This window comes from Acinonyx jubatus, chromosome C1 (genome assembly GCF_027475565.1).
Source record: "Acinonyx jubatus isolate Ajub_Pintada_27869175 chromosome C1, VMU_Ajub_asm_v1.0, whole genome shotgun sequence".
NCBI lineage: Eukaryota > Metazoa > Chordata > Mammalia > Carnivora > Felidae > Acinonyx > Acinonyx jubatus.
In genome coordinates, this window is record NC_069381.1 from 5,487,345 (window position 1) to 5,621,722 (window position 134,378).

Sequence of the window (134,378 nt, forward strand, 5' to 3'; positions counted from 1 at the left end):
ACACCAGTGAGTCACCAGCCTGAGCGCGTGTCCCCCACGCGCGGGGCCGGCGGTGAGGTGAGCAGGAAGGGGCCACAGGGAATCCTGTTTGCAGCCGGCCTGGACACGCGCTGTTCGCTCCTAGCGCGGGGTCCTTCTGGAGCTGGCCCGTCTCCCCGGATCCCAGCTCTAGCCTGAGGCCCCCAGGCCCGGGGCTCCCGTGACACCTGGAGGAAGCCTTCACTGTGCCCACCATACGCCTCCACCGCCACCGTCCTCTCTGCTTCCTGCAGCCCGAAGGGCCTGTTTCACGTTCCCAAGCCAGCCCAGGGCCGGCGGCAATGATCCTCAAACCAGATGAGATCGCCCCACCGGCCTCACAACCCTACTGCTTTATTTTTGCCTTTTCACTTCTGCGTGTGACCGTGTCCGCGGGTCTTCTCTTTTTAAAGACGTATTCTGTTTTTGAGTTCAGCCCGCTCTTGGAAATTTTTACTTGACTTGAACGTGGGAGGGGCGCCTGGCTGGCTCAGTCGGCGGAGGGTGCGACCCTTGATCTTGGGGTCGTGAGTTCGGGCCCCATGTTTGGGGGTAGAGATTACTTTAAAAAAAATAAAATAAAAATGAAAGTCTTTTTCAAAAAACGTTAGCATTAGAATGAAAAGTTCATTGTCGTAGAAAACAAAGACAAGAACAAAAGCGTGGGTAACGGAGGAGGCATCTTGCAGCCAGGGTCAGGGCTCTGGGCCTCACTGGACCCACATCTTTCTCTGAATGGCTTCTTTTTAAAACATTTTTATTTATTTTTGAGAGACAGAGAGACACAGAGCATGAACAGGAGAGGGGCAGAGAGAGAGGGAAACACAGAATCCGAAGCGGGCTCCAGGCTCCCAGCTGTCAGCACAGAGCCCGACGCGGGGCTTGAACCCTTGAACTGTGAGACCATGACCTGAGCCGAAGTAGGACGCTTACCTGACTGAGCCACCCAGGGGCCCCCCCTTTTTTTTCTTTTAATTTTTTAATGTTTATTTATTTATTTATTTTTTAAGTTTTTTTTTTCAACGTTTATTTATTTTCGGGACAGAGAGAGACAGAGCATGAACGGGGGAGGGGCAGAGAGAGAGGGAGACTCAGAATTGGAAACAGGCTCCAGGCTCTGAGCCATCAGCCCAGAGCCTGACGCGGGGCTCGAACTCACGGACCATGAGATCGTGACCTGGCTGAAGTTGTACGCTTAACCGACTGCGCCACCCAGGCGCCCCTTAATGTTTATTTTTGACAGAGAGAGAGAGAGAGAGAGAGAGAGACAGAGACAGAGACAGAGCGTGAGTAGGGGAGGGGCAGAGAGAGAGGGAGACACAGAATCCGAAGCAGGCTCCAGGCTCGAAGCTGTCAGCACAGGGCCCGATGTGGGGCTCAAACCCTTGAACTGTGAGATCATGACCTGACCCCAAGTCGAACACTTAACTGATTGAGCCACCCAGGCGCCCCATGACTACCCAAATTTTGAAGCCGTGATGAGCTTAAATGATACTTTGAGATATCAGCAACAATTCTAATGTGATAATGTGATAACCTGTACTTATTTGGTGGAAGTCGCAGGCATGACTAATACTACTTTGGTTTGGTTCCTCATAGAGGAAAATACCAAGCTGTAGTTAGAAATTAGGGAAAACACGTAAGGTTTTCTTCCCTGTTGAAGTTTCCTGGGCCCCGAGTTCCATCTGTGTACCCCAGGTTAAGAATCTTCACCCCCAGAAATGCTACACCGTCTCCCAAGATTATGGCGCTTACACTCCTTGCCCAGTGAGTGACCGCTGTCTCCTCTCCTGGGAGCACTAGCCATTGGCCAGCTTTTCAACTAGTGCCAACAAGGGGCACCTGGCTGACTTAGTAGGTGGAGCGTGTGACTCTCGATCTTGGGTTTGTAAGTTCCAGTGGCATGTTGGGTAGAGAGGTCACTTTCGAATAAAATCTTAAGGGGCACCTGGGTGGCTCAGTCAGTTAAGCATCTGACTTCAGGTCACGATCTCGAGGTTGGTGGGTTCGAGCCCCGCGTCGGGCTCTGTGCCGACAGCTCGGAGCCTAGAGCCCGCTTCGGATTCTGTGTCTCATTCTCTCTGCCCCTCCCCTGCTCGTACTCTGTCTCTGTCTCACAAAAATAAACATAAAAAAATAATAAAAATAAAATCTTAAAACAAATAAATTAGTGACAATTTGGTGGGTATGAAATGGAATCTCCTGGAGATTTTAATTTGCACTTTTCTGATTATTCATGAAGCGTCTTTTCATATAGTTTTTTCTTCTGTGTAATGATTACCTTTTGTTCATTTCTCTGTTGGGTTTTTGCTTTTATCTCTTTGACTTGTAGGAATCCTTTATATGAGAAGAAATGGGGAGAGATGAGTGAACTGCTTGTGTTTTTGTTCAAATAAATAATAAAGAAAGACAAAAAAAAACCCTATTATTCACATATGTTACAAGTATCTTCTTCTGGATTGTGGCTTGCCTTTTTTTATTCTTTATGGTATCTGCAATAGGCAGAAATTCTCAATTTTCATTTTTAATTAATTAAATAATTAATTAATTACAGTAGGCTCCATGCCCAGCGTGGAACCCAAAAGGGCCTTGAACTCAGGACCTTGAAGTCAAGAGCTGAGCTGGGATCCAGTGTCGGTCCCTTAACTGACTGAGCCACCCAGGCGCCCCCCAGAAATTCTTAATTTTAATAGAGTAGAATCTGTCAGCTTTTGTCTTTATAGTTTGTGGAAACTTCTTTTCTATCTGAAGATCATAAAGACGTCCATTTACATGGTGTTCTAAATTATTTACAGTTTTGTATTTCACATGTAAGTCTTCAATCCACCGGGAATTAATTTTGTGTATGTCGAGATAGGGATCCGATTTCATTTCTCCCCCATGTGGTTAATTAGTTGTCCCGGCACCAGTTGGTGAATCCATTTATCCCCCACTAGTCTGCAGTTCCCCTTCTGTCCGAAATCAAATTTCCATGAGCGCTTATCTTTGGTTCTGGTCTCTATCCTGATCCAACACTATTGTTCCGTGCCTGCATCAATACCACACCTTCGAGTTTCCTTACCAGGTGGAGGCAAGTCTCCCACTTTCTGCAGGAGTACCTTGGCTATTTGCAGCCTCAGCTTTTCCAGAGAAATGTCAGAATCACCTTGCCAAAGCTCACACAAAATACTCTTGGAATTCTTACTGGGATGGCGTTGAATTTATAAAGCAATTTGTGGACAGCTGACATCTTTCAGTTACTGTCTTTTTATCCAAGAATATAGTCCACTGTCCATTCATTTAGATCCTCTTTAATCTCTGATGTCTTTTCAATAAAGTTCTGTGATGTTTCCAGCAAAGGGCTTGCACATCTTTTGTTAGATTTGTTATTAACTCTTCCTTCTTTCCCGCCTTCTTGCATTTTTCTTAATTTCTGATATTGTAAAGACCTTTTAAAAAATTGTTGCTGTATATAGAAATGCAGATATATACTTTTATATATTGATCGTGTATCCAGGCTTAAAAAAAAAACTCTTATTCTAATATAATGTAGCTATAAGTTATTTTAAGATTCTCATATATTCATATCATCAGCAAAGACTGGCAATTATTTCTCTCTTCCCAATCCTCCAATGTTTTATTTCTTTTTTCCTGCCTTTCTACCCTGGTTTGGATCTTCAGCGCAATGCTAACTTACAGGCAACTTACAATAGGCAACTTACGTCCAGTTGGATTTTAAAGGGAATTAAATATAACATTGGTTGTACAGTTGTCGTTTTGGGTATATATAGTATTTGGTGTTTATTTTGTTGTTAAAAATACCACAATTTTAGAGGTTTAGCAAGAAAAATATATTATCTTACAGTTCTGGAGGCCAAACATCTGACTCTGTCTCTCACGGGACTAAAATCAAGGTGTGAACAGGGTTGTGCTTCCTTCTGGAGTCACTAGAGAAGAATCCATTTCCTTGACTTTTCCAGCTTCTAGAGGTGCCCGTGTCCCTTGGCTGTGGCTCCGTCCTCCATCTTCAAAGCCGGTAATGTTGCATCTCTGGCCCTGCCAGAGCGACGTCTCCCTGACCAACTCCCTGAATGTGTGTCCACATTCAACCAGCCAGAAAATGTTCTCCATGTTAAAGGATTGAATGATCAGACTGGATCACCTGGATAACCCAAGATCATGTCCTGAAACCTAATCATGTCTTCAGAGTCCCTTTTGCCATGAATGGTAATGTATAGGTTCTGGAGTGACATCTTTGGGGGGCGGGTTGTGGGGGACGTTATTCCAACCGATGTAGGCTGGCTGGGCCTGAGGACCCAGAGGGAGCCCTACAAAGACCAGCCCAAAAGGGTCCCTGGTCTCATACAGGATGAAAACCAAAATGCAGCCGAGAGGAGGTAAGAGCAGAGTTTATTGAAGATGGAGAGAGACTGGAGCGATACAGAGAAGACCAGCATGGCCTCTGCACAAGGATGATGTGCAAATTCATGAAGCGTTCCATATTAAAAAAAAAAAAAAAACTTTCCAGGTAATATAGGACTATTCAGGTTCTAGGGGTGCCTGGGTGGTTCAGTCGGTTCGGCATCTGACTCTTGATTTCGGCTCAGGTCACGATCTTACTGTTGGTGGGATCGAGCTCCACATCAGGGTCCATGCTGACAGTATGGAGCCTGCTTGAGATTCTCTGTCTCCCTCTCTCTGCTCCTCCCCCACTCATGCTGTCTCTCTCTCTCTCTCTCTCTCTCTCAAAATAAATAAACTTAAGAAAAAAAAGGATTACTCACGTTCTTTATTTCTCCCTAAGACAGTTTTGGTAAACTGTGTGTGTGTGTGTGTGTGTTTTTTCTAGGATGTTACCTACTACTTTAAGTTTTCAAACTTATTGGCATAAACATTGATATTGACTTTGATAATACTTTCTGTTTTGTGTTTTCCCTGCTTTTCAGAAGTTTCTACTCTTATTCTTTCCTTTCCAGACTTCTAAAATTCTAAAGTTGAGTGTTTGGTTCCTTCATTTTGAGATTTTCTTCTTTTCTAACAGAAATGTTAGAATGTATCTAATGTATCAGACATGATACATTATTTCTGTATATGGATATCAGTTTGTGTCCACATTCAGTTCTGATGACTTCCAAGTGTATGCACTTTTTCCCAATATATGTAGCTGTATTTTGTTACTGGTTTCTAACTTAATTGCAGTGTGGTCAGACAGCCTCGTCTGCATGGGGCCAATCCTGTGAAATGTGTGGAACCTAACAGTTGGTCTATCTTTGTGACCATTTCATGTGTGATCCAATAGAATGGGTCTTGGGGCGCCTGGGTGGCTCAGTTGGTTAAGCGTCCAACTTCTGATCTTGTCTCAGGTCATGATCTCGGGGTTTGTGAGTTTGAGCCCCATGTCAGGCTCTGCACTAAGAGTGCAGAGCCTGCTTGGGATTCTGGCTTTCCCTCTCTCTGCCATTTCCACACTTGCAATCTCTCTCTCTCTCTCTCTCTCTCTCTCTCTCTCAAAATAAATAAATACACTTAAAAATAGAATGGGTCTTCTCACATCCATCAGAATGGATCCAATGAAAAGACAGAATACTGCTAAGCATTGATGAGGAGGGGGGTCCCTGGAGCTTTCACGTAGGACTGGCAGGAATACAAATTGCTACAACCATTTGGAAACCTTTCGGGCAATGTCTGCAAAGGCTAAACATAAGCTAAACATACCCAACAGAAATACATACACGTGATCATCAGGTGACACCTATAAGACTGTTCATCCGGGGATGCCTGGCTGGCTCAGTCTGTAGAGTGTGCGACTCTTTTTTTTTTTTTTTTTAAAGTTTATTTATTTATTTTAAAGAGAGAGAGTGTGTGAGTGGGAGAGGGGCAGACAGAAAAGAATCCCAAGCAGGCTCTGCACTGTCAGTGCAGAACCCAACGTGGGGCTCAAACTCATGAACCGTGAGACCATGACCCGAGCTGAAATCAAGAGTCAGACACTTAACTTACTGAGCCACCCAGTGTGGCCCAAAGCATGCAACCCGTGGTCTCGGAGTCGTGAGTTCAAGCCCCACGTTGGGTGTAGAAGATACTGAAAGATAATAATAATAGAGGTTAAAAAAGTGTTTATCCCAGCCCCATTTATGCTGCTTGCAAGGAGGCAACAATCTAAATATCCATCCACAGAAGAATGGGTACGTGTGGCTTATTCATACAATGGAATGAGAATAAAGACATTTCTACACACATAAATCTCTCAAACATAACATTGAGCAAAAGAGTACTACTGTATGATTTCATCGATATTCAGTCAATATGGGCAAAATTAATCTACAGTGTTAGAAGTCAGAAGGTGGTTTCCTTTAGCATGGATTGTGACTGGGGTTGGTGCGGTGGCAGAAAGAGGGGTCTGAGGGTGCCATAAAGACCCATTTCCTGATCTAACCCAAGTACTAGGTCTGTAGTGTGTCGACTCCATGAGAATTCATTTGATTCGAGAAACACAACAGATGAACACAGGGGAAGGGAGGGGAAGGGAGGGGAGGGGAGGGGAGGAAAGGGAAAATATGATAAAAACTGAGAGGCAAACCACAGGAGACACTCAAAGACAGAGAACAAACTGAGGGTTGCTGGAGGGGGGATGGGCTCATTGAGTGACGGGCATTAAGGACGGCACTGTTGGGGATGAACACTGGGTGTCATATGTAAGACTTGAATCATTGGGTTCTGCTCTTGAGGCCAAGACTACACTGTATGTTAACTAACTTGAATTTAAATAAAAAAGACAGGATTCCTTTGAGTTATATTTTTGATTTGTGTACTCTTCTCTATATATCTTCTTGTTCAAGAAAAAGTTCAGTGGAAAAAAAAAACAAATGGAAGCACCTGGGTGGCTCAATCAGTTAAGGATCTGACTCTTGATCTCAGCTCAGGTCTTGATCTCAGGGTTGTGAGTTCAAGCCCCACGTTGGGCTCTGTGCTGGGTGTAAAGCCTACTTTAAAAAAAACAACAAAGTTTGTTCCTTAATTGCTAGGTGCGATGTTTATATATTCATTAAATCAAACTTGTTAGGGGCTCCTGGCTGGCTCAGTTGGTGGAGGGTGGGGACCCCTGATCACAGGGTTGTGGGTTCAAGCCCCGCTTGGGGTGTAGAGATTACTTAAAAATAAAATCTTAAAAAAAAATCTCTTTAAATCAAGCTTGTCAATGTTCCTGTCAAATCTCTATCCTTACTTACTTCTTACACACTTGATCTGTCAGGTATAAGAGCGGTCGCGTTAAACTTTCCCGCCTTAACAGTGCATTTGGCAGCTTCTTCTCATAAATCTGTAAATATTTGTTTTACATCTCTTGAGGCTGTATTACTGGATGCTTACAAGTTTAGAATCATTATCTCTTCCTGATGAATTGGAAGTTTGTATCATTATATAGTCCTCTTATCATGGGTAATGATTTTTGCTTTCTTCTCTGTTTTGTCTGATGTTTCATAGCTGTTCCAGCTTTCTCTCGGCTACTGTTTTCCAGTTTATCTTTTTCTACGTTTTCAATTTTTTACGATCCTTATGTTTTGGAACCACCTCTTGTGACTAACACGTAGAGGAATTATTATTTTTAAAAAGTTTTTAATGTTTATTTGGTTTTGAGAGAGACAAACAGACAGACATACAGAGCATGAGTGGGGGAGGGGCAGAGAGAGAGGGAGACACAGGCTCCAGGCTTCGAGCTGTCAGCACAGAGCCCCAGCGGGGCTCGAACACACAAACCATGAGAGCAGGACCCGAGCCGAAGTCGGACACTCAACCGACTGGGTCACCCAGGTGGCCCTGTATCCAATAATTCTAAAATCGGGCCTTTGTAGTTCTGTGCCACTGTCTGGTTTCTGCTGTTCTTATTTATGGTGCTTTGGCTCCTTGTGTGTCCTGTGGTTTTTGCTTGGGAAGTGTTCATTTTCCTCTCTTTTTATTGTTCATTCTGTAGGAATTCTTTGAGGTTTGGGCTGAGGTTGAGTTCTTCCAGGGAGGGTTCACATTTGCTTCTGAAAGTCACCTGAGGGCCCTATTCTCCCAAGATGGTGTGTGTGTGTGTGTGTGTGTGTGTGTGTGTGTGTTTCATATGCACACACTTTGTATCAGTTTTGGAGTCCAGTGCAGAAAATAGAAGCCAGTCAGTGTACATTAAGCAGAAAGAAGTTGAAAACAGGACATCAGGCGCTCGTAAAATCCTTGGAAAGACGGGGGAGTGGTCATCAGCAGGCCTCCCCGGAACTGTTGAATTGATTCAGGCATAAGGAAGCGAGGGTTATGTGGCCACTAAGGCTATTGAAGCTGTTGCCAGAACAACCATATCTGCCCACAAAGCTGCTGATGGAACCTTGAAATACCTAGTCCTGCCACTGCCATGGCTGCCTTTCACACTCGCTTCCATGACCTTAGTTGCAGAAAGACCCGCCCCTGTCTCGCTTCTGTCTACCAAATCTGATGCAGGTCTGGGCAACCGGCCAGACCTAATTCACGTCTAGAACCTAGCTGCAAAAGAGCCTCAGAAACGAAGCGTGTACTTTCTAGCTTCTGCCGGGTCCTTTGGTCCTATTCAGCTCAGAACCACCAGACAGCTCAGTTCTTGCTAGCCTTTGGTCAACTTTCCCCAGTGTCTCTTTTCCCTCCCCTTATTTTGACTGGGGGAGACACTATTCACCGGCTACTGAACACTTGTGATTTCCTTCTCTCTTGTATACTCTTACCACCTGGGCTGGGGGAGCGGGGCGGGGGGAAGACCAGCTTATTTTGTCAGGTGACAACAGTTTTGATTAATGAAACACAAGCCGAAGTCTGTTGAGATTCTGGGAGGGTGTTTGCTTTTCCCGAAAAAGGAAGCAATGTGACTAGTTTTTAGCTTTTCCTTTCCTGCTTTGAGTGTGGATGTACAGGCTGGAGTCTTGGCAGCCTTTCTGTGACCACGAAGAAAAGGTAAAGAGAAATGCTGAGACACCATCCCTATACTACTGAACAAAGACCAGCAGCCACATACTCCCAGACTTCTAGAAGAAAAATAAACCCACTTTGTTAGCTATTGTTAGGTGGTGTTTCTGTTATTTGTAGTCAAAAGTAGCCCTAACCAATACAGAGCTTTCTTTTTATGTGTGTCTTCTGTGAATAACATAGAGATTTTGTTGTTGTTAACTAAATCTGAAAGTCTCTGTATTCTAAAATGGGGATTCAATCCATTCTCCTTTTGTTTTCCTGATATGTTTTGACTTATTCCTGCAATGTCATTTGGTTTACTTTTTACCATGATTTTTTTTTTTTTTTGAGATTTTAAGTCATCTCCTCACCCAACCTGGGGCTCGAACTCACAACCTTGAGATCAAGGGTAGCATGCCCACTGACTGAGCCAGCCAGGTGGCCCTACCATGATTTTTTTGATGTTGAAATGTCTCCCTTCTTCTTTCCATTTGTTGGATTGATTTTTCTTTAAGTTTGTTTATTTACTTTGAGAGAGAAAGAGCATGAGTCGGGGGGGGGGGGGGCGGCAGGCAGACAGAGAGGGAGAGAGAATCATCCCAGGCAGGTCCCACACTCAGCACGGAGCCCGACATGGGGCTCAATCCCACGAACCATGAGATCATGACCTGAGCCAAGATACTTAACTGACTGAGCCACCGAGGCGCCCCAGGATTGATCATTTTTTAAGTTTCATTTTCTTTTTCTTCAAATGGTTTAGAAGTTGTACATCCAATTTCCAGTATTCCCAACTAGGGAATTTTCTGACTGCTTTTCTTTTTGTGTGCTGTAGGTCCAAGACTTTCTACTCATCTGTCTTTATGTTCATGTTATGATCCTTTCTTTTATCCTCTGCTGTCAATCCTCTGAAACAAAAAACATATTTTTTTTAGATATGGCATTTTTCAGGCCTAAGATTTCCATTTGGTTCTTTTTTATATTTTCTGTACTACTCCTAAAAACTCCCTATATCTTCATCCATTCTACCCATCATTGCCTATAAAATCTTTATTTTTACGATAATTATTTTATTATCTATATTAATTTAGCATCGGGTTATCTACGGGTCTGCTTCTATGGCTTCTTCCTCCTGATTACGACATGCATTCTCCTGCTTCTTTTCATGTCTCGTAAATTTGTATCATACACTGAACACTATGGATGATAGACAGTTTCTGTGACCTTCCTCTGGAAAGTGGTAAGTTTGGTTTTAGAAGACAATTAAATTCCCAGCAGATAACCCTGATCTTGTGGTGGTTTGACTATAGGCTTTTTTAGGGTATTTATCTCAGTTTTGCCCTCAGTCTGGGATATGGTGCTCACTTCTAAACCATGGCCTTTCTGGGCTTTATCAGAAAGCCCAATGGGTTTACCAAGTACCTCGAAGTTGGCTGGACTCGATATCCAAACTGCTCAAGTTCCTGCTCAGTTCCTTTGGCCTTCTGGTTGCTTTCCACCGGATTCCTTGGAGATGCACATGTACGTGCACATGCACAGTTCAGAGTTCAGCCAACGATTCGGGGGGTGCTTGTACGCAGATTTGGGGGCTTCCCCCTTTCCACGATCTGCCCTCCCTCTATTCCTATCTACTCGGGAAGGAAACCCTGAAACGGAACCTCTGTCTTTTCAGTCCAATAAGACTGCTACTTGCTGTTTGAATTCTATTTCTTAAAAAAAAAAAAAAAAAGTTTTAGTTTATTTATTTGAGAGAGAGTGGGGGGGGGGGGGCGGGGAGCACAAGTTGGGGAGGGGCAGAGAGAAGGAGAGACAGAATCCCAAGCAGGCTTTGCACCGTCAGCGCGGAGCCCGATGCGGGGTTTGAACTCATGAACTTGTGAGATCGTGACCTGAGCCGAAAGTCGGACGGTTAACCAACGTCGCCACCCAGGCACCCCCTGAACTCTGTTTCTTGTAGGCTGAGAGAATTAAGGAACTGTCCAGGGGAAAGCTGGTTACACATGGATCTGCATTAGTTTGATTCCTTTTTTTCCCAGGGCACTGGTTGCTCTCCACGACCTTCACATGGCTGGTTTTGTGTTTGTTTTTATCCTGGGTTTATCATTGTCATAGGCAGGATGGCTAATCCGATGCAAGTTTTTCTATTATCTGAAGTGGAACTTACCTCCCCAATTTTTTATGTACATTTAATAGTTATTCAATTACTTCTGGAGTTAATCAATTCTGTCCTCTTCTCTCGAGAGACCAAAGCATTAATCTGTCTTCAGTTTCTTCCTCATTCCCTTCCTGCTGGGATTAACCTGGGATCTTAGTTCCCTATTGTTCTCGATTCTTTAGCGATGCATAAAACATTATTTAAACTCCACTGTAGGTTATAATGTCTTCTCTTCTCTCCATTGCCCATCGGACACATCTTCCTCCTTCTTGGATTCTTTTTGTCTTGCTGTGTTGCAACCCTTGAGAAATTCTTTCAAAAAGCCAATCTGAGAGTGACAGACTTTCTGAGGTTTGTATGCCCCAAATAGTTCATTCCGACCTTTCACTTGAACGCTATTTTGGCCGAGTACAAGACTGTGGGTTCAGAATCACTTTTTCTTAGACTCTTGATAATATGGCTCAAGCCATATTTTCTCATTTTCTTATTTTCTTCCAGCATATCCTGTGTTGCTGGGACTCCTAGAATTCTTGCTCTGTTGTGGGTAACTTCCTGCTCGTTTTTACCTTTGGAAGGTGTTTTGTTTTGTTTTGTTTTGTGTTTTCCAACCTCGGTATCCTGCAGTTTTGGGAAATGTGTCTGGGTGTGTCTTACTTTCAGGTAAATCATTTGACCTCAGAGAGTCCTTTCCATACGAAGACCCATGTCTTTCTTCAGATCTGGTGAATTTTTTCCTATTATTATTATTTTTTAACTTAAAAAATGTTTAATGTTTATTTATTTTTGAGAGACAGAGAGAGAAACAGAGTGCAAGTGGGCGAGGGGCAGAGAGAGAGGGAGACACAGAATCCGGAGCAGGTCCCAGGCTCTGAGCTGTCAGCACAGAGCCCGACACTTGGCCTGAACCCATGACCTGAGCCGAAGTTGGATGCCCAATGGACTGAGCCATCAGGCCCCCCCCCCATTATTATTTTTTAAATCTTTAATTGAAGTATAGTTGACGTGTAACATTCTATCAGTTTCAGGTGTACAACATAGTAATCCAACAATTATATACATTACAATATAGTATGCTTTATTTACGTGATGCTACTCTCTATTGTCTTCTCAGATACTAAATGCATCTTAACTCTTCCTCTGATTTTCTGTTCCTTGGCTCTTTTTCACAACAGCCTGTTTTTGTGGATGTACTATGCTGTCTAATGTCGGAGGATTATTTTAACATCTTGTTGGCTTTGTGAAGTGTTCGTATGGGTGTTGGTCTCTGTTTATTGAATTTTGTTCTTTTCTTGACACTAATTTTCCTCAAGTGCTCGGTGATGTTCGATTGTATGCTCATATTTATGTTCGAAAACCCCCTCTCCTATCTGTGGATCCAAGTTCTGATCACATGGGCTTGGAAAGCGGAAGGGCCGAGCTTCCAGACAGAGTGTGCGGTCGGAATGAGCACTCTCCAGCAGATGGGTTTCCAGTCCCACCTGGACATTCCTTGTTTTTATTTTTGTTGTTTTTTTTAATGTTTATTCATTTTGAGAGAGAGAGCGAGCGAGTGCATGAGCGGGGGAAGGGCAGGGCAAGAGAATCCCAAGCAGGCTCTGAGCTGTCAGCACAGAGCTCCACACCGGGCTTAAACTCACCAACCATGAGATCATGACCTGAGCTGAGGACATTTCTTGCTACCTGGGACCTTGATAGGTTTCTGTCACCAATGCTCCAGCTTATGGAGACTCACACTCACTAACACAGCTTCGTACAGGGGGACAGGGGAAGAACTTGGCTGGGGGATACCCTAGAAGGGGCTCCCTAGATAATCACCCTGACGACCGCCCAGGGCTCCTTCCTGTTCTGTGTCCGTAAAGGCACAGTTTTTCCAGAACTCTCGGAGCTGCTTTCACATAAGTCGTGTCCTATGACGACTTCCTTGATCCTACTTCTCCATTGTACCACACCTGTCTGCTCTGTATCTTTCATGAACTCCTGCAACAGTCAGGCATGCCAATAGAGAGGTTTTTGGGTTTTTTAAGTTTATTTATTTATTCTGCGAGAGACAGAGACAGCATGAATGGGGGAGGGGCAGAAAGAGAGGGAGAGAGAGAGAGGATCCTAAGCAGGTTTCTGCGCAGAGCCCAACGTGGCTCACAAAACTGTGAGATCGTGACCTGAGCTGAAACCAAGAGTCAGACGCTTAACCGACAGAGCCACCCAGGCGCCCCAAGAGTTTTGTTTTATACTTACAGACTGAGCCTTCATTTCAGGAGTTTTCAGGCGATGCTTAGCGGGGCGGCAGGGGCCCCCCTGCGTCCGGCGAGGGACTGATTCTCGGTCACCCTACTGCAGTGCATTCCTGGCTGTGAGCCGCACAACAGGATGCCGCACCACTCGGAATAATTAGCAGCTTGCCTCGGATGAGGTTCAGACTTAGAGGAAAGAGGCCTGCCAACATCAGGATTTACAGCCAGAAAAGCAGTTGGAAATATATCCTCAACGTTAGGCTACCAAATTTTAGAAGAAAATCTTTTGGGGGGGGGGGGGGAGAAGTCCCACCTGGAACCAGTTATGGAGGAGTGAGGTGATAATTCCAGAAACATGGAGGACGACTTCTAAGTCAGCCACAGCTGTGGCACTACATACTGGCATTTAAGTAATATGGCAGAGTTTTATGTGCAACTCAGGGTGTGGCACTTAGGTATGATTCAGAAAGAATAATATGAGATTGTATAGCTGGAAATGGGCATTCGGGTGGGGATTAAGCAAGGACAGAATTATAATGCATGCCAGTGGGTGGTAACACCTCTTTTTGCCTGTACTAAGGCTGTTCAGAGGAGACTCTGTATCTAGAAAACTTTTTTTTAAATGTTTATTTATTTTTGAGAGACAGAGAGAGACAGAGCTCGAGCGGGGGAGGGGCAGAGAGAGAGGGAGACACAGAATCCGAAGCAGCTCCAGGCTCCGAGCTGGCAGCACAGAGCCCGACGCGGGGCTCGAACCCGCGAACCGTGAGATCGTGACCTGAGCCGAAGTCGGACGCTTCACCGACTGAGCCACCCAGGTGCCCCAGAAAACTTTTTGTAATTAATGGATACGTGGAATCCTTAGGAGTATGGTTTAAGAAAAAGAAAAAAAAAGCCCTGACATGAATAGACGTTGCATAAAGACGGATAGAGAAGGTTTTAGAAAAAAACGTTTTCAACAAGCCTTTCAGTTTGGTAAATCAATTCCTTAATGAGATCCTCATCAATGCCCAGACGACAAATGACAGTCTATTCCCACCATTAAAATTTGTGGATTCTTGTGTAAGGAACATTTGGACCGATTCAGCATCCACGAAACTCTGAGGAAAAAAAAATGGGGCTTCGGAAACAAAAAACCAAAACAGATTTCTGGCCGTGGTCCTCCAGATCCTCCCACACGCTGATTAACTACAGGATCAACATCGACAACTGTTTTGTTACACCACTCCCACAGCACAGCCTTCCTCAGCCAGCCACCGACCGGCCCCGGTGACAGTGGGCTCTGGACAGGTGTGTTTTCTTTCGGACCAAGTCCCTTGGTTCTAAGGCTGATTCTGGGGATGTCACCAAACCACACTCAGTGCGCCCAGCACGGTACCTGGCGCGTGACAAGTTTCTGACAACCGGGGGCCGTTCACGGGGTGAAGGGCCCTCCACGGGCAAGTTAGATCAGCCCAAATCCCGTCACGCAGAGGGAACCGCGGCAGTGCGGGGACCCGATGCTGTGCTCTTTCGCACGCCCGTTCAGGCGTGGTGCTCGGGGGTTTTCTGCTGGGCCAGGTAAGGGGGCAGGAGGAAAGTGCAGATATAACAACCAAAAAGGCAGATGGGAAGATAAGACTGTGGCAACGCTTTGGGAGGAAGGGCTTGCGTGGTTAAACGCACTCTTGTTGTCTTTGGAACGCAGTTATTATAATTTGTATCGAAATGACGCACGGGGCTCGGGGGTGCCTCCCCCACCTGGGTGCGCAGGCAGTGAGAACCCGGCCCGCGCTATCTTCACAGTTCTGGGATCATGTGAGCCCGGCCACCTGGGCTCCTGCAAGCCCCAGACGTGTAATTAGAGGCTCCCGGGCCAGGATGATGCGCAGACAAGTCTTATCATGCGTCTGGGCTGCCGTGGGTGCGTGAGTTCCCTCTGCAGCCTGGAGCTGGTGAGCCGGCGCCTGGGCCTCCCTGAACCACCAACCGTCCAGGCTTCTGCTCAGCCAGGAACGTCGATCGGTCACGACACAGAAACAGCGTACAAAGACACGAGTTCATGCGAGAACACTAGGGCAGCGGGGGGCGGATCACGCACACCCGAAATACAGCCTCCTGTGAGCCGTGGTGCCGGAGGCCGCTCAGGGTTCGGGCCAGAGAGACTCATCCTGCCTTACACAAGAGGGGAGTGTATAAAAGTCACGCAGTCCCGGGGAGGTGGGGGGGGGGGGCGGGGAGGCACGGGGCTAAGCCCTCATGACTGTAAAATAAAGAAGTATGCACAAAGCATGTGCTTAAGATGTTTATTTGACGCGGATCCAAAGTTATTTCCAAGGAACGAAGTTGCTGCCTTTCTCCATAAGGGCACAAAGTCAAGTGGACGGACAAAGAATACTCCCAAAGACCGGTCCCAAACAAATTGCCTCGTCCCCCTGGCCTTTTTACTTCGTGTGTGTGTGGCGGGGGGGGGGGGGGGTGGGGGGGGCGGGGGGAACAGTTTTATGCGTGGTCACGGATGCTGTTTTAGTGAACTTGCCACAGGCCCACCTGCTGAGGGTTCCTGGCAGTTTTCTGGAATCACCAGGTGAGGGCTGACAGCACTGGGGAGGCACACGTAAGCCCAACAGCCTGATGGCAGCTCTTTTTCTCGTTCTCGGAAGAGCCCTGTCCCACCGTCCCCGGCTCCCTCACCATCCCCGAAGCCCTTCCGCTGCCCAGTGGCGGTGGACGTCGAGGGACGGTTTACAGGGCTGCTCTGATGTGAAGGGTCCCCTCAGACACACCAGGTATGTTTGCCACTGAATTCTGGGCAGGTACCATGCAAGCAGGGGTGAGCGTGTTTAGACACGCTCCCCTGACAGATTCTCAGCAGCTTAGGCAGAAGGTTCTTGAAGTTCAATACATTCAAGTGAAAAGCAAGCATGAAAATTCACACCCTCAAATTGCATTAGACATGCCTAGATCGTGTTATTTCACTCAGTTGCGAGGGATAAAAGGGAAGGCTAACCAAGTTCGGGCACATCTGAACCTTCTTCCCCGTTCTCCTCACCTTTCCCCCCTCTCTGCTTTCCCCAAATAAGACACAGAGAGATTTCTCTTGAAAGTTGTGGGGGGGGGGGGTGCCTGGGTGACTCAGTTGGTTGAGCGTCCGACTTCAGCTCAGGTCGTGATCTCACAGTTTGTGAGTTTGAGCCCCGTGCTGGGCTCTGTGCTGACAGCTCAGAGCCTGAAGCCTGCTTTGAATTCTGTGTCTCCCTCTCTCTCTCTCTCTCTCTCTCTCTCTCTTAAAAATAAATAAACATTAAAAAATTAAAAAAAAATCTTTTAAAAAAAGTTGTAGGATTCAGGGGAGCCTGGGTAGCTCGGTTAAGTGTCTGACGTCAGCTCAGGTCACGATCTCTTGGTTTGTGGGTTCAAGCCCCGCGTCGGGCTCTGTGCGGACAGCTCCGAGCCTGGAGCCTGCTTCGGCTTCTGTGTCTCCCTCTCTCTCTGCCCCTCCACTTCTCATGCTCTGTCTCTCGAAAATAAAAATAAACATTAACAAAAAAAACGTTGTATGATTCACACGTGGACAGGGAAAGGAGAACATCTGCCAAGTGATCTTCTGCAAAGAAACATGTCTCTGAGTGGATCCCACTTTGAACCAGACGTACTTTCTAAAGACAAGGGTACCTCAGAGCTTTGGTACTGGTTTGTTACACATTTCAAAGCTGGGGCGCCTCAAGGCTCCGGGAAACTATTCCTGAATCCTCGAGGTCTGAAGTACTGGCTCGACTAGAGCTCATGCAAATTCATCTTGCAGAAAATCTTGGCCCATCAAAGTTAACACGCATCAGTTTTATCTCAGTTACTATCTGCATAATGAATAGTGACACAGCAACATATTTTTAAAGCTTGATTAGCTTTTCACCAAATGCCTAACAGAATGCCGGAATCAATTTATAAATTAGTTTTAAAAAGTGGGACCTAAGTCCATTTTGATAGGAACTCTTTCTAAATAAAATACCGTCTGGGAATATTGTGACAAGGTCTATTTCCCGGTTTTGATAATGGACTATAATTTTGTAAGATGTTATCTTTGGGGGAATCTGGGTAATGGGTACAGGGCATCTTTCTGTACAAGTTTGAAACTTCCTGTGCGTCTATAATTACTACAGAACAAAACGTGAACAAACTATGTATGAAATAACCACACCAAGAGCTTATTTTTTAAGAAAAAGTCTCCATGTACCTCAAAAGTACAAATTAGGTGATGAAATTAAGAACTGAAATAGAGTATAGCTTAATATGTATTTTGATACTCGAGCCAGTGGACAAAGGGATACTGCTCTCTTTTCTCCAACCATGAGATGGTCTAGAAGAATCTGTCGGCCTCTTTTTTTGGAACAGGGCCCCTGGCAGTGAAGAGACATCCTCTTACAGACAGTTCTTTTCCTAACATGGTTAAGATATCCCTAGAGACGTAGGGAGAACTAAGCAACGTATAAACAAGATGGAACCTTCCATTAGTATGTACGTGGCATTTAATAACAGATGGGCAACACACGATCAATTCTTGTGGCCTGGGAACACTTCACAGTTAGTTTCCCCCACACTTTGAATTGACTTACAAATGAGTCCTCTTGGCCTTAGCGTCTGCCTTCTGCCATGAGACAGTCCCTAATCATAAATCCCTGTGGTTTGTGTGGTACTGTGTCTGCTGGGGCACGGTCTCAGGTTGAGGGCAATGCAAGGCTCGGGGATGTGAAGGGGAGCCTTGGCATCGGATGTGGGGGGTGGGGGTTGACCGGAGCCTACATTTCCTGACTTTCGGATAGCACTTTGTTACTAGGTAGTACCTGCCCGATAACCGTGTATCCGGCAGCAGCTAACAGCCGTTTCCCCTGGTGCGGGGGGCTCAGCAGCAGCTGAGAGCGCAGGCCCTGCCGGCCTGTGCCCGGAGAACCCCCCCTTCCCGAGTTCACTGGCTCCTTGCGTCTGTTGAGGATTGAGCTGGCACTCCAGACAGCGTTTAGTTGTGTAGCATATAGAGTTAGCTCCATGGCAAGGTGCACTTGGTTGGCCATGAAAAGACAGGGAGAAAGTATATTCTGGCAAAATCAAGGAAAAACATGAAAGTTCAGAGGGAAGCAAATAATGGAACTAAAGATCGTCTTAACCACAAGGAAAGGGGATGGGGGGGGGCAGAGAAAAGAGGCAAAAACAACAAATGAAACACAGGGAAAGATTAATGGGAGTGCTCTGTTCACGTCTCCCCTGACTCCCTGCACCCCCGGGGGCTGGAGGGCGGGGCACTGGAGCCGGGCACCCCCTGGCTCCTCCTCCTGCTGTCCAACCGGCTGCCTCTACCTTGAAGGATCTCTCAAAGCCAGTTTTCTTCTTCTCCCATCCTGACACCCTCCCTACCGACGCCCCCCCCCCCCCCCCGCAGCCACCGACACCTTTGTGTTTCTCTTGGCTTCTCTCCACACAACAGCCACTGTCATCTTCAGACAAATCAGATCCCGTCACTCCCCTGCCTAGACCTTTGCACAGTTACCACCCTGCCCAGCGCCCATCTTCCTGCTGCTACTTCTGGCTTCTGCAAAATGCCAGACCTTTTCCCAGCCTTGGGGTCTCACACAGGACTTCTTTCCTGGGCTCTTCCTCCCTGTTCGCTCCACCTCCTGAGGTTTAGCGTCCCTTCTTATCACCTTGGAGAAGAGGGCCCTTTGTGACGGTCACTGTCACTGTCACTGCAAATTGTTATTAGGTACTGCTTTAAATCCAAGCGGGCAGGGAGTATGCCTCTCTCCCAGGGTCTAGCAGGGGGTGGTATTCCCCAACATGTGTCTGTTGAACCAACTCCCTGAGCTCATTTCTTCATCTGTAAAAGGTCAGAAGTAACACCTTTCAGGGCAATTGCGAGCAACCGATGACCACAGAATCCATCCCTGTATTGGGCCTTCACTGCGTGCCAGCTGCCACGGTTTACAGGCAGTTGTCACAGATAATTCCACGTAGTGGGTATCATGGCCCCCCCAACCCTCCCCCCCAACAAGTTTTACCCAAGGACTGAGATTTTAAAGAATATGCCCAGCACTGGGGCACCTGGGTGGCTCAGCTGGTTAAGCGTCTAACTTCGGCTCAGATCATGATCTGGTTTGTGAGTTCGAGCCCCACACAGGGCTATTGTCAGCGCAGAGCTCGCTTTGGATCTTCTGTCCACTCCTACCCCATCCCTCCCCTGCTCGCGCTCTCAAAAATAAACATTAGAAAAATAATGAAAAGAATCTGCCCAACACAGACGGAGGTGGAGGTGGCCTTCCAGCCCAGCTCACTGACCTCCGAGTCCTCACTCCCGACTGTGGAGGATACCAAGTTCAGTGAAGGTCATGGAGAGCTTCACCATATTGCCCAGCAGCCTGGGGAGTGGGAGGAGCAGCTGGGTTTTGGCTACAGGGCCCAGGAGAGGGGGGAGCCGGGTGCAGAGCCCCACGGCACCGGGGAGGGGCGCCCTCAAGCACAGAGGCCCAGCTTCCTCCTGCACCTAGAAGCTGCGAGAAGCAGGTCCGTCCTCTTTGTGAGAGGCCAGGACGGGCTGGGGTTCCTTTGGTGGCCTCACATCAAGCAAGAAGCAGAGCCTCCCAAGGGCCCCCAACAACCCGGACCTAGTCCTGAAACTCAAAGTCACGTCCAGTTTGTACCTACGCTCGTTTCTTCCGTACGTTCCCCTTGACGGGGGAGCCCCTCCCTAGGCAGGACCTGCTTTGACAGGGACACCCCAGCATCTGCCCCTTGCTCCCTTTCTGAACTGTTAAAGGGAAATACGGACAGCCCAGCTGTCTTCACTGTGCATTCGTATAATATTAAACATTAATTGCTCAAGTTACTTTCATTTTAGGGACCAACCATAAATTTCAAGCATTTATGAGGCTGCAAAAAAACTTTCCCTTGTGCTTAAAGACGGTAATGGCTGTGAACGTACTGGAGACATCAAGTTTTATAGAAGAGCTTAGGCAAGAAACGCGGTTAACGGTGTCATAAATAGTATTATAACTTTATTAAAATGGAAAGACAATATTCAAAATAATGCAACAAAAATGAATAAAATCCTTTGTCCAACACTGTACACGTAATGCAGAAATCAGTGCATTTTTCTAAAGCATGTCTCAACCTTCATGTAGTTCATACTAAAATATAAGCTTTAAATAGCTCAAATATTCAGCAGTTTGAATTGTAAACAGCTTGTTTAACTGTTAAGAGAACATTGCAGTAATGTACCTCCGTTAGTGAGCACCTTCTCTTTCGTGCTTGTCTACACAAGATACATGCATCGAAGCACGCAGGTGTCTGAGCGCAGGCTGCGGGTCTCACCGAATCCAAAGGAAGCGGCAGCCGGGAGGGTCTCCAAAGCGGAGCGACGCGGACGTGGCCTGTGGCATTAAAACACGCTGCGCTACTGGGCAAAAGCGTTTTACGTGGAAGGCACACCGCCCCTAGGAAATACTGAACGGGAACCAGCAACACAAGGCCAGCTTGTGCTGTCCATGTTCATTCACACAGTCTACGGAAACCGACACGGAAACGCAACACAGGCCCCCCCAGGGACTCGGTTACGTGGCCGGCGGTTTCACGATCGCTTCAACGGGACGCCCGGAGCCCTGGCGACCGGTCTGCTGGTCCAGGGGAGTCTAGCACGGTGCCCCTGTGGCTGCGAGGTGCATGCCAGACCGGGCCACCGTGGCGGGCAGAACAGAGCCGGGACCGTAGGGAGAACGGACGTGCGAATTCTGCTAGCTTCGCATCTTTCGAGAAGCAGGGCACGTGTGGCTGCCAGATACGCTGCTGTCCTCCCTGGAATGAAACGGAAGGAGCCGGGTCTCGGGGTGACTTTTAGGCTGGGCAGGCAGAGCCTCGGCAGGGACTGCGCCCTGCCCTGGGGGACAAAGGCTGCTTGCAAAGTTTAAAGGAGAACATCACAGGGCCCAGGAGCCTGAATGCTTCAAAGTTACTAAACTAAAAAAAAAAAAAAAAAAAAAAAAAAAAAAATAAAATTTTTTTTTTTTTTTTTTTTAATGATTCTGATCTAAACAATACTGTGTTTTCTTCCATTCGCTCAATTTTCAGTCAGGAGTTGCCCCCCAGCTTTTACCATCTTGAATATATATTACTCTAAGGTAGCAACTAATTGGTTACCCTGCAGCTACGGTCTATGGTTACAGCACGAGTTTCTACACAGGCCTATAATGTATGCACATGTCCAAGGTTCCCCAGCCTTCCCTGCCTGCCCGCCCACTTTTAAATTACGGACCGGAACAGACTTTTCTCCAACGCCGGCACGATCGGGGATTCTCGGCCCGAGATCGCCCCGCGACCGCCCCTACCCTTTCTAAGACGGAGGGTTCAGCTGCTCTGTTCTGCAATCCGAGACCTCTTCCTGCGAACCTCAACCGGCCTGGAGGGCGGCTGGGGAGCCACTCGCTCCCACGGAACCCCCGCTGACCCGCGACGCCGAAGCCTAAGGAGAAACCACGTAGGACGAGTGTTTACGCCTCACGTGGCCCCCCAGGTCCAGTCTTGTCTTGGAGTCCAGCTTTTCTGCGGCCGAGGCTGTACCGCGGTCAGCAGACAGCGGCTGGGTGTGGGTGCTTGAGTTTGTTTCCTCTGCTTCCCGGAAAAACTTTTCAAACTTGTCCAGGTACGGCGGTCTCTCAGGTAGTAGGTAATAGTGTGTCGAGCTCACCTTCTTCCCGTTTTCGATGACGGGCAGGATGCAGGGAGCCTTACTGGCAGACCCTTCGCTGTTCTGTCTCTGCAGAGCTTTGCTGCTCACGTACTTGGGGTCAGGGGCAAAGCTCTGCGTGGGGGGCATGACCCCATTGAGGTAAGACGGAAGGCTTTTGGGGCTTGGCGTGCGGGAGTTACTCCGTGATAATGGTTCTCTCGGTGGTACCTTGGGAGGCCGGTCTTCGTCGCTGTAGGTGCTAGAAGTGACTTCCGCCGACCACCTTCTGTAATCTGGCTTCACGGGCCGAGGAGGAATGGGGACCCTGGGGGGCACCTCGGGTTTGTCTTCGTCGGAGTTCGGAGACGCTCTGTGGATGTAGCTGGATATCCTGATGGCCGGCTTGTTGAAGGATCCAGCTGGTCCCGAATGAGACCTTCTTAATCTCCGGTGGGTCTGAGGCAGAGGAGGATTTGAATTTTGCACACCTCCATTCTGCTCAGGCGCCTGGCTGAGATCTGCCGCGGAGACAGCTGGGGTATCAAAATACGCGTAGTTGATCTGTCCACACCCACGGAAGCTTCGCCTGCCAGGAACATCATATTTGAAGCCAGAAAGCGTACAGTCTTCCAAGAGGAAGTCCGTGTCCGAGCTGGTTAGGAACTCGACCTCGCAGTCTGTCTCGTCCAGAGAGAGGTCTTCGGAGATGGGCAGTGGCGGGAGGGGCCGGGAACCGCGTTCACAGAGGGCCGTGCAGGGGAAGGGGGAAGCGGGGCTCTTTATGGGCGTGAGCGGAGGGGGAGAAGCGCACACGCCGTTCACCGAGAGTTTCCTAAAACCACACGCGACTCGCTCCTCTTCCCGCGGTCCCGGGTGCTCGCCCGGGGGAATGATAAGAGGGGCCAAGCTGGGCTTCTGGGAGGGGCCGTGCTCTGCAAAGTGGCTGCCGCTCCTTGGCGTGGACGTCGCAGCGCGCCCTGGAATGCACGAGACAGAGGTTAGCCAAAGAGCCGCCGTGCCCTCCCCAGCCGCCCGGGCTCCGGCAGCTTTCTGCTGGGGTATCCGACGCTCGGTCGCGGCAATCCCGAGGACACCCAGGCGACGGCCACAGGTGTAATTAGAGGCCAGAAGATTGCTAATGCACATGATCTGGTTCAAAGAACAAATTATCTCTTCTATCTTCCTTGGCTGTGTGCACGGTGCACACCCACACATCTCGGGCAGGTCTGGTGACGTGCGCAAAATTCGCAGAAGGGAGCAGCATATAATTTACGTGAATACCACACCACACCGGCCTAGCCATTTAAGAGACGCGACAATACGAGGCACGCAGGCTGTGAGGGAGATAAGACCGGGTCCTCACGGTTGGAGCCGTCACGGCATTAGGAGAGTGTGGACCTGCCTGCGATGCGCTACGCGCTCTTGACAAAAATCTCAGGACCACAGCGGTCACGTCACAAGCACCAGACAGCAGAGAACACCCTCGCAAGTGTTCATCCACACGTACACTCCCTGATCTCCCTCACACGGGGATCCAACACCAGTAAGAAAGGGGAGGGATCTGGCCCAAGGTCTCCACAAGTTAAACATGGAACAGAGCCGGGCTTAGAACCCGCGGACTGTGAACGACGGCGCTTCTGCACCCAGGTCGTCAGGGCATCAGTGAGTCAGGGTGAAGGCGGGGAGGCTGAGGGCCCAACGCGTTCTCTTCAGAACCTGCCGCCACTAGGGGTCAGGCTACTGCTGGAAATAGTTCAGGTGGCTTCCTCGCTTAAAAGTCACCCCGGAGGATGCACCGGCACCATCCCCACTGTCAACTTCCCCTTGAAGCACCAGCTCCCTCCCCGTGGAGTTTCAGGACACGTACCAAGAGATGTGAGGTGCTCCTGGGCCGAAGAGTTGAGGCTGTAGGCCATGGTTATCGGGTCGATGTTCAAAAAGTGACTGAAAGGGAAGGAAAAACACCTTGATCGTGAGTAGCCACCATATTCTCGGTCTTGTTTTAAAATCACAGGCTGGGAGATTCCAGGGGACGTTCCGTCCCGCACTCACTTTTCAAACTCGCTGCGGCCGCCCCAGCAGGCCCTCACGGTCCTTAAGGCTTGGCCATCGTGCAGGAATCCGGTTTTCAACGGGACTCGAATCTCCTGGGCAGCAACTCCTGCTGTGGACATTGTGCCTTACTCTGGAGGTCTCTCACTGGGGACGCCTAGGGATCTGTCACCAACCAGCAGCTCGAGGTCCCTAGGGGTGGGGATGACAAAAAGACGAGAGAATAAACAATTCCGAAATACCCACACTAGCTAGTACCAGAGAACTTCAGGGGATGCCGGGCAGAAAAGCGTAGTGACAGGCGTTCATTCAATTCCGACATCTTCGCATGAGCGAATTCTCACTTCTCATGATGGTACTTAAATGGAGACACTAAGAACAATTTTGGGGGGAAATACTAATGAAAGCTGTGAAACGTTTTCAGCAAAGTGAGCTATAATGTACGATGGGCAACAGTGGACTCCCACTGCGGCCACACAGCCACACAGCACATCGCGCTCACCGTCCCCAGCATGCAGTTCCCTAGCTTCCCATCCGACCTTCCAGGGTGCAGAGGTCACGGCCATGGGGCTCGCCGTCCCCCCAGCCAACAAAGCGATCTCAGAAATTACTGCGTTCAGTACTGCAGCTCGAACGTTCACTAAAACCCAGAGCTTCGACAGAACGAGAGATCCTGCTGCGGCCCCAGGTTACCCCCCTGCCTGGCAGCTGTCTACAGGCTGTAGTTCAGGCTTGGCCCCAGGAGGACAAATTCTCCAGGTACTGCCTGTGTGAGAATCAAGAAAGAGTTCCAGGTGAAGATACTAATTTCCATTACCCTGTAAAAATCAAGTTCTGCAAGGCCACTAGCTTTGTCGGAGGACTGGACAGCTTCCTCCTCCCTCTAGAAAGACAAACTTAAAGGCACATTCTTCACATTCTTCTGCACGAAGTGCCTGGGGATCCGAGTCTTGCCTCGCTGCAAGGCAAGGATTACAGAGGTGAAGCGGGCGCCTTTTCCTCAATCTAGTAGTGCCTCAGTGTGAGGGCCCTCGTCCCTGTCAGATGGCCAGTGTCTGCGGTCCCCCAGGCCCCACACCCTCTTTCTAGAAGGGTTCGTTAGCATCCATCTCCGCTTTCTTCAGATATTCATGTTTGCTCATAGCCAGTCGAGACTTTTTCTTGTAGACACTAGGACGCAACGTGTCAACTCTCTGTGCAACACTGACCCCCTCTGGGATGTGCACAGCCACCTGGCGAGGCTTTCCCATTCTCTCACCAAGCAGGTGTGCGCCCCCTGAGAGCCGAGTGGTGTGCCAAGGACCCGGGGTGACTCAGATGAGCGAAACATCCGCGGTGGAGGGTGGAGGGGGTACACGGGCCATTTTGTTGTTGTTGTATGGACAAATCTGTCACCCGCTAGACTGCAAGTCCAGGAAAGAGGCTGGGTCCCGATCATCACTACCTGGAACACCGGAAGTGTTCAAGAGGTGAATGCTCGCTGGACGATTACTACCCGACCCCATCTGACTTTTACCATCGTTAGCATCCAACGTCTACAATGAATAAAGCACAGTCTTTTTTTTTTTTTTTTTAGCTACAGAGCTAAAACATAGTCTGCGAGTGTTTACCGTTTGGTTTTCACACAAAAGGAAATGGAGAGCCAGCAGCAAAGTTTCAGGGACAAAGTGCAGATGGGTCCTGGTCACTGGTCCTCACCTTTTTACCCTCCTAAAGCCAGCTGCCTCGATACGTTAGGCAGAGACTTAAATAGGTTTCAAACATTATTTCAAAGAGTCAAGCATCCTTTTTCTGTGATCCATTGCTCAAAGATACAGGATGAAGAACAGGGGGGAAAAAAACAACCACCCGCCATTTAAGAAATCTAAGTTAGTGGCAGGTCGTCTTTTGATTTGTCATTTTTGGTCTTTAGAGGATTGAAATCAAACACGTTGTGTTCTTACCTCACCTGGATTAAGGAAATCTACAAAAAAATTTTTTTTGAAAGCCCATTTTTAGAAAACACTGCTTGGGGCTCCCTCCAGGCACCTGGCCTGTAGGTATGTGGCGCTTTCCCCCAGCGCCGCGCAAGCTGGGGCAAGACCACGGGGCAAGCATCCAGGGTGATGTAAAAACGAAAGGCCAGATAGGAAGAAGAATATGGTATTTAAGTAGTTTGAAAGCACACGTTTGGAGATCACTCATCCAGATTACAGGAAAATGCTGCGGGGGATTCTGGAGGCCCAACCCCCACCTGTCTGCAGGCCAGCGAGTGCTCTCGTAATTACTGTGTGTCAGCCTCCTAATGCCATCTAAATCTTAGCTTTCAACAGAATGATTGTGTAACTATCGCCTCTGCTGGAGTGGCCTCGGAATTCTAAACTCACATTTCAGTGGCCCCTTAAAATTTCGTATACGTCCTCGAAAGTTATTTTTTATTCATTGTTCCCATCACCGACATGTTAGCTTTCTTAAGCAAAAAATTTTTTTAGTATAAAAAGAATTGTGTTCACTAAGCCAGCTCACTTCTGACCACAATAGTGTCTTTGTGTATTCATAGAAGGTGACCCTGCCTCCACATTTCAATGGGGAATTGTGAATGGGCCATGTTATGAAACTGTCCGGACTTCCTACTTGCTGCTCGGAGAAGCGAGCTTCGTGTTCTCTTTTGGAAAATAACTTCCAACTGCAGACTCGGGAAGGGGGACGTGCCGTAGGTTTGGGAGCAAGCGTTTCCTGCGTGTTCCTGGGGAAGCCAGCGGAGGCAGGAAGCCACCTCTTCCCCGCCTCCCTCCGAACTCCGAACTCCCCAAAGCCTTCCATATGCACTCCTCCTAGGGGAAGATCAGCCAGGTCAACGTCAAGTCAAAAAGAAACACCACTGAGCCAGTGTTTCGAATCTTGTTCCAGTGTGACTGTCAAACTAAGTCTACCTGACAATTCGTTAGGCAGCAACGGCAGAAACACGCGTACGTGCGCAGATCGGAGTCTCTAAGTACAAGATGGCATTCTTGGACGAAACACAAAGTAGGAAGGAGAATGTGCACGCAGGCAGCGCGGTGTAGGACGGGACCTAAATGACCTTGGGTGTAAGAACTTTCCTAAAATCCATCAACTAGTCAGTTAAATAGCAATCCCAGATATGAACGACTTTTTCTTATTAACATCACTTTTTTAAAAAACTTCAAGACAAAATATAATATCCCCTAAAACCATCTGTTTCCTGCGGCAGCCCTCCCTCTATTTTCTCTCCTCGCAACCCTCGCCCCCCCCCACCCCAGTTTTGATCCACTGCGATGGCTCCAACTCTACCAGACAGCTCCTCCCTCTCCTGGATCTCCACTCCAGCCCCGGCTCAAGCTTCCACTTTGCATTTCCTATTGTCTGGTGATTATCTTTCCACTTGGACGGTCCTCTGGCATCTGCAACTCTACAGACCGAACTCCTGTCACTTACTTCACACCCCATCCCCCTTCCCAAACCAGTTCGGGGTCTGCGAGGATCGGAGGATCAAGCTTCCACAGGCACCACTCTTAACCTGAGTTACAGGTATACATTCAACGACCAAGTTCCATAGCCTATTTCTATGCAGCTTCTCAAACCCGTCTTCCTTCCGTTCACTGGAACCACACTGCCCTGCGTGTGAAAATACCTAATCCAGCCTACACACCAGGACCAGATCAATATTCCTGACCTGGAGCTCAAATTCAGATCTTCCACTGCTCAAAAATCTTCAAGGGCTTCTAAATCAAAGCCCTTCAGGTTATGGCCTTGAAAACAAGGCAGACCCTGACCCACCTTTTTCAAACTCCGGCTTCTGTCTTCCCCAAATCTGTTAGAATCCACCTTGTCCTTGGAGGCCATCTGTCACACCACCTTCTCCACTCACCACTTCCCTCCTGAAAAGCCACAGCGGGGTCTCCACTCTTGCGCTGTTTTGTGCCATGCCCTGACTCCTTACCCATCCTCCAAATCTTTTGGGACCCTCCCCCCACCTCCACTCCCGGGTAGATCCTGGTGTCATTCATTTCTAGTAAATATTTACTAAATCGATACTGAGAAAATACTAATCTCGTTTTTAAAAAAGTAATGACAGGACAGATTCACGTTTACTGTAAATCAGCAAACTAAGGGATAAACCTCCTGATAATAATGTAACAAGTTCAGGGAAGCAGCAGGCAAGGCATTTGCATTAAATTCATTTCCAAAACCTAAAATGGACCATTTGCAGACTGGTTTCTGTTACTGTATATTTACTTAAGCAACCAGGGAAGAGCTTTCTGAAAATAACGAATTTCACCTTCTCTTCCACACTCTTCCTTTTTGTACCTACTGTTTTTGTTGCTAAATTTAAGGTCACTTTCCTTAAAGAAAACAAAAAAGGCTACCACCACAGAGCATACATACATGCTTTATTAAGGTGAAATCACATGCCTTTAGCTTGAGGGAAGTCACTTCGAAAACGTTTTTTTTTTTTTAAACGAGGCTACCTTCAGAGGGTAACCTACATGTGTTTACCTTGCCACCAGATCTCATTAATAAATCTCAGAAGCAATCCACAAGAGGGGGAGGGGCACATTTTTGTCATACAACTCACCCAGTTCTGCCCAGTGCTTCCTTATTTAAAAGTGTGATGTAATTTCCTTCTCTCAATCTGGTTTGAGAACCTGATTTCTGTTTATTCAGGGTGATAAATGGGTCTTTTCAACCTTATTTAACAACTACCTACACGACTATTTCCTTACCAAGGGAGATAAAAGATAATCCTACTTAGAGCCAAAAATTTGTAAAAAGAAACTGATTTTGGAGCATGACAAATCCCATGATTTCGGATAAGCCAACCAAACCAACCAACATCTGCGTGTTTATCTTCAGTCTGAAAATGCCTAAAATAATCACCTTTCAGAACATTAAAAACAAAACAAAATCCATGACTTTTATTGTGATCAGTGTCTAAAGCACTAGCACCCAAGCTATTTGACACACTGAACATCTAGTTTAGCCGTTTTACAGAATTGTAACTTTTATTAGTAATACGAGAAACTTACTGATTCAGTATTCATCGAACACATTCAGTGTTTACGACAGTTAGGGTGCTGCGTGATCTGAGTTTACTTACTAGCAAAGGACTCTTCACAATCAAAGGCCCTAACTCGGGCTTTTTCTCAGATTTCCCTTTGACAGACTGCAATTTGGACGAAGGGAGTGAAGGGGGAGGTTCAGAAATGTCCTTTGTGGTCCCCTGCTGTCACAGAAAGCATAAATGGCCTTCACAGCAAAAGCATAGAGAACGTAATGTCTTTTATATTAAGTTAATAAATAAAATGTAATTGGAATTCTCCTGCGTGAGTTCCAGGTAAGCGTGCCGGTTTCAGCAGCGATGGAGACGGTTCTACGTGGTGAGAGGAACATTCTCTCCCCTGCAGCCCCAGTCCTCACCTCTGTCCAGCGTGGGAGCACAGAACGACCCACTTGTAGGTGGTGAAAACTGAGGCAACAAGGAAAATAATTTGCCTTCAGACTGCTGAAATCAAAGCTAAGTGACCTAATTTCTGGACTAATCCAGAGTATTTTCTAGCTGAGTATTTTAAGAAACGGCAAACTAACAAAAAACCTATTCGTTCCACTGCCATAGTCATCAATAGCCTTTTGATTCACTTAGTGTCCCACACAATCTTCGCGCAACGGCAGAAATGTACGAGAGCAGGGATAGTCTCTTGTCCTTTGTAACTCTTCCTACAGAGTGCCCCGACCAGCAGCAATACACACACACACACACACATACACACACACACAGGATGGGAAAATATTATTCCTTTTAGACACACACATAGTAGATTTCCAAATGGAAAAGATACGTGGGTTCTATTCTAATCTTAATGACAACGAGCACAATAGTCTAATGATGGGAAAGGAGTCTTTAAAACTTTAAATTTACTTAATGAGCACTGGAGTCACCCAATGGGTAACTCCAGATTGTTACAATGAACATAAAGCCAGTAAGAATAATAAACTCATCTGACAGGCATTGTTCTGGGTGATTTATATGTATAACTTATTTAATCTTCTCAACAACCGTGTGGGGCGGGTTACTACCATTACCTTCATTTACAGATGCGGGGCTGGAGGCACTTGGAGGTGAGTAACTTGCTCCAGGGTCATAGCTGGTGAGCTGTGGGGCTGACAGCTAAGCCAGGCTCTCACCACCACACCGCTGGGCCTCCACGCCCCTCAGGCTCTTCAGACTGGGAATAAGGTCTGACCCACTACAAGGCTCATGTTAAGGGTGGCTCAGGCAGACTGTCCTGGGGATTTGCTGCCTGGTACTAGTTTTTCTTGGGTAACCCGTGGACTGTGAAATTTCCTGTTTTACTTCACCTCCCTCAAATTCTCCTGTGAAAGTTATGAACTGTGCATCTGGCCTATGTATCCTCTAGAAGGGTGGGTGAAGGTATGACTCTTATATTCTGTGACCACTTCAAGCAGTTCTTTTGAAGCCCTCAATCTTTAATGATACACTGATGCCCCACCATTACATAACCCGTTACAACATGATATCTGGGATCACACGGATCTGTCTTTACCCATAAAAAGGGGATATTACAATATACCCAACGGGCCTCCTTTTAATATACTCTCCCAGCACAGATCCCAGCGATGGCATTATAATCAGGCTCTATTTTCAAATCTGGAACTTAGTAACAGAATATCTTGTATTTGTAAAGCATGCTACAAATTACAAAGCACTTTCTGACACATTAGCTCACCTGATCCCCACAACATCCCTGGAAGAGGAGGCAGGGATGACACTGTCCATTTTGCGGATGAGGAAGTGAAAACATCTTCCTGTTCGCAGAAGGGCCATCGGGGCTCTTCTGCCCTATGACCCAGCACTTCCTGAGATCCTTCCAGGCCTCTCTTCTCCTCTCCAAAGCATCTTCATTTTAGGCAACAACCCCCTTCTCTTGCCAATGTTCTTGGGAAACTGATGCAGGAATGGCCGAGTGAAATGTACGAGACCTCATCACAAGTCAATCACAGAGATCAGAGCTCCACTCACAGGGTTTCACTCACAAATTCTTAGGAAGCAAGGATGAATTATTTTCACAAGTCGTTATCAGATGCTTATTCTGGAGTAGATGCTATGCTAGTGAAGGAGACAGGGCCGCTGCCTGAGGAAGTCTCAACCTAATGAGGAGACAACCAGCAAGCAAGCAATTTCCGATTGTGATAACTTCCAAGGGAGGATCAGGAAGGGAGACCGGATGTACGCAGGCGGTTAGGGAAGACCTCTCTGAGGTGACTTTCTAAACTGAAATTTAAGGATGAAAAAGAGGCAGCCATGCGAGGAGTCAGAAGAGCATTCCAGGCACAGGGAAATGGTATTTTAAATAATCTCTAGCTGGTCAATTTCATGTTCTGTGGATCTTCAATAAAAGCTCTGGACAATGTCTTCTCATCCTTACCATCCTCCTGCTTCCTCTGTCATGCTGAACCATGACACTCTGCAGTGGACAAGGGCTAAAACTCACACAGCCAGAGGCCCGGGTTTGACAAATACACTCACTTAGGCCTGGAACGCTGGTCTTTTAGTAATGCTACCCAATTTGTCAGTATATGGAATTGGACTGAAGTCTCAACAATGGCTCCAAACTGCAGAATCCTTTTCCCTTCTGAAACCTGAAGGCCACACTACCTTTTCCCTACCTTAAAGCAAATTCCTCTGTTCCGCTGGCAACTAACTAACGTTCAGAACTCTGAAACTCACCAGTTTTATCCACCTTTCCAAAGTATGCATTTATGCTGTGTGGATAACGCCAGAAAAGCCACAACTGGATCTTGTTTATCTAGTGATCTAGTGAGTTATTCATTAGCTTGTACAAAGCATGGCCAAACACCAGCACCAAAAGATGCGAAAGGAATCCTGATGATGAGGTTCCAATTCAGATTTATTTAGATTAAAAGCAGAGCTGTTTCTCTGGCAGAGGGAGCTGATGACATTCAAATTCCTGGAATTACCCTTGGCACCACCTTCCCCTCCTCTGCTCACCTTTCTAAAGCAACCTGATGGTATGTAGACATTCAGGTCAGTTTCAAGCATGTTAGATTGTACCTGTAATTTAGGCAACTTGCTTTTAAAAGCTACCATTAGTATTAGCTGAAAGGGAGTATTATCTGGTTCAACTTCTGAGAAGCAGCAGTTAGGAGCTGTTTTCACACAAAAACTCAAGTCTACAGTATAATTAAACCTCACGGTAGGAGGGACCAGGATCTATTGTGACCTGAAAGGAGGAAAAACAATTCACTCAAACAGTAATTTTACCTATCTGTTGAAAATATGAATAATTCAGACATTTCATAATAGCCATAAAGAGATCTGCTTTCCACCCTTATCAGTGACTGGTCCAATCCTGCTGAGCTTTAAGACGTAAAATGTGCTTTCATGCAATTAGTTATCAACCATCAACTATGCGCAAGGCTGCGTGAGATAGAAGCCGTACAAGGAAGAGTTCCTGCCCTGAAGGAGTTTACAGTCTAATATATGTTAGGTTATAAATGCTTAGTCCAGGACCTTAGCACCTATCAGCCAGTACCCACGAAACACACAGGTGAAAACAAGCCTGTGTGAAATGAGGAGAATGACAAAAGAGTGTCTGAAGTTCAGGCTAAAACCTGTATGTATTTCTCTCCAGATCTGCTAATACCTGGAGGAGATGGGACTATGCTATTTGATAACATACTGGTAACCAATCATAGCACCATTAACAAGAAACCAAATTTTATTCTGTCTCAGCAAAATTTGGTCATTTAGTGAAATGGGTACCCGGCCTCCTCCCGTCTGGTCTGTTTAGGCAAAACCTCGCTTAAAACTATAATTATGGTGGGGGGGGGGGGGGGGAGGCAAGACTTGGTATGGTGAACTTAGATATTTCAGTATTCTCAGCAAACATACACCCTTTGCATTCTTACACATTTATAAAAGTTGAAAACCGTGCAGAACACTGTTCTTCAGAAAAAGAAGAAGAAAAGGCATTTTAACCTCACCTTTCTTCACCTCTGACAGTTGCTTAGAAACCAGTCCGGCCCTACCTGTGTTGCAGGTGTACCTCAAGTCACCAACACATCTCTTTTACAGCTACAGTCTATTCTGACTGCACTTGAGTTTATGACTAACAATCTATTCATATTTTTTTTTATCAGGGAAGAGACTGGTTTCTTTCAAGCAGTGACGAAATCCTAATAAAGACCTAGCAAGCACCAATACAGCACCAATCATGGTTAAGAAGTCATTTCATTTGTACGAGGCTGTGATACACACACACACACGCACGCACGCGCGCGCAGGAACACCCACCGAGCACTCACGTTCCGAACCCAGAACCCTGCGCTCCCAGTTCCTTCGGAAGCAGAATTCAGAGCAAAGGACCACGATTCCGAGACAGGCGGAGGGGGGCTCGGAACTACTCCGCGGGGTTCAAGGACCCCGGCCGGGGACGACAGCCACCGTCTCCGAAGAGCGCGAGCAGGGGGACCGCGGGGCCGGCCATCCCCCAGCACAGCGTCCGGGACGCGACGGACGGGCACACGGCGCGCGCCGGGGGAGCGCAGCCCCATTGTGGAAGGAGGACGCCGAGGCCGCCGCTCCCGCAGCCCCGGCCCCCACGCAGCGCCCCCGGGCCGGCCCCTCCCCCCGGCCGGCCGTCGGTCCCGGGAGACTCCGCGTCGCGGCGACCCACTCGGCGCCCCGGGGACCCGCCCAGAGTCCGGAGCCGCCCGCAGCCCAGCGCAGGGGCCCGGCGGGGCGGGGGCGTGGGGCGGCACCGCCCTCCCTTCCCCTCCCCACCCCCAGCCCGCAGGCCCCTTACCCCCGCGGAGCCGCCGCTGCCCCACGGCGCCCTCCCGCGCATGTCCGTCCCGGCTGGCTCAGCGCCGCGGGCTCAGGGGCCCGGACACCGCGCAGGCGCCTCGCCGCTCTCTGGCCGCCGCTCCCCGCTCGCGCTCCCCGCTCGCACTCGGCCGCCGTCGGCGCGGCTGCCGACGCCGCATTATATAGCAAGTGGCGGGGCCGTGACGTCGACGCTCGGCGCCCCACCTCCCCCGCGCGGCCAATCGGGGCCGTGCGCCGCTTAAAGGGGCGATGCCGCGGCTCAGGCGCTGGCGCGGGGTCCACCGGCGTCGCGCGGCCCGGCGGCGCCGCCGCCTTTGTCTCCGAGGGGGAAGATTCTGGGCCTCGGAGGCCTCCGCGCCTTTGCTGTGCCCAATCAGAGCGGCAGCTGCCGAGCCTCCCCCGGAGTCCTGACATCGAACTTTTCTGTGAGGTGTGCGGGCAGCTCGGCCTCGTTCCGCCCAAACCGCAGGCGGCGCCGCGCCTCGAGCGGGGTTTCCCGTCGTTTCCTGCCCCGGGGAGGGTTTGGCGGGTGTTCCCCGTCCGCGTGGCGGCCGCCGCGGGGTGACCGGGTGGCCGCAGACTCCCGGCCATGGCGAGTGGAGCCTTTGCGAGCAGGAGGCCCGCGCGCACCGTAGGCCTGCGGGCCGAGGCGTGGGAGGGACCGCAAGGGACGGTGCGGACAGAGTGGGGCAGCACGGGACATTAAGAGACGGTGTGGGGCGTCGAGGGACAGAGTCGCACACCGTGGGGCTGAGCGGCACAGCACGGGACAGGGTGGCCACCCTGGTGAGGGCCTTTCATGAGCCCTCCTAACGCGGGTCTGCCCGGCCACCTCTCCTCCGACCACATGTTTGAAAGTCAAGGCCAGGCCCTGGTGGCCGTTGACCCGTGGCTTCCAGGAGGAGCACCCCCAGCCCCAACCGGGCCTCGCCTTCCGTCTCCGATCTCGAGTTTACTTATTAGACCCACGCTGCTCTCCACATCTCCGGGCATCCGGGTAGCCGGCGATGCCCAAGGACAAAACACCAGCTAGCCTGCAGGAGGAGGCTTCTCCCCTGGAAGGTGATGCAACTTAGGCTTATAGTTTAACCGAAAAATAAATAATACAAATGATAACAAACCAAGAGTAACTAAAGTAAGAAAAAAAGCAAACAGACAGAAACCCTCCAGTTTTAACCGGAACAGTCCCCTGAATGGTACTCTCTCTTTAAGTAGAGGCCACAGACCTCCGGCTGACCTCCTTCGCCTTGGAGAGCCCCTTCTTGGTTTCAGCAGTTGTGCCCGAGAGTTACACAGTTAGCACTACCTAATTGGGGGAGTTTAACACATAGAATGAGATTCTGACCTCATTATCAGGTTAACTATTAACTTACGCACTCCATGAAACGATTTTCCTTTTCTCCCCTGTTATTCACTTACATCCTTTTAAATCCGATTCAAAGGCCCAGTTTTGAATTCAAGGGCTTCACGCACACACACAAATCTGAAGTATCCCTTTGCCCTCTCTCAGTTGCAAGACAAACCCATGTTTAGCAGAGAGCTCTCCTCTCCTTTCTGATGGGCTTTTTCTGGTCTATGGGGGCTCTGGGGTCATAGGGCCTGAGTCGGGTCAACCAACTTATGGTCTTCTTGCCATTGATTTAGTTATTATTTTAGGATGATGGAAATCGGTTACAACTACTCTCTGGCTTTCTTCACCAAATTAGGCTCTTTGCTGTGCGGAAACTCCAGATCGTTCTCCCCCATTTTGGTGTCATTTATGTTGAAGACTTAGCCATATGCTGTTATCAGTGTATAAAAAGAACTAGCCTGAGAACTTGCCAGAGAACATCTTTTCAGGCCTCACAGTGCAGAGCGTTTACTGAATGGGGACCTAGATGAACTCAAGTTTCATCCGAAAGGAACCCTCGTTACGCTAATTCAAGCCACTACAATACAGTTGTAATTTGTGCTTTGGCCTTATTGGCATGCTTTTCCATTCCCCTATTCATTAACAGCGATAATTGCCAGAGCAACCATCAAACACACCCCTTCTTTAGAGAAAGAAGATCCACGGGATACTCACTCTACGGTTGTCAACCGTATGGTGTCCCGTTTTGGGAAGCTGTCAAAAATCAAAAAATCACGTGAGTATAATATATGATTAATCCATTCTTTTCTTCCGATCTATTTTATTTTTTGAAGTTTATTTATTTTGAGAGAGAGACAGAGACAGAAAGAAAGCACCCGGGGGGGGGGGGGAGGGGCAGAGAGAAGGAGAGGCAGAATCCCAAGCAGGCTCCACACCATCAGCCCAGAGCCCGATGTGGGGCTCGAACTCACGCACTGTGAGATCACAACCTGAGCTGAGATCAAGAATCAGACGCTGAACTGACAGAGCCACCTAGGCGCCCCTCTTCTAATCTGTGTTAAACGAGCAAAATAAACAGCTATGTCTATTTGTTTGGGGGGAAAACCCAGTTATAGTTGATAGCTTACTGGATTTGGCTTCTAGTTATGTTCATGTAATATAGCTCTCTCGGCTGTGGCTGAATTACATGAGGAGACTCCTACCCCACAAATCTTTTATCTAATAGTCTATTGGTGATCTTTTGTAATAATACTGTCCTGTCAATGATATTGTATTTAGGGAAGAGTTTAAAAGGAAGGTGCTAAGCAGCTTGCAATAATATTAGCATCTTGTGTTTATCAGGCGATCATTCACTGATTTTTAACAGATTAGAACACTAGACTAGATGTTTAGGGGGAAAATATCCTCTTTGTACTGAACCTAACTTGTTTTAAATTGTCTCCAGGGAGAGAGAAGCTTAAAGTCAGACTTTTTTTTTTTTTCCATCTCTCACAGTCCATTTAATTTTGAAGCACTTCCCAAGGAATTTATATTAGCTGATTATTTTTTTAATATGAAAAAAACTAAACATAACATCTAAAATGTTAGACTTACATCACATTGACCCAGATTGTCCCTTTGCACTTGGCCATTTCTCAGTGTAAGAAGAAGCTGTCCTTGGAGTGAGAACAAGGGGACGTTCTGGCTCAGAAACCGTAGAATCACAGATACTGCTTTTCTAAAGATTTTGTTCCTTTTTCTCTTGTCTAGCAATACCAATGCTGGACAGGGGCCTTTCAACCCATCCAAATTTATGTTTGAATGTTATTGAATCCTGCAGAAGATGCACATTTTGGTGTTTTTCTTCTTGATTATAGATGGTTTTGTCTTAACCGTAGAAACAGTCAAATGTTTTAAAGTGAGACACTTTCTGGATTACCCTCTTAGTTCTAGAGCGTTTACTTTTGTCTATTCATGATATAAATGTGACCATGCACTTTCCCTCTTTTACTAATATATGGCTGAGTGTGCAGTAAAACATGACAATGGAAAAATTCCATTTCTTATAGGTCATTTATTGGTATGCCACTTTATGGCTTGGAGACATCTGGGCACAGATATATATCCAATAAACTTTGTGGGTTACTATAAAACATCCATGCTGATAAGAGCCGAGATTCATTCACGAAGAGTCCCACAGCACAGTGGACGTCTCCTCTGAGCTTTCAACTGTAGCAGCCATTTGGAAAATTGCACGGGAAAAGATTTCTTTACAACGTCCATTTTTTCCCTTCTCTAGTTAGGGATACTCCTCCCCCTTCTTAGATTTTACCCTAAAAGAAAAAAAAAGAAAAGAAAAGTATATGTGGTATATACTGCAGATATGCAGACCATGAAGAATGAGCAGGCTTTTTTTTTTTAATGTTTATTTTTGGGGTGGTGGGGCAGAGAGAGAGAGAGAGGGAGGGAGTCTCAAGTAAGCTCTGCATGTCAGCGCAGAACCCCATGTGGGGCTCGAACTCAAGAACTGTGAGATCATGACCTGTGCCGAAATCAGGAGTCGGATGCTTATCTGACGGAGCCACCCAAGTGCCCCATGAACAGACTGGTTTTAACTGATCATTTTCTTGTTTCAGTGTCAGGGCCATGGCTTAACTGCCTTCATAGCACGTATAGTTGTTTATATTTAAATTGAACCACTTTTCATTTACCTAATTCTCCCTTAACAAACATTTGATGTGATTGGTGATCATTGTATTTCTTGTTCTAGTCCATTTCTGGAACTTATGACTATCAGAAACTTTTCAGTGTCCCGTACGTACGTTAATTGAATATGTGGGTGTTTGCAAGACGATGCTTTTCGGGTTTCTTTTGAACATGAATCTGACTTTATCTTCAAATTTTAACATTTCGTTTTCCCCCAAGCAAATGCTGTATTTCCCATCAGCTGGCCAGTAGGGTGTGCTCTAGTCCCTTGCCAGATAAATAAATAAATTAATAAATAAATTGATTAAAAAGAAATTAATTAAAAATATGAATGTCACCTCTTCACCAAGAGATTACAGAAATATACCTCACTCTTTCGTTGCCACCCACAGAGATGAAGTATTCTGCCCACAGACACAGTGAATCGTTCAGCAAACACAGTACCTGTGGGGAGCAAAACTATCGCATTGAAAAAAGAAACTTTGGAGAGGTGGACCCCTTAGGAGTTAGTTCTGAAACAACTTGCTATAATTTTACCAAATGGATCCCTTGGTCACAGATAGTTTCTTTTATTCTGTGTAAAATGAGAATAAAAAAATCTGGTGCAGTGGTGAAGAACGCAGACCCTGGGGTTTACATCCTGACTGTCTCACCAGTGACTCAAGTACTTACTTGGCCTTTTGTAAGATGATGATAATAGTGGTTCCTACTCTGCAGGGTTCCTGGCCAGATAAATGAGATCGTACTTGGGAAGTGCTTAGGAACGTGGTCTGGCCCCAGTCGGGGTTCAGTAACAGTAACTGTCCTTTTTTTTTTTTTTTTTTCTTAAATCATTGCTATTCTCACTGTTATTGCTGTAAATTCGTTGAGGGATTTTCTGACACCTTTCTTTGCAAGATTCCCAAATTCTCTATTGCTTATTAGCATACATGATTTAATTTGTCTGGGAGGTGCTTTCATTTGTTAAATTTCAGGAGCATAAACGATTGCTAAGATAAACTGTCTCACTTTTCCTGTAGTATTTCCACTTAAGAGGCTATAAAGCCTTAAGCCAAAGACGAGGGTCTGCCATAGGGAAATATCAAGCACCAGCAATCCTTGGGGAGATACCCGACGGATGGGAGACTCTCAGCATCTCTGAAGGGAAGATAACAAGTGGCCACAAATCTATGAGCACCTTCCTGTAAACTCATATTCATAAACACCCACAAGAATTTGTCCTTTTAAGAAATAGGTTTAGTTTGTACATAAAGTACCTGCAGAACTTTTAAATACAGGCAACATTACCATTTTCTCTGCAAGGCAAGGGCAAGGAGATATTACCCAGTGACTAGATACAGTAGCATTGTAAGAAGTCAATGAATCCCAACACTTCTTGGGGCTCCACCTTTATTCATTCATACATGTATTCATTCATCAGTAAATATCTATTGAACTCCTACTATGTGCCAGTCCATACCAGGTTCGGGGTAGTGAGCAAGAGAAACATTCAGAGAACGTTCAGCGGTAGGATTATAGACAAGCATATGGGAAACTTAATTTATATGAAGTGCAAAAAAGTCTTCATAACAAGACTAGATTCTGTCTCCTTAAATCTTTGAGAATCAAAGACTCTTTGAACCAGTATTTTTTTTAAAGTTTATTTATTTTGAGAGAGAGAGAGAAAACGAGGGGGGAGGAGCAGAGAGAGAGGGAGGCAGAAATCTGAAGTGAGCACTGTGCTGACCGCAGAGAGCCCAATGTGGGGCTCAAACTCAGGAACCATGAGACCATAACCTGAGCTGAAGTTGGAGGCACTTAACCAACTGAGGCACGCAGGCGCCCCTGAGCCAGTATTTTCACTAGTGATACATTGAGGAAATAATCATAGAGAAAGCTTTCTGCTCAAAGTTGCTCAATGCAGTGTTGTTCATAATAGTGAAAACCTGGCCTGTTAGTAGGACTGTTGGCATGTAAAATATCGAATATCTATTCAGCTATTAAAATGATCCTTATGAAGATTTTGTAATTAGGAATAATAACTAATAATAGCTAACACTTTTATAGCATTTGCTAGGAACTGGGCTCCATTCTAGGGCTTTACCTGTAAGAGTTAATTAAACGTTCACACAATCCTGTGAAGTCCATGTTGTTACTATGCCTGGTTTATGAACAAGGTGAAGTAATACGCCCAAGGTTACAAAGCTGGTAACTGTGGGTTTAAACTGAGGCAGTTGCTTTCAACCACTGCAAATTCTTCCAATATAATGCTTGGTGTAAAAAGTAGAATGCGAAATTGAATATGTAGAATATCTATCCTCATGTTATCAGCACCTTTTTACTGTGCGAGACAGAAAAAAATCCAACTCGGGCTCCTGGGTGGCTCAGTCGGTTAAACGTTAGACTTCGGCACAGGTCATGATCTCACGATTTGTGAGTTCAAGCCCCACATTGGGCTGTGTGCTGACAGCTCAGAGCCTGGAGCCTGCTTCAGATTCTGTTTCCCTCTCTCTCTGCCCCTCCCCTGCTCTCTCAGTCTCTCTCTCTCTCTCTCTCTCTCAAAAAGAAACATTGAAAAAAGAAAGAAAGAAAAATCCAACTCAAGTTCATTAAAATAAAAAGGAATTCACTGCTTCAGTTCTGGACAAGTCTTAGTGGCTGCATGCACTGCTTTATTTAGGTGCTCAAATAACGTCACCCACGTCTGGGCTTTCCCTAACTTTTGGTTTTGTCCTGTTTTGTAGTGACTTCATCTTGAGGTTCTTCGGTGGCATGATGGCTGCCCGCAGCTCTGAGGTAAGATGGCTGCCAGCAAACCCTGGGCCATTTAATTAAAAAAAAAAAAAAAAGCTTATTTAATGGTTTGAACAAAAACCAAAACCTGGGCCTGCTTCTCACTAGTTCAAATGGAGGGACAGGGAACGAATGCTCTGATTGGCCAAGCCTGGGTGCAAGGCCACCCTTGGAACCATGGGTAGAATTAGCTCCACCTGAAGCACATCAACTAAATGCAGAGAAGGGGTGGTGATCTCCTACAGTCAAATTGGACAATGGACTAGGAGAAAAGGGAAATGGATGTTTTTGGTATACATCAAGTATCCACAACAATTTCATCTATAGGATATTCACCTATAGGATAAGCATTTGACCCCGTAACTTACACCTTGAAGCTTTCTGTTCTTTGGCCTTGATGACACTACACTATCATACCTTTTTGGTGTCTCTTCTGAGTCCTCCTTAGTCTTCTAGTCTTCTTTTTCTAGGATGCTTAGCTGTAGGCATCCTCTGGAGCTATTTTTATCTGTTTCTAAGCCATCACATTCAATTCCTAAACTTTTATTATCACCTCTATATGAATTGTGCCCACATCTAATTATAGCCATATCTTCTTTCCTGACTTTTATTCCATGCTTTCAGTTTCTTACTAGTACTCCCCCACCCCCTTTGGATATTTGTTGCAGATTGGCTTCCTTGGGCAACAGGCTTTGGGATGAAGGATAATTTATTAGAGTATACTCTTGGAATCTATTGAAGGGAAGAGGAAGGAGCAGATTTGGGCAGAAAGAGAAGCTGAGCTGTGGTACAGATCCAAGATAGGCCTTAGCTGATCCTATGGAAAGATTTGGAGCTGGATTGGCCCTCTAGAGTTGTCCCAACTTAGGCAAGGGAGCTGGATCTTTATTCCTTCCACCGCCACTGGCCAGTCATTGGATGTGGGTTGCCCTTGGGAGGAAGAACAATATTGGGCAAAGCCATTTTATTTAGCTGAGACACTCTTTAAAGAGGGTTGACAGGTAAGGACTATTTTCTGGCAGCAATCATAGAAGTATGGGGTCTAATCCCAGAAGTAAGACTTCAGCCCTCCAGGGGGATCTGGGTAGCTCATCATCGTAGCTTCCATTTATTTTATTTATTCTCCCTGGCTGTTGGTCTACTCTCCCTCGCTCTATTCTGGTAATATTGTTGACATTTTTACTTAGATATTTTGAGGCTATGTTATTAGGTGCATACAAGTTTAGAATTGTTAAACCTGTCTGGTAAATTGAACATTCTGTTAATGTATAATGAGCTTCTACTAGTAATAACTTTTGCTTTAAAGTTTGTTTTGTTTGGTATTGCTATAGTCACACTGGATTAGTTTGTATTTTGGTGAATCTTTTTCCAAAATGTTCTTTTTAATCTTTGAGTTTCCTTAAGTGTTAGCTGTGTCTTATAAAAAGCACAGAGGTTTTTTTTTTTTTTTTTAATTTGTCTTCTAAGTAGAGAGTTATTTCACTTGGATCTATTGTGATTACTGATATACTTACTGACAATTATAACTTATTTTTATCATGTAAGTTTGTACCTTCTATTTGTCTCGCTGTAAGAAGTTTCTTTTTTCTTCTTTCTTGCTTTTTGGGTAGTCATTACATTTTTTTTTCATCCCATCCCTCAATTCAAAAATTATACTCTCTAGTTCTCTTTTTAAATGGCTATCTAGAAATTGCAAAATGCATACTTAACATAGTAAAGTCTAAAGCTAATATCTTTACCTTTCTGAAAAATACAAGGAATGATTAAAAACATGTTAACTCACATCACTGCCGTCCAATTTTTATTTTCTTATTTGGAATTCTAATCTCTCTTTCTTTAGCACCACTAATTGGAAGTTGTTATTATTATTACTATTATTTATATAGTCAATATAGTTGACCCTTGAAAAACACAGTTTTGAAAATATAAGCATGCAGGTTCATGGATTTTTTTGGATGAATACAGTACAGTACTATAAATGTATTTTCTCTTCCTTATGATTTTCTTAATAGCATTTTCTTTTCTGTAGCTTTCTTTATTGTAAGAATATAGTGGTGCCTGGGCAGCTCAGTCAGTTAAGCATCTGACTCTTGACTTTGGCTCGGGTCATGATCTCATGGTTGTGAGACGGAACCCCGCATCAAGCTCTGCACTGTCAGTGCTTGGGGTTCTCTCTCTCTCCCTCTCCTTCTGCCCCTCCCCCACTTGTGCTCCCTTGCTCAAAATAAATAAATAAACATTAAAAGAAAGAATACAGCATATAATGCCTATAACCTACAAGACATTTGTTAATCGACTATTTCCATTGTGGGTAAGGCTTCCAGTCAACAGCAGGCTATTAGTAGTTACAGATTATTACAAATTATTACATTTGTTTTACTCTCTTACATTATTTACATTTTTATTTGAACCACTTACAGATAAGTGGCAGACATGAGGCTATGGCATTAATTTTTTTTTTTCACGTTTATTTATTTTTGAGAGAAAGAGAGACAGAGTGTGAGTGGGGAAGGGGCAGAGACAGAGGGAGACATAGAATCCAAAGCAGGCTCCAGGCTCTGATCTATTAGCACTGAGCCTGACGTGGGGCTCGATCCCACGAACCTTGAGATCATGACCTGAGCCAAAGTTGGATACTTAACTGACTGAGCCACCCAGGTGCTCCAAAGCTATGACATTTTAAACAAAAGCCATCAATATTTTTAAAATAGACTTTATTTTTTTAGGGCAGTTTTAGATTTACAGGAAAATTGAGAAGGCAGTCCAGAGTTCCCATATACTCAGCACCCAGTTTCTCCCCTGGTTAACATTACTTACAATTAATGAACCCATAGTGACACATTATAAATATTTTTAAAAATTTTTAAAATTTATTTTTGAGTCAGAGAAAAACAGAGCATGAATGGGGGAGGGTCAGAGAGAGGGAGACCCAGAATCCGAAGCAGGCTCCAGGCTCCAAGCTGTCAGCACAGAGCCCGATGCGGGACTTGAACTCACGGACTGTGAGATCATGACCTGAGCTGAGCTTAACCAACTGAGCCACCCAGGCGCCCCCCATAGTGACACATTATAATCAGCTGAACTCCATTGTTCATTTGGATTTCTTTAGTTTTTACATGATGCCTTCTTTTCTTTTCCAGGAGCCCATCCACAGCACCATATAACATTTAGTTGTTATGTCTCTTTTAGGCTCCTCTTGGCTGCGACAATTTCATACTTTCCTTGTTTTTGATCATCTTGACAGTTCTGAGGAGGACTAGTCAGGTATTTTGTCACATGTCCCTCTATTGGAATTTATGTAATGTTTTTCTCGTAATGCTTTTGGTTTAAAAGAGGAAGATCATAGAAGTAAAGTGCCTTTTTTATCACATCATATCAAGGGTACGTGCTATTAACATGATTTGTCACTGTTGATGTTGATGTTGACCTGAGGAATACTGAGCTATTTAAGGCTTCTGTAAACATTATCAGTGGCTTTCAGGTCAGGTCAACTATTCTGAAAAAAATTTGGAAGTTCAATTATTTTTGAATCATCATGAGAATTGTACAATAGCCGGAAAATTCATTGCAATTCATGGAGCTGCCTATGTTGGTGGGAATTCCTAACTGTAACGTTAATTTTCTTAAAATATATTTTTAAAAATGTTTATTTCTTTTAAGAGAGAGAGAGCATGGGGGAAGGGCAGAGAGAGACAGAGAGAGAGAGAGAGAGAGAGAGAGAGAGAGAGAATCTCAAGCAGGTTCTGTGTTGTGGGCGCAGAGCCCCATGCGGGGCTTGATCCTACAAACCATGAGATCGTGACCTGAACCAAAACAAAGAGTCAGATACTTAACTGACTGAGCCACCCAGGTGCCCCTATACTATAGGATTAATTTTATACAGTGTGTTTTTGGTGATGCTATGAACTAGGAATTAATGTTAGAATGGAATGTCTTAACATCGATTCTTTTTTTTTTTAATGTTTTTTTTGAGAGAGGGAGAGAGACAGAGCATGAGTGGGGGAGGGACAGAGAGAGAGAGAGAGGGAGACACAGAATCTGAAGCAGGCTCCAGGCTCCTAGCTGTCAGCACAGAGCCCGATGTAGGGCTCAAACCCACAGACCGCGAGATCATGACCTGAGCCAAAGCTGGACACTCAACTGACTGAGCCACCCAGGCGCCCCTTAAGATCAATTGTTTAAAACATTTAGCGTATTTGAACAGAGATTTTTGCATACATCCATTTGAAGCTAAGAGCATCTGTATCCATGTATACCCCAGATGTAGCTTTTGATTTTCTAGAATTGTTTTGCAAAGGAACACATCTTATCTAAAAAATGATTTAGCTGTCTTGTTTCCACTATTCTTGTTTCCATTCACTGAATAAACCTTTTGGATGTGTGAGCAGTTACATTTCCCACATCCTACATTTGATCATTTCTAGGAGCCAATAAGAGAGTTCAGTGAAGTGAATTTGAATGATTTATTTGTACAGAAAGAATGAATTTCCTCTTAGCTGTACATCCGACACCCACACGATACCTCATCTCTGATGCTGGGAAGGAACATTTTCGGGAGAAATTTGATGCCCAATTAGTGTGTTTTAATTTGGTCAGTGGAATTTCCATCTGGCTCTGATGTGTATTCTGGAGGACAGACTAGCATGTAGTTATACAGCTTATTAGTTTGTGAGATGGGGTCATAGGTACAGAGGACATTTCACCGAAGCAGGATTTTATAGATTCTGAGTCCCCCCCTCTGTTTTTGTTAGCTACGGGATGCATGGGGACAGAGAAAGCACGTGATACTTATTTTGTGGTTAAACACCTTATTATCAACAGCTTAAAATAAGAAAGAACATCGCAAATATAGACTGCAGATAGAGGTCTTCTTTCCTGAAGAAACGAGACATTTACAGATTCAATGATATCTCACAGATAGGTGCTTTCTTGCTGTAGAATTATTGGTCACAAAACTTGAGATAAATGTGTTTAGCAAAAATTACAAGTATGCTTTTAAAGTTTTATTGTTCCATATATGTAGAGGCAGGAGGAGGAGGAGGAAAAGGAGAGAGAGAGAGAGAGAGAGAGAGAGAGAGAGAGAGAGAGAATAAACATACTCATCCCTCACAACTTCCGTACGTTGGGAGTATGCACACGCTAATACTGAGAAGTCTAAGATAAAACATGCCTGTTTTAAAAGTGAAGTTTTCACTGCAGGGTTTGATTCCTGTTATGCTGAAAAAAACAGGAGATTCCAGATGTAAGGGATCCTGGCCAAAAACCTCTACTTTCTATTTTTTGCAATGTATCTTTTTAGTCCGTTTCAAGGAGGCACATTCTCTGTTTTCTGGCCTTTGCTGTTCCATTTTTACACATGGGAGTACGATCTTAGCTGATGCTGTCCATGTCCCTTCTTCCTCTAAGAATTACACTCCCTTCCTGGGTCCTGTCAGCTCTACAGCTTTGTCACACTGTGGAGTAAGGTCCACGCTTGCTTGTCTCTTAATGTTGTCCCCGTCCTTTCTTTAGGCACCAAATTCGCACGTATTGTTTTGATTTTCTGTCTTTCACTCAAGTGTAGTCATAACAATCTCAAATGGTTGTGGGATGTCGGGTTTGAATGGGAAGGTCTCAGTGTGTTTCTGATGCCAGTTCTTAATTTCAGGTGATTAGCAGTTCATTATTTTTCGGAGAAAGAGGTGACTGTGTATCCATAAAACTGAAATCTTGACTTTTGCTCATGCACAATTCCAACTGTACTGAATCACGACTTCTAAGATACGAGCGAACAAAGCCCCAGGCAAAGAGGTTTACTGTGAAAACATTCAGTCCTTCCAGGAACAGGACCAGTAATTTCTCCATCTGTCTGTAGAGTCTGAACCTCAGGATGTCTGTGAACGTTTTATTATGTTCCACTGTACCCTCGAGTCTGTTTCCCAGCCCTGGAAAATGCCCATGAGAAAGGGTTGTGCAACGCTAACTGTTAGTCACTTTATATTTCCTGAATATTCCCTATTTAATTCCCTGGTAGCTGGCAATAACATCTAGGATTTAAATTGCTGAAGGGAATTCGGGAAAACCCACATAAATGTCTAAGCTGGGGTTTGGCAGGCTCTGTGTTTTGGTGACATAACAATGCCATAACGAGAGATTTCATCTCCCAGAAGAGGCAAGAAATCCCTACCACCGCCAGACACCCACCGACACTCATCTGAGTCTGAGGATCATCGTTTGTTATAAATGGATTGGACATAGTTTTTCATCTGATTCCCGGGCTGCTGGAATAAAAATTTGGCCCTGGAGTTTAAATGCAACGAGATTTCTTTAGAAATGGGCACCTCGAAGGGTTAGGGGACTTTTTAGAAAGACAAAAGAAAATGTAGTACGTTTTCTGTAAGAGTGGGCAACAGCTTCTCCGTGAAGAGCCCACCCCACTCCCTCCGGATGGAGTCTGAGCTCTGCGGAGGGACAGGCTGGGCCTGACCTAACCACCAAGCCAACCCCAGCAATCAGATGGGTGATGCTGTTCCCAGGCAGACTTTTCTCACACCCTGGAGGCTAATGGACGCGATTTTTAATTTAAGACAGCCTTTTACAAATTGAGGTATTATATTTACCCTTATCACTGCGAAAATGGTCTGACACGTCTTGAATTCAATTCCACCCTCCATGTTGTTTGATGCTTTATAAGTTTTGATTACTTCAAGGTACCTTTTCTCTTTGTTCATTTTTTGTCATTATTGTGGTTTGGACGTAAGAATATGACCGTGTGCTCTAGAATTTCATGGCTTTTTTTAAAAGTTTATTTATTTATTTTGAGAGAGAGAGAGCAGAAGAGGGGCAGAGAGAAAGGGAGAGAGAGGGAATCCCAAGCAGGATCCACACTGTCAGCACAGAGCCCGAAGTGGGGCTCGAACCCACGAACCATGAGATCATGACCTGAGCCAAAATCAAGATTCGGACGCTTAAGCGACTGAGCCACCCAGGCGCCCCTAGAATTTGATGACTTTTTATTGGGGAGACTTGTATACTCGCAAAGGAAGTTCATTATCCCCCTCCTTACTGTTCTCCATTTATACCTGCTAATTCTGTTGTAGTTACTGAGTCATCCGGGCTACTGCTCTGTCTAGTTCTCTCATATTTAATTCTGTCACTTTGATAAATGTTGAGGTCACCAGTTACCATTATATATACTACTGGCTGCATTTCGCCATGTAAGACATTTTTATTATATTTACTGGATCACGAATAGTATGTTGTGTTTTTACCATTTCATGGTCTACTATTACATGGTGATTTCATCTGCCCATGGTTCTTGCTGTGGCCTTGACTTAATCTGACACTGTGGCGGTCCGCTCAGCTCTTCTGAAATTTGTGCAGGTATCTTAGAGTGTAAGCCATCTCGTTCCTTCAAAGGTTGTCATCGGCTCCTGTTCACGTGATTCCTGTGGACAGGAGACTGTTGGGCTTTGCTGAAGGGTGAAGTCTAGTCTCTTTGCTCATTGTGTTGCAATGATATCTCCTCATTTACATCTGTAGCTCTAACTCCAGAAGTTGGACGTCTAGAAGGCATCTGTATTCATTTCCCAAGGCTGCCATCAAATGTACCGTAAGCCAGAAGGCTTATCACGAGAGAAATCTGTTGTCACACAGCTTTGGAGGCCTCAAGTCCAGAATCGAGGGTCAGCAGGGCCACGCTCCTTCCGAGATCCTAGGAAGAATCCTTCCTGAAGCCCCCGATGGTGGCATTCCTTGACATCCTCAGTGCTCCTTGATGTGGAGCCGCATCTCTGCAATCTCTGCTTCATCTTCAAATGACCTCCTGGCAGAGACGTTAGTCATATTGGACTCTGGGCCCACCTTGCTGCAGTATGATCTCGTCGTAAGGAATTACACCTGTGAGACCCTTTCCCCGAATAAGATCACATTGTAAAGTACTGGGGGCCGGGACTTTAACATATCTTTTGGGGAAGGGGGACACAAAATTTTAATATAGTTTCCATGTCATTTTTTAACAGCTTTGTTGAGATACCTTCCTGTGTTTTTTTTTTTGAGATAGTTTCTGCCTTATGACCTTTCCGTTTGCAGTGTCTTTGCCCCAGTCTTCTCATGGCCTCCTTAGATCCTTCAGCCCTCTGCTCGAAACTTCTTCAGAGAGGCCTCTTCCGACCACTCTATTTAAAATAGAAACTCTCATCCACTTACACATATCACTGTCTGACATTTTGTTTGTTTGATGACTGCACATTTCCCCAGGTACATTGTAGGACCTGGGAGAGCAAGAAATTCACCTTGCCGTTGACCAGATGTCCCCAGGGCCTAGAACGGTGCCTGGCACACAGTAGGCGTTCAGTTAACACGTGCTGAATTAACGTGAGAATGAATATAGTCGTAGCATCATCCATTGCCCTGTCACTTTATTGAGCAGAGTTCTGAATCAGAGTGAATAAGGAGGAGATATATGGGGATGTTTCAGTGGAGCATAGGACAACAGTATGTGCAAAGGGCCTGAGGCAAGAGTGTGCTTGGCATGTCCAAGTAACAACAGGGTTGGCCAGTGAGTGTAAGTGAGCAGTAGGAGATGTGATTGGAGAAAGGGACCATATCAAGCCCCTCTCCCCCTTCCCGCAATCTTTGGGCCACCTGACGTTCTTTCCCCGGCTGTTCTAATAGCTGTCTTCCCATTCTTCGGTGGTGGCTTAAATACCACCTCCCTCTCATATTCCACTGCCACAGCATCCCATAGCATTTATCACCAGCAGTGAATCCACTCACTTCTTTATTGTCTTGCCCTCCCACTGCCCCAACCGACACATAAGTGCTGTGTGAGTCAAGATCACGTTTGTTTGATAACTGTTGTGTTCCTGGCATCCAAAAAGGTGCACACTCCCGCAAGTGTTGGTTTGTTGGTCGAGTGAGTGAATGGAGACGAACTTCTATCAGTAAACGAGTTCCCCTGAGTTGCTTAATTCCGTTTATAAAAACACAGTTTATAAAAGTTTCTCTTTTCCGGGGAGGAAAGGAAGGGGAGAAGAGAGAGAAAGGACAGCCATATCTAAATATGCTTCCATCTCCCATATTTATTACCAAATAATACAGTTATATTTCTGGCATTCTCCTGTGTGACATTTTTCTATTCCCATGACCTTAAGGCATATCCCTTATGAATTCTAAGGCTCTGTTTTCTCCCTTGCCACACGTATCGAGTTTTCACCCAACATATTTTCCCAGTGTTTTTTGATTGCTTTTCACATAGTCTTCATAACGTTAACCTTATAAGGCACATAAATATTTCTAATCTGAGTTTAAACAAGAAAAAAGTGAAGTTAATTGTCTACAGTTAGTAAGTCCATCGATGAACTTTTATTAAGTGGTCTGCTTACCAATTCCCCATATATTTATTGTGTACATACTGGATACGAGGCACTGGTCTAGGCTCTGGGGGGTCCTGGAGTAAGCTGGGCAGGCGAGATGTGGTTCTTGCCTTCCCAAAGCTTCTGTTCTGGTATGAGGCAGACCCTAAAAATTATTTTCATGAGAAGTTATTGAATTAAATCTGCACGTAATTGATACACAAAAAAGGAGCATGTGATGCCATGAAAGCATCTTACGGTAGGACCCGAGCTAGTCTTAGGGGTCAAGGACACCTTCTCTGCTAGTTTCTTCTTCATTAAACATTCTTCTCTTTTCTGTTATGAACAGAACTCTGATTTCGCTTGAATGGGCAGAGTATCCATTTTTGTACTTCCCTTGCAACAAGGGATGGCCACTGGACATCGCACTGACTACTCACGTGGTGGAAGTGGACCGGATGGTGCCGGCTGAGTTTCGCTTTCCTGGAGTAGATTCCGCCTCTTCGTCCTCAGTCTTCTTTCCACTTCCTCCTTGATAGGGGTGTCCATGGAGTGATACAAAGACCGAAGTCACAAAGGCATTGACGATATCTGGGACCTGGTGCCCCTGCCCTTGGGTTTCTATCCCCCAACCTCTTATGAGGTGCTAACAATGAGCCCCTATTTGATGAAGCCACAGAAGAGGGGTTTCTATATCACGCAGTTGGGTGCAGTTCCTAGTTAGTACAAGCTTACTTGAGGAAATGGCATGTGAACTGGGCTTTGAAGGATGTGAGTAGCAACTAACTGAGTCCCCACGTGTTCTGCGCAGACCTAGGGCTTTTGAACGCCGGGGTCTCATCATCTGAGTTGAAGGGTATCGGAGCACAATTTCTTAAATCCCTCTACAGTCGGACTTGACGATGAACCTGCTGGAGGAGAAAAGGCTAAAAGCAGCAGCTGGCCCTTGCCGTGTGCGAGGCACTGTTCTAAGGGGTTTACACCCGTGACCTCTTTCAGTTCTTACGACAACCCTTTGAGAGAGGTGCCATTGTTGCCCCCTCTTAGTTGAGGAAGCCAAAGCAAAGACAGATCAAGCCAGTGGCTCAAGATTGCATAGCTACTAAACGGAAGAGCCAGGATTTGAAGCCCCGTAGTGTGGCTTGAGAGCCTGAGCTCATTAACTCGTGACGAGTGGGCTTGACCCCAACTTTGGACTCATTCCTGTCTCCTTCCCTTTGATGCCTAAGAGGCCTCCTGAGATGTGGTGCCCAAACAGGAGACGTTGACTGTTCTTACCAAGGAGTGCACTTCTGGATTCTGTTCCCCGCTAGCTGATAAGCCAGTTAGGCGATGGTTTTGGAATACCTTCATGTCGGTCCTCTCCTTTTTGTTATTTCTGGGAACCCTACCGAACCAACTGTTCCCTCAAGTCATGAGACAGAGAAGTTCTTGATAGTCTTTTTTTAGACCCTGACCCAAAGTCTATCAATTTGTTCCAAGTTGCGATAAAAATATTTATCGCAAGCACACGCAGGTTGTTTTATTTTTTCCCTAGCTTCCGGACCGTTGCTTTGTCTGTCTTTTATTGCCACTTCTGGGATGCCCCTGGAAACACGGAAGCTTCCCCCATTAGGTCCAGCTCAGGGTGCGACTCAGAAAGCAGTCCGTGGATTACTAGTTCAAAACCAGTTCGAAAACTGTTACTGGTCTGCGACAAGATGAGTAGGGAAATGAAGAGGCTTGGGCAATTTGGCATGGCCACAATGTCCAAGGATGTGGTCCCTGAGCTAGTCTTGTTGATGGGGCACGGGCCACTCCGGGTGCTGGCGCACTCACCCAATGAGCTGGTTGTCACGGGAGCTGTGTTACAGGCATGGGCAACAGGACCACTTGGTTCACGATGGATTGGAAACGAGAACAAAAGTGCTTCTTCACGACACATAGTTTGAGCATCCCACCTGTGACTCGCGGTGGCAATTCAGCGTGTGTCATGTAATCTGGCCCTCGACCTTATTTTGGTAAGCTTTATTCTAGTCATTTCATCTGTGGAGCCTCCTTGCCTGTGATGGCCACAGCCTGTCCTTTCTGTCCTTCACATCTACCGTAGCACTTAGCAAGGTGCTGGCCACATACAGGAGACAAACCTCAAATGCTTTGGGGCGCCTGGGTGGCTCAGTCGGTTGAGTGTCTGACTCTTGATTTCAGATCAGGTCACGATCCCAGGGTTGTGGGATCGAGATGGCAGTTCGAGTCTGCTTAGAACTCTCTCCCTCTCTCTGCCCCTCCCCTGCTGGCACTCTCCTCTCTCTCTCTTAAAAACAAAACAAGGGTCTTGTTGTGTTTTTGCCGTGATTCAAATCATGAGATGAGGGGAGTTGGGCAGGCAGGAGAAGAGTCAACTTTGCCTCACTTGGTGCAGAAAAGGGAAAACAATCCCTCATAACTTAGATTTTAGAAATACAATGTCAAGGAAGAAGCTTCAGGAGTACTGTTCTGATGACCATTTATGGGAGCCTGTCACACACCAGGCATTATGCTAGAGGCTGTATTTGTTTCCATATGTTGCTTCACTTAATCTTTGTACCATCTCGTGAAGGTAGGTATACTTACCGCCATTTTGCCAATGAAGGAGATGGCGTATCAGAGAGGCTGAGTGACTTACATGAGGTCACACAGCTACTGAGCGGTGGTGGTCTGTCTGACTTCAAAGCCTGTGTACTTTTTCTTCTTCCCATTATTACCTAGTGACAGCATGTATTGCTAAAAGGGAAGGTTACCGGATTTAGAAAATGACTTCAAATGTATTTTAAATATCATTTTTCTAAAATAGCTTTTTTGGTGATTGTTGCTATGTCTTAGATTTCCATTAAAGCCCTCTCTGTTCTATACTTTGCTTTTACTTCAGACAATGGGGCGCAATCTTCCTCGGCCCAGGCCGTCCAGCAAATTACAATTCCAGAGTCACCTTTGCACCTCTTGGGAGAAGACAGACAGAGCCTTCTTTTTGGGGTCTAATTAGGCCGCGATTTAGCCTCGTGGCCCTGGAGGTCGGGACATGCAGCTTTAGCAGAGACGTGATCCCGTCTCTGGGGACAGCAGGGTTGTTACATGTCTCCGTGGTGTATCATATGCAAACTGTGTCTAGGATGGGCTTTTCAGATGCCGCTTCCTGGCTCCTGGGGGAGAATTGTTTTCTAATGTTTTTAGTAGTTTCCAAAGGCTTTTATTCCCTAATTTAAATGTATAATTACCTGCTCCTAATTAAGTCCCGTCTCTGAAAACTGCGTCAACAACTTGCTGTCCGGAGTTAAGGTTGAACTGCAGTTTAGACCAGACAAGGACACATTTACTGAGGACCAAGAGATACTCAGCCTGGTTGTCTAATTATCCCCCTGAACACAGATTTATAATTGTATTCCGTTAGATGTATTTTAGAAAACTGAACTGACTGCCTTAGGGATGAAGCAGGTAAAATGGAGATTTTTATGGTAGTTTAATTTCTTTTTTTTTTTTAACGTTTTATTTTATTTTTGAGACAGAGAGAGACAGAGCATGAACGGGGGAGGGTCAGAGAGAGGGAGACACAGAATCTGAAACAGGCTCCAGGCTCTGAGCTGTCAGCACAGAACCCGACGCAGGGCTCGAACTCATGGACCGCGAGATCATGACCTGAGCCGAAGTTGGCCACTTAACCGACTGAGCCACCCAGGCACCCCTCTTTTTTTTTTAAGCTTATTTCTTTTGCGAGAGAGGGGTGGAGAGAGCATGAGAAGGGGAGGGGGGGAGAGAGAGAGAGAGAGAGGCAGAGAGAGAGAGAGAGAGAGAGAGAGAGAGAGAATCCCAAGCAGGCTCCACTGCCATCGCAGAGCCCAATTCAGGGCTCGAACTCACAAACTGTGAGATCATGACCTGAGCCAAGACCAAGAGTTAGATGCTTAACGGCCTGAGCCACGCAGATGTCCCCCCCCTCCACTTTTTTGTTGTTTTTTTTTTCTTGTAAGTAGGCTCCACACCCAATGTGGGGCTTGAACTCACAACCATGAAATCAAGAGGCGCATGCTCTTAACTACTGAGCCAGCCAGGCGCCCCAGTATTTGAATTTCTAAAGCAGAATCAGGTCTGTACTTTACGAACTATTTTTATGTTTAAAAAAAAAACAAGGTTACTAGGAAGTGTCTATCCTCAGTGTGAGTTCGTCGGTCCCTAACACATTCCAAGGAAATTTGATTGTGGAAAGGTGTTTGAGAAACGACGTCTTTTATATTTTGTTTATGTTGCGGTGATCTAGTAATTACATGAGAAAGCAGACTAATAGTGACTCAGGATTCTAATACGAAGAGGAGAGACATAAGGAAGGAAGAAAGTAAATTGCCCTCTTCAGAACGTAAGCAGTCTGCTGAAAAGTAGTTTACCTAGCATAGCATCTCTCAAATAGATGTGTGTGTACTTAAGTAACTTTTCTTTAGCCAATTATCTCTGTCACATCACTGTTTCTTTAATCCCTCACATCTAATTGCTGATCAAAGCCTAAATTCCAACTGCTAAATGAAGCTCTTAATCTGTCCCTTCCTCTCCGATCCTGCCGCCCTATAGCTACTTTACCTCTTGTTCCTGAACTGGTCTCCCTTGACCCCAGGATCTTCCACTCCCTGGTCCGACTTTTGTCCTGGTACCATAGTGGTGGCTTATTCGAAAACATGTACTTGATCATGTCACTCTACCACTGAAAAGCCTTCATTTCTCACAGGAAGAAGGAGGAGGAGGAGGAGGAGGAGGAAGAGGAGAGGAAAGGAGGAGGAGAAAGGAGGAGGAGGAGGGAGGAGGAGGAGGAAGAGGAAGAGAAGGAGGAGGAAGAGGAGGAGAAGGGGGAGGAAGAGTGGGAGGAAGGAGGGAGGAGGAGGAGGAGGGAAGAGGAGGAGAAAGGAGGAGGAGAAGGGGGAGGAAGAGTGGGAGGAAGGAGGGAGGAGGAGGAGGAGGGAAGAGGAGGAGAAAGGAGGAGGAGGAGGAGGAAGAGGAGAGGAAAGGAGGAGGAGGAAGAGGAGGAGAAAGGAGGAAGAGGAGGGAGGAGGAGGAGGGAGGAGGAGGAGGAAGAGGAAAGGAAAGGAGGAGGAGGAAGAGGAGGAGAAGGGGGAGGAAGAGGGGGAGGAGGAGGAGGGAGGAGGAGGAGGAAGAGGAAGAGAAGGAGGAGGAAGAGGAGGAGAAGGGGAGGAAGAGTGGGAGGAAGGAGGGAGGAGGAGGAGGAGGAGGGAAGAGGAGGAGAAAGGAGGAGGAGGAGGAGGAGGAGGAAGAGGAAAGGAAAGGAGGAGGAGGAAGAGGAGGAGAAAGGAGGAAGAGGAGGAGGAGGAGGAGGGAGGAGGAGGAGGAAGAGGAAAGGAAAGGAGGAGGAGGAAGAGGAGGAGAAGGGGAGGAAGAGGGGAGGAGGAGGAGGGAGGAGGAGGAAGAAGAGAAGGAGAAAGGAGGAGGAGGAGGAGGAAGAGAAGGAGAAGGGGGAGGAAGAGGGGGAGGAGGAGGAGGGAGGAGGAGGAAGAAGAGAAGGAGAAGAAGGAGGAAGAGGAGAAGGGGGAGGAAGAGTAGGAGGAAGGGGGAGGGGGAGAAGGAGGAGGGAGGAGGAGGAGAAAGGAGGAGGAGGAGGGAGGAGGAGGAGGAAGAGTGGGAGGAAAGGGGGCAGGGGAGAAGGAGGAGAAGAGAAAGACAAGGTAGAACACAGACACGAAAGAAAGATAAAGACAAGATGGAGCACAGAGCCCCTGCTTCATGATCCTTGTCCACCTTTCCTCTAGCATCCCTGCTATTCTAGCCTCAGGGCCGAGCCGGTGGCTCCTAGGTCTCTCCTTCGATCAAACTGCTCTTGGTCGAGGATGCTCTTCGCCAGCCTGCCTCCGATCCCCAGGTGTTGGCATCGGCTCCTCCTCGGTAAGCCTTCCCTGACAATCTCTTCCTGCTCCCTCTGCTTCTACTTAACAACAATCCCAATGTGTTTTCAATATCAGTCTGGGTGCCATCTATTTTAATTATTATGATTTTATCTAATTATTTTATTTTATTATTTTTAAAGGTTTATTTATTTATTTTGAGAGAGACAGAGACAGCGTGAGCAGGGGAGGGGCAGGGGGAGAAGAGAGAGAGAATCCCGGGCAGGCCCTGCCATGTCAGCACAGATCTCGATGTGGGGCTCGAACTCATGAACTGTGAGATCATGACTGGATCTGAAACCGAGAGTCAGATCCTAATCCTTGTATTTTAATGACAGTGTGCTGACCACCTAGATTTGGATTCTAGCTTTGCATTTCCTAGCGGGGTTAAGTTGACAAATGGCTTAAGTTCTCTGTACTTGGGTTTACTCGTTTGTAAGGTGGGGATATTAATAGTGCCCACTTCTTGGGACTGTAGTGGAGATTCAGTGAATTAATGTGTGCAAAGCTTTTGGAACCCTGGCTGGGACAAGCTGGGTGCTTCACTGATTCCACGGAAAAGCCATTATGTGAGCTGCATAGATCTTATTTGAGAAAATACTTTAAAGGCATTTTATTTCTGCTCTTGTGCTTACTTGTGAGATAAATAATTGGATAATATTAAAATCTGTAGCAACAACTTGCTATTTGTCCGTAGAGTTCTTAGAAAAATGAGAAACTTTTCAAATAAGGGACTGTTACACTCCTGGGCAGAGAAGTTTACTGCGGTTTGAATATTAGTAATTTTAGTCAGAGCCTTGACTGATCGGCAGCTTATCTGCAATTTACCCAACTCGTTTACTCGGTTTCTGAGTTACCTTAACCACACAGCAGAACCATAGGTAAGAAGCAAAGATTTCTGGTGTTGGTTCCTGGACCATGCGATTCAGGGAACGGCCGTGAGGTTCCTCGTTTTCTGTGGGTGATTCTATTTTTCACCATTATAAATGATGCTGAAGTGAACATCCTTTACCCAAAAGTCTTGTGCACCTTTAATTATGTCCTTAGAGCAAGTTGATCAAAGTAGAATGGTTGAGTCAAAGGAAATAAATGGATATTAGTTATTAGCTTACCTTCCAAACAAGGTTTTATTCATTGATACTCCTACCAATCGCACTTGGAAGTGTCCCATCTCCTCCACACTTCTGCTATCGCTGAGTATTCATCTCGTTTTCTTTTTTTAATATTTATTTATTTTTGAGAGAGAGAGACAGAGACAAAGTGTGAGCGGGGAAGGGGCAGAGAGAGACAGACACTGAATCCAAAGCGGGCTCCAGGCTCCGAGCTGTCAGCACAGAGCCTGATGCGGGGCTCGAACTCACAGGCTGTGAGATGATGACCTGAGCCGAAGTCGGACGCTCAACTGACTGAGCCACCCAGGCACCGCTTTATCTTGGTTGTTGTTGTTGTTGTTGTTGTTGTTTTTAATTATTCCCTTCCTTCATAAGCCAGAGGAAAGAAAAGACATACAAAGAAGGTGTTTTGCTCATACAGGGGAGGAGATATTCACCCTCATTTCTCTTCCTTATTCATCTGTAATAAAAGATTCATTTTTAATAAGAGACTTATGCTTTAGACTCCACTCTTTTTCTGACCGCAGACTTTTAATAATCAAAACTTTTCATACTCAGTACGTTTCTTTTAAATCTTCATAAATGAGGTGCAAGAACAGAAACCTGCTAATACTGCCACTGTGTGTAGTTAAGTATGGGTAAGAAGAATCGCAAAGACTTTAAACTCCAGAATCCCAAGACTCACTTTGAAAAAGGGACGTGAGGAATACCAAAAACAGTGGGAATCAAAGAAGCTCAGCCTGGAGCTTAATATTTTCACTTATTGGATAGGACTGCGTAGAGTTTAATGAGTGATAGCCTTTAATTTCTTTAAAGTTTTTATTTATTTTGAGAGAGAGAGAGAGAGAGAGCACAAGCAGGGGAGGGTCAGAGAGAAGGGGCGAGAGAGAGAATCCCAAGCAGGCTCCACACTGTCAGCATGGAACCTCATGGGGGGCTCGAACCCACGAACTGTGAGATCATGACCTGAACTGAAATCAAGAGTCAGACGCTCGACTGACGGAGCCACCCAGCTGCCCCCAGAGACCTCTGACATACATGGTTTGTGGAGCGACTCAAGATCTCTTGGTGACATTGTTTGAAAAATGATCAGAACAGTTAATTTTATTCTCTTTTTATGCAAAAAGGTATGAATTAGAAAGATTAATACATAACTTTGTGATGATTGGTGGTACTATTTATTACTTCCTACAGTTTTCTTATTAGGTACTCTCTGGAATGATTATGTACGTATAAGGGAACGTTAATGCATATTTATAGCTAAAAAGTAGTCAGACATGGGGATTTTCACTCTACTGTATATGTATATATATATCTTTTCACTATGTATATGTATGTATACATACACGTATATATACATATATATTTTTTGAAAGAAAGGACCTTCATGATGTTCGAAAGTAAAAATCTGGGGACCTGCGGGAGGGAAGGAAGGGGTTAAACATGGCAGGAGAGTGCCAGGACAGGCCTCTGGGCTGACTTCTCATTAGGAAATCTGGTATTTCAGGTTGGACTGGGCCTTGGGAATGGCTGCTCCTTTGTTCAAGAGAAAAAGTGCATTAGATCTGGCTGCACTTTCAGACCTGACTTGTAGAAAATGAATTCTAGAACTTTCTAGGGTCAGAAAGTGAGGCGGCCCTGCAGTACCTTGAACAGAGGTAACCCCTTGAATCGGAGATGGTGTCCCTGATCCTCAGGTTACGCACACTGACAGCCTGGACACCCATGGTGGTGATTAACCCTACGGATCCCTCCATTCCCCTCACATTTATTTTGAGATTCGCTCTTTAGTAAAAGCGACCTTGACGCTGGCAGGGTTTTTTTTTTTCCTTCAGATTTTATTTATTTATTTATTTATTTATTTATTTATTTATTTATATTATGAAATTTATTGCCAAATTGGTTTCCATACGACACCCGGTGCTCATCCCAACAGGTGCCCTCCTCCATGCCCCTCTCCCACTTTCCCCTCCCTCCCACTCCCCATCAACCCTCAGTTTTTATTTCAAGTGCTTTTGTTTTCCTGCTTTTCATAGCTCGGGATACATTTATTTATATTTCCCTGATGACCAGCCTCTGTGCGTGGACTCCTTCTTGCGCCGTTTTTTCAAAAAGTTGCTTCGTTTAACCTGTGACTAATTGGTTAGATAAAACCAGCATATGTACTCCTAGAACCTAGGAGTACATTTCATCCCAGGCCTGGGAAGGAGGAGTAAATTGCACTTCATTCCTGTCATTCTTTCTCTTTCCCTTTCCTGCAAAATTATCATCAAAAGTCGTGTTGGAAAATTCTTCATTTGTCTATCAGAGCTCTTTCATTCATTCGTGTATTATTCCGTAAATCTCCCCCCCAGCCAGCTCCTGGACTCCAAGTGTCCTCCCACCCACCCACAGCACAGGAAGGGAAGCTTCTCTGGGAGAAGAAACCGGTCAGGAAGGAAAGAGTAAGGAGTATGGAATGTCAACTAAGTGAAAATTTTGTGATTTGGTGGAGAGAACAACGGACCAGAGTCTAACACGTGGGTTCTAGGCTTAGCTTCCTACTGATGGGTTGTGTGAAATTGTACAATTGCATCTAATGTCTTGAGTCCCCACCTCCTTCGCTTGTAAAATGGGGTGGCCTGCTTCCCTAGGATGGTTGTGGGAATCCGATGAGACACTGCACGCCAAGTCTCTCTGTAAATGCTCAGGCTCTTTCTGAGAGCACGGTGCCATCATTATTCCGGAAGGAAAACATGAGACAGGCAGGACAGGGCGTCCGTGTTGGGAATTCATTCTGGAGCGAGGTCGCAGCAGTCATTGGGAAGAGTCTTCCTTGGGCAATTTCATATTTACCTATTTAAGTAATCTCTACACCCAATGTGGGGCTCGAACTCATGACCCCGAGATCAAGACTCGCTTGCTCTTCTGACTGAGCCAGCCAGGTGCCCCATTCCATGGGTAACTTAAATGACAATGCCTCAAGGAATTTTCCCCGGCTCTACCCCTCCCCAAGTCCAGGTTGTGCCCCTGACATGGGCCCCTAACACTGTATACTTTTTGTCCCCGAGCATTTCGCAGGTAGCGGTACCAGTGTCCGTCTATAAGACCATAAGCCCGTCGAAGTCAGGGCCTTCTCTCATCCATCACGATGCCCACAGATCCTGGCGCTGTGTCCATAGGGACAGTAAGTAGACAAGTGGAAGTATTTCTCACGAGCGAAGACCCGGATGAGGCATTCGGTCAGACAGCATGACACGTCAAAGGATTCTGCTGGGCACTTACGCTGTGTGGGAAAGTCAGCAGATTGAAACCAGGTTTGGGGTCCAGAAGGCCAGTCTTAAGTCCTAGTAGTCTCACTGCTTAGCTATATTATCACCAAGACATCCCTGTGCTATCGGGAAGCGTGCTATCGCTTCTCAGCTTCGGAGAGTGACAACCTCTCTGTGCTTCAGTAGCCTCACTTGAAAAATGGAGCAAAAAACACCTTCAAATGCCTTATCTTCTTCAGCCACGTTAAGACGCGGTTTGGGTTTTTGTTCACGGCGCCATAAGCAAATGCTGTAAAGCGTTTGGTTTTCGTTTTCCTGAAAAATGACAACATTAAGATACTTTGCAGCATTTCTCAAATGATGGGTAAAATTGTAAGAAGAGCCTTGTCCTTTTTCTCTTGGCTCATCTGTAACTCCAGACTTCCTGTTTGTTCGGGTTGTCGGATGGCTTGGAATCCTGGAGGTTGGAGGGAAGCCGAGTACCTGAATAAGGCTAATGACTTTGTAGAAGCCCATACTTCTTGCCTAGTGCTCACCTCCCGCTACCACTAGCCTCGCACAAGCCGCTGTCATCTCTGGCCTCCTAACGTACTTCCCCTTCTTGCCTCCAGCCCACTTTTCACAGCACAGAGCAGACGTTCCCCGAATGCACATCTGATCGTACTCCTACTGACCGAGAGCCCTTCGGGAGGCGCCCCCGGCTGGCCAGGGCTCTTTCTCAGGCTCCTTCTCTTCTCTGTCAGTCTGTCTGTCTCTCTCTCTGTCTGTCGCACTCTCTCTGTCACTTTCAGTTCTTCCAACCAGCTGGACTCAGTTCTCTCCACCCCAGACCTAGTTCTGCTCTTCCTTCTGCATGGAATATTCTCTTCTGTCTTTGCCTGGCCAACTGTACTATCGTTCGGGTCTCAGTTTTAATGGCACTTCTTGGTGGTGGGCCTTTCCTGACCCCCTAGACCAGACTGAGCATCCTTGTGATGTGATCCTGACTCTTCCTCTGGCCTGCCTCGTTCCGTAGAGCTGTCTGTAAACTCCATGAAGGCAGGAGCAAGCTTCTGCTGTTCACCTCTGCACCTCCAGGACCTGCCGAGTGCTGTGTGCCTCGCGTAGATGGCGTGCCTCAGGTAGGAGTGTGCCTGTAATGGGTTCATTTTAATAGAAAGGGTAGTTCCAGGGTGCCCGGGTGGTGCAGTCAGTTGAGCGTCTGACTTCGGCTCAGATCATGATTTCACGGTTTGTGAGTTCGAGCTTCGCATCGGGCTTGCTGCTGTCAGTGCTGAGCCTGCTTCCTGTCAAATCCTCTGTCCCCCCTCTCTGCCCCTCCCCTCTCGTGTTCTCTCAAAAATAAATAAAACATTTTTTTTTTTTTTAAAGAAAGGATAGTGCCACCTAGCCAAAGCTATATCATTTACTCTTCCACTGTGGTGCTCATTAATTCAGTTGTTAATCCTCTACTCTGCCCGGCACTGTTCTGAGGGCGGGGCATACAGCACTGAACAACACAGCTATAGATTGAGCTGGAAGGACATTTCAGGCAGAAGGGAAGCCTGCAAAGCAGGTGGTTTCAAGGAACAGCTCGAAGGGCGGGCAGGAGGCTGGAGAACCATGGGCCAGGAGAAGGAGGAAGGAGTGAGGACTTTGAACTTTACTCAGCCGGGGGTCTGAGCAGAGGAGGCAGGGGAAATCCAACTGACTTACGTTTTAAAAGGATCCCTCTGACCTATGTATAGATTACTGACTCAAGGGAGATAAGGCAGAAAGCCAGGACGCTAGTTAAGGAAGCTTTTCGAAAATCCAGGCGGAAGGATGTCAGTGACTTGACCCAGCAGCTAGTAGTGGGGGTGGTGAGAAACAGTTCACTTCTAGATCTGTTTTGAAGGAAGGGCCAAGAGGATTTGCTGCTGGGCTGGATGTGGGATGTGGGGAAAGCGGGTGGCAAGGATGGCACCCAGGGGCTTTGGCCTGGGTGACCAGAAGGATGGAGCTGCCGTTAAGGGGACGGGCAGGTGGCCGGTAGAGCAGGTTTCGGGGGACAGATGAGGAGCTCAGCTTCCACATACTTAAGATGCCTATTAGTTACCGGCATGTTTTTGCGTCCTAAAGTAATGCATCTAAGATGGCAATTTTCTTTAATCTATATGTGGAAATAATGAAATACCATACATTCCCCCCCCACCCCCCCACCCCCGAAATGGAAACGCAAGATTGCCCTTTTCTGTAAAATTCTATGCCTGGCCATTTCCTGTGCGGGTGCACTAGGATTCCATGTTTCTTAGAGTAGACGTCAACCCGGATCCTGTTTTAGAACCAGTAGAATTGTGCACCGCTGATGTTTGCTTCACTGTATAAGGTATTTATTTGCTTTTTTTAAAAGTTTATTTATTTTGGGAGAGAAGGTGTGAGCAGGGGAGGGGCAGAGAGAGAGGGAGAAAGAAAGAATCCCCAGCAGGCTCCGAGCTGTCATCGTGACCTGAGCCGAAATCAAGACCTGGATGCTTAACCAACTGAGCCACCCAGGCACCCCTAAGAAACTTATTTTTATAGTAAGCCTGTTGGGGAAAAAAACAGGTAACTTACTCTATTTCCATACCTGAGTAAAATGATGCTAAGTACAATTTATCCAATGACTGAGGTCTTGGGTCACCACTTAGAATAAGCAGCTGCCCGCTGGGCACGCTGAGGGCCTCCTATGTGCTGGTAGCTCTCCTCACTGTCACCGTGACAGGTATGTGAGGTCCCTTGGGTGAGTTGGAGTTTTTGCCATGGTGTTCGCTCATTCTATCCTTCCCGCTTTTTTTCCTTGTGTCCGCCCCCCCCCCCACACACACATACACACAGATGATATTTTTAGCACACTTGCTTTCCATTTCTGTTCTGACTGTTGAAATACCTTTTTCTTTTCCTTTCTCTTCTCCTTGCCTTCCCGGCGAGTTCCAATGAGCTGAGGTTGCCATATGTGATTTTTAGATAAGTGGGCTGTTACTAGTTTTGCATTTTCCCTTCTGCAACTTTAACTTTTTGCCTGAACTGCTGGGGGCCATACTTACAGGCCAAGGGCCGGGTTGATGCTGAAAAGCTACTAGTGGATGACATCTGACAAGATACAGATAATCAAGAGTATAGTCATGACTATGTCTATGCAGAACTGGTCTGTATCCTTTTCCTCGGCTAGATAAGTTTTATATACTCCCCCCAAGAATAGCATTCTTTTTTTAAAAACATTTTTAAAAGTTTATTTATTTTGAGAGAGAGAAAGTACACAGAAGCTGAGGAGGGGCATAGAGAGAGAGGGAGAGAGAGAGAATCCCAAGCAGGTTCCATGCCGTCAGCACAGAGCCCAACGCAGGGCTCGATCCCATGAACCATGAGATCGTGACCTGAGCCGAGATCAAGAGTCAGATGCTTACCCAACTGAGCCATCCTGGTGCCCCACCCCCCAGGAATAGTATTTTTTACAGAAGATGCCCCAATTTGTGTTGTTGATAACTAACACCGAGTAGAAAGAGCCATTTCAGAGGAAGAGTTTTCGAAACTGGAAGACTGTGTATGCCGTGAAAATTAATGTTAATAAAGTCAGATATGTTGCTAGATATTTGTATCCAGAAAAATGGATTTATCACTGAGTTAACTTAAAAAATTTTTGCCTGGTCCAAAAATTACTTTTAATTCTAACCACCGAATGATAAAGCATAGTTCCTAGAATGGATGCATTCTTCCAACAGCTGGTTTTCTCGGATTATTCAGGATTTTTGCTGGAATCCAAGTGGTCTTTCAAGAGAACCGATGATTTTCTGATGAAGCTGTTCACACGCTTTTGAAGCCAGGAGAAGGGGTGAGTATTAATTTGCATTCTCTTCGGCTATAGAATTCTCTCTCAGGCCAGCAGTGTTTGATGAAGTCTGAATTCCCATTTCAGTTGTATAGACAACAAGACTGTATGAAGGTATGAAATTGTCTTGGTAAGACAAAGTAAAATTGGGCCACCACACAAGCAAACGTGGACATCACCTGTATCTGGAGTCTCAAAGCCATGAAATACGCAGTGTTTGAAAGGATACGAGAAATACATTGATTTGATTTGATTTTTTTCTTCTTGGCCATCCTTCGTGTTACAAAACAGTTGAAGCTTAGTATCGTTTCAAGCACGGAGTGTAAAGTGATCGGTGAGGCTGCATGGAGGAAGGGCAAGAGAAATGAATTTGAAGGACAAAAAAAAAAAAAAAAAAAACCAAAAAACCACATATCCTTCGAAGACCTCCCTGTCTCAAGGACAGAAAATGCCTTGGCAGTCGCGATTTTTGTGCAGTCAGAAGGGAGCTGATTTCCCAGCTGTTCTGGTGTATTTTCCTTATTAGTCTTTGCTCCCACGGTCTAAAAGCAAATACCGGATCTAAGCGCCTACAGTACTGGTCAAGGACTGCAGCTTCCCTCGTGTGTGACTCACAGGCGCGAGCAAACCACCTACTGTAACAGCTGGCCCCAGACCCTGGCCCGGACACAGCGCAGCAGCTGCCTTGCTGGACCCCTGCTTGCTTGGCTATTAACTGTCTTAACTGTTGCTCTTACCTTTATGGGCTGTGGTAAAGGCAGGCTTTATTTATTTATGTTTGTTTGTTTGTTTGTTTTTGAGAGAGAGAGAGAGCGCGCACGCGCGAACAAGTGAGGGAGGGACAGAGAGAGAGGGAGACACAGAGTCCAAAGCAGGCTCCAGACTCCGAGCTGTCAGCACAGAGCCCGATGCGGGGCTTGAACCCACGGATGGTGACATCATGGCCTGAGCCGAAGTCGGACGCTTAACCAACTGAGCCACCCAGGTGCGCCAAAGGTGGGCTTTAGATACATAGACCCTTGGGTCCATTTTTCCCCAATTGTATTTCTCGGTTCTTACTAAAAGATCTCAGCGGTCACCTGGAAGCGTAATTTCGATTTAGGATGCTAGAAGGCCGGTCATCATTTACAACGGCCCTTCATGTGCTTTTCTGCATGCGTGATTACTTTCTTGATGAACAAAGGTTATGCTTAGTTTCAGGCTTGGTTATTATTTGTTACTATTACGATCAGTATGAGGTGAACCACCTTTATAAGAACTTGTTTCCTTTTTTTTAATGTTTATTTTTGAGAGAGAGACAGAGGGCAGGCGGGGAGGGGCAGAGAGAGAAGGAGACACAGAATCCGGAAGAGGCACCACGCTCCGAGGTGTCAGCGCAGATCCTGACGGGGGGCTGGAACTCACAAACTGTGAGAACGTGACCTGGGCCAAAGTCGGACGCTTAACTGACTGCGCCACCCAGGCGCCCCTATAAGAAATAGTTTCTTAAAACGGGATGGCATCTTGCTGCGTTTCTTTGACTCTCTGCCATACCTCTCCTCTGCCCAGAGGACCATTCTCGAGGCTTCACTAGAGAAAGGAAGAGCACAGCACCTGGCCTCAGAAAGCCTCCAAACCAGTTGTGGCTACAGATTAACATGTGAGAATCAAAGATTCCCAAAGGAAGGCAAATCAGATGCAGTTTCAGAGAAAGGAGAGATTTTTTTTGCGGGGCAGGTCAGTCTGTGCCCCAGTGCTTGTGTCTTGCAGCCTTGTGTTTTACTGGGTATTAGTGTTGTTTTGCAAAAGTTGTTCTGGAGTCACACGCCATGCTATTTTCATCTTCTGATCTCCCTATTCTAGTACATTCCGGCCCCTGCACGGGACACGACATTTTACACATAACACGTGCCAGGTAAACATTTGCTGACATAATTGAATGGGAGAAGGCTTTGTGGAAAAGGCAGAGCTTGGGCCCAGCTTTAGATAGAGAGGGGAGGTTGGCCAGTGACATACTCTGCCTGTATATGAGTCATTTGTTCTGGGCCTTGAGGAAGAACTTGCAAAGTCAAAACAGAGCAGAGACACATGCCAGGTCGAAAGAGTAACTACGGCAGAGCAGAGGGTTAGTGTATGAAATATGGGGTCAAGGAGGAGGCCTGGCAAGACGTTGTTCTGGAGAATAACTGGGACGGTAGGGTAGCCAGATACAACAGCAGGGCCCCTCGGAGGTGCTGTGGGTGGATGGACACCAAAGTAATAGTCTTTCTCTCCCTATCTCATGCTGAGGACACACTTTTCATTTGTACCTTAGTGCATTTATTGTAGTCTTCAGGGGTGGGCGGGACCTGTCAACGTGATGTCATATTTCCCTTCTTTACATGCGGATGTTTTATTTGTTAATCAGTTTGTTCTGGAATTGGTTTGTTTTCAGGAAAGAGGTGGAACGCATTTTGAAACACCATTTGAAAATTGGATTGAGAACATTAAAGTTTCTTTTTTTCTTCTTTTCTGTTTTTCCTGGGACCCTGGATGACTTTATAGAGATGCCATGGATGAAGAAAAGGAATTCTTGAAAACTAGAAAGCTACCTAGCTTGGGGCAAAGCAGGAAAAAAACAGCAGGTTTGGGGAAATGAGTGTTTCTGCGCTGGCAGTATTGCGGGCCATCGAAGAAGAGACAGAAATTGCCATTTGAAATCAGGGCTCAAGTGTGAGAGAAGTCAGGGCTGGAAAGAGATTGAACAGTGGAAGTGGTAGTTAGAAATGGGGGACAGTGCCTGGGGAGAGCAGGTGGAATGGAGTTCTTTTTTTTTAAAGTTTTACTTTTGAGAGAGAGAGAGACAGAGTGTGAATGGGGGAGGAGCAGAGAGAGGGAGACACAGAATCCGAAGCAGACTCCAGGCTCCGAGCTGTCAGCACAGAGCCTGACGTGGGGCTCGAACTCACAAACCCCGAACCGCGAGATCATGACCTGAGCCAAAGTCGGACGCTTAACCGACTGAGCCACCCACGCACCCTTGGAATGGGGTCCTTAACTGGGATCCAGAGTGGCTCTGGTGATTGAAGGTCAGGGCTCTATAGCCACCGGAAGTTATAAGCAATATTTTCTTTGAGTTTCCACTTGGTATGTTGGGATGGAGTGTGTTTGTAACTTTGGTCAGGTTCTTAGAGGTATCCAAAGGTTAAGAAATCGCTGATGTAGAATGGGAAGAGGAGAGCAAGAAGGTCAGAACTCTGAGGGGAAATCAACATTTAAGGAGTTCTCAGAGAAGAGCCATGGAAAAAGGCCAAAGAGATTGGGAAGGCAGAAATCTATCTGGGAAGTCAGGCGGATGCGGAAGGCAATGGAATGCGTGGGCGCAGGGCAACAAGGTTAAATGGTATCTTAAGGTCGGGTAGGGCTAAAAGAATGTGTTCGATTGACCATTAGGAAGTCATTGGTGACTTTCAGGAGAGCGGTGTAAATGGAGGCACACTGTGATAAGTGGAGGATGGGACTCAGGGAGCCGGGAAGTTAAGTCCAGCTTTCTCTTTCTGGAAGGTTAACATTTGACAAGAGTGAATATTTACTGAGTTCCTGAGAAGGGCTGGAACTTGGCCATTCACTGCAGACATAAATGTGAGCAAGGTAACATAGGCTTTGCTCTCACGGATCTTAGGGTCTCGTGGGAGAGATGGGCATTAATCAAATAATGTCACAGAGTAAGCATGTCATCACAAACTGGGAAGAAATGTGGTGCCCGGCACTGAAGCATGACCTAATCTGGGGTCAAAGAACGACCCCTGAAGAAGTGAGCTTTGAGCTCAGACCTGAAGGGTGAATAGGAGTGAAACAGTGAAGAGAACGGGGGCAGAGAGCAGAACATCCTAGGCAATGAGGGAAGCAAGAATGAAGTGTACAGAGAGCGAGGGAAGCCCAGCGACAGGAGTCCATGCTGGGTCTTTTAAATGAGCATAAAGATCTGCGTCTAAGAACATTCAGGAAACTGCTAACCTGTGGATGGTTGCGCACGGTTTTGCATTTCAAAACCAAATAGAAGAATCCAGGGGAGGAATAATGGTACAACCTTGGACGAGCATCCTGGCAAAGAAGATGGAGAGGAGCAGAGGGTTTCAGGAATCATGCAGGAGCTGAAATAGCACCAGAAGGTAGGAGAGAGAACGCTACCTTCTTTCTTAACGAGTGCTTTAGGAGGTCCTGCGAAAAGTAAAGTTCTCCTTCAGGTGCTGAATACCGAAGCTCATTTGTAGGCAACGGGAAAGAGTAGTGGAGAGAGCGAGCTCGAAGACATACAAACCCGGAGGGGACACACGGCTACTAGAATCGGAAACACTGTTCTCTAAATCGCGAAGATGGGGCTGGTGAATATACAGGTGTGGTTACAGGTAGAAAGGAGGCAAACCGAGACATGAAGACTTGGTTCATGAAGGGGGGCTTGTGTCTGCTTTGGGGTGACGCTGTGACCCCCCGCCCCCAAATAATAGGCTAGCATCAGGCTCTGGAGGATGAACAGCAAGAAACTCTAAGACAGTTCATGGAAGGGACACATTTACCATTTGTGTACGTGCACAAACACTGTGTGACCCTCACAGTACCTCTTGGAGCCCATGTTTCAGTTTTATGATTAGAAACAGGCAGGGAGCTTTAAATGTGCAAATGTCCAACAGCTGTCTCGAGCTGTGTTCAAAAATCTCCTTTTCCCCCGAATCCATGAGGTGGTTTGCCCAACATTGGGTGGTGGGTGTCGTACAATAAGGAAAAGCACAAATCTCAGACACTCGAGTTGTTACTCAGGAGAACCGGATCATTGTCTTACAGACAAGGCACCCACACAAGTCTGAATTTCAAATGACATGTTAACTTGCATTTCATGCTAACAATTAAGTCCTCCCATAGGGACACCAGTGAGGCCAATCAGTCTTTAAAACTCAACACTGATTTTGGGGCACCTGCGTGGTTCAGTTGGTTAAGTGTCCGAATCTTTGACTTCGACTCAGGTCATGATCTCATGGTTTGTGAGTTCAAGCCCCGCTTCGGGCTCTGCACTGACAGCTCAGAGCCTGCTTGGGATTCTCTCTCTCTCCCTCCCTCTCTCTCTGCCCCTCCCCTGCTTGTTCTCTTTCTCTAAATAAATAAATAAACTTAAAAAAAAATCAACACTGATTTTAAGTTTAGTAAGAAAGATGCAGTGAGAAATCATATGTCAGATCTCTCAAGTCGAATGTGCCTATTTAATGTCCTAGCTCAGAAAAAGAGATCGGGTTTTTAGTTGACCTTTAAAAAAATGATCTGAGGGATTCATGTTCATCCCTCCCCCTTTCTGATACAGTTGTGGGAAACTTGGACTCTTTCAACACATCAGATCCAACTGCAGAATCTCCGAGTGAATCTACGTGTTTGTGACGACTCATGCTGCAGGGGTACGGCTTTGTCACAAAATGGCTTTTCTCTCTGCGAGAAAAATGTGTAACCTCTGAGCATGGTAGGAACGCGCCATGTTGAATTAGAAATGAGCAGTGCGGTACCGGCTGGAGGAATAGCTCTGCTTGGCAATCTTGAAATAAATGCAGCTGGGATAATTTTCGATTCAACCCTTGGCAAACCTTCAGTGTGTACAAGAAAAAAAAAAGCTGTGGAGGAGGCTTAACTGCTGTAGGCGCTCAGCAGCCATCACTCTATCTCTCGAAGTTTCCAGTAAACGGTAGGTCAGCTCTGCGTCCTGCTGAGGTCTGGTGAGCACTCTGGGAAGAAATGATTCTTATTAAGTGAGTTCATACGTCTAATTGCTGAGCACAGGGCCTGGCACACTGAAGTGCTTAATGAATATTAGCTTTTATTTTTAAAACGTATTATTATTTAGGATTATTAACTTCCTAGGGCTCAATGGGTACCCTGAAGGGTCACGATTATGGACCCAATTTCCTCCTCTACCCGTATGGTCTCTCAGTTCTAGACTGACATACCCAGGCTTTATACCCCACGCCTTCAAAGGAGACCACGTACTGCTGGGAAAGTGGCTTTCAGTTCCATAGCAGCTCTGAAACTGATTTCTGTATTACAAGGTTTCAGGTGATCATGGTTCACTGGTAGAATCAGGGAAGTTCAGCAGCCGACAGAATCTCCCCCTTCTGGGCCGATTCCTTTCTGAGTTCCCAGGAGAACTAGGTTTTGGAATTTTCCCTAAATGTCTATCCTCCTAGGGCTGAATCGAACCTTTGGCGTTTCCTGTTCTACACTGGGAACCAGAAGCTTTCTGAATTATCTCATAGGACATTTCCTGATCTGTGAATCTTTTAGAGCCTGAAGATCATGTTTTTCCCCTCATCATCTCCTGACTCTCAGTCTCCAAGGAACATGTGCGTATTTCATTACAACTCCACCGTTTCCCGCGTTCGGTGATAAATACGTGAGCTACAAGAGTGTACATTCATAACACAACACCAAAGGTTGGCAGTACAGATTTATGGCTCATTACATCATTTTAGTGTGGGGCTGATTCACCCAGTCAGTTTATTTAGCAATAAGAGAATATTAAAGAAGGCAACTGTACCAACCTACACCAGCCCCTGTCTCGGCTGGGTCCATTACTTCCGCCCTCTCCTATCAGTGGCTTCATAAGGTCGATCTGCGCTCGCAGAGATAGGCCTTGTCAGGGAGCCAGAGCGGGAGCTTCCCAACAGGCCCTGTCTGTACTCAGGGACTTCAAGAAGCAGAGGACGCTGTGAATCTAAAAACATAGCATTCCTCTCATAAGGATTACATTTTCACTTTTGAGGTTTTGAGTGTTCCTCTCTCTTTTTTATTTTTAATTTTTTTAAATGTTTATTTATTTTTGAGAGAGAGGGAGAAAGAGTGTGAGTGGGAGAAGGGCAGAGAGAGAGAGAGGGAGACACAGCATCCGAAGCAAGCTCCAGGCCCTGAGCTGTCAGCACAGAGCCTGATGCGGGCCTCGAACCCATGAACCGTTGAGATCGTGACCTGAGCCTAAGTCAGACGTTAAACCAGCTGAGCCACCAGGTGCCCCTGGAGTGTTCTTCTCTTGCTATTGTTTACTCCATCCTTTGTTGTTCAGATAAGCTCATTCTGCCTTCTACCTCCAGAATGAGGCTCTCTTTCCTGGCACATCCTGGTCAGCCAGAGTCATTTTATCCCACCCTGCCGGTGTCACTCGTCACAAAGCTCTTGACGTTCAATTAGGAATAAATAAGTTACCACCAGAATCAAAGTCAAGTTGAGTTTATCAAACATTGGGTGTTTTCTCATGGGGGGGGGGGTGAAGGATGGTGGAAATAGGTGATGGGGATGAAAAGGACACTTACCGTGATGAGCAGTAGGTAATGTACAGGATTGTTGAATCGCTATATTGTACCCCCCAAACTGATATCACACTGTATGTTATCTGTGCTGGAATTAAAATTAAAAAGCTTAATTTAAAAAAGGGATGTTTCCAACATTTTATTTTTAAAAGCTTCAACTCTACAGACATGTTGAAAGAACTGTGCAGCGAGCACCCCTCTACCTGTCGCCCAGAGTCCACAGTTAGTATTTTTATTTATTATATAACCATCTATCCACCCATCAGCCCATCTTATCATGTTAGCCTTTTGTTTTGAAGTAATTTTAGATTTACAGAAAAGTTGCAAGAATAGTGCATAGGGTTCCCAAATACCTTTCATCAGCTTCCCCCGATGTTAGCATCTTACAGAACCATCACACAATGATCAAGTCAACATTAGAATGATCTGACACAACACTGCCAGTAATATAACCTTATTTTTAAGAACCTTTCTAACAGTGAGTTTCTATTTTTTATTAAAAAGATTTTTTTTTTCCAGCTGGACTTTAAATAAAAACTTGGGAAACGATGCTGCAACACTATTAATGAATCTACACATCTTACTTGAATTTCATCAAATTTCCCACTAAGGTTCTTTTCCTGGTGGAGGATGTGATCCAGGCTCCCGCCCTGCACGTAGTTGTAGTATGTTCTTTGTCTCCGGCCTATGACAGCTCCTCTGTTTCACATACTCTTGACCCTTTTGATGTATACTAGCCATTTATTTTTTGAATGTCCTTCAATTTGGGTTTGTCTGAAGTTTTCTCATGATTACACCAAGACTGCATTTTTTTACAAGAATACCACAGAAATGAGATTATGCCCCTCTCTGTTCATCACATGGTGGGGGGTGGGCATCATATCACCCCGTAAAATTGCTACTGATGTATCTTTTATCAATTGGTTAAGGAGTTGTCTGCCGGGCTTTTCCACTGTAAATTTATTATTTTTCAGTTTCTAAAAAATAAGTGTTTTGGAGGAGATCCTTTGAGACCTTTCAAATATCTGGCTTCTCCTTAAATCTTGCCTACTAATTTTAGCAGGCATTGGGGGGTTTTGCCTGGAGCAGTTGTTTCTGTGGCTCTCTAATGGTGCTTTCCCCTGACCCCCATTCTTTCTACATTGATTAGCTAGGGTTCTACCTTAAGGAAGAGGTGACCCCTCTTCCCCATTTATTTATCTGTTCAATTATTTATTTATGTCAAGACGGAGTCAGGGATCTTTCTTTCATTCTTTGGGTTCCAATCCAGTATTATCACAATTTATTTTGTTGCTCTGTCTGTTGGATCATTGGAAACTCCCTTCAGATCAGCTCCTGCACCCTTTTGACCTGCCCTGGCATTTCCTGAGCACTTCTTTACTTTCTGGCAACACAAGATGTTGCAGACTTATTTTGTATTTTCCCTATTTTCTCTAAGGAGCTCTGGGTTCTTTTATGAGAGATTGGTGTTTAGAAACCAAGATCTGGGCATTAAGTGTGCTTACTGCTGTGGGAGTACCATTGTCTTCCCAGTGGATGGAGCTAGAAAGTGTATGTGTGTTATTGATATGTAACATCTATATTTCTGTATTTACCCATCTGTGTGTGTGAGTAGATATGTGCACATATATATTTACATATACATATTCCTCTAAATATTAAATCATGAGCTCATGCAGATGCCCTTGAGTCCAACTGAACACCACGGTTTTATTCAGGACTTCCCCTTTTCTTAATTGCCAGCTTCTAGCTCTGCAGGGGAAAACCTGGCTGTCTTATCCATAGTATATTTACTTATTTGTCCAATCCTTGTACACACATAAAGTAGTTTCAGAGTTCCTAATCCATACCTCCTTGGAGGGACGCATTTACTAATTAGAGTCCAATATTAGTACATGATTCTTTTTGTCCTTAGCATTATAGTTTGTGCCCCAAAGTTGCTTAGATTAGTTCTTTTCTTCCCCATCCTCTTCAGGGTGGTTGAGTTACTGGTTTGTAATAATACAGTTAGGTTCATTTGTTACTGCTTGTATTCTATTTTGGATTCCCTCCATATCTTGATTGATTTAAAAAATGTATACTTACTTTCTTGGTGTATATGTGGGCAATATGTCAAACACTGCTGTGATTATTTTTTAAATATTTTATTAAAATTTTTAATGTTTATTTATATTTGAGAGTGAGTGACAGAGAGAGATTGGCAGAGGGGCAGAGAGAGGGAGACACAGCATCCAAAGCAGGCTCCAGGCTCTGAGCTGTCAGCACAGAGCCCGACATGGGGCTCAAACCCACGAAATGTGAGATCATGACCTGAGCCGAAGTTGGATGCTTAACCCACTGAGCCACCTAGGTGCCCCAACACTGCCATGATTCTAAAGTAGGAGTAATAAAGGAATGTTCACCCAGAGAAGTGTTGCCCTTTCCCTATTCTTTCCACCACATTCTCACTCTTTGCAGGTGACTAATCTCATTTGTTTCTGGCTTATCCTTCTTATATTTCTTTTGCACATGTTAGCAGCTTCATGAGCACCTCTATGTTTCCCTTTCTTTCTTCCATGAATCCACCTTATTTTTGATGCATTTCACAGAAAGTTGCAGCTCTCAGTACATTTTTACCCTAAACACTTTGGCATGCCCGTCATTAACTAGGTTTCAATTTTTGTCTATTTTTTTTTCACTTTTATTTCTCTCAAGGTAAAATTCACACGCAATAAAACTCAAGAATCTTAAGTGTACTGTCGAATACGTTTTGACAAATGCATATACTTGTGTAATGCAAACCCCTAACAAAACGTAGAGCATTCCCATAACCTCATAAGTTTCCTGCTCCGGCTCTGAGACAACCGGTATTCTAAGTTTTTTCTACCATCGTTTGGTTTGGCCTGTTCTAGGCTTCCTAAAAGTGAATTATACAATGTGTACTCTTCTGCATGAAGCTTCTTCCACTCTAGCCTGCCTTTGAAATACATCCATGTTGTGTGTCTCTCTAGCTCATTCCTTTTATTGTGTTAGCATTCTGCTGTGTAAACATACCAGTGTATGCAGGATGAACAGTGTAGATTTTCTGTTGATGTGGAGTTAGCTTATTTTCATCCGAGGCTTCAGATTCTTCTGGTGTTACAGTGCCGTGCTACACATCTTTTAAATTATTTTAAGTAATTCAGCTTTATATGTTTTGCCTTGTGCACACATACATGGTGCTTTCCTTTCAGAAAGCTCAGTGTTAAAAAAACACGATTAGATTCTCTCTGTAGAGACAGATAAATGTACTTTAAGACATTTAATACTGAAAAATTCATACAACAAAAACCTAAGTCAGTGACTATTCTATTTGAGAGAGAGGCGTGGGGGAGGAGGGGCAGAAAGAGAGAGGGAGAGAGAGAATCCCAAGCAGTCTCCATGCTCAACAAGGAGCCCAGTGCGCGGCTCAGTCCTAGACCCTGAGATCATGATCTGCACTGAAATAGAGTGGGAGACGCTGAACCTGCTGAGCCACCCAGGTGCCCCTCAGTAACTATTTCTTGAACATTGGTTATACGCAATTCCTGCGTTAGATCTTTGGGAATACAGGCACGAGGAAGACAGAGGGCTGTTTATGGATGTTTTAGGGCATTCAAGGTACATTCGGACGCCACCAGAGACAGGATTTCCCAAGAAGAACCCCAATCATCATCTCAGTTGTGTGCTCCAAGTCGTGTGAGCAATGCGGTGCTCCTCCAAACAAGTAGTCCTTGTTGAGAAGCTGCGTCCTGGTTTTTGCAGCTGTCGCGGGGGCTCAGGGTGGTGGAGAGGAATCGGCCGGAGAGGGGAAGACGGGAACACAACGGAGGCTAACACGAGCCCGGAACTGTGCCGCCAAAGGGGGATGGCATCAGGAAGGAAGCATTTCCGGAGCACGTGGGGCCGGCATTTCCGGTGCATGCAGTGCGGCCATTTCCGGAGTATTACGTGCCGGCATTTCCGGCGCACGCGGTGCCGGCTCTCGCCTGTGGCGGCCGCCGCTGGCACCGAGGTGGGAGCCGGGCCCGGTGCTGACCGAGCCGCCAGCCACCGCTCAGGCCTCCGATGGCACGGCGGGGAGGAGGCATCTGCAAAAGGCCACAGGCCCCGTCACCCCTTAGCGTGCACGAAGTGAGGCAAAAGGGTGGCTCAATAATTTGGCCCAGCACACACCATGGAAGGCGCTCAGTGAATGCTAATTTAATTGTCTAGGTGGGTCCATTTAAAATGTCTCTCTCGCTCTCTTTTTGAAATCTTAGCAACCTGGAAGAAACTTTTTGGTATAAATTCAGTAACTTCTAGACTTGGAAATGATAAATGCTTTTTTATGTTTTATTTTTTAATAAAAACATGAACTGGAATGGAATGACTTCCTTCCAAAACACTTTAAAGAAACAAATTGTCATGTGGAATCTCATTTTGCATGAATCAGAGTACAGTAAATCTCAAAATATCCACTGAACTGCCTGTTGTGGTTTACTAAACAGGAAAATGATTTCAGCAGGATGGTCTTTTCCCCTAGATCCACAGCAGGCAGCCTTTTGTGCTGTTCTGAAAACATCTTAATTCTTCCCCAAGTACCATGTTTCTTGGAATTATTCACCGGAAATTAATAGTATTCTGAGTTTTAAAGTAATTCAAACCACAAGTGACTTTGTAATCATGCTTAGCAGTAGTATAAAGAGCCATCGAGCAAGCAGAGGTTATGACAGTATTAGTCACAACTGCACATAGCATTCCCCCACACAAAGGTGTATGTTTCTGTCCCGACCGTGTTCACTGGGCTGCCGTACTGGGTAGTGACAACAAACAAATGAGTAAAATGTGTTGGATAATGTCAAATGCTACCGGGAAAAAATTGGGCGAAGGCGGCTCTTAAACATGCTGGGATAGAGACCGAGAGCTGTTGAAATTATAGATAAGGTGGCCGGGGAAAGGCGTCACTGGGGAAACGATATTTGCATAAAGGCCTCAACAGTATATGAGTCACATGGACATCTGAGGAAGAACATTCCAGGCACGGGAAGAGCGTGTGCAAAGGCCCTGAGGCAGGAGTGTGCCTGAGGGACACAAGAGCATAGCTGGAATGTAGTGAATGAGGGCGAGGGAGTCATTAGGGACAAGGATAGAGAGGCACAGGGGCCACATCATGATAGGCCTCACAGTGAGGGCTTTGGTTTTTACTCTGCAGGATGGCAGAACTCCTGGAAGGTTTTAGGGGAGAAGGGACCTGACCTGAGTTGCATCTTGGCACCCAAAGCAGAAAGAACGGTTGAGAGGCTCTGCTGAACCCGAGACTGCGGCACAGAAGCTCTTGTGAAAAAGGGAAAGACCGTTTCCCATGTTTACAGGCAGGCCAGGTCTCTCCAGACGAGGAAGAAGAAGAACATAGAACTCTTGTTCAGATAACTGAGCAGTTGGGGATTCAATATGCGATGTTATTTTTAGAAGATAGCATTGTTTTTAATGCCCTGCTACTGGTTTCTTGTATCTTTTAGAGCACACCACGGGGAGACGATAAGGAAGCATGACCTTCCAAGTGCAACACCGAATCAGGAGGCCTTGTTTCCAGTTTGGGTCCCGATTTTGACCTTGTAACATCCTAGGGCTGGTTACATAAGTCTTTCCGAGCTTTAGTTTCCCCAGTGGAGAGCCTAATTGTTAATTGCTTTATGGAATTATTTTGTCAATTACTAACATGTTAATAATCTCTGAGTCTTTGAAATGGACATGACACAGAACCGCAGCGGTGGCCAATTAGTGTCACTGTTATCGGAAATACGTGGCGTTTTAGCACTTCAAAAAGGTTCGTGTACAGGAAAAGCTGTGGGCGATGGGGAGCGACTAGGGTGAAACTGGAAAAAGATGAGAGGTGAGGAGAAGGACATTTAATTTCAGGACCTTTTGATGTATTCGGGCAGGGACTTTGCCATGCTGCTGGAAAGGGGTGGACACTTGGCAGGATGCAGGACAGAGACAGTGCGTGGTAAGGTGACCACCTCCTAGACCCGGGATCTGGCCCTCACTCCGTGTATCACCTCTCCACCTTATTCATACTCCGTTGTTGTCCTATTTGGGTAATTTGTATTTTGGAGCGGTGTATTCAAAAGGCTGGCAGGGTTGACCTCTAACAGATAGGCTGTGGATAATTGTGGGTATATTGAGATATGTGATGTTTATTTTCCTTATTACACACAAATGTATCCAACAAAACTGTGAAATATCAAATAACGTGGCAGCACTTTTGATGAAGAACGAGGTAGAGCATGGAGGATCTTCCCTAAAGACGCAGGATGATCAGTATGACGTTGCCTGAAGTAGTGAACTAAATAAAGGCCCTTTATCAATTAGGGTCAAGAAGTCTGTAGCTCTGGTCAGGCCCTTTAAATACTTTCTTTATTCATTCAACAGATATTTTTTGACAACATACTGCGTTGGGTGCTGCAGGGCATAAAAGAATGAGTAAGACACAGTGCCTATTGCCAATAAGCTTATTTAATCTAACAGGGAAATAACTATAAAGTCGGGCAGTTGGTGATATGTGTCACGAGCAGTCATGAGGGTGCCACAGAGGTGGCAGTGAGGAGAATCCTTCTGGCTCGGAGATCGGGAATGCTTTGTGGAGGACGTGATGACTGGGGGTCGGAGGTGGGAGGGAGGGCAGTGGTGCTTTCAAGTAGAGGAAACGAAGAAGCCAAGTGGTGGCTGGGTGAGGCCTCCCAGAGGGCGTGCGCCTGCCAGGAGCACCTCACGGGCATAGGGGACACTAGAGGAGGACGGTATCATGGGCCTGAAACCCACTGGGTGTGTTATGGAAGGGGGCCTCGGTTAGACTGGAACAAGGGAACCCTGGGAGAAAAACCTGGTGAAGCAGATTTGGGTCAGAGTTTATATTTGAAAGTCAGGCTGAGAAGCTTGCAGACAGTGAAGGGGTGATCTCTGAGCTCAGCTGTGACATTTGCAAGGGGCATGTTAGGGACACGAATCTGGCAGTGACGTATAGGAGGAGCTGAAGGGTGAAGGAAACCAGCAATGAGGAGGCTATCAAAACAGTGCAAGTTAGAGGAGAGGGGAGAGAATCGATGAGATCTAAAATAATCAGAGAGATGGGCGAGGATGAGATCCGAAGGGAAAAAGGCTAACACGACTTGGGGACCATGAACCGTGACAAGGAACCCAAGCATCGGGGATCATCGAAGGGAAGGAAGAGGCAAAGGTTTCTCTAAAGGGTTGAATGTGCACGAAGCTGGAAGGAAAGTTCAGAGACGCAGTGTCAGTCTGGTGAACGAATATCAGCTCAAACCAGCAGAGTCATGGAGACCAGCCTGCCGTCAGACAGGCACCTTGACCTCTCGAGGTGTCTGATTAATGCACACGTGGTGTTTCTCAACGCCTCATCTGCTCAGCGCCATCTAATCTCCTAGAACGTGATCAGATGTCGGGCTCCTGCTGTTTGAATTTCTCTCCACTGGTTGTCTGTGTCAGCATGGAAGCGGACGTTTGTGCAGCTTTGGTGGAGAATAGAATAAAGGTCATGTACATACGTGCTTATTTCTAAATGAGCTGTAATTATATGCACAACTCAGGACTCCATGAGTCACCTCTGCCCTCATTAACTCCACCCAATGAACTGCCTCTTTCATTCAAACATGAAGTCACTTCATTGACTTCACTTTTGAAATCCTGGCAGAGGTTTAATTTTTTAAAGGAACCCAAAAGTTTGGTTACCCCACTCTCATGAGAGCCACCAAGGGCTCATAGGGAGACACATCCATTCTCCAAGAGCAAGTGGGCTCTGTATTTCTCACTGAGATGTGGTGGCCTCCTCCATAGCATCCACTGGAGACGGGGCTGGTGGGGTGTGTGTGTGTGTGTGTGTGTGTGTGTGTGTGTGTGTAGGGAGTGAGCTTGCTGCACCCGTGACACTTCCACCAAAGATCAAAAAGCATGGTGGACATTTTGGTTTTTAAATCCGAGTTGATGTAAGTGCCTGGTGAGAGGCAAGAAGTAAAACAAGTATGAACGTGACATTCTGCTTCTAGCTCTGAGAGAAGCGGTTCACAGGAAAAGGCTATAAATCAGGAGAGGCAGGCGGCTGGTCCTCTGGTCCAGCCCCAGGGCCGCTTTCCACATGGCAATGAACTGAAGGGCAAAAGGCAAGAAAACACTGAAATCCCTCACAATTCCTGTATACACTCATTTCAACACGTGTTTGTTGAGTATTTACTACGGTTAGAAGGTTGTTTGCAGCACAGAGGAGACGGTTTCTGTTCTTTACTGTAATATTTATTTATTTACATAGAATCGTTTCTAAGGTAATTAGAGGGATTTGCAGGAGAGAATTTAGAATCCTTTGTTGCTATGCGATGCAGCCTTCACAAATACAGTCTTTGAAACCAGTGTCCTTGGTTGGTAATGACCCTGGGAATATTTTTCCCCCTGAATAATAATGATTTTTTTTAAAGTTTATTTATTCTGAGAGAGAGAGAGAGAGAGGAGGGGCAGAGAGAGGGAGAAACAGAATCCTAAGCAGGCTCGAAACTGTTAAGCGAGGAGCCAGACACGGGGCTCGAATTCATGAACCGTGAGATCATGACCTGTGCTGAGATCGAGAGTCGGACGCTTGACCGACTGAGTCACCGAGGCGCCCCTATTTTTAAAATACTTTTATTTTTTTATTTTATTTTACTTTATTAAAATGTTTTTATTTATTTTTGAGACAGAGACAGAGTGTGAGCAGGGGAGGGGCAGAGAGAGAGGGAGACACAGAATCGGAAGCAGGCTCCAGGCTCCGAGCTGTCAGCACAGAGCCCGACGCGGGGCTCGAACCCACAGACCGTGAGATCATGACCTGGGCCGAAGTCGGGCGCTCAACCGACTGAGTCACCCAAGTGCCCCTAAAATACTTTTAACCACATAAAAACATATGATTTTTTATGGATCTATGGAAACAAATTGCCCACACTCTGGCATAAAGGGAATTAAAACTTCTCTTGACAAACAGACTTCGGAGTTGAGGGCCGTTTGGTTTCAGAATCCCTTGCCACTGGCCTCCCGTCCTCATTTTGGGGTTTAATGTTCAACAAGGTTATCGCATGGAAATCCAGCAAGCAAATCTTAGGAGATTTTCAGGCCAAATTGTAAAGCCCATGATGTTTACATGGTCTAGATAAATTTTTATTGTCTATTTATATTTCAATTTCCTACATGCTGATAGTAAAACTGCCCTTACATAAACATGAGAAAAAATTCCCAACACTCAAATATTATTTTTATCTACCTCCACTATCTTGAAGCTTCCAGTCAGCTGGAAACGATGTCATCTTTCTGGCTACCGTCCTTCCTCACTTGCTCCTGAACCTGGACATACGTGTCCAAGGTTGCTCTGAAGTTAATGATTAAAGTCTTCGAGTGGACATTATTCACCATTTCTTGGGTAATCCATTAGTTTGCAGTTCTGAAACAGCATAATGTAGGTTCTTAAATGGCACAGTATGGATTCTGACCTCTAGAGATTTCCACCTGTTGTGAATGGTTTTTTTTATATAAAGAACCACCTGTAGAACTCCACTTTTGAACATTTCCCCTCTTGACCGGTGGTCATGATTGTCAAGGCCACGTCTTCCCTTTCCAGGTTGCTTTTTAACCAGAATCTTATTTCAAGAGAACCACCTTCTGAAGAAGGGCTCAGAAACACACAGATTTCTACCAAAAGAAATTTCTGTATTTTTATCCAATGCCTGTTTCTAATATATTTTTTTAAAACATAATTCTTTCTATCATCCAGACTCTTATGATTCATTCAGAAGAAATCCAGAGCCCAATCAAGGTTTTCAAACAAGAATTTCTAAGGAGTGTGTTGTACAGGTTGACCTATATTAGCATCACCATAAGGTTATTTCAGGTCGGTGAATAAGAATATGTTCATGCACAGCAGAGGGTCTATTTGTTGATTCTGAAAAGAAAACTCCAATTCGGTGAGATTTGAAGTTTTTCTTTGGTGATTCATAATCAGTTTTGCAACTTGAAAGCAGTTGATGAGTCACGCAGTTTACGAATCACTTCCTTAGAGAGAAGGGCTCCCCTTCCTTATGGCTTCCTAAAGTTCGATTCAGTTGTCTGAAAGCTGTCATGTTAGCCTTGTGTTTCCTTTTATTTTTTTTTTAAATTTTTTTAACGTTTATTTATTTTTGAGACAGAGAGAGACAGAGCATGAACAGGGGAGGGGCAGAGAGAGAGGGAGACACAGAATCTGAAACAGGCTCCAGGCTCTGAGCTGTCAGCACACAGCCTGACGCGGGGCTCGAACCCACGGACCGTGAGATCATGACCCGAGCCGAAGTCGGACGCTTAACCGACCGAGCCACCCAGGCGCCCCTTGTGTTTCCTTTTAAAGAAAGAAGATGTTATATGCCAGTCTTACCTTTGCTATCACGTGGGAGGCTGGGGACTCATGGAGGGAAGTTGTATCAGACATCACTGCTTTGAACTTCCGAATCACTGCAGAATGGAAAGTGGTCCTGAAAACAGAAAACCAAAACCCTATGGAAATACCAGCCCTGGTTTTCCAAGTTTGAAATGTGAGTTCTCTTTTCACATTACCTTGTTTCCGTTTCCTAGAGCAGGGAACTCAAGCCGCCTGAGGACTGATGGATGATATGTCCTTCCACTAGGATGAAATCGTGGCTCTACCTGTAATTCTTCAAAACAAAAACAAAACACCCTCCACTAGTCAAGAAAGAAATGTGGCGGGACGCCTAGGTGGCTCAGTGGGCTCAGCGTCCGACTCTTGATTTCGGCTCAGGTCATGGTCTCACGGTTCGTGCGATCGAGTGCCACGTAGGACTCCACACCAACAGCACAAAACCTGCTTGGGATTCTCTCTCTCCCTCCCTCCCTCTTTCTCTGCCCTTCTCCCACTCATTCTCTCTCCCCCCCGCCCCTCCCCCACTCATTCTCTCTCCCCCCCCGCCCCTCCCCCACTCATTCTCTCTCCCTCTCTCTCAAAATAAATAAATAAACGTTAAAGAATTAAATAAAAGCAATGTGGTACGCTTATATTGCCAAGGCCTTTGGGAAGAGAAAATAAGCCTGCTTTCAGGCCCAGACAGATCACTTACGGTGTTTCTGGATTCCTTTTTTTTGATCAGGAAATCAGATCAATATCCTTATAGGGAAAGGTTCATTTGGGTCACAGGTGGGGCCCTTTAGTTAAAGTGTCTACTTCTTGGTCCATATTAGGCAACAGGAACTGCCTGAAAGTCATTTATTTTTCATTCTGTGTCATTCAACCATAAATGACTCAGTTCTGATATTATTTACCAAGCTCCGCTGGACGCCTAGGAGAGGCAGCTATACGACACAAGTAATGCTAATCTTATACACTCAGCAGGGAAGGCAGTGAGTGAGTAGTAAAAGGGGTGCTTTTTCCTTAAGATCATAATTAATTTAATAGCTGACTCACATCCCAGGGACTTGATGGAGTCCTCAAAATCCCTCATTTCTAAAATAATACAGGCTTCATCTAAGTTATTTTACTGTCAACTGGTTGAGCTTATTAAAGTTTAAGGCGGATTTTTCAAAGTCACCCTTGAAACCATATGGGAGTCGAGAAACTAATTTAGTGGCAGTAATGAATGTGGAACTATTACGAAACATTAATCTAACACTCAGAGTGTCACAAGACCTTATGACCACTTTAGAAAAATAGACTTTATTTTTTTATTTTAGGACGGTTTGAGGTTCACAGCCACACTGAGTAGAAAGTACAGAATTTCCACATGCCCCCTGCCCCCACACAGACACAGCCTCCTCCACTATCAATGTCTGGCACCAGAGTGGTGCCTTTGTCACAATCGGTGAACCCACACTGACACATCATGATCACCCAAAGTCCATAGTTTACGTTAAAGTTCACTCTTGGCATTGTGCTCGCCACTGGTTTTGACAAATGAATAGAGACACGTATGCACCAGTATAGTAACATCCAGGGTCATTTCACTGCCCTAAAAACCTCTGCGCTCTGCCTCCTCAGACATCTTATTTTTTTAGTTTCAAATTAAATGATCTAAATATGAGTGAAAATCCAGAAGTTGACAAGAGCACAAGAACCTAAGTGTTTAACTTAAAGTTAGTGGTTGTTTAAAATCATTAATATTTTTTGCTTAAAGTATACAATGTCACATATTAAATGTCAACATTAATACTAAGATTTCATTAGTTCAGCATGCGTGTCTGAGATTTACCGGGGCCATGGTAAATGGCCCCGGGGCCATTTGCCGGGGCCATGGAAAAACATTGGCGGTACAGTAAATTCAATAGTTTAAATGTCTGAGAAGCTTTCAGCCAAGGGATGGCACCAACCATTAACCCCTGCCACCAGGCACTCAGCGAAAATTAAGGAACTAAACAACAAAGGACAGAAAAATCTCTGAAAAGTCTCCAAATAATTGGGAAAATAAGTAACACATGTCTAAAGAACTCATGAGTCTAAAAAGAAATCACAATGGAAATTAGAAAATATTAAAACATTTTTAAATGTTTATTTATTTTTGAGAGATAGAGAGACAGAGAGAGACAAAGCACGAGTGGGGGAGGGACAGAGAGAGGGGGGAGACACAGAATCCGTAGCAGGCTCCAGACTCTGAGCTGTCAGCACAGAGCCCGACGTGGGGCTCGAACCCACAAATCGTGAAATCATGACCCGAGCTGAAGTCGGATGCTTAACTGAGTGAGCCACCCAGGCGCCCCGAAAATATTTTGAAGGAAAGTGAAAACACAATATATAAAAATTTGTGATATTCAGCTAAAGCAGCGCTCAGAGGGAAGTTTATAGAATTAAATACACATATTAAGGGGAAAAAGCATCTAAAATAAATGAGCTAAGTTTCCAAGTAGAGAAACTAAAAAAAAAACAAAACAAAACATGGATAAGTAAAGGTAAAAATGGCAACTAATGAAATCAAGCAGCAGAGAAGTATCAATGGAAGCTTTGAAAAGATTGGTAAAAGGGATAAAACTCTAGCCGGAATGATAAAAGAAAAAAGAGGTAGAGCACCAATTACAATATCAGGAGGTCAGGAGTGAAAGAAGGACAACACTGTAAATTCCACAGATGTTAAAAGGATTATGAGGGAATCTTTTGAACAATTAATGCCAACGAATTCGACAACTTAAATAAGAAACAGACAAATTCAGGGGCCCCTGGGTGGCTCAGTCGGTGAAGCGTCTGGCGTCGGCTCAGGTCATGATCTCACAGTTCGTGGGTTCAAGCCCCGCATCGGGCTCTGCGCTGACAGCTCGGAGCCTGGAGCCTGCTTGGGATTCCGTGTCTACCTCTCTCTGCCCCTCCCCCACTTGTGCTCTGTCTCTCTCTCAAAAATAAACGTTAAAAGAAAAATTTAAAGAAACAGACAAATTCTTTGAAAGATTCAAATCCTGAAACTGACTCAAGAAGAAATAGAAAATCTTAAAAGGCTTAGGTCTACTAAAGATGTTAAATTTGTGGGGCGCCTGGGTAGCTCAGTCGGTTAAGCATCTGACTTCGGCTCAGGTCATGATCTCACAGCTTGTGAGTTTGAGCCCCACATTGGGCTCTGTGCTGACAGCTCAGAGCCTAGAGCCTGCCTTGGGTTCTGTGTCTCCCTCTCTCGCTGCCCCTCCCCCGCTCATACTCTCTCTCTCTCTCTCTCTCTCTCTCTCTCTCTCTCGCTCTCTCCTTCAAAAAATAAATAAACATAAACAAAAAGATGTTAAATTTGTAATTTTAAAACATCTAACAGAGAAGACACCAGGCTCAGATGGCCCCATTGGAGAATTCTATCACATATTTAAGAAAGAAATAATACTAATCCCACATAAACTTTCAGAAACTAGGAGGGGTAACACTTCCCAACACATTTTGTGAGTCTCATTTACCCTGATACTTAAGTCAGATAAAATTATTATAAATAAAGTAAATGATAGGCCAATATCCCTTATTAGTAAGTGGCGAATTCCTTAACAACATATTAGCAAATCAAATCTAATTTTATATCCAGGAATTCAAGATTGGTTTAATTTTCAAAATCAATTAATACTACTCACAGAATAAAAGAAAAAAAGAATACGGCATTTGTGTACGTGATCCCCAAGCCACGTCCAAATTTTGTGATTCTTGAGGAGTCACAGGATTCAGCATATAGTCATACTCATGGCTGAGGTTTAGCACAGCGACAGGATGATAAAGCAAAATCAGCAACAAAGTAAAGCCTGGAAGAGAATAGAGTTAGCCTTCCAGGGGTCCTCTCTCTGTGCTTAATCCCCCTGCAACACATTGTGAGTTGCCACCACCCCCCCTCCCCGGGGAAGCTCATTAGAGACTCTGCTTAGGTTTTTATTGGGGGCAGCTTACATAGGCATCCTCTGCGTGGCATATACCAAGATTCCAGATTCCAAGAAAGAAAGCAGGTGCTTACTGCTGGTGCAAACAGTTCAGGCACAGTGAACCCCCCTTACCAGTCCCGGGAATGGTGGGAACCCTCCCGAAATCTAAGTCCCTAGATGGCAGCTAAAGGGCAACCTTGCAAACAGGTCTTTTAAAGTGTAGTAGGCTCAGCCCTGCTATGTTAACTCTTCTGTGCGGTGTCCCCACAGATGCACCCCCTTCCCACGCAAACAGAACAGAACAAAACAAAACACAAAAGACTTTTGGCAAAAATACCTATTTATAAATTGCTGACAAGCTGGGGATAGTAAATAACTATCTCAACCTGATAAAGGACATCAACAGCCCTAGCACTGACAATGTCCTCAATGGTAAAACACGGAATACCTTTTCCCCAAGACTGGGAACCAAACAAGGATGTCCACTCCCACTTTTCCTATTTAACATTGTACTAGAGGTCCTAGCCTGTGCAACATCAAGAACAATAAATAAAAGGTGTACATATTGGAAAGACATAAAACTGTTTTTTTCTCAATGTTTATTTATTTTTGAAAAAGCACAGGCAGGGGAGGGGCAGAGAGAGGGGAGCAGAGGATCAGAAGTGGGCTCTTGGGGCACCTGGGTGGCTCAGTCAATTAAGCGTCCGACTTCGGCTCAGGTCATGATCTCACAGTCTGTGAGTTCAAGCCCCGCATTGGGCTCTGCGCTGACAGCTCGGAGCCTGGAGCCTGTTTCCGATTCTGTGTCTCCCTCTCTCTCTGACCCTCCCCCATTCATGCTCTGTCTCTCTCTGTCTCAAAAATACATAAACGTTAGAAAAAAAATTAAAAAAAAAAAAAAAAAGAAGTGGGCTCTTTTATGACAGCAATGAGCCCAGTGTGGGGCTTGAACTCATGAACCACAAGATCATGACCTGAGCAGAAGTCAGATGCTCAACCAACTGAGTCACTCGGGTGCTCCAAGATGTAAAACTATTTTTATTCATGGACAACATGATCTTGTATGTACAAAATTCTAAGGATCTACAAAAAAAATGTAATTAGGTATAATCGAGTCTAGCAAGGTTGCGAGATACAAGGTCAACATACAAAAATCAGTTGAATTTCCATATATTAGAAATGAACAATTGAAAATTCAAATAAAAAATACCAGTTATGATAGCTTCTAAAATTACAAAGTACTCAGGGATAAACTTAACAAAGTATGTACGAAACCTGTACACAGAAAATTCCAAAATATTGCTGAGAGAAGTTTTAAAAGCTAAAAAGTAATAGATAGATAGACCATATTCATGGATGGGACGACTCAATTAAAAAAAAATGTCAGTTATCTCCACATTGATTTGTAGGTTCAGTACAGTCCCAAATAAAATTCCAGCGGTCTTTTTGCAGAAATTGGCAAACTGATCCTAAAATTTATGTGGAAATGGAAAGAGCCTACAAAAAGCAAACATGATTTTGAAAATGAAGAACAAAATTGGAAGATTCACATTATCTGATTTCAGGATGTAATATTCAGCTACAGTAATCAATGTGGTATTGGTATAAAGATAGACATATGTATCAATGAAACAGTTTAGAAGCTACTGAAAATAGACCCATGTATATATAGTCAATTGACTTTTGACAAAGTGGCCAGGATAATTCAGTTGAGGGAAGGGAGAATCTCTTCAACAAATTTGTAGTAAAAACTGGACATCCACGTGGAAAATAGGAACCTTGATATTCACCCTACACCCTAAACAAAATTGACTTGAAATGGATCATATTCTATAATATAAACTAAATACACAAAAAATATGAACCATAAAAAATTGAACAACAGACTTGATCAAAGTTAAAAACTTCTGCTGTTGGCAAGGACATGGTGAAGAAAATAAAAACACAAGTCACAGATCAGGAGACTGTAATACAATTAGCACACGAACATCAACATCATTGGGCATCAGTGAAATACAAGCTAAAACCACACATACCCACCAGAATGGCTAACATTTAAGAACATGACGTGGGGCGCCTGGGTGGCACAGTGGGTTAAGCGTCCGACTTCAGCCAGGTCACGATCTCACAGTCCGTGAGTTCGAGCCCCGCGTCAGGCTCTGGGCTGATGGCTCAGAGCCTGGAGCCTGTTTCCGATTCTGTGTCTCCCTCTCTCTCTGCCCCTCCCCTGTTCATGCTCTGTCTCTCTCTGTCCCCAAAATAAATAAACATTGAAAAAAAAAAAAAGAACATGACGATACTAAGTGTTGATAAGAATATGAAACAATTGGAATTCTCATACATTACTGTTAGTAATACAACATGGAATAACCACTTTGAAAAACAGTTTTTTTGGCAGTTTTTTTTAAAGTTATACACATGATTCAATTCCACTGCTAGGTATTTATCCAAGATAAATGAAAACATAGGTCTACATAAAAACTTGTGTGCAAGTGTTCACCTTTATTCGTAATTACCAAAAAACTAGAAACAACCAAAACATCCATCCACAGGTGAATGGATAAATAAATCATGATACATCTATGCAATGAAATATAATTTTGCAATGCAAAGAAACAAATTGATGATTCATACGGATAAATTTTAGAAACATGCTGAGTGACAGAAGCCAGATACAAAAAGAGTATGTATGAGTTCAACTCTCCAGAACTCTTTTCATCTTGCCAAACTGAAACTCAATACCCATTAAACATCTTCCCATTCTCCCCTCCCCTGGCCCCTGGAAAGCACCATTCTACTTTCTGTCTCGATGAATTTGACTATTCTAGGTATCTAATGGAAGTGGAATCATACAGCATTTCTCTTTTTGTGACTGGCTCATTTCACTTAGCATAACATCCTCAAGGTTTATCCATTCAAATATAATTTTTGAGGAGCCATTAGAGTGATTTCCCATAGTGCACAGCAGCCTTCCTCCTTGCCCCGTCGCCCTGTCTCTCACCCCACGTCCCAGTTTCTGCATTGACATTGCTCTTTGTGGTACCTGCTGTCACTTGTGTTATCTCCTGGTTATCACCATCAGAACTCTACCAATGCCATCTCGCAGGAGGACATTTTCTCACCACCCCTCATCCCCTACCCCAGTGGGCTTAAAACTGGTGGCAGAATAATGACGTGCATGGGCAGGGAAGAAAGAGCACATTAGGTAAAAAGAATTTCTATTAGACAGAAAAAGGGAAGTGAAAGTCAAAGGGAATGAGACTAGGGTCAGGGCATTGCCTGAGGCCCCAGGGACACTTCCTTCCTAGTTCTGCTTTTACAGACATACCTTGATGTGTCTGAAATCACAGCCTGACATGCAGCTAAGACACATGTTCCACATCATATAATTTCATATTGTCACTGGCAGATAAATTTCATAGCAGCAAGTAATTACAGTTTGTACTGAATGTAGTGAGGTACAAAGGCAACTGCCCAATTTTTTGAAGTCAGTGGTTATTGAGGATGGAATCTATTATTATTTCAATGATTATTGAGCACCCTAAGGTGCAAAACCTTTATTGTGCAGGCAGACAATGTGGCCACAGCTACCTAAGATTTCAAGGTAATGGATCCCAGCTGCATGGGCAGCGTGCGTGACCAGACAGATAGTAGATGAGCATCGTGTGGATAAGTATATAGCGAAGTACTTAAGGAAATATCATCTAAACTATATTTAAGAGGAATATGCAGTCTGAGGAGTTGATTATGACCCAGGAAGGAGTTATCAAGTCAAACACAATGCTGGGGGACATTTGTAGGGATGTAGGAAACAAGCAAATTATATTACTGTGCCATTAAGCGAACACATGGTGAACGGATGAATGAGTGAATGAACAAATCTAGTGAATTACTTGCCTTCCTGGCCCTCAGGACAAACCCCAAAATACCTTTTCTATTTAAAATGGATACCTTTTCTTTTTCCTTGAACCAGGCTTCTTGGGTGTGTAGAGTCTATCTTATTAATTTTGTTTTCCAATGGGAGGCCTCTTGATTGGAAGGCCACAATTAAATAGTAAATGAATCATTTAGTCCAGCTGTGACAACCTATTCTGTGTGAGGTCACAGCAGGAAAAAGAAAAATGGGGTTTTTAGGTGGATTTTCCCCCCATTTGAAACCAAAAGAGGGGCGCCTGGGTGGCTCAGTCAGTTGAGTGTTCAACTTCAGCTCAGGTCATGATCTCGCAGTTCATGAGTTCAAACCCTGTGACAGGCTCTGTGCTGACAGTGCAGTGGCTTCTTGGGATTCTCTCTCTTTCTCTCTCTCTCTGCCCCTCCCCTGCTCATGCTCTCTCTCTCAAAGATGAACCAACATTTGGAACAAAAATAGATTTGAGATCAGATCCGTAGAATGTCCGTAGACTCTTAAAATTTGGATTATCTCGTTAGTATTTAGTCATACTTAGTATCACTTACTAATACTTGTATTTAGTAATACATTTATTTATTGATTGTAAGTAAATGGAATTGTATCACTAAGATCCAGTCAGAGTTGGTATGTAGTAAAATGAAAGATTTTTCTAGTCTTTTATCCAGAAATTAGATCTTGGCCCGTGTGACAACAAGAATTGGTCTGCAGGCTCTATATCACTGATACGGTCCTTTGTAGCCTTGGTCACTGGCTCTGACCATCACCAGGAGGACCTGCTCATCCTACCCCCCTCTCACCTTCTGCCTGAACAGCAGCATAGCTTAATTACTGGCACAAGATATAATAATATATTATGCATTATCCATAATGTATATGGCATGCTGTCATAAAAGAATCATTCATTATTTGCTCCAAGCACTGTGCATGCCCCGTGCTAAGTACACACCCCCATAAAATTGATGTGGGCAAATAAACAGTACCAAGACTGAATTGGGACACACCAATACAGATGGGGCAGAGGATATTATGAACATCTTCAGGACTACAAATTGATATATTCCTAGAAAGATATAACTTTTTAACAGTGCCTCAGGAAGAAATAGTAAACCTGACTGATTCTAAACCTATTAGAGAAAATGAAACCCAAGATAAAATCTTCCTTTGAGGAAATGTCAAGGCCAGGTGATGCTGCAGCTAAGTTTTACCGTACATCCAAGGAAGAAATCATTCCACCATTACACACACTCTTCCAAGTAATAAGGATGAAAAGAACCCACCTTAACTCATTGACTGAAACTCAAATCAATTTGTGTAACCATGACACCAACACCAGCAAGAATGGTACAAGAAAAGAGAATTCCTGGCAAGCTTCACTCACGAATTAGAGTTGAAAGAACCCTAAACAAAATATTTTTTATTTAAAAAAATTTTAATGTTTATTTTTGAAAGAGAGAGAGAGGGGGGTGGGGGGGAAGGCAGAGAAAGAGGGAGACACAGAATCCAAAGCAGTTCCAGGCTCTGAGCTGTCAGCACAGAGCCCGACGCGGGGCTCAAACTCACAAACTGTGAGATAGTGACCTGAGCCGAAGTGGGATGCCTAACTGACTGAGCTGCCCAGGCACCCGTAAGCAAAATATTAACAAACAAAATCAAGGAAGGTACAAGGAAGATAAAATAGGAAAATCTATTGTAATCTGCCCTCTCGAACAATTAAAGGTGAAAAACTATGTCATTGTGTCAATCAATGCAGAAAAACAGATTATAAAATTTGACATTCATCCATGACCACCCCCCCAAATATCTTAGACTACAAAGTAGGAGAGAATATCCTTAACATAATAAAGACAATTTGTTTAAGCAAACAACACTACAGCAAACCTCAAGCTTAATGGTGAAACACCAAAAACATTTTCTTTAAGATTCAGAACAACCCAGGGGCGCCTGGGTGGCTTAGTCGGTTAAGTGTCCAACTCAGTTCAGGTCATGATCTTGCTGTTTGTGAGTTCGAGCCCTGCTGGGCTCTGTGCTGACAGCTCGGAGCCTGCTTCAGATTCTGTGTCTCTCTTTGCCCCTCCCACTCTCTCCCTTTCTCTCTCTCTCTCTCTCTCTCTCAAAAATAAATAAATGTTAAAAAAAATTTTTTTTAATTTGGAACAACCCAAAGACACCAAGTTCTATGTCTTCTAGTCCACATGGTGATGGAGACAGTCAACACAGCAGAATAACAGACCAAAGAAAAGTTACAGAATTGAAAAGGAAAACGTAAAATAGAAACCATTCAACATGTATTTGGCTCCTTAGGAAATCCTAAAGAATACACACATACATTAATACAGGGTTTTAGAAAGGTTGCTGCCAAATCAAAACACAAAAGTCAATTCCATTTCTATGGTGTTGCTAAACCAATACCAGTGAAAAACAGGTAATAAAAACGATAAAATAAACGATAAAATAAAAATGAGCAAGACTCTTCTCGAGAAGATTCTAAAATTTGCCCTACAGACATCAAAGACCTAAATAAATGGAGACTTCCATCATGTGTGTGAAGACATAACCTCTTTTGCTCCCTGCCAGCTTTGTTGAGATACGACGTTGTGTAACGTTCAAGTGGGCAAGGTGTTGATTTGCTACACTTGCGTGTTGCGATATGATTGCCACCTTAGTGTTAGCTAACACCTTCATCACATCACACAATTACCATTTATTCTGTGTGGTGAGAACATTTAAGATCTCCTCTCTTAGCAACTTACCAGTCTGTCCAGCGCAGTGTTGTTATCTGCAATAACAGTGCTGGGCATTAGATCCCCAGAACTTGCTCACTTGCTAACTGGAAGTGTGTGTCTTTGGCCAACATCTCCCCATCTCCCCCCCCACCCCCTGGCAGCCCCCCATTTCCTGTTTCTATGCAATCTCTTCTGCAATCTTTCGCAGATTGCACGCAGAAGTGATACCACACAGTATTTGTCTTTCTCTGTTTGACTTGTTTCCATAACTTCCCAAACTTGCCAATCGCCTTCTACCTGATTTATTGATTCACTGTTATTCCAATGAAAATTTCAACAACTGGTTCGTATTTTGTTTGGTTTTGGTGAAATCTGGCAAACTGAATCTTTAGGTTGCTGGTTATAAAACAGTATATACCATGAGATTTCATTTTGTGAAAGGTGAAAATGCATGCATAAATGCACTGCATGCATAAATGCTCTGGGAAAAAATTTGGATGGAGGGATTATTTTCTATTGCTATGCAACATATTAGCACAGATTTAGCAGTTTAAGACACCTGTTTGTTAGCTCACAGTTCTGAAGGTCAAAAGTCCGGCATGGTGCAGCTGAGTTTTCTGTTCGGAATATTACACGGCTGAAATCAATGTAGAGACTGGGTTTAGTTCTTCTTTGGAGGTTCAGCAGGAAAATCTGCTTCTAAGTTCATTCTTGGTGAGATTCAGCTCTTTGGGGGTTGGAGGACTGAGGTCCTGTTTCCTTGCTCGCTGTCAGCGAGCTGGGGGCTGTTCTCAGCACATGGAAGTTGCCCACGTTCCCTGCCGTGCAACCCATTTCATCTCGTGGCCAGCAATTGAGTGCTGAATCCCCCTCATGCTTGGACTCTCTGCCTTCCTTTTCTTTTTTATTTATTTGTTTGTTTTATTATTATTTGATGTTTACTTTAGAGAGAAAGAGCACAAGTGGGGGGAGAGAGGCAGAGAGAGAGAGAGAGAGAGAGAGAATCTTAAGCAAACTCCGTGCTCAGTGTGGAGCCCCACTTGGGGTTTGATCATGACCTGAGCCAAAATCAAGAATCAGACGCTCAACCCACTGAACCACCCAGGAGCTCCTCTGACTTCCTTTTCTGTGACCAGTCAGAGAAAACTCTGTTTTTACTTTATTTATTTATTTATTTATTTATTTGTTAGAGAGAGAGTGCGCCAGTGGGGGAGAGGGGCAGAGGGAAAGATAGAGATAGATAGAGGTAGACAGAGACAGAGATAGGTATATATATAGAGAGAGAGAGAGGAGAGAGAGAGAGAGAGAGAGAGAGAGAGAGAGATTATCTTAAGTAGGCCCCCATGCTCAGTGCAGAACCCAACCTGGGACTTGATCTTATGACCATCAGATCATGACCTAAGCCAAAATCAAGAATCAATCACTTAACCCACTGAGCCACCCAGGTGCCTCAAAACTCTGTTTTATTTTTTTTTATTTTTATTTTTTTTCAACGTTTATTTATTTTTTGGGGGACAGAGAGAGACAGAGCATGAACGGGGGAGGGGCAGAGAGAGAGGGAGACACACAATCGGAAACAGGCTCCAGGCTCTGAGCCATCAGCCCAGAGCCTGACGCGGGGCTCGAACTCACAGACCGCGAGATTGTGACCTGGCTGAAGTCGGACGCTTAACTGACTGCGCCACCCAGGCGCCCCTCAAAACTCTGTTTTAAAGGGCTCACATGTGGGGCTCCCTGGCTGGCTCAGTGGGTAGAGCATGTGACTCTTGATCTCACGGCTGGGAGTTTGAGCTCCATGTTGGGTGAAGAGAATACTTTAAAAAGGGGGTTGGTGGGGCTTGTGTGATTACATCAGGCCCAACTTAATATTTTCCCTATTTCAATTTAGACTTATTTGGTCCCTTAGTTAATCTGCAAATCCTCTGCAGGGCAGTACCTATATTAATGCTCAACTGAATAAGAGGAAGAAGGTATTTCCACTCCAGGGACCTGGAATTTCGGTGGGGAGATTACATCACAGAATTCTGCCAACCACAGTAAGATTATGAATTTGTGTGTGTGTGTGTGCACATGTGTGTGCTTTTATTTTTTACAATTGTTCTCACAAATGACTTTTTGTATCGAAAATGTATTAAGCAAAATATTTGTTTGATATTTTTGGTGTATGTACAGCCTTACTAAACGTTGACTTTTATTGAATGTTTTCTCTGTACCTATTAAAGTAATATTCTTTTGCTCCATTAAATCATCAATATATATGGGGCGCGTTAAGCGTCCGACTTCAGCCAGGTCACGATCTCGCGGTCCGTGAGTTCGAGCCCCGCGTCAGGCTCTGGGCTGATGGCTCAGAGCCTGGAGCCTGTTTCCGATTGTGTGTCTCCCTCTCTCTCTGCCCCTCCCCCGTTCATGCTCTGTCTCTCTCTGTCCCAAAAATAAATAAACGTTGAAAAAAAAATTAAATCATCAATATAGTGAATTGTCTTTGTGGGTTTTCTGATGTTAATCCATCTTTGCATTTATGGAACACAGTGTTTTATTATGTAACTATTATTAAAATTATCTAAAATTAAATGAAATTTAAATATTCTCTTAGTGTATCTGACTGCTAGTGAGTCTGAGTAAAGTTTCATTTACTTTTAAACTAGTCAAGCCTCTCCTATAATTCACATATTCATTTCCACTGCCAAATGTTTCATCTCTGTTTTAGAAGTGAAATGGCCTACTGTTTTTTCCCTTTAATGTTCTCATCCAGTCTTCAGTTTGGGAATCAGAGTTATATTATTCTCATTAAACCAGTTGAGCAGTTTTTTCCTTCAAATTTTTCTTGTTCCTTTCTTTCTTTTCTTTATTTTTAGAGATAGAGAGAGAATCTCAAGCAGGTTCCATGCTGTCAGCACAGAGACTGACATAGGGCTCGATCCCATAACCCTGGGATCATGACCTGCTTAACTGACTGAGCCACTCAGGCTCCTTCCTTTCTTTCTTTCTTTCTTTCTTTCTTTCTTTCTTTCTTTCTTCTTCCTATTGGAACAATTTGCATAAGATGGATTTTTGTTTTTTTTTAGAAGAGGAAACTTCTGTCAATGGATGTTTATTAAAAACTCATTTGTGGCACTGTCTGGAATAGAAGCTTGGGTTGGAGGTAAGAGGAGGCACATTGACTTTGATGGGGGGAGGGAGATTTTAAAAATATTAAAAAGAAGTTATCAAGGAGAGATGTGTAGACCACTCTTGAGGACTTGTCTATGAAAGGCGGCAGAAGGAAAGGTAAAGAAGGAGGGCGTAGACCCATCTTGTCAGGTTATTTGCCCCTCATTTTCTTGTCAGAGGATGGGAGACCATGGAGAAGGTTGGAGTGCTGACAAGCATGATCCCACAGAGAGGAAGGGTTTGAAGAAAAGACAGAAGAGAGATGGAATAATCAAAGACCAGGAGAAGACCACCTCTAGGTGGATGCATAGGAGGAGAGGTCCTGCGGGGAGGAGAGAGAAACATGATAGAGGCAGGTCTGTGGTTCTGCTGGTACCAGGGAGGAGATCCCCCAAAGGCCCTGCCCCTGAAACGTGAGACGAGCTCCGATGGACAAGAGAATGGATTGGTCGATACGGATGATGAGTTAGAGGAAATGTCGTGAAATTCCATGAAATTCTACACAACGATTAAAGTTTTGAAGGAAGACAGTCTGTTCCCTATCTGAGAATACAAAAATAAGCAAACCCCAGAAAATGGTAGATATTTGTAGGTTTTATAAATCCAAAAGCTATTATGGCTTAAAAATGCACAGAAAGAACGCAAAATGATACAGCCACTTTGGATGACAGTTGGCAGCCTTTTCCTAAACGGGACATAGTCTTCGCACGTGATCAGCCATTGCATTCCTTGGCATTTGAATGAATCAAATGCCTTGACCCAAATGAGTCAAAAACTCATGTCCACACAAAGTCCGGGCCTGAAGGCTTATGGCAGCTCTATCATAAATGCCCAAACTTGGAAGCAACCAAGATGTTCCTCAGTGGGCAAATACAAGCAAACTGGTGTATCTGTATTATGGAATGTTCTTCAGCGATAAAAAGAATTGAGCCATCAACCCCAAAAGACATGGAAGAAACTTAAATGCATATTATTAAGTGAAAGAGGCCGATCCAAAGAGTGTACATACCAGGTGATTTCTAACTCTATGACCTTCTGGAAAAGGCAAAACTAGAAAGACAATGCAAAGTTCAATTGTTACCAGGGACCTGAGGGTGGGAGGGGTGAGTATGAGGATTTGGAGGCACAGAAACTACTTTGTATGACCCCAGAACAGTGGATACACATCACCATACATTGTCAAAACCCACAGCGTGTGACCCCTGATGTAGATGGACTTCGGTTAAAAACAATGTGTCTCCATTGACTCATCAGTTGTAAGAAATATACCACACTAACGAAGCTGTTAATAATGGGGGAAATTGGAAGGACCAAGGGGATATATGGGAACTCTAGACTTTTCACTTGATTTCTTCTGTAAACCCAAAGCTGCTCAAAAAAAAAAAAAAAAAGGTCGATTCATTTAAAAACAAATAAGTATAAAATTAAAAATATCCCCCCCCCGAAATAGTAAATAATGTATACATTTTAGACCACTATTGGGCACTGAGGATATTCAAGGTTGCATTCTTGATTCCTCAGCATGTATAAAGTATCTCAGAGCTTGACCAAAAATAGCAAGGTCCCAGCAGGTGAGACAAGGATGGGAAGGAAAAGGAATACAGGAGGGGCAGACAGGGAACAGGACGGCTATGTGTCTTCATGTTTTTCATGTAACCCTCCTGTTTGGAGTTTGCTGTCCTGTGATGTCACACTTTCTTTAATGATGGAGCTAGAGTCATCCTTGTTTTTACCTCCCTGACTGCAAGAAGTTTTGTTTGTCATCAGGCTCCCCAAAGCTACTTACTTGTCTACAAAACCACTTGAGCGAGCTCTTGTCCTATGATTCCAGACTCCACCTGCTAGAGGCGGAAGAGAGGGGGAATAATCAAAGATCAGGGGAAGACCACATCTAGGTGGACACCTCAGCTCTGGTTGGATGTCTATGCTGGGTGTCCATAGCTAGACATCTATGCAGGGCGCATCTATGACTTTCTAGGGTGAGCAAAGACTAGGTTATTACTTCCAGAAAAGCTTTGCTGAAAGTTTTGGTATGACAGAAATTGACCCTAGCAGCTTCAGACTGGATGCCAGATGCACTGACTTGTAAAGCCCGAGGCCCAAGCCTGGAGATCTGGGTGCTGTGGAGTGGTCTCCAATACCGACCAATTCTCTGATTCTCCGACACCAGCTGGGTCTCCAACAATTCAATTCAATCAAAACACTGATTGCCTTGAGTGAGTGCAGTTCCCACAGGTAAGGACTCAGTCCTACAAGACTGGCCCCACTTCAGACCCCAGTTGCAAGTCCTGGGCCACCTTCTCACGCACTGGCTATAGATCAGGGGTTCCCATGACCCACCGCTAGGTTTCCATTATTTGCCAAAACGGCCCACAGGACTCAGGGAGGCACTTATGTTTACCATCATTACAAGAGACACGAGTCAGGAACAGCCAGACAGAAGAGACACATAGGGCAAAGTCTAGGGGAGCAGCGGGCTGCTGGGAGCTTCCGTGCCCTCTCTTGATACACTATTCCCCTGACTCCTCCAAGTGGTCACCAACTTGAAAGCACATCAAATCTTGTCCAAGGGTTTTTATAGGGCTTAGTCTGCAGCTCCTCCTTCTTCCCAGAGATGGGTGGGTGGGGCTGAAAGCTCCATCCCTCTAATCTCTCGGTCTTTCTGGGGACCAGCCCATCTGAGGCTATCTAGGAGCCCCAGCCCATCACCCCATGAGCATACACTCAGGTGTGATCACAAGGGGCTCATTAGGAATAATGAGACACTCCCATCACTCAGGAAATACCAAGGGTTTTAGGAGCTCCGTGCCAGGCACCGAGGACAAAGAACAACTATTTCCACATTAGACCACAGGTGCCCTTCTGCTGCCTCTGCTCATCCTCATGCCCCATGGGGATGATGTGGGTGACACCCAGGTTGGGTACCGAAGTACCCTTCGAAGCAATTTTATGTTTGAAATCTTGGGAAAAGTCATGAAGAAGGCATCATGGGAAGATCAGAACTTCGTTGGATGTCTTCATGGTTTTTCAGTGTTGGCTCACAGCCAAACAATTTTAGTTGGCAATACAAAAAACTTGGAGATCTGATTTCTCTTTAAAAATCAGAAGGGACTGCCGGAATGAAACATTGCCATGGATTGTCTGGAGGTGAGCAGGGTTGTCTTTTGGGGCAGATGTGTCCTCCGCAGCTCACCAAGGTCCCCTCCACACGCACAGCCTTATTGACACAAGGAGGCTGATGTCATTTACATATACTCTCTACGACTCGAGGTTCATTGAAAGTTCCCTAAACTGGGGAGGGTTGAAGGCAAAGGTGAGGTCAAGTTCCTGCCTTTTGCTGCACAAGGAAGTTGCTGCTAGTCCCCAAATGTCTCGGGCTTCCCTTACCCCATAATGATCCGTATAAGGACCCTTGCATGTGGACGGCAAAGGGACCAGCGGAAGTCGTAGGAATCTCTTTTTCAGCACAGGCCACAGCTTCTCCCGGATATTTGTGCCAGTGACAAACTGGCCAGTTTACATGCTTTTAATACATCACATTGTGCCTTCTTGCCATCTTAGTTTTCCATTTACTAAGACCCATTTTCAGAGTATTGGGCGTTCCCAATGGAGCAGACCACGAGAGTGGCCAGAAATACTTCTCAATCATGTAGAGTGTCCCTGAGCTCTGCCCATGCCGATGGCTGGGTAAAAGCAACCCCTATAGTCTGATTATTTAGACTTTTCTCTTGTGCCCTTCCTGCCAGATGGTCTTGGAATGTGAAACTCTTTTGTTAATCGCCCTAAAAATACAACGTTTAAACTTTCAACATCAACAGCGTGCACATAGCGATAAAAACAAAAAAAAAAAAAGGTGCCTTTTCTCCAGATGTTTCAGGCTTCACACAAAAAAATACAAATTCTAATTCCTTAGAGAATTGGCTGTGTTGAAATATTTACAGAAGGGTCAAGGAGTTCCTCCTCCTGCCTGGAACGGAGAAGTAAAGCTGTGGGCAGTGGTTAAGCAAGGCCAGCCTTTCAAGCCTTGTTTATTCTGGAAATAACTCTGGAAACTGCCTCATATGGTTCCCCAGAGGCCTGGAGGTGGGCCTGTGTCAGTACATGACGAATGAAAACAAACCCTTCCTTTGCAGCACCGAGCAAAATCCATAAAAAAGGTCTTTCTTAGAACTTCCAGACAGACCTGAGGGACTAAAAAATGAACTTGAAGGTGTAAGGAAGTCAGAGTGCAGAGCTAGACCCAAAAAATATTTCACCCAACTTTATAACCCATTTAGAGAGTGGAAATTACATAAACACGAAGCCCACGGAACTCCGGCGGATTCAGGGAATTGGAAACGCTGGTTTGTTTCTTTCATCTATCCCCAGCTTAGTAATGAAGTCATTCCCTGAGGATTGGGTGAGTGGCTCTCTGTCTCTTCAGACTCACCCCCAGAGAGGGCAGGACATGGTCCTTGTTCCTTGTGCCCTGTGCCTGTCCGGGGCCTGGTGGCCGGGAAGCAGCCCGTTGTTGAATGGACAAAACGTTACGTCCTGCGGGCATCTCGGTGGATTTCGAACGGGTGGACAATCGTGAAAGATTGTGTCCCCGGGACTGCGATTTCCCGCTGGGAAGTCCGTTTATTCCATAGGCCCTCTGGTTCATAAGGCGCTTATAAAGGGGAGCCCGGTTTCCTCTAGATTCAGGAGACGTCGTGATGAACATCCGACGGCTGTGTCTGCCTCCCTCTCTGCCATTATTCTGATAGATTCCCCCTCGTCTGCCCGCCTACCTCTCCCCACCCAGGGACCAGTTCTGGGACCTGGTGTAGGTTCCAGGTGACCCAAAGTACCCCAATCGGAGTTCTTCCTCAAGATTTTTCAAACTGGACCAGAGAGAGAGGAAATCCACTTTCCTCCATGCTCTCGGACTCAGGGTGTGGCTCTGGGTGCTGCCGGTGGCCAGGGCTCCCACGTGTGGGGGGTAGTGTCTGCAGAAGGATGACATTTCAGCGGCTTCAAACCCAGCCAGTCTGACGGATACTGGTTGCATTGTCTCAGTAGATGAGAGTGACGAGGCATTCAGGGGACAGGAGTCCCATCCAGCTCTTGACTCAAATTCTATCCTTGCCTTTTCTGCAATGCATTTCTCCGGGCTCGCCCACACTGTACCTCTTCTTGCCTAAGCTAGTGTGAATTCAGTCTGTACCACTTACAATAAGAGGAGACTTAAAAGTACAATATGAACAGCCCTCGGAAAGCACTAGTGAATTCCCCTCTGTGGTCTGAAAAACCAGAACTTCAGTGTTGGTAAGAAATTATTTGAAATTTGAAAGTGCAGATCTTCACTCTGTGTGCAGATCTGTTCATTTCGGTTTTGTTCTGTTTTCCATATTCACGTTTTTTTCTCACACAGAAAATTCTTAAAGCGTCACAGCCATACAATAAGTGATTAAGGTCAGCATTTATTGGGTGTTCGCGATGTGCCAGGAATTAACACGTGTTTATGTTTTCATCTTCACAGAAACCTATGAAACTCATATTGTCATTTCTCCCCACTTTATAGATGTGGAAACTGGGGCACAGAGAGGTTAAGCAGCTTCCCCTGGCTTACACACCCAGTAAGTGGGAGAGACAAGATCTGAACCCAAACCTTCCAGGCTCAGAGACTGGGCTCTGAGAGTCTCTGAGGGCCTGAGCAAGGAAGGGGCAGAGAGAGACTCCTAAGCAGGCTCTGTGCTGCCCGCACAGAGCCTGATGTGAGGCTTGAATCCACAAGCTGTGAGTTCACGACCTGAGCTGAAACCCAGAGTCGGATGATTAACCGACAGAGCCACCCAGGTGCCCCACAGAGACTGGGACTTTAATCTAGAGATATATCAAAGTATTGCAAACCAGTGATTTTTAGTTATGACGATCTCGTTTAAGACTAAAGTACGAATTTTTAATTTTTTGAAATAAAATTTTGTTATTTTGCAAGGCAATCGTAAAGTTGGAAATGCCCTAAGAGGTATTCTGCTGTATGACCTGAACCTGCGTGTTAGGAGAGGTTAGCCCAGAGAGGTTTCACTTCTGCTTTCCGGTGCCCCCGTTCCTATCTCTGGTGTCCATTCTGGCTGGACCGTTCTGTGGATGCATCTTGAAACCGACATTGACTCTCCCAGAAGCCAGCACGGGGTGGTGATCTGTCCTTGAGGAATGCACGTGCAGCAGAGGGCATAGCACGGGGAAGCCCTGAGAGCCCAGCCTCTGCCCAGCTTTATATCTTGACCGCTGACGGCGTTCAATAGACCGACGGTTAAAACGCTCAGCTCCACTCGCTCCACGTCCCCAAGGCACATGGAAAGCAGGAGACGGTTGACTAAGGCTCGTTTCTATGCCCTTCCTGGGAAGCTGGAGAATTTGGTTGAAACTCAAACGTGTGACCCAGAGTCTTTGGCCAAGTGCTAATTTCCTACCTGTTATTGTTTCCCTTTTGAGCATCTAGAGAAACAACCCACGTCCTTTATCCTTGACCAGCGGGGAATCTGGGAATCAGAAATCCTGGGCCCCTCACTTCCTGTGGGGTTGTAAAACAAAAAGGTAAACACTTCACGGGTCGGGTCGGGCGGTGACAGCTCCGAACAGGGCCACGCCCCTATTGTGGAGTGAGTACTGGCTTCTTCTGGTCTTTACACAAACTCTTTCTGGGGGACAGGCCAGGCAGAAGAAAATGTCAGCCCTGCCTCCGTGGGCCGGCCAGGCCGCCCAGCTTTGCAGCGAGACAATGCAGGGAGATTTGCTCTGTGGGCAGTCTGCAGACATTATTTCCAAAGTTTAGGCAGAAATGTCCGTCCCCGGGTTTCTCAGCAGAGTTTTCTTTACAGGGATTTGTTCTAAATGCTTCAGAATTGCCCGCCATGATGCTTCAGTTTGGGAAGGGAAGGAGAGTCTGCAGCCTCGATAATTTATGAAGACTCTGGAGCTTTGGTGTCTGGCCTGTAGCCCTTGACTCTGCTCAGGAGCCTCGGTGGAACTCGGATTTTCTTCCTTTTTAGGTTTCCCCACGGTAAGCCCTTCAGAGAACAAGGTCATGTTGATCTATGGCAGTGACTCACGCCAGGCCTTGTCATGCCCTCCACTGCAAAGACTCAAGAGCCGATAATAAAACCTCATAATAGTCCCCGAGGGAAGCCAAAGACCCCATCAGCATTGAGGAACACGCTAATCATCGAGCTGTATCTCTTGGTCTTTACCTTTTCATTATCTGATTAAACAGATTCTAAAACTGCAGGGAAGACTTCTTTGGGGTCATTAGGAACTATTCTTTTTTTTTGTTCAGCAAATGTTTGTTCAGGAACTGTTGTGTACCTGTGTGAAATAATAAGTATATATGTGTGTCTCTGCCCTTGGCTCCAATATTGGGTCTTTGACTCTGGCTCCTGACACAGAGCTCCTGAAACCCATGTAATTTCCTGGGTGATAACAGTGTTTCTCAGAAGCCCAGGGTACCACCTGGACGTCCGATTGGCCTCTGGAGTGGACAGTCCCGGGGGGACTGAGCCCTTCACCTGTGGGATCAGATGCTCCCTCCAGGTAGAGGGGGTCAGAATTGAGTTAAATGGTAGGATGCCCGTTGGGTGCCTGCAGGAGGGTGGCAGAACTATTCGGTGTGGGGACTTCCCCTTGCCCCACATCTGGGATCAGAAGTGAAGTATTAAGAGGAGGAAAAAAGTAATTTTTCCTGGACAACCTCTAAATTGTGTTGATCATAAGGAATACAGTGGTGGGCAGGTCAGTGTTCCTAATCTCATGGAATTTGTGGGCAAACGGGCAGTTACAATGATAGTAGAGTAAACGCCGTGATGGGCAAAGTCGAGGGTCATGAAAAACTTCTAAGGCGGGCTCCTGGCTAGACTTTGAATCAGAAAAGGCAAAATGGAGGGAATGATTCACCCAGACCAGGGAAGGTTCCCCTCTTCCAGTCTGTCTCCTGAAAGGCTGACTGACTTCTTTGAGGTGGTGAATAATCCCCTTTAAGCTATGCACCTAAAAGAAAAGAACACGATCCCTTATTTATTTAATTTTTTTGTTCTATATTTACTAACCGCCACAAACCTACAGAAAAGCTGCAATTACAGTCCGAAAGCCTGTCCCCTGCTTTCCCCCCACCCCCAGCCAACCTGGTGCCCATCAAACCCAACGCTTCCTGGAAACAAGGACATTCCCCTACGTAACTGACAAAGACCGTCAGCATCAGAGGACCAGCAGTCATTGACACGCCCCTAATCGTCAAGTTTCACCAGTTGTCCCAGGAACGGTCTCTATGGAGAAAAGATCCAGGTCACGGTCAACATTGCCTTTCCTTGACCTTGGTGCTCACGCGACTCTTGTAGAGAATAGGACAGCGTCTTATTCTGCGTGGACTGTCCCTCCATTGTCATTTGTATGACGGTTCCTCATGATTAGATTTAAGCGCACATCGGTAGAGCAGAAATTGCTCAGAGGCGGTGGTGCGCCTCCCCCCGCACCCTCCGTTGGTGCAGGATTCTGACCCGTCTCATTACCAATCACCTGATTAGGCTGCATCTGCTAGACTTCTTCACCGCGAAGCTTCTCTCCTGCGCTCTGTAATTAATGTGTATTTTGAGGGAGGTACTGAAAAACATCCCCCTCCGCATCAGACTCTCGATTTAGGATCCACTGATGAGTTCCTACTTTATCCACCGCGTAAAAAATCTCTCACCGTCTTTTCTTGGATGCCCAAGTTGTCCCACAGTTGGTAGCCCCTCCGGGTTGATTTCTGTGTCTTTTCCACACGTTCCCATCACCCTCTGAGCATCCCCATTTTTTCTGACCCAGATGGATGTGCCAGGTGTAACTTCTACGTTCACGTTCCCAGCGTTCATGTTCCCTGTGCTGGCCTCGGCATCAGCGACTTCTCCCGGGAGCTTCTGGTGGCAAATGGTATTTAGAAACCAAGATCTGGGCACCAGATGTGCTCACTGCTATTGAGCTCCTGCTGCTCCGGGGGCCTCCTCACAGACAGACATTTGTTTTGGTATCTATTTGTATTGAAATCTTAGAGTGTATACCAATTCCCTCAAGCTCCAACCCCAAACCACAGGCCTCACTCTGGTGTCCTCCCTTTCCACGTGTGTAACTCCTTTCTCCAACAGCGAGAGGCCCGGCTCCTGGCATTCCAAGGGTACTCACTTCTTTGATCGAGTCCCTGTGTGGGGTCTATTTTGGCCACGCCCTCCCCACGTGGACTCCCTCCTCACCCTGCCCGGCTCTGCGCCCTAGCTGGGTCTGCCACACGCATGGAGGAGGCTCGACTGCCCCATCTGGGCTCCGAGTCCCCACAGACACCTACCTTGCTCTACTGCCCGTCGTGACTTCAGGGCAGGATTGCCCAGGAAAGGAACAGGAAGAGAAAGAAAGGGGAAGGGGAGGAGGAGGGGAAAAAGGAGAGGAAGGGCCAATCACATTTCTTTAGCTTCTGTTTTCTCACCTTTGGAGCACTGTATTAAACACCACCATTTCGGAACTTACGTTTCCATCACACAAACGCCCCCAGTGGAGCCACCTCTGCACCCCTCCCTCCACCTCTCTTTCTGTATCGGACGATCCATCTATCCTGGTCTCCGCTCTACGGTGTGCAGTTCTGGACCAGCCAGTTTGTCAGCTTCACTGAGGCGCCTTTCACGTCAGAAAAGCATGAAGAATTTTCACGTCTCTCCAGAGGCGCACAAAAGATAGAGGCACAGGACATCTGATATCTCAGATGCAATTTCATGCAATTATGAGATCCTATCTCTGAGAGGGAAAACTACAGATAAATGTATCTTTTTAAACGCTTGGTCCGTTTTCAAAAATGGAGTTAGCACCATTATTTGTCTTTTATGCAGGTAGTTTGGTCATTTAAATAAGAACAGGTATTTACTCCCTCAGTATCATATCAATTTAACTCTTTTAAAGCTAATTAAGGACGTCAGAAAGATGCTAAAGTTCGTATCAAAAATTATGAGAGGCTTTAAGTGTGAGTGTACCCCCTAAATGTAAGTGTGACGTTTCGAAAGGAAGTTTGGACCCATATGGTCTGATTCCATTAAAATGAATTGATAAACAAACAGAAACAAAAAACCCTCAGAGGAATCGGAGCCACAACACATTCCGGTTGAAATTTTAATTTTGGTTTTATACGCTTCCCAAATACACCATTTTTGAAGTGTCACATTTCAGGGATTTTTGAAACAGAAGCAAGATCAGGACAGCCACAGAAAGTTCTACTATAAACACCTAGATCCTTGAGTGGATTAAAATGTGGCATCCCCAGATTTTTTTATTCTGGGCTAACTGCACGAGCACCTCAGAGATCAAAGCTACCTAATTCGGGTCATCTGGTGGCATAGTCCCATGAGATGCCCTTTTGCCCATATCACATTGAAATGATGGTACCGATATTGTAGTGTTTTTCCCAGGTAATATCAAAATGCCGTTTTTAATAACATCAGTATTCTATTTAAAACTTTTCAAATTCGTGTAATGGTGGACTGGATCAAACTTAGCCTCCATAAAGACAGGACATCTCCCAGTGTCTGGTGTCCTGACTTAGCTGTGGGATGGGGGCCAGAGGGTTTGGTGGGAGGTTCAGGAGGTAAGTGGTGATGACAGCTGGGAGGTCTTGGGGTGAGGGTGTCAGGCTCGGGAGGGGGTTGGGAGGGGTATACAGGGAAAAGGGATTGAAGAGAAAACCAGAAATCTAAGCAAATTGACCATTAAAACCCAACATAATGGTTTTATACCCACAAACATACGGCTACTTTGGTACCTAAAAAAACTGTGATAGCAAAAGGGCATGAGAAAACTTCTGGGGAGTGACCGGTACATTTGCTATCCTGATTGTGGTGATAGTTTCATGGGTGTACGTGTATGTCAAAACTTTTCTAATCGTGCACTTTTAAAATGTGCAGTATATTTTATGTTTGTTTTACTTTATGTCTCAATAAGGCTGTTTTCAAAAAAAAATTATGGCGTACGATAATGCTACAACCAGTTCTGTAGTTGGTAGCTGTGTCAACCTGGTGTTGGATTTTTTGTTTGGACTTGGAAATGGCTTGGGCCGGTCATTTATTTCCACCTGCTCTCGCTAGGACATGGGTGGCCTCAAGGATTTTAACCGCCTTAGATGAATTGTTTTTGTGGGGGCTGGTAATTAACCCACAGGGCTCCGTTGTGTGTGTTTAAATAGTCCTCGCATGCATTTGTCAGGGAAGAAAAACTTTTCCTCTACCCTCTTTGGTTCAGTCCCGAGGGCCTGCAAATTAAACTAAAAAAAAATTTCAAAAGACGGTTTTCTGCAAACCTGTTTTGGTGTCGCTGTCTGGTGATAAGGGCTCTCTCGTCTTCCTGGTACGGGGGTAGAGGAGGGATGGGATTTGGCAAGAGTTTGGGGTGGGGGGCAGGAGACACCTTCACAAAGGGAAATTTATGCCCTGCTTTTAGACAGTGGACCGGAGAGGAGAGATCTCTCCCTGCACTTGTTGAGTCTCGGTTGCCTTCTACTCAGAATAATACTTATGCCAACGAAGCGTATGTGGGGGTGGTGTCTTCTGATCCCCTTCCCAGGGAAAACCAGCAGCAATTGAACATTTTAGAAGATGTTGTGCCTTTGCTCCCCACCCAACTGCCCAACCATTTTACTGTCAATTTCTTGTGGGACAAAGAGGTATGAGGACCTGGGGTCAGTCTGCCTGGAGGACTGAGCTGACTCTCCTCTAGGGGCTGGTGTTTTGCAGTCTGAATACCTCCTCATTATGTCTGCCAGCCCGCATGCACCTCCCTCTCTCTTGCCTTGGGCACCCCTCAGGTCAGCTGACTCTCCCACTTCCTCCCTCCCTGCTCTCTTATCCTGAGAGAGGGCACTCAGAATACCTTTTATCTCTTTTAAAACATCATGCAGTATTTTTCTTCTTTGACTTTGTTTCTGTTGGGTTTATGTGTTGTCTGGATTTGCTGACCTTAACACAGTTCATGAACACTGATCCTTTATTTTTCCAATACGAAATATTCCCTTCTGCTCACTATTGGCCATACAACGTTCCTCTACGTAAATAATCCCCCTTTAGAAAACAATTCCCATTTTAAGTAATCCTCACTGTCTTAAAAGACAGAGTTTGGCTCAAAAGCCTGAAGAAGCTGTGTGGCCACCAGCTGAAATCCTAAACTGACCCCAAAAGTGGAGCTGGGTGGGGAGTAGTATAAAATAAATCCTTTTCCAAGAAGCTTAGCCTTGGAGGAGAACATCGGCGCACAGAAGCACGGGCCCCGCCCCCTGCCACCTTCCCCGCCGTTGTACTGGCCACACTCGGTCCTACACCATCATCTTCTGTCCTGGCCAAAACAATGCCTGAGAGAACGAGGATTTGTTTTAAGTTTATTTATTTATTTTGAGAGAGTGAGAGAGTGCACACAAGGATCGGAAGAGGGGTAGAGAGAGAGGGAGAGAGAGAATCCCAAGCAGGTTCCAAACTGCCATCAAGGAGCCCGATGTGGGGCTCGAACTCGCAAACCATGAGATCATGACCTGAGCCGAAGTCGGACGCTTAACCCACCAAGCCACCCAGGCGCCCCAAGAATGAGGATTTTTACAGTTTTCCTATAAAAAAAGTTCTATGTCTCAATTATATAGTTTAAAATGTCAATTTTGAAGGCACCTTTTAAAAAAGTGCATATGTATGTCTGAAACCCTGTCCTCCAAACATCATTTTAAAAAGACCCAATAGGGGCGCCTCGGTGGCGCAGTCGGTTAAGCGTCCGACTTCAGCCAGGTCACGATCTCGCAGTCCGTGAGTTCGAGCCCCGCGTCAGGCTCTGGGCTGATGGCTCGGAGCCTGGAGCCTGGAGCCTGTTTCCGATTCTGTGTCTCCCTCTCTCTCTGCCCCTCCCCCGTTCATGCTCTGTCTCTCTCTGTCCCAAAAATAAATAAAAAAACGTTGAAAAAAAAATTTAAAAAGACCCAACAGCCTCTCAAATATAAACAAACATTAAAAAATTAAAAAAAAAACAACAACCAACAGCTCCCACCCAACTCAGGATCCCAAGGTCGCGGATTCTCTCCCCTTGTGGGTAAGCACACCAGGACCTGCTCACACACGTTAAAATGTCTCACTCTGGGCTAAAAGTAATAGTGAGACTTCATTGGTTCTCTTTCTTCTTCTGGGTGTGAGTGTGTTAATCAGGCTCCTGTCACCTCTAGACCTTCCTCCCTGTTTTTAGCCCACATGCTCTGGGAGCACTGAAGGATTGTCCTGTCTTCCTCCCTTCCCCTTATCTCACCTTGGGGCAGTTGTGTAATTTTGCCTGGTGCTCAATGGAGGCGGGGGTTTCTTAAGGGAGTCCTGAGGATCTTTGCATTTCCTCAACTGGCTCTTGCCTCCCCCTTTGCTTCTCGAACACACACAAATGTGGCATCGCAGACACGTAGGGCATCTAGGGCAGTGGCCCTCCCTGTGCCCCCCTCCCAGCCTTCCCAACCCTTCCCATGCTCCATGCTGTTCATGCATATCCTACAAAACCCAACCTTTGTTTGTTTTTAAGCACTCCTTTACAGCCAGTCCTAGAACATTATTTTACCCATAAGTACTTCACTTTGTACCTGTAACAGATGGAGACTTTCTCTCTTTTCTTTCTTAAAAAATTTTTTTTCTCATTTTATTTATCTTAGAGAGCACGTGCATGTGTGATCAGAGGAAGGGCAGAGAGAGAGGGAGAGAAAATCCCAAGCAGGCTCCACACTCAGAACAGAGCCCGACGCAGGGCTCGATCCCACAACCCTGGATCATGTCCTGGGCTGAAATCAAGAGTTGGATGCTCAACCCGCTGAGCCACCCAGGCGCCCTGGGACCTCCTCTTTTTTCTAAGGGCAACGCCATCATCAACCTAACACAGTTCACCAAAATCCTTCCATAATGACCGCTTGGGTCACCGTGGCCCTGGGCCAAGCATCTGGGGATTGGCTCAGGGCCGCAGCTGGTCAGCAGAGCTGGTGGTCAGGGAGAAGGGCTGGGTGGGGACACACGGGAAGGAGGACAAGCTGGAACTCATCAACCCCTCTGTGTCTGTCTGTCCTGCCATAACACTCTTGGGAGAGTAACTGCTGTCTGCCCCCATCCCAATTCCTACAGGTCTTCTCCTCCTGGCTACTGCTAGCTTAGAGTGACCCCGGGACAGGGGTTCCGGGGAATCTAGCTCCAGCTTAGCCAAGATGACAAGACCACCATGATCATGTGATGCCAGCGCATGCTCAAATATCCCCCCAGTGCCTTGATGATGGGTTTGTACAGCTGGTTCGTTCAAGCCGGGGTCCTGAAAAGATCCACATGCTACATTTGACTGTTACTTCTCTTGAATCTCTTTTAATTTATAAGCGTCCCTTCCTTCTCTCTCTTTCTCTTTTTAATGACATGTATTTACTTCCATGACAAATCAACCCGGCTGTTGGTGGGTAGAAATTCCCCACATTCTGCATCTGGCCCTTTCTATCTTCCTGGTATAATGGAAATTCCCTCCAGAGACTGGAGACGATTCCCGGTTTTGCTGTTGTTGCTTGTTTGCTTTGTTTTGGCAAGAACACCTGAGGGTCCTTAGCTCTTAACTCCCTCCCAGCTGCTGCTGAACCGAGGTCCCCACTCCTTAGGCTGATGGGGTTGGGAGGGAGGCAGAGAACAGCCTTTGGGCTAAGCCACCCTCACCTCACCTTTCTTAATCACCGACGTGAATGTTTCAGGCAGGGAAACTGGATGGATTCCACTGATGCAACTCCTTCCACCCCCTGGCCTCACGCCAAGGGCTAGTCTGTGTCTCTCTCAGCAATACTTAGTTTGCTGCTTCTTCTTCCAGCTTACCGAGTATTGTAAGCACGGTAACGCCAGTCTCACGTTTGACAACAGCTGTAGTATGTCAGTTGGATAAACGACTAATCGGAAGAAGCCATACACCCCCCTCGCTGTAAGATTAAATTCCCTATTTATTTAGGCAAGGGTACTGAAACTTATAGGAGTAGGAAGAGGCATATAGGAAACAGATGCAACGCATCTCAGTGCAGCTCCCCCTGGACCAGCGCTGGCCACCCCCCTGGCTTCCCCACCAGGGCTGACCATCACCATCCACGAGTATTGCTATGCCCTTGAACTTTTATATTCTACATTTACGATCACAATTCAACAAGAGGAATTTGCTCGAGCAATCAATGGCTTTCGTTCAAGAGAATGTTTACCAGCATTGGGTTCTCCTGTTTCTTGAACCAAACTCAGCTTCAGCAAGGGCAGTTCCTTAGGGGGAAGAGAAATGGAAAATCTGGGCTTCCCTGAGCCCCATCGCTGCCTCCAGATCCCTACTGTTCTGGAAAGTCAATGTCCCTGCAATTGTCCCTCCAACTCTGCGTCAGTATCCATTAATATGAATGTTTTACCTAGAGTGCTGTGAGCACCATCATCCCCCCGGAAGATGATTGTGTTAATCCTTTGAAGTTTTTCATCGAAAAGAAAACCTGTAAAACACTGTTGTAAAGAACTCGTGGATCCTTGAGAATGCATCTATGGGCCAGAGTTCCACCAAGTCTGAGAAACTAGTCCGCACGTAACACATGTGTTTTGACCAAAGAATATACATTTGAGATACAACAAGGTCCTGCCCAGGAGGCTGGTTTGGAGCAGATGGGGTGAGCTCCTGTGACAGACACGAGGATTCTCAGGTAGAGTCTAGGTTAAGCAAAAGGGACTATATTGGAAGGGTTTCGGGAGCTCCTAGAAGAGATGTGAGGTTGAGGCGCACTCATGGGGTTTGGAAGTGGAAATAATCTGGCTCCGGAGAGCCTCTTCCACACCCCCCCAGTGGGAGGAGCATGCTGGGATTTTCATTCCGTCAGATTTCCCCAAAGGGGAAGAGCTAACCCCATAAAAGGAAATTCAGGTGCTATCAGCCTGGGACAATGGTCACAGGACAGCTGAAACCCAACACCCACCCCCAGTCTCTTTATGTAAAGGAAGAGGAACTTCCTCTCACTAACGAATTTACAGTTTCTCATTTAGAAAGTAAATAGGCCTAAAACCTCAAACCTAGAGGAATTCGTTTCGTAAAATCTAGCTCCGTGAACAATACTGTGGAAAGCCAGAAGGAAAGTTATCAGCTTGGGGTATTTGTGTTACGTTTCTCAATTTACCACATTCCAAGAGCAGGATTGATAGTCATTTGCAGGGAATGTTTGGGAGAACACCCCAGGTCAGGGAAATGTGGTCATTTGCGTTTTGAAACACAGAGCCGAATGTTTCTACAGCTGCCGACTTACCAGCTCCCCGGGGACGACGGCAGGCTTAGTTCATCTTGACCGAGGGCCAGCATGGCTGGATGCTTCTCTCTGGTCAGAAGTGACCGCTTTCCTTGCTCCGGACGTCTGACCCAGAGTTCAGCTGGGGAAGAGTCAGTCAGCTGGAAAGGATGGCCCCTCAACTTGGGGATCTGAAGGATTAGTCAACAAAGACTTGGGGCAGAACGAAGTTTGTCAAAGTGGACCAAAGAGTTCGTATCATCGAAGGCAGAGAAGTGCTCCTGATTCCATTTTGTTTAAAGTAAAACAACTCTTAAAGTCTCTTAACCTTGAAGGTGGAGCGGTTAGTGGTGCTGACCCCTCGGGCCCTCAAGCTGGATCTTCCGATCGCCCCTAGAGCAGCTAAGATACGCTGTGAAGCCATTTCCAGTTTAAAATTCATACCCATAATGCATCTCAGATTAAAGGCAAACTTAAGGAACATGATTATGCAGATAAGGGCTAGAGTGCCTGGGTGGCTCAGTCAGTTAAGTGTCTGACTGCAGCTCAGGTCATGATCTCACGGCTCATGAGTTCAAGCCCCGCGTCGGGCTCTGTGCTGACAGCTCGGAGCCTGGAACCTGCTTCTTCTGTGTCTCCCTCTCTCTCTCTCTCTGCCCCTCCCCCACTCATTCTCTGTCTCTCTCTCTCCTGTGTCTCAAAAATAAAACGTTAAACAAATTTTTTTAATAAAAAAAAAAGAAAAAGGAAGGGACTAACAAAGAGAACAGAATGATAAAATTTCTACAAATGGGCCATAACATGAATTGTCCCAGCTTTCTTAGTCTTTTTCATTGGATCAGCATTAAATTTGTCCAATATGAGAAGCTAAAAATGTAATGACTATGACGTCTAGCTTTGCTTGTCATTTGTTAGGAATAAAGATTACTCATGCCCACGTATATTTTGCTGAGGCGCTCTTACCACAAGCAGTCTGGAACCTTCTGTCTTAACCTTCTACCTTTCCTTCTACTTTTCACGTAGAAGCAAAATATGAGATCTATGTGTATAAAAAAGCCTCAGTTATTAAAACTCATTTTTTTAAGTTTATTCATTTATTTCGAGAGAAGGAGAGAAAGAGAGAGACAGACAGACAGACAGAGTTGGGAGGGAGGGGTAGAGAGAGAGAGAATTCCAAGCAGACGCCACAGTCAGCATCGAGTCGGATGTGGGGCCCAAACTCAGGAACCGTAAGATCATGACCTGAGCTTAAGTCAGATGCTTAGCCGACTGAGTCACTCAGGCACCCCCAAAACTGATTTTTCAAAATGTAAAAATTCCAAGCAGTTCCTAGAATCAGTTTTTTTTTAATGTTGTATTACGTGCGTGACTTCTAATCCACATTTGAGCCTACATTTATCACAAAATATATCGCGTTAAAATTTGTTGGTAATTGGGGTGCCTGGGTGGCGCAGTCGGTTGAGCGTCCGACTTCAGCCAGGGCACGATCTCGCGGTCCGTGAGTTCGAGCCCCGCGTCGCGCTCTGGGCTGATGGCTCGGAGCCTGGAGCCTGTTTCCGATTCTGTGTCTCCCTCTCTCTCTGCCCCTCCCCCGTTCATGCTCTGTCTCTCTCTGTCCCAAAAATAAATAAACGTTGAAAAAATAAATAAATAAAATAAAATAAAATTTGTTGGTAAGTCATACTTTTCCTAACGTGATTAATTTTAAGTAAAACGGTATATGTCTCCCCTTAGATATGATAAAGTTGAAATAAATATTGTTACATAAGTTGGGTTTGGGGGCTGCCGTAGAGATTGGCCAATCACAGCAGTAATGGACGGAGTGGGACTAGGACTTTGGTTCCTGACCCACACTCACCCTCGGACGACTCAAATAATCCATAATCTGAAAATGTCAGCACCTTGCTGTGCAAATCCTGCCGGAATACTGCCCCTTGGGCCCGTGGCGTGGAAAATTCGTGGCTGCCACTAAAACCAGCGCTGGCTGAGGAAAGAACAAAAGACCGTGTCAGGTGATCCTGAGGGACGGAAGAAGCCCAGTCACAGGTCTCAGCACAGCTCTGGCGGTCTGGCAACTCAAAAGTTGCCAAATTACCTCCTAGAACAACTTCGGGAGCTTTGTTGTGTTTTGGTCCATTTGCCTCTTCCTTCTGTGGCTGCTCTAAGCAGGGCTCTCCGATGATCTCTTCTTGGCGGTCCGAGCCTTATCCCAGTTTCCACATATGGGTTGATCAGAACTTTGACCTTCTGGTAGCTTCTGGTGTGGACATAGTCACCCGGGCATGATTAATGGGCCATTCTGTCTCTTGTGTGACCCATTAGGCCTGAGACCAAGCCTTCCTAGGAGTCACTGCTCTTGACGTTTGTGTGTGGGAGGCACTGTTACTTGCCTACTTGAGAAACATTTTCCCCTTTTCCCTAATTATTAGAAGTCCAATTTTGTTCAGGGTAGCACCAGTGCCCACAAAAATACCCACATTTCCCAAGGCCTCTGCAGCTAGGGCTGGCCAGGTGACATGGCTCTGAGTTGTGTGGGGAATGTGCCAGAAATTTTTGGAAATTTCTTTGCTCTCATAAGCACCACCTTATCTTCCTTCCCTTTGTCTTCCTCTTCCTGTTTGGAATATGGACCTAAGGATGAGTCTGGAGCTGGAGCAGCCATCTTGAGGCCATGAGGTAAAAAACATGAGCTAAAAGTCTTATGCTCAGAGTGATGAAGCAGAAAGACAGAAAGAGCCTGAAATTTCATGTTGTAGTGGATAGGCCTGCCCTGACCTTTGTGGGGCTTAGGCGAGAGTACAGGTGGAGGCCTCCACGTCGTGTCCAAGTTCAAAAAATTAACCACGCTAATGACCTTGTACCTTGACAACACACTCCACAATGATAAAATTTAAAAAGTATACCTAAAGCCATTGTTTTTATATGACTTAAAGTTAGCAAACTATCAATGACAGCTAAATATTTTAGTGTATTTTTTCTGTATTCTACTGCGCAGTAGTCAATCGTGAATTATGATCCAGGATTTTACTGTTCCTTGGAATCAGCGTTAGTTTTGAGCATTAATTATCACCGTGGGGGGGGGGGGGTTGTCGACAGAAAGAGGTTGGACGAGGCCTACTGAAGGAATAACCCAACTAACACCAGGACATAATCTGGATGTTTTGGTTGAAAGTCAATCTCAAATGAGCATGTTTCATTATGATTTATGTCCTTTTCAAGAAAAAAAAAATTACAGTACCCTTTTATTCTTGTGGGTTTGGAAGATATTTTTGGCCTGATCCTAGAGGATTACGGGTTTCCTCCGTTCGTACATCTTGTATACTGTTCCGGAAACCGAGCTCAACTAAATAATTACGAACACAGTTTCACAACATAAAGGTTAAAGAAGTTCTTTATGAAGACACACGATGGATGATAGCTTTCTCTTTCTTAAATGGCAGTCCCACAGGTCAGGCGGAAGGCAGACTTAATAGGTAGCTATCATGTCAAACCGCAGAGAACTCTGAATTCTGTGGTGGCAGATTCTCTGACCTCACCACCAACACACAGGGCCTTCAATCCTCATGTGGTTTCAGAGTCAGAAAAGCGGTCTTTCTGTAGCCCTTTCTGACAGGCTTTCAAAGGGAAATGCTTCCAGAATCCTCGAATGAGGACAGCTATGCTGTAGGATCGCGGTTGAGAGTTTACGAGGGTTCAAACTCTACCCGAGAGCATTCATGTGCAGACAGCAGAGAGTGGGGCTCTTAGGAGACAGTGCTTACTGATGATGCCCCAGAGTCTAGAAAGCTCTCCAAGCCTGTGAGACCAGCCTGGCCTCAATCCATAGTCTTAATTATGCGAATTCCCGTTCATTTCGACTTCTGGTTTAGACTAGGCTTTTGTCTTAGCCCCAGAACATTATGATCTTCTAGCACTGCTCGTCCAGGGAGACGGAACTGATGTGTGGAAGGAGGCTGACTGCTATGGCCCGAATTGTGTACCGCCCCCCCACCACGGCCCCCAAATTCCTTTGCTGAAGCCCTAACCCCCAGTGTGACTGTATGTGGAGACAGCCCTTTTAAGGAGGTGAAATGAGGTCATGAGGGTGGGGACCTGATCTGATAGGACTGGTGTCCTTGTAAGACACCACAGCTCACCTCTCTCCATCATGCGAGCACAGCCAGAAGGCGGCCTTCCGCAAGCCAGGAAGAGAGATCACACCAGAGCCTGACCACGCTTGATCTTGGACCTTCAGCTTCCAGAACGGAGATAATAAATCTCTGCTGTTGTGTGTGGTATTTCATCATGGCGGTCCCGGGCAGACTACCGCACAGTGGTTTACCCCCAGTTCATGTCTCACTGAAATCTAGTCCGTGCTTCCCCAAACTCTTCCTTCCCGAAATAGGTGTAAGAATTTAGCTGCACAACTGGTTTAAATATACAGGGTATTTCATGTTTCATCTTTACGTTTTGTTTTCTCCTTCCCCTGATGATTGTATTTGAATGTGAAAGTAGAGAAGACCCTCTCCCCCTCCTCTCCCCCTCCTCTCCCCCTCCTCGGTCCCTCCTCCCCCTCCTCTCCCTCCTCCTTTCCCTCCACCCTCTCTCTCCTCCTCCCCTCCCCCTCCCCCTTCCTCATTTGGTCATGCAGAAGCATACACTCTGTGGGGAAACTGGCAGAGAGTTGAGATGACCTGTTTGGCCTGAAGGAAAAAATATTGGGCGGATTTTTCTAATGGCAACACCTCTGATTAACGCCTCCCAGTCCACAAACACCCATTCATGTGTGATCACCTTGGTGCCTCTGGTCAGATGCCTCAGCCCAGGGGAGTGTCAGAGTCAGGACTCCCCTGCTCACATGGGGAATGGGAGGATGGTCATGCTGTGCGGTGCTGTGTAAAGGGGATATTTTTGGAAATTGCTGTAATAAACGGAATTATATCAAACGATTTATAGAGGAGAGTGTCTGTTGGTGCCCCCCCCTCCACCGCACCCACCCCATGTCTGCATGGGCAGGTCTGGGTCCCCCGGGGTCACGTGTGGGCTGAAGGCCATCTACACTTTGCCCTGGACTCCCATGACCCTTTATCTGTAACTCCTTTTTTCAAACAACAAATGTTTCCATAGAAAGAGACCCACTTGTTATCTCTCTGGGTCATTTCTCAAATGTTTAAGCAAAACGCTTGGTAAAAGAGACCATTCAGTTTGGCTTTGCTCAGTAGTTTGCTTCCGAGATGACAGAGGACACCTTTTTACCACCAACTCTTGGAAATCCCTCTCACAACAAGAAGAACAAGAGACGGAAACACAAGCTCAGTCCTGGATGAAACTGGACAGAATCACACAACTGAACTGTCGCTGATGAGGAAGCAGGGCAGTGGAGGCAGGGAAGCATCCTACAGCCTGTGGAGCCGAGTGAGCAGGGCAAGGGGAGGGCTGACGACTGAGGGGATCTCATAAGCAGCCCTAGATCCTGCCTTCTCGTTTCTCTCGCTTCCGCCCGATTCGCGGCCAGCTTCTTGCCCTAGCTGCATCGAATCACGTGAGCACCTTGAAAAATGCTGATGTTCAGACCAGCCCAAACCCCTCCATGCTGTGACTTGTGTGACCGGGGACGTCGAGAAGGACCTGGGCTCCACCTCTGTGCCCTTCCTCCTCTGCTCTTTGGGCTCTGCTGGCCTGCAGAGAGCAGGTGTCCCGCCACTTGTGCCCGTTGGGGAGGCTGCCATGTTCCGGCACAGCTGAGTGGGTGCATTTAATTCTAGGGTGCAGTGGGAGGACGCTTCCTTGGCCAGCGGACAAGAAGCCGCCTTCTCCAAACAGCCTCGGTGGTGAGAAAGCTGGTGTTTTGATCCCCATCTCTCTGGCTCCAACACCCATCTTTCGGCTAGCTCTGCATACTTTCTTAGGAAGCTACTGGAAGATGTGGTCCATCGGGATGCGGAGGGAACCGACAATAGCCAAGAACAAGGAAGACAGGAAATCCCAGAAAGGAGGGATTCAAGGCGCCCAGGGAATTTCCAGGGTGGTGGTGATGGAAAGTCCAAGGGCTAATTTATACAGCCGCGAAGAGTACAGACTAGCTGGGATGCGGGAGCCCAGCGCCCAAGAAAGAGTCTCTTGGAAACGAAAATGGAACTGACTGATTATCAGATAGGTTTAGCCCTGTAGCATGAGAAGGTGTTAAGGGGTGTGGGGAGACAGCACAGGTGCAAATAAAACAAAGTAAGTCCAACTATAAGGCAACTATTAACTTTGGGACAAAAAAATGTTGTAAAAGAAAGGAAATATGATCATGGTTTATCGCTTGATTCGGCAACGGAGAGCATTTACATGCCTCTAATAGCATAACTCCTGAACACCGATCCAACCAAAAGTAATGCTGTGACTATGTTCGGAGGCAAGAGCACTAAATCCTGTGCTATCGTAATAGATGATTCTGAAATGGATTAATCCAGACAGAGTGGTATGGCTGTGCTTAAACATACGGAAGTAACAATCAGAAGAAAGTGCGGAGCATTAAAGGTACCCAAAGAAATTGAGCCGGGCAATCGATGGCTCTTTTGTTCCGTTTCCCCTTTGTAAGAAGCCTTTTAATACTACTTGATAAAACAAGCATACAAAACCCCCCAAAGAACCAGGCACTCATGCTTTGCCTCGATAAAAATTAAAATGATAAAACCAGTTTGGGCTTGTACTCAACTCCCAACTGGGGCTCCGATCTTGCAGACGCAAGCCTAACCCAGTGTATGCCCCGTGGAGATGTTCTGCCCTTTCTGTTTCTGGCATATTACCCAGGCTGTGCACACGCTAAGTGCCTACTGCGGACATTTTGCTATTAAATGAAGATAATTAGTTACAGGCTAAGAATCTTGTAGTTGTCGTTAATAGCAGGAAGTGCAGTTTTATCTGCTTGTTTCTGATAAACAACAATTTCAGTGATAGTCCAGCGAGGTAGCGAGAGAGAGTTCTGGCGTCGGAAATTTTCAGATGTCTCGAGGTCCCCCCCGAGGTCTTTTGTGCTCGGTCCACATCAGACTCAGCACAAGGGATGCCACGGTCTTCACACATGGTCAGTTCTCTTAGCCATGTCCGTGGGGAACTTGATTCAAATTAGCTGGCTTTCAAGAGGTATGATTTTAATAGATACATACATGTGAATGTGAATACATAGAAATATGTCATGTGAACCGCCTTTGAAGCACGTCACAGTCCTAATTTATACTCCCATCTACATCCATAAGGGCTTTGAGGTGGCTTACAATAAAATAATAGCAATGAAAATCAGTTGGTGCATAATTGCCAAAAATTAGAAGCAATCGAGATGTTCTTTGGTGGGGGAATAGACAAACATACCATGGCACATCTGTACAACACAATTATTCTGTGATAAAATGAAGTGAGGGGCACCTGGGTGGCTCAGCCGGTAAAGCGTCCGACTTTGGCTCAGGTCATGATCTCGTGGTGCGTGGGTTCGAGCCCCACGTTGGGCTCTGTGCTGACAGCTCGGAGCCTGGAGCCCGCTTCGGATTCTGTGTTTCCCTCTCTCTCTGCCCCTCCCCTACTCACACTCTGTCTCTCTCCCAAAAATAAAATAAAAACATAAAAACATAAAAAAAAAGAAGTGAGCTAGCAAGTCACAAAAACGACACAGAGGACACTCAGACGCATATTGGTCAGTGAAAGAGGCCAGGCTGAAAAGGCTACAAACATCCTGTATGATTCCAGCTCCGTGACATTCTGGAAAAGGCAAGAACTATGCAGGCAGCAGAAAGATCAGGGGTGCCTGGAGTTATGGGGGAGGGAGGGGAGATTTTTAGGGCACGGTCACTATTCTGGAGGATACTGAAATGGTGGGCACGTGGCACTATGTTTGTTAAAACACAACACCAAGCGTGAACCTGATGTAAACCATGGGCTTTCGTTAATAATAACGCGTCAATGCTGGCTCATAACTAATCAGTGCACCTCACTAGTGCAAGATGTTAATAACCGGGGACACAATATACAAGAAGAAGGGAAATATGGGAAGTCTCTGTACTTCCTGTTCCATTTTTCTGTAAGCCTGCTTGATTGAATGACTGAAAGAAATAACTCATTTGAAACAATTCAGGGCCTCAGTAAAACCAAAGACCATGAAATCAAGAATGAAGTGTCAGGTACAATTACCGTGGAGAGAGCTCAAGGTAAGAAAAGGTACTCAGCGAAACCAGATCTTTGTTCTGAAATTCTCCGACAGGCAGGCCCGGGGAGGGATGGGTTACACAGAGCACATTGTCTGCGAAAGGAAACAGATCAGTTTTCGCCAGGAGACACAGGCCAACTCAGAGATGAACTTGTCCCAAACTTTTCATTGAGAAGGGACAAACAGCATAATGGGTGATGGCCGGATTGGACTTCCACTAGACATTCTAGGATTACCATTTCTTTTCTGTTTTTTATTGTTTTATTTATTTTTTGAGAGAGAGAGAGAGAGAGAGCCCAAGTTGGGGAGGGGCAGAGAGAGGGGGTACAGAGCATCCGAAGCTGGCTCCATGACGACAGGCCGACAGCAGCGAGCCCAAAGTGGGGCTTGAACCCACCAACCACGAGATCATGACCTGAGCTGACATCGGATGTTCAACTGACTGAGCCACCCAGGCGCCCCTAGGTATCGCCATTTCTTAGCAATCCCCTGACTTAAAAAATCTGGGAAGGACGGACGGTACTTTGTGGTTAATAAAGACAGACCTGTGGGGGTAGAGCGGATGATGGAGACATCCCTTCTCTGGATGAGTGCTTGCCGTGGTCAGATTTTATGGATTTTGCTTTGTCCTTCAGCTTCCAAGCTGAGCCAAGGCTGGGCCAGATGTGTCTTGTATGTTTCTTTATCTCCTTATCTGTTCCATTTTTTTTAAAGGGGTGCTTTATGGGGCACCTGGGTGGCTCAGTCGGTTAAACGTCCTCCTCTTGACTTTGGCTCAGGTCACGATTTCACTGTTTGTGAGATCGAGCCCCATGTCAGGCTCTGTGCTGACAGCTCGGCGCCTGCTTGGGCTTCTCTCTCTCTCTCTCTCCCTCTGCACCTCTCTCTCAAATTAAGTGACTAAAACTTAAAAAATAAAAAAAATGAAAAGGGCTGCTTTAGAAATCAAAGCACAGTGTTCTTATTATGACCGATTCCGAGTTTGAGAGTATAATCTTCTCGCTCCTTTCTTTGCATCAGCAAAGGAAATCACGATACCATAGATGTGGGAATCGAAGGGACTTTGCAGGTCAGGGGCCCAGACAGATGTGCAGGGTTTGCTTGTGGGCATATGGCTTGTTAACACCAGAGCTGGTTTTAGGACTCGGGGTGGTATCGGTTAAGTGCCTGACCCTTACACCAGCATAAAATTACTGCCTTGGGTCAGGCCCACCAGCGGGTCGGGTCAGGGGCAGCACCCAGAAGGCTGTGCCGTCCTGCCCGCCACGGATCCTGCCCGGCTCCCAGGAGGACAAGTCCTATCTGGGCCCACAGGGTTTCAAGCAGCCCCGTAGGAAGAGTTTTTGCACGAGGCCGGCAGAACTACACGTGGACCGACCGGTGCGGGGCCACAGACGGCTCAGTGAAAAGGACCGGGAAATTCTGGTCTCCTGATGACCTCGACGCCCTCGACCTCCCAGCCAACACAGCCACGGCAGCTTTCTGTAAGGCAGCCTAAAAGGAGAATCTAGTCACGCTTCCGGCCGGTGTGAGTGCTGAGGGTCATGAGTGTGCGTTGAGGACCCGCCATGGCTTTGTCAGCAGAATCCTGGATGCCGAGGGCAGCTCTCGGATAAACGAACACCTGGGCTTCTTCATCCCTCGAGGACAAAGAACTTGTTCATGAGCATCCCCCCCCCCCCCACCCTCGGCTGCTGGCGGGCCGAGCTGCCCGAACGACGGGTGACTGGTGGCCCTGCGACAACTCACACATCATCTCTGCCACCGCCTCCCTGTGGACTCAGTGGTCGGGGATCGCTGCTGGGGGCTTGCCCGCCCTCTGGACAGAGGGCCTGGGGTGAAGCAAGCCTCACATCAACACAAATGTCATCGTGAAAAGTACATCCACGCTAGGTGCGAAGTAATCCCGTTGCCAGAAGTCAGAAATGTAAATTGTATTTTAAAGGTATTTATTTACTTACTTACTTATTTACTTATTTACTTACTTAGAGTGAAAGTCGGGGAGGGGCAGAGAGAGAGAGAGAGAGGAGAGAGAATCCCAAGCAGGCTCCTCACTGTCAGCTCAGAGCTCGACACAGAGCTCGATCCCACTACCCTGGGATCATGACCTGCGCTGAAATCAAGAGTGAGATGCTCAACCAGCTGAGCCACCCAGGTGCCCCTAGATCTCCCACTTCTTTAGAGGAGGAAGGAAAACACTTCTTTGTGCTACATCTTGGAAAAAGATAAGTCTTCTTAAAAGAGAAGATGTAGGCTATATGCAAAGGGTTCCCCCCCCCCAATTATAGATTTATGGAAAAATAGAAATGTTTTTGAAATAATAGTAAGTAAAAGAAAAAAAGGAACATAGAGTAAAAAGGGAAAAAGTAATGAAATGACATAATCCTTGGTTTTTAGAAAGAGGGAAACCATATCCTCTGACCCTGATCCCAGGACAACAAGGGTAAGAGAAATCTGCCGCCCAGGCACCGACGAGGATCAAAGGGTCCTCAATGCAATTCAACGTATCATGTATGTATGTACTCATTCTCATTCCAATGATCTTAAAGAGCCCACCCAGGCATCCCCCAGTGGAACTTATTATGTTCAGGTGGTTTAAAAAAAAAAAAAAAGTGAAAGTAATGTGGTTTCTGCAATGAGATTTACGAGTAATTAACTCATGAGTCGCTTCTTTTGTGTTCTGCTCTGCCTCTGCTCTGTTCACCCAGCCAGGCCTTTGTGGTTTCTGGAAGACCCTGAAGAACCAGAAGCTGGAGGCCAAGACCCTACTTTGCCCAGTCCCAGCAGGAAAAATTGGTTTCAGTCTCCGCCTCCCTGGGAACGCGGTTTGTGGAGGAGGAGGGGGGAGGCGGGCGGGCTCTGAAGCACCACACGGCAGTGCAGTCTGGTTCTCCAGGAGCTGGAGGGCCTGAGGCCTGGGCTGCCCCCACATGTCCCTCCTGGCTGGCCCTACCGTGGCCCTGATCCCTTACGCCCAGGCCTCCAACCACGACCATTGATGTTGATTTATTTTGCTCTAAACACGTCAACTACATTGTGAAAAAACTCTCAGGGGTGGGGTGGGGGGGCGGCTAATACTTGAGGAATCTTCTCAGGAGGTTGGGTTCATCTCGTCTCTAGTGAAAGGGGGCTCCCTCTCTTATTCCACCCCCATGATGCTCTCCCATGGGTCCCATACCTACATCCCGTTGGATGACTGGGTTAGATTTTGCTGTTGGCCAAGGAGGTGTTGACCGCTTAACACAAATATGCAGTATTATATACTTGGTGTGGTACCGCGGGAAATAAATCTTCGGCCTTTGTCCGTTCCTGGTGCACAGCTCCCACAACCCTTGGAATCTCTGGAGTGATGAGGGTCTTTTATATGTTAATGAGAGGCCGGATGGCTGGGGAGCCCAACGACAGCTCTCAGAATTGAGGCTGGTCACCAAGAAGATCCGAGGTGGGATTAGAGGGCTGGGGATCGAGCTAATCGCCATCGGCCGAAGATGTCATCCGTCACCCCTGTGTACTGAAACCTCCATAAAACCTCCCCGATCAAGGGGCTGGGGGAGCTTTGGGGGTTGACGGCCATATCCCGGTGCCAGAAGGTGACGTGAGAAGGCACAGAAGCTCCATGCCCTCTCAACCTACTTTGCCCTACCCATCTCTTCCGTTTCGCTGTTCCTGAGTCGGTCCCCTTTATAGGGAACCAGTAATAGCCGTTAAGTGAAGGTCTTTCTTCGGTTCTGTGAGCTGCAAGTTGTCCAACCTGAGGACGGGGGTGTGGGAACCCCTGATTCATGGCCACTGGAGCAGAAGTGCCAGTGATCCAGGCATCTGAAGTGAGGATGGTCATGTGCACTGAGCCCTTCACCTGTGGGCTTGGCTCTAACCCGGGGTAAGGTCAGAACCGAACTGAACTCGTGGACGCCCAGCTGGTGTCGGTGTGGGGTAACAAACTCACGCACCTGATGTCGGAGGGGGTGTGAATAAAAACAGTTCACGTTGGGGCGCCTGGGTGGCTCAGTCGGTTAAGCGTCCGACTTCGGCTCAGGTCATGATCCCGCGGTCCGTGAATTCGAGCCCCGTGTCGGGCTCTGGGCTGACGGCTCAGAGCCTGGAGCCTGCTTCCGATTCTGTGTCTCCCTCTCTCTCTGCCCCTCCCCCGTTCATGCTCTGTCTCTCTCTGTCTCAAAAATAAATAAAAAACAATAAAAAACAATTAAAAAAAAATCAGTTCACGTGACAGCATCAGTATAGTCATTCCGGTTTGGTAATTTGTAATTTGTTTTCTGTGAGTGATATTCATGGGAATCTAGAAAAGGACTTTCTGAGCGCACGCGGGCCGCATCCCGGGACCCTTGAGCTCTCCCCAGGGGACGCCAGATGATGCCCACCCTGCAACAGCTGACAGCTCCCCCCTATCCTTCTCCCTGTTACGTTGGGGTGGAAATCAAGACACAAGACAATTAAGGAATTTGCCCCAAATCATGTAGGGTAATGGAACCGCTGAGATGAACACCCAGGTCCCTGATTTGTTAATTCTATGCTGTTTGCCCGCGTTGTTTCTCAAAAGAAAGCTCTCGGGAGAGGCCAGAAAGGACAGAAGGTCAAGGACGTCTCTGTCTGTGACATTCAGGTGCCGGGTAAAACTCCCCTGAATCCAGGTGCCACCCAGGATAAGGACAGAAGAAGGGGGTGAGGGTGGGGAACAGCCCAAACTGACCAGAGTAGCTGCTTATGAACTTAAACTAGGAACCCAACTGATTTTGAATTGCAATGTTAGATTTTGGGGGGTTACCAAAGTGCTAAAAGGTTTAGTTCACCTGTAAACTGGACAACGTTATTGGGACGGTCGGGGTTCTCCCGAAGCAATCGCATAGATACAGGAAGAAATGCATTTCCAGGCACTGGCTCACGTGATCGTGGGGGCTGGCAAGTCCGAGATCCAGAGGGCAGGCCGGTAGGATGGAAACATTTAAAAAATGGAGATGTAATTCACATCCACGGAATTCACACTCCGAGTATACAACTCAGTGCATTTTAGCGTATTTACACGGAGCTGTGCAACCGTCCTAATTCGGGAACATTTTTATTGCCCCAGAAAGAAACTCTGTACCCACTACCAGTCACTCCCCATTTTCTCCCCCAACCACTGATCTATTTTCTGTCTCTGTGGATTTGCCTGTTTGGGACATTTCGTATCAAGGGAGCCTGACAGCAGGGGGTTTCCCGCATCGGGCTTCTTTAACTTTGCGTGTTTTCAAAGTTATCCACGTTGTAGCGTGTCAACCCTTCATCCCTTTGCGTTGCCGGGTAATATCCCATCGTGCAGATGGAACACGTCTCACCCACCCGTTCACCAGTTGATGGACATTTGGGCTGTTTCTGCTCTTAGGCTGTCACGAATAATGTGGCATGAATATTCGGGTGCAAGTTGGCTGTGGACATAGGTTTTCATTTTTTCAGGTCTTTTCCTTGGAGTGGAATCACTGAGTCACGCAGTGGGTGACTCTGTGTCTAACCTGGTTTTTTTCTAAAGTTTATTTAATTATTTAGAGAGAGAGAAACAGAGAGATGGGCAGAGACACACAGAAAGAGAGAGAGAGAGAGAGAGAGAGAGAGAGAGACTCTCAAGCAGGCTTCTCGCATGCAGTCAGCACACAGAGCCCAACGTGGGGCTCGAACCCACGAACCGTGAGATCATAACCTGAGCTGAAGTCGGACGCTCAACTGACTGAGCCACCCAGGTGCTCTTATGTTTAACCTTTTGAGGAAGTGCCACCCTGTTTTCCATGGTGGCCACGCCACTGTGTGCCCTGACCAGTGCTGTATGAGGCTCCCATTTCTCCACATCCTCGTCGATACTTGTCATTATCTGTCTTTTCGATTACAAGCCTTCTATCTTAGTGGGTGTGCCCTGGCCTGTTTGTGTTTGTGTACAAGCTGCAAGCTAAGAATAGCTTTTATATTTTTAAAGCGTTATAAAACACACACACACACACACACACACACACACACACACACACAGAAAATGTGGCTCACAAAGCCTAGAACATTCACTCTCCGCCCTTGGAGTTTGGCTGGCCACCCCGGCGGCCATCCCTAACCCTTCCGATGGGGAGAAAAAGCACTTCTGGCTCTCTGTGTTCTTCCTCACTGGTCTCTCGGGAGAAGACAGAACCCTGTCCTGGCCCCTTCCTGCTCCCACGTGCACCTGCCCGGGGCCCCGTGAAGACGTCTGTGGTGTGGGATCGTCGCATTCAGCATGTCGATCACGTGTTTCACAGTAGGGTCTGTCTGAGACCCTCGAAGACAGAGATTGGGCCCTGTTTCCTCTTCCTATTCTGAGTCTAGTGCCCAGCACATGCTACCGAATCAACGAAGGCACAGAGGGTAAGACAAGCCCCTGTCCTCAGGAAGCCGAAGGCGTAAGAGGGGTGGCACGTCTTGTATCCCAGGACAGTGCTGAGCCCAGAGGCACCGGTTACCGTGCTGGGTCGGCGGAGCAGCCCCCGGCACAGGCCCTGGGCAGGCAGCTGGGGCCCAACCACCCCGAGAACGAGGCCTTTGTTCTCATGCAGAACTGGACACTCTGTGTGGATCTGATAGCCCGGGCTGGCCAAGTGGGCCTCCCCTGCCTCCGGCCTGGGGCTCTTTGCTATGGCATTTGCATAGACGTGGACCCCTGTGCCAAGCTGGCACCTCATGTGGTGATCTGAGCCCCGTGGAAGTCACTAGAGTTCTTTACCAGAACTTCGTGGCTCTTCCTTTCCGGGCTCTTGTACGAGGGCACTGCCCATCCACTCTGTGGCCATTTGACTCAGTGGAACCTCGAAAGGTCAGTGTGCATTTTGCCCTGTTTCCTTCTGCACATGCCCTGACCTCAGGCACATGTGACCGATGGAGCCCACGTCTGTTTGGGTGACTCTGACGACCAGAGCCTTATAGGCCAGGTAGGACGTGCCATGTAGGATTTGAGGTCGTACAGGGCCGTGGCCTGACCTGGATTGTCCTAACCTATACATCCCACGTCCCGTGGGAGTTCACCCAAGGGAGGGGCTGGGGTGGCCGCTGTAGGAGGCAGGGTTGACCCAGGCCCTCAAGGATGGGAATGGCAGTGGTGGGCAGAGGGCCAGGGGAGCGAGAATTCTGGAAAAGACCCACGTGGGGGGTGCGCTGCCCCCCGACACATTTCAATGACCCTTTGCAAAGGCCACGTTCCTGCTCTGATTTTCTTCCAGGGCTGAAGCTGCTTCCGGATATACCTTCTGAGGAAGAGTTGCCGTGATTGAGCATCGTACTGTAGGTAGTTCCCGGGTGAACACATCTTGATCGCTCATTCTGCGGCTTATTTCACTCTGCAGTGGATCCAGCAGTAAAATAGGTTCTGCTTTCTTTGGATTATAAAATTATCCAGCCCGGCTATGCAGAGAAGGGAAAACAGCGCAGCCCCAGGGCAGCAGTGGTCGGGGGGCCTCGCAAAGTGAATCACGCTCTTGCCCAAAGAGCCACCCCTCGGCCGGGGTGAGAGCAGTGCATGCTCTGTTCTGTGCATGAAGCCAAGGGCTCCCCGGGGAAGCCGGGGCTGGAATTCTTACCCCAAGCTTAAAGGGGTATTTCATGTTCCTTTCCTGGTACTAGTCACAGGCCACCGTTTTCTCTTTTATTAGCTTGATCCTTTAGAAATAATGACAGGGGCGCCTGGGTGGCTCAGTTTGTTGAGCGTCTGTCTCTTGGTTTCAGCTCAGGTCCCGATCTCATGGTCTGTGAGTTTGAGCCCCACATCAGTGCAGAGCCTACTTGGGATTCTCTGTCTCCCTCTCTCTCTCTCTCTCTCTGCCCACTCGTGCTCTCTTTTCTCTCTCAAAAATAAATATATAACTAAACTTTAAAGAAAAAAAAGAAATAAGGACACAAATTATTTTGGTGCCGGTATGGGTCCATCTACCAAAACTGAGATTGCACAGAGGCGTTGATGGATTTCAGGAAAAGCCCATGGTCAGCATCACTCGCTGCTTGTCCAGCCTGACACATTCGGCAGAGGAGCACGTGTCCCCTCAGGGTCCCCTGCCGCTGTCCACTCCTGGAGTGGGGCTGCTTTCCTTCAACGACAAAGGGACAGGAGGAACAATGGTTGCACTTGACTCACGAAGTGACTAACGACCTTCTGGGCCAAGAAGTGCAGGTGCACATGTTTTCTCGGCAGGGAGTATGCGAGCTGGGTTTTATGGGCTGCAAACTCCTATCAGAAGTTGATAAGAGAGGTTCTGGGTTATTGGTTCTCTGCTGATTGGAAAAGTATTTCATAAGCCCCAAGTGTGAAACACCTAAGGATGAATCATCCACATGGGCCACGTTCCCCACAAAAAAATCTATCTGTTGGCATAAACACACACACACACACACACGCACACACATGAATACAAACACATGCACACAAACCTTAAACCTTATCATCTGGGCCCCTGAGGAAGTGGTGAAATCAGACAGCGCGTCGCACCCCTCCCCCCAATTACAGCCAGAAAGTGAAATCTGCTCCAAGAGCAGGGAAAGAGCAGCCCCGAGGGAGTTGTTGTCATAAGGAAGAAGCCAAGAGACCCAGGGATATGTGCACAAGGAGTCATTGTTGACAGGTGCATCGTTGGGATTCCATGCCTATGAGCATCCCAGGCTTTTAAATGCCAGTGGGTTGGGCCATCTCCTGGTATCCTCCCCACAGACTCCCCGGTGCTCTGGGCACCTGGTCCCTTTGGAAGGGCACTCCCGGAGCTTGTCACCTTATCGCACAGTGTCACACAGCGACTGAAGCAGAGTTGCTCAGGGCAGACAGACCAACACTTTGGAGTGTCCAAGTTCTGAATGTTTTACGGATAATATTTTGTGGCCGTACAACCGTCACACAAATCCCAGGTTCCTCGAGGTCAGTGGTGGGGTCTCAGTCATGGCTGCATTCCCTACACCTACACCTGCGTGTGGGAAGCGACATGTAGAGCAACTTGGCCCCTCTCTCTCTCTCTCTCTTTCTCTCTCTCTCTGGGTTCAAGAGCCATGGAACTTCCCATAAGAGGGTCAAAAGCTGTGCTTCTGTTACTTTTTCCCTTTTTAAAGTTTATTTATTTATTTTGAGAGAGAGAGAGAGAGACCATGCACAGGAGAGGCAGAGATAAAGCATGAGAGCAGGGGAGGGGCAGAGGGAGGGAGAGAGAGAGAATCCCAAGCAGGCTCCGCACTGTCAGTGCAGAGCCCGCTGCGGGGTTCGATCTCACAAACCCGTGAGATCACAACCTGAGCCGAAATCAAGAGACGGACGCCTAACCGACTGAACCGCCCAGGCACCTCTGCTTTTTCTCTTTGAGGGCCAGTCTTCGTTGAAAGGAATAAAGCTCTTAAAAACTACCCCACTGCAGCCTCTTCAGGGATTGAATCCAACTGTCGTGTAAGAAGAGCTTATTGTCCTGAGTGTTGTAGGTAAAGATGAGTCGGTGACGCTCCGTGGTGAGGGCAGAGGGCAGCTGCAGCCTCCGCTGCCCCAGGGTTGTAAGCGGATTTCTCTGCAGCCTGGGTGGGCAGCACGGCCCTCCAGTGTCCGCCGTGGGCTCTCCCCCTGTTGTCCGAGCTTGTCTGCACCTCATCTGTCCGCACTGGCACCTATCAGAGGTCAGGCCCGAAAACTGCAACAGAAAAGGGGCAGGTGGGTGGCTGGGGTAATAACACAAATTCTACCCACCAATCTGGGGTCAACAGCTGATCTTAAAATGGGTGAGACAGAGGGGGAAGGTGGGGAAGAAGGAGGAAGGGAGGAGAGAGAAGGAAGGAAGGAAGGGAGGGAGGGAGCGAGGAGAGGAAGAAAGAAAGAAAGAAAGGGAAAAGAAAAAAGAAGGAAGGAGTAAAGAAAGAAAAGAAGGAAGGAAGGAATAAAGGAAGGGAAGGGAAAGGAAGAGAAGAGAAGAGCAGAAAAGAAAAAAATGAAAAGAAAAGAAAAAAGAGAGGGGAGGGGAGGGGAGGGAAGGGGAGGAGAGGGGAGGCAAGGCGGAGAGAAGACTTTCTGGCACTCGTCCCAAGCATTTCACCCACAAACTGGTTTAGGCCAGTGAGACAGGATGTTCTGCAGAGCAAAGATCATGTGATCGCACAGTGTGAACAAACAGATGGTGTATCATTAACAAAATGCAAGGCTGCATTTCAGAGTCTCTGCAGGGTGTCGGTGACCCAAGCAATTTAATTAAAAACATTAAAAAAAAAAAAAAAGTGGCCGAGGCCAAAGTTTCATCCGGTTCAGCCTCTGTTCAGGCTCAGAGGGGCTGCCCCTGAGCGCAGGTCACGTATCTGCCCCTAGGTGAAGTGTGACCGATTGGTGGCCCTCCGTGGTGTCATCCCGTCTGGGGTCTTGAGGCCCACGGTGGGCGGGGGGGGGGGGGGGAGCTCCAGCAGGGAGACCATGCCCCCTCCCTTCCTCACCAGGAAAAAGCACAGGGAGTTTAGGGGCCGTGAGGACCAGGCCCTCGCAAGTGAGTCCTGAGCGTGCACCAACAGGTGGCCAGTGTCGCCTTGGTCCTAAGGAGGCCCCTGCCGGGGCTGCGGGGAGCCCCGGCGGGAGCGAGAGCTCCAATGACACAGGGGCCACCCGGAGCCCCGCTCTGCTATCAACAGCATAAGACGATGGTCAGGGCTGTGCGCTTGGGCCTCAAAGGCCTTTATCCGAACCCCTGTCTCCCCATCCCCCGGGCGTAGACACTACTGAAGTCGGCCTTGGTGTCCCCGCCCGGAGGCTCATGACAGCGCTTCCCTCTTGGGAGGAAGCCATGGTGAGGGGAGGTAAAGGCAGCGACCACCAACGGGGCCTGTAATGCAGGTGACCGCTCTTGCTGCCCTGAACTGGGCTCCTTCCCCAGGACACCCCCGCCTCACTGGAGGGGCTGCTGGGCCACAGATCACAGCAGAAAAGGAAGGAAAGGGACCAGCGCAGGGTGGGGGGGGTGGGGAGGGAAACAGCCCAAGAGCAGGGGCAATGAGGCAGTGGTGGCACAGTGGGGCGGGGGTGGGGGGGGCGTCAGAGCTGGCTGGCAGAGCACCGTGACATCCAGGGACGTCACCACGTGCAGAGAGGGGCCCCTGGAATATCAAGCAGGGAACCGATCTCATGAGATACTTGGTTTCAAAGGCTCCTCGGCCGTGGTGTGGATGGAAGGGGCTGCGGAGGGAGGGTTTGCACCAGGCAAGACGGACCCTGGGGAGCGAGGGTGGGGAGGTTGAAGGGAGTTGGGGATAGTGCCAGGATCTGTGAAGAAGCATACAGAGGACGCTGGGTTTTTGCCTGCTTATTCTATTTAGGAATTTATAGACTCACGGGCGTTTGAGCCCAGAGCGGAGAGAATCCTCGTTAACCCTAAGCACCACGCGTGAGAATCGAGAGGACTTTTTTGCACTCCAAGGTCCGTGGACAGCGGCAGCGTCCTTGACTCCGGAAATCCTAAATAAAGTGTACCTCGGAGAGCGAAGCGTCTAGCAGACGCCCAAATCCGGCGTCGCAGGCTTTCCAGAGACGTGTGCATCCCGGACCCGGAAGGCTTTTTTGATCAGCTGGGAAGGAGAGCGGCGCGTCTATGTGTTGCTCCAGCGACACGAGCGCGACCGGCCCCTCTAAGGCGGCTTTCCTGTCGACGCGTGTTCATCATTGGCTAGTGGTACTTGAGGCCCCACTGCGTGCTGCTCTCCCGACGCAGGGAGGATGGAAAGGACCCTGTGGCCCCTGCCCCGTTAGTTTCTAGTGGGGGAGGCAGACAGAAAAGCTCATAGCTACATTGTGTCGGGTCTAGTTACTTTATTTATTTATTAAAAAAAATTTTTTTAATGTTTATTTATTTTTGACAGAGAAAGAGAGAGAGAGAGAGAGAGAGAGACAGAGCATGAGCAGGGGAGGGGCAGAGAGAGAAGGAGACACAGAATCGGAAGCAGGCTCCAGGCTCCAAACTGTCAGCACAGAGCCCGACGCGGGGCTCGAACCCACAGACCGCGAGATCGTGATCTGAGCTGAAGTCGGACGCTCAACCGACTGAGCCACCCAGGCGCCCCCCTCGTTACTTTAGATTAGACCGGCAGAAGGTTCTCTGTGTTGTTTCAACTGTGATCTGAATGACAAGAAGAATCCAGCTCCGCAGAGTTGAGGAGAGCCTTCTAGGCAGGCAGGAACAGCTTGTGCAAAGGGCCTGAGGTGGAAACAAACCTTGGTGTATTTCGGGGAAGAAGGTCAACGTGGCCAAGTGTGGGGAGCAGCCATTCTGGGAACCATGTGATGAGTGGCGAGGGAGGTTGAAAGGAGCCGGGTCAGACAGGGCTTTTAACCCTGCATAGAGGGTCTGACTTTTCCTCCAGGTTCATGAGGGGTTGGAGCAGGGAAGCAGTGGAATCCGATTTGTGCTTGAAGAGAGCGCCCTGGGTACTGGGGGAGAATGGCCTGTGGCTGTGGGTGGAGGCAGTGAGACCAGGGAGGGGGCTACTGTGGAATCCGGTCATGAGACCCTGGGGACTCCAACTGGGGCGTGGTCAAGGAGATGGACAGCAGTGGCTGGCCTCGGTCACACTCCGGGGACAGGACTCGATATCAAGGAGGGAGAGGAATCAGGGACGATTTCCAGGTGGGTGGCACATTGGAGCAGAAAGAAGGCTGAGTGTGCCTGGGAGTGATTCCGGGCGCGGCAAGGAAGGTTCACTTCTGGTTTTGTTTTTTGTTTTTTTCAGCAAAGTAAGAGGAACTGAAAGGGACAGAGAGTTCGGAGCGGAGAACAGTGTGGTTCCCAAATGCGAGCATGCGTCAGGATCATGAGGAGATTGTGTTAAATTACACAGTTGGGCCCCACCTCCTTCTGAATCAGCAGGTCTGGGGTGCGGCCTGAGGATGTGTGTTTCTAGAACGGTCGCAGGTGATGCTGGGCTGCTTTCCAGGGCTCCCGTGTGGAGAGGCCCGGGTGTTCACGACTAAGGAGAGGGTGGGAAGGAAAGCAAACATGTGATAACCAGGTGACGCAGACTTTCCAGACATGCTGAGTGCCACTGGAGATGTATGGCTGTCGTGGACCCCTGTGGACGACATGGCCTTGGGGACCCGCGCAAAACCCAGCTCCCCTGCAGTCAGCAGACCTGCGTGTGAAAGTACTCGGTTTACGTGGTAATAACACGTGTAGGGGGTCTCTATTTCACTTTTCTTTCTTTCTTTTTTTTTAACAGTTTTTTTCTTTTAGTGTTTGTTTATTTTTGAGAGAGAGAGAGAGACAGAGCATGAGTGGGGGAGGGGCAGAGAGAGAGGGAGACGCAGCATCCGAAGCGGGCTCCAGGCTCCGAGCTGTCAGCACAGAGCCCGACGCGGGGCTCGAACTCACGAACCGCGGGATCATGACCTGAGCCGAAGTCGGACGCTTAACTGACTGAGCCACCAGGCGCCCCAGTCCATTTCACTTTCCATGATCACTTGCTTTGACCCAAATTTTCGATTAGCCAACCAATCGAAGGTCCTACTCACTTTAGATTCTGGGATTTCTACTGTTCTTGACTATTTTGTAGCAAATCACAACAGCTTTCAGTAATTCCACGTGCTCATCAAAAGAAGCAGTATTCTTTGAGCCAATACCGTGTGCCCGACACACGCAGCATACGCACGTGTGCACAAACATCACTGAAAACACTACCTCATCAACTTGGCAAAATAAGTTTAATTCACTAATAACCCGAGGGGCGCCTGGGTGGCTCAGTTGGCTAAGCATCTGACTCATTCTTGATTTCGGCTCGTCATTATCTCATGGTTGGTAGGATCGAGCCCCACGTGGGGCTCTGTGCTGACAATTCAGAGCCTGCTTGGGATCCTCTCTCTTACTCTTTCTCTGTCCCTCCCCTGCTCACACACACTCTCTCTCCAAAAATAAATAAATAAACTTAAAACAAAAAACGGAGAAAGAAAGTACCTAAAGTTTTAGCATTTTGTTAACCGATTGCAGACTCTGGTCAGATACCACACACATTTATTAACCAACTACTTACTATGTAAATGTCTGACTCTTTGAGAGATGCTAAAAAATAATATATTACCTGGTCCATATGCTCAATGAAGTTCTTCTTGTTGGTGACATAAGACCTCTGTTCTAGAAATTAGAACAATGTAAAATAGTCTATAGTCAAGTGCTCTAGTCATTCAAAAAGAACTTGCTCTGTATAACCTCTGTGAGCTTCCCAATTCAAAACTTGGCATTCTAGGGGTGCCTGGGTGGCTCAGTTGGTTAAGTGTCTGACTTTGACTCAGATCATGATCTTGTGGTTCGTGAGTTCGAGCCCCGCGTCT

At 46.3% G+C, this 134,378-nt stretch overlaps 1 protein-coding gene, 3 long non-coding RNA genes and 1 pseudogene across 11 annotated transcripts; 3 read left to right on the forward strand and 2 right to left on the reverse strand.

Moving 5' to 3' along the window:
• The first annotated feature begins 4,406 nt into the window (after nucleotides 1-4,406).
• On the forward strand, nucleotides 4,407-4,504 carry LOC113599651 (uncharacterized; annotated as a pseudogene).
• A 15,821-nt stretch (nucleotides 4,505-20,325) lies between these two features.
• On the reverse strand, nucleotides 20,326-34,087 carry ERRFI1 (ERBB receptor feedback inhibitor 1). Its single transcript, XM_027060528.2, has 4 exons — nucleotides 33,919-34,087; nucleotides 24,074-24,265; nucleotides 23,889-23,965; nucleotides 20,326-22,998 (listed from the first exon to the last, which is right to left on the reverse strand). Exons 2-4 carry the CDS (start codon nucleotides 24,193-24,195, stop codon nucleotides 21,815-21,817), a joined length of 1,383 nt encoding a protein of 460 aa, XP_026916329.1. The 5' UTR covers nucleotides 24,196-24,265; nucleotides 33,919-34,087; the 3' UTR covers nucleotides 20,326-21,814.
• On the forward strand, nucleotides 34,059-72,274 carry LOC106982192 (uncharacterized). Of its 8 annotated transcripts, none has more exons than XR_008291873.1 (4): nucleotides 34,059-36,067; nucleotides 40,701-40,752; nucleotides 60,141-64,170; nucleotides 64,255-72,274. It is a non-coding gene; the product is annotated as an uncharacterized LOC106982192 (long non-coding RNA). The 8 variants fall into 8 exon arrangements; XR_008291874.1 differs by having other exon boundaries at nucleotides 60,141-61,462; nucleotides 64,061-72,274; XR_008291868.1 differs by lacking the exons at nucleotides 60,141-64,170; nucleotides 64,255-72,274 and adding exons at nucleotides 43,939-52,084; nucleotides 52,972-54,844.
• Nucleotides 72,275-82,393, forward strand: LOC128312499 (uncharacterized). The gene is made up of 3 exons (XR_008291875.1): nucleotides 72,275-77,451; nucleotides 81,862-82,045; nucleotides 82,139-82,393. It is a non-coding gene; the product is annotated as an uncharacterized LOC128312499 (long non-coding RNA).
• Nucleotides 79,750-82,393, reverse strand: LOC128312500 (uncharacterized). The gene is made up of 3 exons (XR_008291876.1): nucleotides 82,068-82,393; nucleotides 81,889-81,965; nucleotides 79,750-80,922 (listed from the first exon to the last, which is right to left on the reverse strand). It is a non-coding gene; the product is annotated as an uncharacterized LOC128312500 (long non-coding RNA).
• Nucleotides 82,394-134,378: the final 51,985 nt, after the last annotated feature.

What these genes read in the sequence shown, in the direction of transcription:
- ERRFI1 (XM_027060528.2), bottom strand. Translation starts at nt 24,195, where the DNA reads ATGTCCACAGCAGGAGTTGCTGCCCAGGAGATTCGAGTCCCGTTGAAA. An exon ending in GGCCGCAGCGAGTTTGAAAA is followed by an intron (nt 23,966 to 24,073) that starts GTGAGTGCGGGA and finishes CTTCCCTTTCAG; the next exon opens with TCACTTTTTGAACATCGACC. An exon ending in GGAGCACCTCACATCTCTTG is followed by an intron (nt 22,999 to 23,888) that starts GTACGTGTCCTG and finishes CGTGCATTCCAG; the next exon opens with GGCGCGCTGCGACGTCCACG.